The sequence below is a fragment of the Caretta caretta genome, chromosome 8 (assembly GCF_965140235.1).
Source record: "Caretta caretta isolate rCarCar2 chromosome 8, rCarCar1.hap1, whole genome shotgun sequence".
In the NCBI taxonomy this organism is placed as follows: domain Eukaryota; kingdom Metazoa; phylum Chordata; order Testudines; family Cheloniidae; genus Caretta; species Caretta caretta.
Window position 1 is genome coordinate 80064107 of NC_134213.1, and position 144179 is coordinate 80208285.

Sequence of the window (144179 nt, forward strand, 5' to 3'; positions counted from 1 at the left end):
TGACCACACTACACGATCCATCGTCTACAGCCAAGCTCTGCGATACAACCGCATTTGCTCCAACCCCTCAGACAGAGACAAACACCTACAAGATCTCTGTCAAGCTTTCTTACAACTACAATACCCACCTGCAGAAGTAAAGAAACAGATTGATAGAGCCAGAAGAGTTCCCAGAAGTTACCTACTACAGGACAGGCCTAACAAAGAAAATAACAGAACGCCACTAGCGGTCACCTTCAGCCCCCAACTAAAACCCCTCCAACGCATTATTAAGGATCTACAACCTATCCTAAAGGATGACCCAACACTCTCACAAGTCTTGGGAGACAGGCCAGTCCTTGCCTACAGACAGCCCCGCAACCTGAAGCAAATACTCACCAACAACCACATACCACACAACAGAACCACTAACCCAGGAACTTATCCTTGCAACAAAGCCCGTTGCCAATTGTGCCCACATATCTATTCAGGGGACACCATCACAGGGCCTAATAACATCAGCCACACTATCAGAGGCTCGTTCACCTGCACATCCACCAATGTGATATATGCCATCATGTGCCAGCAATGCCCCTCTGCCATGTACATTGGTCAAACTGGACAGTCTCTACGTAAAAGAATAAATGGACACAAATCAGATGTCAAGAATTATAACATTCATAAACCAGTCGGAGAACACTTCAATCTCTCTGGTCACGCAATCACAGACATGAAGGTCGCTATCTTAAAACAAAAAAACTTCAAATCCAGACTCCAGCGAGAAACTGCTGAATTGGAATTCATTTGCAAATTGGATACTATTAATTTAGGCTTAAATAGAGACTGGGAGTGGCTAAGTCATTATGCAAGGTAGCCTGTTTCCTCTTGTTTTTTCCTACCCCCCCCCCCCCCCAGATGTTCTGGTTTAACTTGGATTTAAACTTGGAGAGTGGTCAGTTTGGATGAGCTATTACCAGCAGGAGAGTGAGTTTGTGTGTGTATGGGGGTGGGGGGGATGTGAGAAAACCTGGATCTATGCAGGAAATAGCCCGACTTGATTATGTAAAGAGTTGTCACTTTGGATGGGCTAGCACCAGCAGGAGAGTGAATTTGTGTGGGGGGGTGGAGGGTGTGAGAACCTGGATTTGTGCTGGAAATGGCCCACCTGTTGATCACTTTAGATAAGCTATTACCAGCAGGACAGTGGGGTGGGAGGAGGTATTGTTTCATATTCTCTGTGTGTAAATAAAGTCTGCTGCAGTTTCCACGGTATACATCTGATGAAGTGAGCTGTAGCTCACGAAAGCTCATGCTCAAATAAATTGGTTAGTCTCTAAGGTGCCACAAGTACTCCTTTTCTTTTTGTGAATACAGACTAACACGGCTGTTCCTCTGAAACCTACTAAACTGTGTGAGAGATTTTCTGTATATAACATTTTAAAAGTGAGGTGTAATCCAAATCTTCTGAGTCTGTGGTTTGTCTTTGAACATACTGCAATGAAAGAAGAAAGAAAACTGTTTTCTAGTCCTACTGTGTATTTGTTACAAAGATAGGCCCATATCCTGTGGACACTTACGCATCTGTTTAATTTTATATGCTTTGAGTATTCCCATTGAAGTCAGTGGGACTACTCAGGTATGCACTTAAGTTGATATACTAAAAGTGTTGTTTTTTAAATGTTGATATTGTCTTATTGAATCTGTGGACACAGTGAAATAATTAGTAGGAGTCTGACATTCCCCCCTCCTTAATCAGGATTTTGGTTTAAATACCTAACATTGTCAAGTTAGGCCCTGACTATGCTATAACTTGCAACTGATGTTACAGTAGACCCTCAGAGGTATGAACACTTTGGGAATGGAGGTTGTTTATAACTCTGAAATGTTCATAACTGAACAAAACATTATGGATTTTCTTTCAAAATTTTACAACTTAAAATTGACTTCATATAGCTTTGAAACTTTATTATGCAGAAGAAAAATGCTGCTTTTAACCATCTTAATTCAAATGATCCCTTATCAAATCTTTTTTTAAACTTCCCCTTTGTTTTTTTTAGTAGTTTATGTTTAACACAGTACTGTACTGTGTTTGCTTTTTTTTTTTTTTTTTGTCTTTGCTGCTGCCTGATTGCATACTTCTGGTTCCAAATGAGGTGTGTGGTTGACTGGTCAATTTGTAACTCTGAGGTTCTACTGTACTTTCTCTACTAGTTGAAAAGTGCTTAACATAGTGTCAGTCATAAAACCTTTAAAAGCTGTTTTATAACTGTTAGAGAAGTGCAAATGGACACTGCTGGGGGTGTATAAAACTTTACTGTTGAACACAGTATAGCTTAAACAGGTTTGTGTGGACTGCTTGCTGCAGAATTGTATTAGGAAAATGCACAAAGTAAGCATTGGTAGAGTGCTGAAAACTAAGAAGTAAATTGGATGTTTGGTATGCATGTCCATCTAACTGCTTTTAGACTTCATCTGAGGGACTGAAGAATATTAAGCCAGCATCCAGCAAATAAATAACTTCTATAAATGCTAGATTGAGGATTTTTTTCTGTAAAAGAAATCATTACAGAACTGGATTGAATCTATTTAATACATAACCATTTCCCTCTTTTTCCTCTTAATATGTTGTCATTTATTCTTGTAGATTATTAGAGGGTGTGATCACATTGAGAGAGACTTTTTGGACTACAGAGGCTAGGAAACTCTGGGTGGAGGTGACTTGGTTTACTTTAGTGTGTACCATCAGGGAGGAGACACCTTGCATTTGTGTAAAACTTTCCTCCCTGAAGAAGGTGCATGCAAGGAGCATGAGTTAGCTGTTAATTTGGGCGTGGATATTCATTTAGCAGTCCTCTGCCGTGGAGATGATCACATATTGTAGCCACTCACCCTTTGGCCCTGCCTCAAAACCCTGTGAAACCTGACTCCTATGAAGGGATTTCAGCAGTATCTGAGAATGGGGAATCTCTATGGGGCTGAGAAAAGACAATGCTTTGGGGAACTGTCTCAATCCAGTCCACTCCCCTCCCAACATTTTGAGCCACATTCCCATGAAGTGCTTCTGGGGAAAAGGGATGCTGCTGCAGAGCCATAACTCTAAACTTCCAGCCCTCAGGGGGTCACAGATTGGATCTGGATTCCTTATACTTGTAAAACAAAAGGGACTAGATCACCTTCTATCTGTGGTATCTCTTTTCATCTGCTGCTGTGTATTTCATTTGCTAATTTTTGTTAAAACTTTAAAAATTAAACACTTGAATCTGTTTCATCAACTAGAATTTTAATTGAACTATTTATAATTTCAAGTTTTCTGTATCACAGCAGTGACTGGAACCCAAAGTCCAGTCCTCTGCTCTTATTTATTAAATACCGTTAGTGTTTTCCATGCTGAATAAACAGAAAAGACAGTCCCTTCCTTCTAGAGTTTGAAATCTAAATTGGTCCTAGACAATACAGTTCAGATTCATAGGATTTAGGTTCCAATCTTGAAGTGGAACAGGGGTTGGTTCATTTGTTGGGAAAGCTTTATAGAAGGATTTAAAGAGGGATTACATTGGAGACAGAGAGGTTGTATAGCTCACAAGATTTAGAGTTCCTCCTTTTGAAAGTGTTGCAAGAACTTTCACATCCTATTACTGACATCCTGTCTGTTTCTGTCACTTGCAATAATTTAGTATAGCCTTGTCAGTTTTGTGGCCGCTTCACATTAACCTCTTGCAGCGTCCTGCTTTGCTAGATATAATACCCTTTGGAACTGAGGAAGCAAGCAGGAGAGAATGGAAAAAGTTAACATGGAGGGGGTACTATTTCCCTTCCAGAGATCTGATACTCCATACAGGAACATGCCTGTTGCCTCCACTCTGAACTTGGTTAATAAATACTGTATGCTCTACATTTTCTTTCATATAAGTCTGACCGTGATCATATTCACAACCTCATGGCTAGGACAAGGGCACTTGATTGTCAGTGCAGCTACACTTAAGAGAGGGAAAAGAAACTACAAGACTGCTATGATTACAATGCTTGAATTTCAAAGCACAATGAGTAGATATCTGAAATCAGATTTCTGCTGCCCCAGTCCTGTAAAAATTGCCGACTATTTTGTGGGTTAAACTGATTGAGCTATATGTACTTCAAAAGACCAAATATACATTTTTATCCACAACTATGGGTATACTAGTTCAAATTACAATTCCATATTGATCTTCATTGTATAAAATAAACATAATTCACTATTTGAAAAAAATTAATGCCATTTCTTTACATTTTATTAGCTTATAGTCAAAAATAAACACGCTAATAGGTTAAACTGCATATTTTTATAAGTATAAGTGAATTACAACTAAGTTACAATTATTAGCTTGAGATATTTTAGGGCATTTTAAATAAATGATATACCTCTATTTTAACATATACAATTATCCTATCTTACAAATTGAGAAGTCTGTACAATAAAAGCATAGGAACATAAAACCAACTACTGATATGTTGAGCTTCGATACAAATATATCACACAATCCCAAGTAATGTGATCCTTCTAAAATATTGGTGTTTCAGACTGGAGTATTAAAGATGACTGAATTTTCTTCTGTGCCAGCTCTGCTCTCAATGCTCGTAAATCAGAGGCTGCCTGCTTTCTCATCTGCAAAAGAACTAGAGATTATTTAAGGAAGATTTTGAAGTTGAAGATTTAACTTTTATGTGGGTTAGATGGATATAGAATGTGCCTTTCATCTCCAGGACGCTTTGATTCTATCCAGTTCTAGTCCTGCTTTTCTGCATGTTTCCTTTGTTGTGTCATCTTTAAAAGTCAAATCCTGAAATCCTTACTCGGCAAATTCCGATCGCCATCAGTAAGGGTTTGCCTGACTAAGACTCTCAGGACTGCTTTGTATAACTGACAATATTTCTCTTCTAGAAATACGTTTTCTAGTCGTTTCCATTTTGCTAGCAATGGACAGAATTATCTCCCACACTGCAAATGATAAGGCAAAGGGACAAATTCTTATTTTAGTTGCAACAGTACAATCCACATTGATTTCAGTGTCATACTCTGAACTCACTTCTCTATAACTAAAATTAAAATCTGGCTCCAAGCTCGTGTGAAAAGATGTGTATTGTACTGCAGTTGTCTAGACCAGACCTGGTCTGTGAATAAAATGACCTTGTCAGACAATTAAACGCTCATGGGTTTTCATTCTGTTCTTTATCTTCAGGTTAGACCATCTGATTTCCATGATACTAATTTTTTCCATTTCTTTATAAATGTTTGCTAGCCCCCTTATCCCATCTCTGTTGTTGCCTGCTCCATTATACCCTTTGAGGATGTCAATACCGTGTTACCCTGTGGATGTTTAAAACTGTGAATTTACTCCTGTCAGTCTCTCATAGATGTGACTCTACATCAAGGATATATCTCCAACAGCTATAATTAGATGTTTTTCTTCCACTTTCTGAAGCTGGTGTCTTACAAACAAGGCTGGATAATGAATTACTGTCCTAGAGCTGTGTTTGAGCTTGTTTTCCCAAATACTCAACTTTTGTTCCACTTCATTTGCTGTCTGGATACAATGTGAGGCAGTAATAACTTTCTCAGGTCCCTTTTTTACTTTGCCCTTCCAAAATGCCCTCAATGTCATTGATTTAGATTTGAAAATACTTTATGGGATGCTTATTCCACCTCTGCATCCTCTTTCTTTCATTAGCGAGCAATGGACATCAGTGTTTTTTTATTTATAGATTTTTCTATTGTGCTTATCTAAGTCTGCTGGTTCTTTACAACTCTTAGGCTGGTGTAGCCTTCCATATCACGCTACTCATGTTTTCATCAGACATTTCTGAAAGGCTCTACGAGGATGTGTCAATCTCAGAGTCTCCAAACTATGGCCTATATTGTCTACTATGTCAGCTTTCTCCTACAGAGAGATGGGTAGTGAGCGATGGGGCGGGGGTGGAGCATTAGGGAGGGGTGGGGGTACAGGCAGGGGAAAGGGTGGGGCAGGGGTGCTTGGTTTTTGGGGCTTAGAAAGTTGATAACCCTAGTGCTGGAGAGAGCAGGATTCCATGGCAATGATTTGCTCTTTACTGCTGGAGCAGAGCGGCATGCTCCGCTGTCAGAACTTCCCAGAGCTTTGAAAGGGGAGCGGTTGCATGCCAAGGCAGCTGAGTTCAAAACAGTGAGCAGAGCGGTCACGGTGGACATTGTGGGATACTGGGGGAGGTCAGTTATGGTGACATAACAGACAGCAGTGTCTACACTGATGCTTTGTTGTTTTAACTTTGCCGCAAAAAGCTCTATGCCTCTTGTCGAGGGGGTTTTATTTTGTTGGCACAGCAGTAGAGTTTTGCTGACAAAACTGTGCAGTGTAGACAAGGCTTTAGTTTATGCAGTTCATGGAAAATGGAAACACTATGAATGCTACTTATCGCTACATGATGTGGAGTAAGGCAGGTTGGTCATTTAACATAATATCTCCTCAAATACTGCCTAACTTTTAAAAATTTCAAATATTTTATGGCTCTAGATTTTATAGCGAAGAAAATCTCTATTTGTTTAATTTCCAGGTTGGCTAGAAAAAATGCAGATTACCTTAATTTCGATTATGAGTTTCATTTTTGTATTATCCAGCTTTCTCTTCAGTTGATCAATTTCGTGCTGCACTGTTGTAATCTGGATGATTGTGGTGTTCTATGGGGAATAAACAAAAAGCTTTTATGCAGCTCTGCTATATTATATATTTTTTCTACCGCTGCAGTTATTGACCATAATTCCCCCCCTCCCCGGGACAGTAATCCTCTAAACTCTTCTTCCAAGCCTCCTTCCGTTTTTGACTTCCTGCCCTCAAATGTCCTGTATTGTAGCAGTCTTCTCTCAAAAGGAGGGAAGCTCCCTCCAAGAGCTAGGCCCTGCTTGCCTTCAGATGAGATGGGGCCACCCACAATTTTCCCAATCCCTGTTTAGTAGCACATTATTCTGCTACTGGTCTTCACGACTGGACTCTGTCTATGATTTAAAAAAATATGAATGTCTCAATCTCACCCACAGAATGCCATTACTTTGTCTCAGTCAGGACATTGAGGGCAACCTGCTATATTCTTGAATAGTGTGGATTAAACAGAACACCACCTCTACAATGGCAGTGTCATTTTTCAAAAATTAAATGGCTTAGTTTTCAAAAGTATGGGCCAGATCCTTAGCTGCTGTAAATCAGCATTACTTCCTTGAAGTAAATGAAGCTGAAGGGGATGTGTGTGTTAGTCTAGGCCTTTGAAAACCTCTTTATATCCTAGCAGCTATATCTGCATTAACATGCCACCGGTGGTGGTGTGCAGTGTACATGGCACAGTGAAAAACAGGGTTGGTCCACACTGCAGTATGTAGCTACATGTGTTAACGAAAGGCTCCAGCAGAGAGTAGGCAGTGGAGAAAACCTTCAGCAGCTCTCCACCGCTGGAGCCTTTCACTGTGGCAAAGAAAGAGTCCGGCAGGGCGTTGCTGGAGTCTTCCCTGGGGTGGGGGAAGGGCTCCAGCAGCAGGGAGCTGGTAGAGCCTTTGCCTGAGCCCTGGTGGCTGCCCCCTGCCAGAGCCTTTCAACACTGCTGGAGTCTTTCAACCTGCCTGAGCCTTTCCCTGCTGCCAGAGTCTCTTCCTGTGGTGAGGAAAAGCTCCTGCAGTGGGCAAGCAACAGGACACTACACTACTGAAACTAGCAGTGTAGATGTGGAGGCAGAGCTAGGGCGAGCAGAGAGCCATTAGGGTATGTGTGCAGGGACATAGGCACATTGTTCAAGCATGCCTTTACTTGTCTGAGCTGTGCCTCACCATCTACACTGCTACTGGCAGCTGTGCTATGGGCTTACGCATATAGGTACACTACGCACCAATGAAAGAAGGGTGCAGTGTAGACATCCCCTTAAAGTGAGGTTGAAGTAACAGAAGTAACTGACAGCACATGCTTCTGTAATACTGGCAAGGCAGACAGAGAGCCACATGCTGGTACATGAACATTAGTATGCTTAATAACAATTACACTTACAGCTTTCAGATGTGAACATAAAAACATCCACAAATACTTTGCCACGGTAGGTTTTCTGTTATTTTGCCTACTCTAGTTTCAGATTAACTATCAAAGGGGCTTCCACTACTTCTCTTGACAAATTATTCCACTATTTAGGAGATTTCACTGTCAGGAAGCTTTTCCTCAGTCTATCTGACCAGTTTAGTTTACTCTTCCCTTAACTCTCACCAATTCCTTCTGCTAATGTGGGTTTCAGAGCTACCCCCAATTTTCAAAGTGCAAGTGCACCAAAGGCATTTAGACCGAGATTACTATTTCCCTACTTCTTCAACAGAGTAAGTTCATGCAGAAAGATTGCATACTTCCTAAAGGATATTTGTGCCCAGTGTGCACACAGAGCTATGGCTGTGCTGTTGTACACAAGCATTTGGAACATCTTTACACCAGCATACAAAGCGTGATACATAGAATTCATTCATGGAAAAATCTGTTACGTTAAAAATATACTAGTTTATACAAAACTAAACAAGTTGTTACCATATGGAAAAGAAGTAAACTGTGTTCTTCCATGCACACTCATGCATTCATCCAGCATTCATGGAATAGGGGGGTATACTACTTCCATGAAACACTCTGGGCAAACAAAGAGTAATTTATAAGATCAGCAGGGATGGTCCACACTTGGCCTATGCAAACAGAATGGCTTATACTATGCAAATGGACTAATGCTCCTATTCTTGGTAAATGGTTTTCTAAACTAATTAAGCTTTTTTTAGATATAAAATCCCTAAAACAAACCTGGTCAATGGTGTACACTGATTAAATTAGATGGGCTATGCTCACCTCTGAAGGACATATGACTGTTTTACAGATAATGTCATTCAGAAACAATTAGTAAAATTTGGAATCTCTGGATTATGGTGGTAAATTTGTTGTTACAATTTATACTCTATAACAGAAGCCAAATTTCATGGAAAGAGAGAAAGGAATTGACAAATATGAACAAAAGATATTACCTTGGCGTTTGCAATGTGTGTTAAATTGTTTGGTCGTTTCCTGATATCTCTGGCTTCCAGCTGCAACAGTAACTTTTGGTAGTAAAGCTCTAAATCTTGTCGCAGTTTATTTAAAATGTCCTCCAATGAAGTGGTAGCTTTCTTAGTTTCAAAGTATTTCTTTTTCCATGCATCACGGGCTATACAGGACAACAACAGCTCTTTTTGTTCTTGATCAGGTTAATATACAGTACATTAATAATAATAATTAATAATGACCAGCACACAGTCCTTCTGTAGTGTGCTTCAACTTCAGTGCTTTATACATGTATGAAAAATGTAAGATTGTTTTTTTAAAAATCAATGAATGTTTAGCCAAACTAAACATTACACTCACTATTCAGTCAAACCAGCATTAGCTGGACCCCAGCCAACTAAAATTAAAGGCTAGATCTGTTCTCTGAAGCTGCAGCAGGAACGCTGTAGGACCAGAGTTTCAGTCCTGTGGAGCTTTGCAGTGCTGCATGACTAAGAGGTACAAAAGAGCGCCAAGTTTGCTAGTTCTGCAGGTCCAGCGCTAAAGAGAAGCCCAACGAGGAGCATGTGTTATGCAGAGCTGGGGAACTCCACAGGTCCAGAGTTGCTGAGCAGAATTCAGAGGTGGATGTAGCCTCCTGCCTCAGTGGGTGCAATATACTGATGCCAAGGGGGGGCACTGACCGTCCGCAGCAGCACTCGTTGCCCCAGTCGTGCAACCCTAATCCCAGCCAGGTGCAAAGGGGAGGCAGGGGGGAGGATGGAATTGGCTGGAGAACAAGCCCGACCCTACACTATCCCTGCTGCAGCAGCAGCTCCTGTCCCAGCAGATCACGTGAGCAGACATTCTTCCTTTAACGATGAATAGTCCGTAAAGGATTCAGTCAATCACATATCTTTCACAAATCAGATCACCCAGTCATAGACTTGTTTGTGATGGAGACAAACAAGAAATGCCATACCTTTTATTCCAGAAGGGAGTCTGAGTCCAGGATCTCTTTTGGACACTTTTCCTCAGCTCATCTCCTGGGCTAACTTAAGGGCTAACATATCTATCCACTGATCCCTCCAATTCTGAGGACAGTGTGGAAGTTCAGACAAGATGGTGACATATAGATATGGCTTGCAGCCTCTTGGTGCAGGTAGTTATAGTTCTCAGACCTGTTAACACTCTCAGTATAATCTCCAATAACATTACCCCTGGATCTGGATATAATCTCCCAAGACATTCCAGCCAGACCCACTTTCTCTGTACCTTACAGCCTAGATGCTGGCTGCCTGACTAATACAGAGAAATCATGTTCCAAAGCTGTCCAGATCATCTTGATTCACAGCAGGAAGGCCTTGACAAAGCTCACTTACGCCAAATGGAAAAGATTCGCCCTTTGAGCAGAACAACATCAACTCTCTCATTCAGTCCCATGATTTAAAATTATCTATGTGGATTAAAGTGCTCTGAATACACTATTAAAAGAGTACACTATCTCCACTTATCACAGTATATTTTCACATCCTACAGTGTCAAAGAATTAATACATCTATTCTCTCCTACATAGGGGCCACCTCCCTCCTGAGATTGCAGTGTGGCTTTAGCTGGATTGATGGGGACTGCCATTTGAACCATTAGCATCATGTTCTTTATACTACCTTGCTGTGAAAAGAGCTTTCTTAGTGGCAATTACCCTGGCATATAGAGTAGGAGACCCGCAAGCAGTCATGGCAGGGCCATCATACACTAGTTTTGATAAGGATAAGGTCTCCCTTAAACCCCAGCCAAAATTTGTTCCTAATGTAGTTTCAGATTTTCATGTAAACCGGACTACTGTATTCACATACCTGTTTTCTCCCTAAAACCCCTTTGGAATGATAACAGAAGAGCCGTTACTCCCCGGACATATCACAGCTTTTCTTTTTAGTTAACGAGAACTCAGCCCGTCAGACGCACAGCTAGAGTATTTGTAGCATTAGCTGAAAGAATGAGCAGCTAGGCCATTTCTTTCCAGCAATTAGCTAAATGAAGCTCAGACTATTTTATATTATGCTATCAGTTAACTAAGTTAGGACCTCATGCTCAAATTAAGGCTCATTCCTCAAGGACTCACGTAGCGGTGCGGGGGGGGGGAGGGGAGGGGAGGTGAGGGCTCTGGCTGGGGGGGGTGCAGGCTCTGGGGTGGGGCAGGGCATGAGGCGTTTGGGGTGCAGGCAGGCTGCCCTGGGGCTGGGGCCAGAGAGGAGATTCCCCCCCCCCCAGCCCTCTTCCCACCAGCAGCAGTGAGCTCTGGGGGATCCCCCCCCCAAGCACACACACACCCTGCACCACTGCACGTGCTCCTAGAGCCCCTCTCAGGTCCAGGAAGCCCCCTCGCCTCCCCTGTGGTGCTGCCATCACATGCGCGCCTCCTCCCCTCCTGCTGTGCCCCACGGCAGGTGAGGGATGGAGCTGCCCCTTGCCCACCGTGGGGCAGGAGCGGTGACTGCGGGCGGGGGGAGCCCCCTGTGCTGGTGGAGGGTCCTGCTGGAAAAGGGAAGGGTCCGAGGCGGAAGGGCAAGGTAAGGGCAGCCTGCCCTGCCACTAGTGGGGGCACTAGGACCCTGCGGTGGAAGTTGATGCCCAGAGCCAGCAGCGCGGAGTGGAGCTGCGGGGGAGAGGCAGGGATGCTTCGGGGGCTGGGGGAGGTGCATGGGGGCACCAAGTGGGGGCCAAGGGACACTCAGGGGAGGTGCATTGGGGCTGGGGGAGAGGCCTGGCCCCAAACATTGGTGGAGCCGGGCTCCCAGGCACCACAGGCCCATACAACTTGCCACTCCTGTGTGCTACATATAGACAATCCCTCAAAAAAGTAACTCTGGTTCTATGAAAGATGTTGTCTATGTGTTCCATGACCTCCCCTTACTTCGCCAGTACTCTGGGGGCCTGTAACACCTGGATTCTACATTGGCAACAGATCGGCGAGGTAGTTCTTCCCTGTCCACCCTTTTATGCCCCGTGAAGGTGTGTGTGTCCGGGCACTTAGGGGGCAGGCACAAACCAAAAACACTGTTGGGCAAGAGAGTCCAATCCCGCACGCACAGAGCACATGCAACTCATGGACTGCTAGATTCACAAAGGCGTGTAAGTGTGGCAGTGGTCAGCATCAACCCCCCTCCCCCACACACACACCCCTTTAGGTGCCTAGAAAATCACTGGGATTCACAAAGCCTGAGTGAGGCACCTACGCTCCCTATACAATGAGTGGGGCTAGATAGGGACCTTAGAATGGGATTAACAAAACCCAACATGCTAGGTGGCTCCCTGCCTAAGCTAATCAATGAGAGCTGCCAAGATATGGGACATGGCCGAAACCCCACTTCTCTCAGAGAGTTTCACATCTAAGTCCAGACTTCAGTGAAGCACTTCCATCTGCTTGGCATTCTTGAGTGCAACCCCCCCCCCCCCTTGGCATTAGATTACCTGGTTTATGGGAGACACCCCCTTGAAGTCCCCCTTCACCTGCACTGAAAGAAGGGATTTGAATAGGGAATCTACTACTTGTTGGAGAAGGTGGCCTAAACATTGGGCTAGAGACTATACTGATGTCTCAGCTTCTCCTGTTGAAACATTCCACTGTGGAAAAATAATGAAAGCGGCACTGGACCAGTGCGAAAGAAAGTATGACACTGACGCTTGTGGCCGGTGCATTTATCAAGGAGATGGGAAACCCAAAAATCCAGTTCCCCTGCTTCAATGAAACGGAGGGAGCCCCCCCCCCTCCCAACACACACCCCAAAATGTCCTATGCCCCACCTGAGAAGTAGCAGACGTGTTCAAATCCCTTCTTTTCCTCAGGTAGAAGGGGTACTTGGAGTGGGGGTCTCCCCCAACCCCGGTGAATACCCTAACTGTAGGGCAAAAAGCTATGTGGGAGGGAGTTCCTCCTTCCCCAGCCGGTTTGTTTGAACTGGCCAGTGGGAGCTGCAATCTGCCGAACCTGCGGATGTGGCAGGTAAACAAACCGGCCCGGCCCGCCAGAGGCTTTCCCTGAACAAGTGGTGTCCCAAGTTTGGGAAACACCGTGCTAGGATATTAATCCTGGAAGGTGAATGGCTGTCAGGGTAATCTGATGTCGGCTGCACCAGTTCCATTCGCTAACAGCTTCCTGGCATAACGGAAATGATATGCTTCCTCCTTGTCTGTTTACGTAAAACATCGCCAAGCTGTTTGTCTTGCCTGTATTGTTTTACCATGGATTAGAGACTGGAATGTCATATACAGTAAACAAATTTCTCTGGGTTCTAAGATATTTATGTGAAGATGAGACTTGTCTCTTGACCAGGGGCGGGCAAACTTTTGGGCCTGAGGGCCACATTGGGTTTCCAAAATTGTATGGAGGGCCGGTTAGGGAAGGCTGTGCCTCCCCAAACAGCCAGGCTTGGCCCTGTCCCCGACCGCTATCCGACCCCACCCTGCTTCTCGCCCCCTGACGGCCTCCCCAGCACTCCTACTCCATCCATCCCCCTGTTCCCTCATGGCCCCCTTGGGACTCCTGCCCAATCCACGTCCCCTGACTGCCCCAGACCCCCTGCCCCTGACTTCCCCCCATCGCCCCATCCATCCCCCCCTCTCCTTCCTGACCGCCCTCCTGGGACCCCTGCCCCCATTCAACCCCTGTTTCCCACCCTCTGACCACCCCGCCCCCTATCCACACCCCTGGCCCCTGACCACCCCCGCGAGTGCCCCAGCCCTCTATCCAACCCCCCCGCTCCCTTACCGCGCTGCCTGGAGCACCAGTGGCTGGCGGCACTACAGCTGCACTGCTACGCAGCTCCAAGCACCGGCTCAGGCCAGGGCTCTGCAGCTGTGCTGCCCCAGGAGCTCGCAGCTCCTGCCCCCTCCGCCCCCGCCCAGAGCACTGTGCCAGCCGTGCCGTGAGCTGAGGCTGCACGGGAGGGGGAAGAGTGGGGGAGGGGCCACTGAGCTCAGGGGCCGGGTCGGAGGGTCCCGCGGACTGGATGTGGCTCATGGGCCATAGTTTGCCCACCTCTGCTCTTGACCATAGTCCCTGTGTCTTATGTTGATTCAAGTACACTCCCAATCTGAGGTTGGAAGCATCCCCTACTACCATTAATGTGTATAGAGGAGAAGAAAACTGAGCACTTCTGCACACTTGAATAGGATCCTTCCACCGATCTCATGATAATAGGACCTCCTGAGGTATCTGCACGACCATATCGATGTGGTGTTTGCTTGATAGGTAGCTGGACTTCAACCAGTCTTGAATACAACAACGCATGAGGAGTGACAAACATGCACAATGCATGTAATATAGCATTCTTAGACATTCCTGTACTGTTGTCTGAGGATTGCTGTGTAACTGACTCATAAGCTCTGCCACAACTTCACAGTTGATGGGCAGTAAGTATGCTGTTGCACGCCTACAAATTCTGTCTTTTGGAAAGGTACTACAGGTGACTTCTTGCTTACCCTAAGCCTTGGCGTGGCAAAGAATGCAAGGATGTAATGGATGTTTGTCTGAGACCTGCTAAGGAGAAGTTCCTTAAATGAGCCAGTCTTTGAGGTAAGGTAAACATGAATACTCTGTAATCTTAAAAATGCCTACCACAAGGCACTTGGTGAAAACTCCTGGGGCTGTTGATAAATGGAATGGCAGGACTCTACTGGAAACGTGAAGTCCCAAGTATGAAAAACCAACCAGGCCTGCAGAGGCCTGTTGTCTCTATGATAGGGGGAAACCAGCCCAACAGGAGTTGAAGTTTTCAGTTGTCCACTGAGACTTTTGTATAATGTAGGTTGCACTATATCAATAATTACTGTATATTGATATTTCTCCATAGATCAGTTAGGTATCTGTGATATTTAACCATTCTGGGCAGTGACACTCATCATATGGCTGTAGAGATGCATGCGACTCTGTAAGGTACCCTGTGTGGTTCTCACAGAATCCATAGATTTGTCCAGAGCTCTTTTCATTCTGCCTGACACCTATGAAATGGAGCATTACTACATTGCTTGTTTTCCCCTAATGTACTTACCATATTTTTGTTTTGAGAATTAATTTATCATTTAAACAATTGAAAGGGAAAAGAATTAAGATGTTTTATATGTACAAGCACAAAAGAAGGCATGGGCCATGCCAAAGAGGCAGATCTGGTTTTCAGATAAGTTCATGTTCTGTATGCATTTTGTTTCTATAGGCTTTATCTGTTATTATAGAAAAATAAGGTTTGTCACCAGTTATTTCATGGAGTAAAATAGAGGGGTATCTGGGTGCCGCTAATAATTGTATGGGTCGTAGCAGACAAGTTTTCTGTCATGCCCTCATATACCACTCCTAAAAACAGCACTTTGGATGCTTAACTCATGAGCTTGGCACTATGATGTGGTTTACGGATGCCTTCTGAATACTGTACTTCTACAGATAACATAACGGTGCTATGGTTCATAATATCTAGGGACATAGATATTTATAGGAGTACCACTGAGCATCAATGGGAGCAGACATTTTAGTCCTCGACCTCTCTACCATACTTAGTCACACAAATGAGCCTTTTGAGCGGTATTTTTTTCCAGCTGCTATCTCTGTAATTAAGCATATACTATAACACTACATAGACACAGGCAGATAAAAAGTTTCACATTTACTTTCACAAAGTTATGATACAATTGAAAAACATACCATGATATCTCCTCAGCTTATTTTGTTCAAGCAAACCTTTGACTTTTTTAACCAGTTCCTCTCTAGTTCTTTCCATGTGCCTTCTTTCTGCCTTCATTTGTTTCAGTTGTTCAACCATCTTGCTTTCTAAAGAAATTACAACCTACACTTAGTAAAGTTCTGGATGCTAAAAGAGGGAAAGGCCAGCCATAGTTATGTCTCAGTGAAGTGCATGTATCATAAAGCATGCCCAACTTTTTCAGTTTGTCTCCTTGCAGGAACATAGAGTAGGGATTCCCACAGTCCAATAAACTATCTCTAACACTGGCCTCTACTTAATGCTTCACACAAGGGTTATATATATATTTATAAATGCATAAATGAATTAGAACTAATGTCCATATTAAATACATATACATCACTAAAACTATATTTAAAAGGGAAGGCATGAGAAACACGTTACATGTGCTGAAAACTGTTGCCAGATACTCAAGAGGGCTATTTCCTGCTGAAAGCATTTTGCTAAATATACTGCAACAAAATGGTTAGTTAGTGACTAGAAGCTAGATTCAGAAAGGGGATTTAGGCACCAAACTTCCTTTTTAGGCACCTAAGTCCAACACTTAGATGCCAGGGGCATTTGCAGAACCCCTGCTCAGCTGCCACCTAATCCTATAGATGCCTAAGTTTCCACTGTTAGAATCCCCTAAGTGTCTTGGGGCATGTGCTAAGCCATCTACATTCTGATGGTGCTGAGAAGTTCAGCTCCTAGCTCACACCTGAGCTCCAGGGAGATTCATGGACTAGGCATTCGCCCATCTATCTCAGCTGGCAGATGTGATCTGGTACATAGCGCCGACTCCAGGGGTGCTCCAGGGCTAACTAATACTTTGCACTTATAAATTCACCTTTTAAAATAAACATTCACATCTTGAATAAAGGTTCAATTTCTTGTAATTTCTTGGAAGCGTATACTTACTCTCTGTCTGAAATATGGGAACTTGAGCTCTGTTTATAGAAAGAGCCGGTGGAGGAGGAGGAGAAATGTATCGACTTGAATACTCAAGATGAGTTACGTTATTCTTATCTGTCTAGAGGCAAATGAAAAGTATAAAAATGCATAATATTGACCCTTGAATTCTTGTACTGTATTTGGAGAAACGTTTCTAATCAAGTTAATATGCATGAGGGGCCAAACTCAGCCATCCCCTTAATCTGTGCTGCCCAAAAAGAATGCATGGGTGAATGGGAGGTCTGAATTTGACTGAGCTTTCTTTTTGTGTGTCATCAAAAAACCTGTTTACTAAGCTCCAGTCAGTCAGACCTCTGCAAACCAAAAGAAAGAAGTAGGGTTGCAGAGGTAAATCTGATGGCAGAATTTAGCCTAAAGAACTTTAATTTCTGGTGATAATGCACGAGAAGAAAAGAACCTAGCTTCTTTCTTAGATCCAGGTTGAATTTTAGGGCTGAAAGAAAAACATCTTTTTACTTGTAAACAGAGAACATTTTATATAGAAATCATTGAGACAAAACATGAAGCTCCACAATGCCAATTTTATCAAATCACATTTCAGAGTAAGCTGAACATTAACATTTCAGATAACTTTTATGAGCTTTCCATTTCTCTTACACATTTCTAAGAGATATCCTTTGATACTGTAATGAATCTTTCACTATCCTTGAGAAATATACTGAAATCAAAGATTTGTGGTAATCTTTTTTATTATGTAGCTTTCTTCTTATTGAGTGATAAATATATTTATGTGTGGTTATATTTTATCATTAATAAAATAAAAAAAGAATGTAAATACGTGTATTCGCACACTCTGTATAATTTATGATAGTATAAAAATAACTTGTACTAAAAGTCACTCTTCACAGACAATCCAGCTGGTGTGAGGTTCCTTCTGACAACTAACAACCATTTCCTTTAAAAAAACCAGAACTTTCAACTGCTGTAAAGCAGAGCTGTGTGAAAATTAAAAAGTGGGAAAAATTGTTAAAAAGTGTGTCAAATATTGAAATTTTCAATTTTTTTCAGCCAGCTCTACTCTAAGTATAGCAGAAGTCATAAGAGCAGCCTTTGTGTTGTCCAATTCCTTTAGTAAGATTCTACAAAAGTAATTCAACTAACGATCAAAAGTCACGCCTCTACAGAAGGCCCACATGTGCGAGTTAAACCCACTTGAACTCTAATTTCTGAGTTTAAGTGGTACTCAGGACCTCAGATGTGTCTTCTGCACTGTTTCAAAGATGCTCTAATTTTAGCTTTATAGATATACTATACCTGTTGTTTTCAGAAGTCTCAACGTAAGTGGTTTTTTATATTACACTTCAATGGCATTTGTACTTGAATGAGGTCTTCAAGATATTGCCAGTAGGAAATGGATACTAATTACTAAAAAGCAGCCAATGTCAATAAATCTATATTTATGGTTGGTAATGAGCAGGACCAAAATCAGTTAAGATTTAAAAAATATTATAATACCTAGTAAATGTACTCTCTATTCAATGGAACAAGCTGCTAGTCACTTTAATGCCTACTTTTGAGGGGTTCATTCATTGCTTAAGCAGTTGTTGATATTTTTCATTTGCAAATTTGTTTCAGAGCAGACTCAACGGTTTCCAGTTATACGGAACCCTACATTTGAATAGCGAGTGCATCTTTGCAACCTGAGCCAGCTGAACCAAAGTTGGGAATTTCCCTGCTGGGAGGAATGGATCTATTTCTTTATACTAGCACTAACACTTTATCTTTGAAACATACCTTATCATCCTGTTTGATACCACTATCAGCCCCAGATTCTCCCACTCCAGACGGCTGAGGACTGAAGATAAAAGTACCAAGTAAAAATTAACTTAAAAAACATAAATTTGTCTTAAATTTAATTAAAGTGTATATTTTTCTCCTTGGTTTCATTTAATAGAAGTATTTAAAGAAGTTTCCATTAATGAAATGTTTTGTCAGTATAACCACTCACGATTATTACCTTTTCTTATTGTGCAAATATTCCTTGTCTCCATCTTCCAATGATTCTGGAATTTCAGAATCCCCTGTAGTGTTTCTTCCCATCCTGATAGCTTTTAGATTGCATCTATTTTCCACATTTGCACCCACCACTGTAGGGATTTCTTCTACAGCAAAGTACAGAATATTTAGGCAACATATACAATATTCAAGGGTCCCTTTAGACTTTACTAATGGCCCATCAAAAGGACCAAGTTAAAAATAGGTCTTGTTAGCATCATTAAGAAAAACTGGAAAGCTCACTGTTTTGCTTTAGGGAAAATAAAATGAAATTGTCAACTACACTGCATACAAATATGATTTTGAACATTTCCTGATTTTTTATCGTTAAAAAGATAATCCAGTAATTTACACTTCCAGTGTCTGACTTCAAAAGCAGATTCTGATTTTGTCTAAATCAAATCTATATATTTGCAATGTTATTAAAAATGAGTGACAATTACATTAAGATCCAATGTTCAAAATGAAAATATTGATTCAGAGGATGCACTCCTTTCAAACAAAATACAATCTTATATTTTTTTCTTTTTTCTTATATTTTCTTATATTTCTTTATATAATTAAAGAATCTTAGAGTTTTTGAAAACACGTGAAAATGTGCAACATTAAAAGAGGGATTGGATTCTCTGAACCATCATTTTTTTTCCAGTGTAAAACAGAAATTTGGCTAAAACTTTGATAAGTGTCCAAACCACTGGGTGCTAATCCAAATTGCTGGACATCCAGGGGTTTGCCTAAATTAACATTTAATAGTGCCGATGCACTTGAAAACTTGGAATATTAATGCATCTAGTAGTTTCTCAGTACAAGTTTTATCAGCTAATGCTAAGGTAGGACAATGTAAGCTTTTTATATTTGACTGTAAAAACTCTTTTTATTCAGATTTTGAATGTTGTATTAACAATGTGATTTAAAACTGTAATTTAATCAGAATGGATGCTAAACAAAGAATTAATTAGAACTTTTTAAACTATGTCTTCTTCAGAAATGAAAGACAAGAAGATGGTCATAGGCAAGCTACTAACGTTACATCAGTTGTCACTTACCATCCAACTATACCCATTGAATTAATTATTTCCTTTTAAATCGGGTAGTAGAGTAATGTAGTAGACCATTCTGAAGAGACTACTATAAATATTGGCTTCCAGTACTCAGCAACCATCCAGTGTTAGACGAAAATGTGTAGCTGACAGATCTCTTTCAAAAAAACATTTTCAATTCTGGCATATAACTGTTAGCTTTATTTTTGCTTTAATCCCACCCACACCTTTGTACTATTTCCATTCTAGTCTAGTCAGAGAAAATGTTCAATTCTCAGTTTTAGGAGTCAAACTTTAATATTGTAAAAGCAAATTCAAATTCTACTTTGTGGGAGGACTGTAGAAATATTTTCCTTTTCTGAGTGCTAAGAGCATGGCTAAATGTAAATTGCAGTAGATATCGTTAAAAATGAAAACTGAAGTGAATGAAATTACTTTCCCCGTTATCGTATTCTAATTCAGATTCTTGATAACGGATTTTAATAATTTATTGCTCCTAATTATCATATGGAAATAAAGTCTTTTCATGCAAAAATCCACTGAGCATGTTTAAAGAAAAAAGAAAAGGAGTACTTGTGGCACCTTAGAGACTAACCAATTTATCTGAGCATAAGCTTTCCTGAGCTACAGCTCACTTCATCGGATGCATATTGTGGAAAATACATAAGATGTTTTTATACACACAAAGCATGAAAAAATACCTCCCCCCACCCCACTCTCCTGCTGGTAATAGCTTATCTAAAGTGATCACTCTCCTTACAATGTGTATGATAATCAAGCTGGGCCATTTCCAGCACAAATCCAGGTTCCCCCCCCACACACACACAAACCCACTCTCCTGTTGGTAATAGCTTATCTAAAGTGACCACTCTCCTTACAATAAGAAAAGGAGTACTTGTGGCACCTTAGAGACTAACCAATTTATTTGAGCATTTGGTTAGTCTCTAAGGTGCCACAAGTACTCCTTTTCTTTTTGTGAATACATACTAACATGGCTGTTACTCTGAAACCTGAGCATGTAGTATCAGTATCAGTAACCCGTATCAGTAGTCAGGGATGAAGGAGGGCTCAGCCAGGATAAATCATAGCTGCAGATCTTTGAAAGTTTTTTCTTGGAGAATCATAAAAGGCTTTCATTTTAAAGTGTAAAATAGCTCAATAAAGCAGCTGTCTACAGATTAATTGCTCAATCACTTTATTTATGTATTATATAATGAGCCTTGATATCACAGGTTAAAAATTTTGGGTCCCATCTTTCAGTTCTTAGGCAAAACTTCTATTGAGGTCAATGGGAGTTCTGAGTGTGTAATTTGGGCCTGATCCAGAACCCATTAGCACCCATAGCTTTTAGATCTTTAGACCTTTTCTGTAAATGACATTCCCAAAAAATAACAAAAATCTCACTGTGTATTTGACAAGGTATATGAGGAAACATCTATGCACTGTGGAAATTAAGATATTAGTGTACCCACAAAACTATATTTGTAAGTCAAATTTTTGAAAGTCAGGTGTCTAAATTTAGGCTCCTAAATCTATAAGGCATCTGAATAAAATATTTTTATTTTCAGGGATGCTGAACATCTACACTGAACTCTTTGGGTATTGCAGGTACAATGGATTTAAGAGCTTAATTTTAGGAACTTGTGTTTGAAAATGTTGAGGAAATCATATCAGTAAAATGGGGAACAAGAAATACATATATGTGAAGGATAAATGGGACAATTGGACCTTGACATAAACTCATATTTCATGCCATATATTAACCAGTACAGTTGGAGGCATATGGTGTAAAAATTATGGATGAAATCCTGGCCTCACTTAAGACAATAGAAGATTTGCTGTTGACTTCAATGGAATCAGGATTTTAGTTACGGATTGTAATAAACGTTTACATTTACCATCTGAAGGTTCTAGTACATCTGGTTAAATGATAAATTCCAGATGAGAAAGAAAACTTTCTTAAACTTAAATTAATACTGTAAACATCTATTAATTCCTTAAGGGAACACTTTGGTTCAGTCAAAAAAAACCTAGTCTTGAAATTAACCTAGAAATTCTGAAAAACATGGAAGTTTGCCTCCCAATCTCTTCATCTCAAATGCTAACAGATTAAAGCAAATTCAGAGTTTCTAAACCAAACCATTTTGGAATTATGATGAGCTAAACAAATTCAAGAAAATGTTCAAGAAACAAGCTCACCTCATTTTTTTAACCTTATTTCCCAAAGGCCTTTTCCATTTTGCTTCAAACTTTCCAGAAAAATTCTACCCCAACATAAATTAATGGCTGCAAAATTTCAGGTAGATTTTGAGGAAATTAGGAAAGCGGAAGTCAAAGTGTTTTTTATAACAGAAACTGGCTTCAAACTTTTTAACTACTATTTCTCCACAATAAAATTTAGAGTTTATGCAGAAATTCCATTAATTTACGTAACTGGGCATACATATTGCAAGGGTCTCAAAACAGTGGATGCAGTTAAAGAGCATTTTACGGTGCCTTTGGCACAACAGGGTGAGGTGAAGGAAAGAATTGGATTCCTTTGTTTTTGTGATTCCACATCATTCTTATAACATTGTCTGAACAGTTTTCATAGTGAAATTAGAGATTTTTTTACTCTTGTTTAGCTTTATATGCCCCCTTTCTAAAAAGCACCCTTAAAGAGTAGACAACTTAATTAATCATACCTTTTTTTCCAGGGGGAATGTGATTTTCCTGAGTCTCATTGTTCTTGGCTTGTTCAATGCTCTGTTTTACATGATGACCTGAAAGAGTCCCTTTGTCTTTCTGGCTCCACCTAAGTGTATTAGATTCTTTCTGATCCTGGCTGAGATGATTTTTCTGAGCACTTTCCAAAGATGTAGGATTTTTTCCAGATTCCCACTTCGTGGGATTTAAACTACTTGGTATGTGGAGAGATCCATTGGATCCAGTTTGGTCTGCATTACAATGGACCAGTTTCACATGGGAAAAGAAATACACAATTTTAAATGTGCCCTTTAATATGTTAATAATCATACATTTTATTTTCTTCAGAGTCCAATAGCTGAAAACCTTTGAAAGCCTTAGTAAATGAAAACAAACTAAAAGTGATATTCACAAAAGAGCAACACATCCCAAGTATGTCTCAGAGCAAAGCAGTAAGGAATAAGTATAATCAAACCACATATACAAAATTAAAAGGAAACAAATAGATTTTGAGCTTTCCCCAAATGATACCAATGACAGAAAGAGAGAATTTCAGGGTTATACAGGCCCCTCAAAAGAAATGTCCCTGCTTCCTAAACTCAGTGCTCTCAGTGGAATTCATGGTCACAGTACAGACTCTCAGACCATAGAGATCTTGGTGATAAACAACAGGTCAGGAAACAAGTCTATAAAACATCATAGGACTTATCGGTTGTACACCTTGCCAAGTCTGCATCAGTTTCAGATCTTGTGCCATCTGTTTTACTAATCATGCTGCCTATGCAAGAGAGGCTCTCAAGAACCCGGGAATGGAAAATAGGTGGCACAAATTACACACCTGCTGGATTTCTTAGGCTGCCAATTTAACCCCTGTACATCCCAGTGAAAATATCCTTCTCCTACTTCCAACCAATTGTCGTTTCCCTAATTTGAGCCTTCTCAGGGAAGAAAATGGGATTGTGCTTGTGATGCTGACAGACCAGCTCAAATTAAAGCCACAGACCAATTCACTTGTGTGTGAATATCAAAGGAGGAATAGGACAGTTAACTTGTGTGTGGATATAAAAAAAAGTGTTAATGTTATTGTCTTCACTTATTTGTAACCTGTTGAATGCAATCGCATTAAATTATGTATATCCCTGCACTTAATTAACCCTAGATCAAAACTGTGTGTTAGTATTAAGATGGGAATTTACTTGATGAAAACTAATGAAGGATTGTTTCTGGCTGTCACAATGTGTTTACATTACATTTATCCATCACACAAGATTGGCGCATTGGAAATGTAAAAGATTGCTAACTTCAAAGCATGGGTCATTTTGTTTGACAATGGATATTCACAGACTCTGTTTGCATTTAATCAACAAAGGAAGAGCCCATGCTGTAAATGAATATGGCTGCCAGATTGCCTTTCCTGAAAAGATGTTAAAAGAATGGATCCAGGGATCGATCCTGTATCTAGGGTTGTCAAGCGTCTGTTTTTTGATAGGAACGCCCGGTTGAAAAGCGACCCTGGTGGCTCCGGACAGCACTGCTGACCAGGCCGTTAAAAGTAGGGTTGGCGGTGCAGTGGGGCTAAGGTAGGCTCCTCGCCTGCTTTGGCTCCATGCAGCTCCTGGAAGTGACCGGCATGTCACTGTAGCCCCTAGGCACAGGTGCGGTCAGGAAAGCTCTGTGCGCCACCCCCATCCCGAGGGCCACCTCTGCAGCTCCCATTGGCTGGGAACTGGCCGGCCATGGCGGCCGCCTCCGGAAGCAGCACAGAGCCAGGGCAGGCAGGGACTCCGCCTTAAGCCCTGCTGCGCCATCGACCGGGAGCCGCCTGAGGTAAGCGTCACTGGGCTGGACCCTGCACCCTGAACCCTCTGCCCCCAGTTGGAATCCCCTCCCGCATCCTAATTCCCTCCCAGACCCTGCACCCCAAACCCCTGCCCCAGGTCAGAACCCCCTCTCACACCCAAACCACCTCACAGAGCTCACTCTCTGCACTTCCTCCTGCAGCCCAACCCCAGCCCTGAGCCCCCTCCTGGAGTCCGCACACGGCATCCCCTCCCGCTCCCAAACCCCAGCCCTAGCCCAGTGAAAGTGAGTGAGGGTGGAGGACAGCGAGCAACAGAAGAAGGGCAGAGGGTTGGAGCGAGTGGGGGGGCAGGGCAGGGGTGGGGCAAAGGTGTTCAGTTTTGTGCAATTAGAAAGCTGGCAACCTTACCTGTATCTTTGAAGTGTTTTGAATTCTAACAGGGTGAAATACTGAACAAGTGGACTGAGATCCCCAGAATTACTGTGGGTAACCACGAGAAATTTATAGAACACTTGCAGATTACCACATTTCTGCTATCACTTTGGACTTACAAATTTGGACTCACCTATTAATGTATTTAACCTGTTTTAACCTCTCAATAACTCTAATTTATTTTTATTGGCGAATAAACCTTTAGGCCATGTCTACAATAGCGCTTATGTCGGCAAAACTTTTGTCACTCGGGGGTGTGAAAAAACCACCGCCCCCGAGTGACGTAAGTTTTTTCCCGCATAAGTGCTCATGTGTACAGCACTATGTTGGCAGGAGATGCTCGTCCGCTGAAATAGCAACCGTCGCTCATTGAGTTAGTTTTATTAAGTTGACAGGAGAGCTCTCTCTCATTGGCATAATGTGGCTACACCAGTGATCTTACAGCAGCGCAGCTGTATCGGTACATCTGTGCCACTGTGAGCTTTTAAGTGTTGACATGGCCTTAATTAGCTTATTAGAGAAATTGGCTTCAGCATTGTCTTTGGTGAGATCTGGAGTACCAACTTGACCTGGGTAAGTGACTGGCCCTTTGGAGCTGGGAGTAACCCCTCACATGATGTGATATTTGGTATCGTGACCAATATCATAAAGTCCAGTTTGTCTGGGTGGCAAGGTAGGGGGACTGTTTGTGACTCCATGGGAAGACTAATATAGTGATCCAGGCATGCACATATGTTACTGGCTTGGTGAAATCTAATTATAGATACACCACCAGTTTGAAGAGTCTGCCCTTTTTTTCTGACAGTCTGACCTGAGATCAGCACTCACGGTTGTGAGCCACTTCAGATAGCATCACGCTTCTTTATTTTCAGCTTCCTTATAAAATACAAAGGCTTGAAACAGCAAAAGAAACATCAAGTCTGATCTTCTCTAGCTTTGATGGAGAACATGTTGGAGGTCCCTCATGTATATTGTGAGGTTTCTCAGCCCTTAACTCAAAGGGCCGTGTGTTAAATATTTGAAAGAGATCTTTTCTTCCCTCCTTTTGTAGAGTATTTTGGTTTAAGTGTGTGTTATCACCAAAACAAACAACAAAGTTTTAAATCTCAATTAATCAAGTTTTAATGGCATGACCTCCCTGATGTCATAACCATACCAATTCTCCAGCTATCCACAGTCTCTCCCAGAGAAGAAAAGATCTGTACTGTAATGTAAAAATTAATCTGAAAAAAAAAATGAAAGAAATACAACCCCAAACAAAAATCACCCTTTCAGGACTACTTTGTGCATTCTAATCAGGCAAAAAAGAGCAGAAATCCATTTCCCTTCTTTTATAAGTCAATCTGAACAACAACAACAAAAATCACCAAAGGCGAAGTACAAAGAAGTAAATTATTTGACTGTTAGTATGGTATAGTGAGGTGAAGGAAATGGCTTCATCTTCAGATCTGAATTTGATCATTTAAGTCAGTCTTCTTACAACGTTATTTCAACAGGTTTGTATTTGTTTGGATTTATGGTGTAATTGGCCATTTTCTTTTTAGTTCCTGTTTAGGTCTGTACCTAAGCATCTCATTCTCTCTTCCCCATACTAGTTAAATCTTACCTTTCCTTCTATGTGGAATCTTTTTTTCCTGAGTCCTGTTGTTCAGGCTTTGTTCAGGTTTTATGTGCAAAACTGGAATCATTTCTTTTGCTGTCTCACTCCATTCTAAAGAGCTAGAATCTTCCTGATTCTGCCTGAGAGTATGTTTCTGTGGACCTTCTAGAAATGTTGGACTTTTTTCAGGCTTTTTCTTTGGAAGACTTAAAGTACTTGGTCCATGGGGAGACCTATGGGATTCTACATTAAAGTGCTGTGTATCTGGAGTTGATGATGATGAATAAGCAATTTCTAAGTGGTCCACTCCAGGGAGCAAATATAATTCGGGATGAAGTGCCTAAAACATACAATGTGTTAATTAGACAAGGAAGAAATAAGCGACATGAACTGCACACTTGAAATGATAACTTGAAAACTGTATGATACGTACATGTGGGGGAGCAAATAACTTGAGTTTCAGTTCTGTTTCTTGTTTTGCCTTCACCTTGGAACATAAAAAAGCAAGTAAAATCAACAAAATAACTTCTATAAAAGGTATGCAGCATACCAATCGATTTGTATATGTTATTTTCTTGGTAAGTTACATATGACAAATTACATTTATTACACTAGCACTTTGGGTGGGAATAACATAGATGACAATTCTCTGTTTTCTGACATGGCATCTATTCATTAGTACTTTTGTCAGACTTCAAAATGTGTGCTATAATCAGCCCAACAGGAGCGTGTGTGTATTTTTATAAATATCTTCACCCATTACGCTTTCACTTAGGGCTCAAAGGCCCTTAGCCAACTCCCAGCTGAAGTCAGTGGAAAGACTCCCTGTTGACTTCATTAGGAGTTGGATTAGGCCCAGTCTGAATAGGAAGTGTGTGTTAAGTAATATGGTTCTCTCAATTCAATTGTTAAAACAAATATTTTAATATAGAAAAAGAATCCACTGACTCTCCTGAAGACTTCTATTGTGCTTAAGGAATTTTTTATTAGTTGTCTTGATATCTTTGGCTACATCCTTTTCAGATTTTCACTTAGTCCTCTTAATAAACAAAATCTCAGGTGATCAATGCATATTTAAGAGCACATTCGAAATCAGTGTGTCTTGTGGAGAATAAGAAATCTGAACTTCTATTTAACCCTGTCTTTAACCAATTAAATAAATTCAATTAAACTAAATATAGGACAAAATTCTGCTCTCAGTTACTCAAAGGCAATAACATCGATTTCACTTACAAATTATTAAAAAAAAAATTAACGTGTTTTCCTAATTCAAATGCCCCTTACTTTGTAAGAAAGGTGCAGCTCTTGGAATAGCTTAAATTGTTACTGTTGTGAAACAGCAGAACTGAAAAACTCAGCAAATATTTGATCACAGAGATATAAATACAAGAGGTTACCATGACCCCAAACAAACAGGAAGATAATACCAACTGCATAGGACTACTTTAAAATTCACAAGATTAAATCAATATTTACAGCTTGGTGCTAAAAATGTCCAGTTATCTATGCTAGGATATTTTAATTTTCTAACTATTAAATAAAAAATACTTTATTAAATATGTGACAATCTCAGTAGAGCAGGGGAAAATCTTCCCTGTTTTGCTTCAGAAAAGTTTAATGGGGGAAAAGGTATAAAATGTTGCCAAATATCCAGTTTCAAAAAAAAAAAAACGCAAAAGAAAAAATCTAGGGAAAATGCAGAAATAACTTACCACTGCTAGCTTTTTCCCTATATGTTTCAGAAATATAAACTTATCTGCAACAGCATCTTCACCCAGGAAGTCTCCAAGCTGCTCCCGCAGTACCCTCAGTGTGACATGACGAGGCACCCTAGAAAACCATTATTCATTATTACATTTGTAAGAAATGATGATGGCTATTTAGTTTGCAATGTGAGAATGTGCCTGAAATGTTGTATTTCCAGATCAGACAGGCTTAGTGTTTCAAAGTCATGATGGTGCATCACAATATGATAATACTGCGAATCAAATGTGATCACAAAACTACCTGAGAAGTGTTCACATCTCACTTATCCATACAAAAAGCAAAGGGGCAGGACCTGCAATTTGAAAAAAGTGTGGGAAACACTTTTGCTTGTCTGACACTAGAAGACAAAATTACTGGGAACTACAATGAGGGTATCTGTGCAAAAGACAGAACTTTCTTGGTGGCTGGCCCAAAACTGCGGAATCAATTCCCCTAGGAACAAAGGAGTATCACAGATGTTCTCTAAATGCAAAGTGCATCTTGCCTTCTCTATAGAAACATACAGGAATGTATGTGCATGTGTGTTATTAAACAAAAAACTCCACAGCACACACTTCTTCCCCAGAGAAGGATGAGAGAACAAAAATATGTGACAGATGTTAATCATGTTAGTGGACAAACTGGAGAAAGACCAGAGGAGAGCAACAAAAATGATTAATGGTCTAGAAAACATGGCCTACAGGGAAAGATTGAAAAAATTGGGTTTGTTTAATCTGGAGAAGAGAAAACTCAGAGGGGACATGGTAACAGTCTTCAAGTATGTGGAAGGTGATAAAATGTTCTTCACTGAGGACAGGACAAGAAGTAATGGGCTTAAACTGCAGCAAAGGAGATTTAAGTTAGACATTAGGAAACCTTCTGAACTGTAAGGAACAAATTACCTAGGGAAGTTGTGAATCTCCATCACTGGAGGTTTTTAAGAACTGGTTAGACAAACACCTGCCAGACATGGTCTAGATCAGGTGTCTCAAACTCAATGACCATGAGGGCCACATGAGGACTAGTACATGGGCCCGAGGGCCGCACCATTGACCACCTCCTGCCCTGGTCCCGCCTCCACTCCACCCCTTCCGTGAGGCCCCTCCCCTGCCCTGCCTCTTCCCACCCCTTCTGTGCCCCCATTCCAACTCCTTCCCTGAAATCCCACCCCAACTCCACCCCCTCCCTGCCCCCAGGGGGTGCAGGGTGTGGCAGGGGGCTCAGGGCAGGGGGTTAGGGTGCAGGAAGGGTACGGGGTTCAGCAGGGGGCTCAGGACAGGGGGTCTGGCTGCAGGAGGGGTTCAGGGGTCGGGTCTGGCCCGGTGCGCACTGGGGGCAGGGCTCCTTGCCTGCCTGCCGTGCCCCCGCGCCACTCCGGGAAGAGGCAGGGACCTGGGTGGCGGGGGCACAGGGGTCTGTGTGTTGCCCTGGCCGCTCCTCCAGGTACCTCCCCCGAAGCTCCCATTGGCCGTGGTTCCCTGTTCCCGGCCAATGGGAGCTGCTCTAGGTAAATGCTGGGGGAGTGGTGGGCTGCGGAAAATAACCCCGCAGGCCGCGTGTTTGAGACCCCTGGTCTAGATAATACTTAGCCCTGTCTCAGTGCAGGGAACTAAACTAGATGACCTATCAAGGTCTCTTCCAGTCCTACATTTCTATGATTCTATGGTGCTTAATGCGCTACTGGAAGGTACTTAGGCCTGGTCTACACTAGAACATTAGGTTGTTTAACTACCTGGGTCACAGGTGTGAAAGATCAACACCCCTAAACAGCATTGTTAAGCCGACCTAAGTTTCCGTATGGACAGTTGTAGATTGACTGAAGAATTCTTCTGTAGACTTAGTTACTGCCTCCTGGGGAGGTGGATTACCTAGACTGACAGGGGAATCCCTCACATCAGCAATAGGTAGGGACTACACAGAAGTGCCACAGCAGTGAAGTTGCAGAGGGACAGCTGTGCTGCTGTAACGTTTTAAGTGTAGAAAAGCCCACTGATACCAAGGTAGAGTAGAATAGAAATGGGACAGAGCCAACCAAATGAGAATGCAAGGTTCTACTTGGGAATTTAGCCTCTCTTTGGTTGACTGCCTCCTCATATACTTTGCCTTCACTTGCTGTCCATCCTTCAGGGATGGTTTCCCACAGCACGGGACCTTTTGGGATGGTATTGTGACATAATGACTTTATGAAATATTTCAGAAATCATCTCATGAGCCAGAGCTGACTTTTTGTCTTATGTCCTTGTATATTTTAAGGCTAGACAGGTAGGCTAGAAAATTTCAATTTGAAAAACAATGTTGTTATTTAATTAGAGCACAGGAGTTTATCTGAAAACAGACAAATTTACTATTTTTTTCTTTCCGATCATGTAGAAAAAAAATCTAATGTTTTACCTTAAAAAGAAAATATTCATTCTTTCTCTAAACCTTTGAGTGTCAAGATTTAGCTAACAGCAAATTTTTGCAGCCCACATAGCAACTCTTGAAAATAAAGCTGGAGCATATAATGCAAACACAGATACAATGTTCACTGCAACATCAAAACATTACCATAATAAACATTTGATACGTTTACCATAAGCTAAACATGTACATAATTTAATACCCCAATTTGTGTGCAATACCCACACTCTGGGTTGCTTTGCTATTTTAAACTTGATTTCTACATTGCAAGATCTCCATCAGTGATTAGTTTTCTTCTCAAAGCTCCACAAAGAATGTGAGAGAATATTTACTTTGGCATCCCTCCATGCTTTGTAAGAAGTTCTTTTGGGGCTCATGTGACAAGGACAACTAGCTATCCTTTTGGTATGCAGAGAGCTTATAATGCAAGTGAACATTTCAATTTATTAGACTGCTTGATGGTACCTATTACCTTTAGATCATTTTGATCTTCTGTAACTTCTTTGCACCCTCAGGGTTCCTAATGACTGTTCTTGTGAGTAAAGACTATAGTACCCTTCCTTACCTGTGATCACAGATTAGGGCTCAATCCTGCTTTAAGTGTGAGTGGATTGGGCTTCAGCTGGTCATTCACACCAACATGACCTGCCTTCAGTAGCAAGTCAGGGGTAACATTCTTTTAAAGCAGGGGTCTAAAACACACGGCCAGCAGGGTTATTTTCTGTGGCCCGCCAGCTCTCCGCAGCACCCCCCAGCATTTACTTAGAGTGGCTCCGGTCCAGTGCGCACCGGGGACAGGGCAGGCTCCTTGCCTGCCTGCCTGCCTTGCCCCCGTGCCGCTCCGGGAAGGGGCCAGGACCCGAGGGAGGCGGGCGGGGGGGGGCACAGGGTTCTGTGTGTTGCACTGGCAGCTCCTCCAAGCACCGCCCTCCCCCCCGCAGCTCCCATTGGCCGGGAATGGGGAACCGCGACCAATGGGAGCTTCGGGGGAGGTACCTGGAGGAGCGGCCAGGGCAACACACAGACCCCTGTGGCCCCTCCCCCTCAGGTCCTGGCCGCTTCTGGAGCAGTGCAGGGGCAGGGCAGGCAGGCAAGGAGTCTGCCCTCCCCTGCCCTGCCCCCGGTGTGCGCCGGGCCAGACCTACCCCCCGAACCCCTCCTGCAGCCGAACCCCCTGCCCTGAGCTCCCTGCTGCACCCCACACCCCTCCTGCACCCCGACCCCCTGCCTTAAGCCACCTGCAGCACCCCGAACCCCTGCCCTGAGCCCCCTGCCACACCCTGCACACCTCCAGCACCCCAACCCCCTGCCCTGAGCCCCCTGTTGCACCCCAACCCCCTGCCCTGAGCCCCCTGCCACACCCTGCACCCCAACCCTCTGCCTTGAGCCCCCTGCCACACCCTGCACCCATCCTTTACCCCCTGGGGGCAGGAAGAGGGCAGAGTTGGGGTGGGGATTTCAGGGAAGGGGTTGGAATAGGGGCAGGGAAGGGATGGGAAGAGGCGGGGCCTCACAAAAGGGGTGGAGTGGGGGCGGGGCCATGGCAGCAGGGCAGCCCTGGGGCCAATTTACTAGTCCTCATGTGGCCCTCATGGTCATTTGAGTTTCAGACCCCTGTTTTAAAGCATGTCAGACAGTGTCTTCTTTCAAGTTAAATTAACTATAGCATTCACTTCCTTTTCTTAAACTCATTAGACTTTTAGTGGTGAAATCAATGGCAAAACTCTCAGGACTGCAAAGGGGTTAGGGTTTCATCCTTAATAACTTGTATGTTACAAAGGAGAAAACATTCAGAAAATAAAAAATGTTAAAGGTTAATCTTTTGCTTTCTGTTGCAAGGTCTGGTAAAAATATTTTAGAAATTTAGGCCCAGATTCTGCAATGAGCTCTGCCCAGGTAGACCCTATGCACACATAGAGCCACATCAATTTTAATAGGTTCCAAGCAGAGCTCAATGCAGGATTGGAGTCTAAGTTACACAAAGGACAATAAATATGGACAGGCAAACATTCCAGTTGTATGAATAAAAAACATTCCAATTGTGGAATTCATGTTGCTGTCTAACCACCTGTCCAACACCATGTCTTTTTAAAAGGGAGGCACTCTCTCTCTCTCTCTCTCTTTCACTAATTCCCCTTTTGGAAATGCATTTTAGTGGTCCAGATTCTTGGCTGTGGTGCAGCTAAGTTTCGTGTAGCCCAAGAAAAGCAAAGTTGGCTGTGTGCCACCTTTGTATCTCCTGGAAGCGACCACAGAACAGGAACATCAAGGACTGTTCTAGCTAATGCGGTGCTGCAATGGTTCCTTACAGAGCTATTCAGCTGCATGGATTAGCTGAAGCACTGTATAAAGGAATTACTCACAGGCATACGTGTATGAAGGATTGGGGTCTAAAGCAGCGTTTTTCGTCATTATTTAGGAATTACTCACCTTATAAATCCAGCTGAAATGAATTTGCTAGTAAGAGCTGCAGAAACTGTATTTAATGTGAAGTTCCACACTTCTTCTGGGACATAAAAAACATGAAGCTCTACCAACTAAATGCAGTGAGAGAAGATTATCTCAGTTATAGATATACAGTAAGCATTTAAATCAGAAGTCTCAAATTCAAATGACCACAATTGGCCTGAGGACCGCACCACTGACCACCCGCCACCACTGCCCTGGCCCTGCCCCCACTCCTCCCCTTCCATGAGGCCCCGCCCCTGCATCGCCTCTTCCCACCCCTTCCCTGCCCCCATTCCAACCCCTTCCCTGAAATCCCCATCCCAACTCCGCTGCTCCCTGCCCCCAGGGGGTGCAGGAGTGGTGCAGGATGTGGCAGGGGGCTCAGGGCAGGGGATTGGGGTGCAGGGGGTCAGGGTGCAGGGTGTGGCAGGAGGTTCAGGGCAGGGGGTTTGGGTGCAGGAGGTATGCGGGGTGCGGCAGGGGGCTCAGGGCAGCGGTGTGGGGTGTGGCAGGGGGCTCAGGGCAGGGGGTTGGGGTGCAGGAGGGCTGTGGGGTGTGTCAGGGGGCTCAGGGCAGCAGTGTGGGGTGTGGCAGGGGGCTCAGGGCAGGGTGTCGGGGTGCATGAGGTGTGGGGTGCAGCAGGGGGGTTGGCTGCAGGAGGGGTTTTGGGGCGGGTCCAGCCTGGTGCGCACTGCGGGCAGGGCAGGCTCCTTAGAACATACATGTTTTTAATGCACACAAGGCTTTTACTTGGTATCAGTGAACCAGTTATTTGAATAATAACATTTAGACTTGCAGAGTCAGGTAGATTTTCGAAGTACTGTATAAACATGGTTAAAAATCATTATCAGGTAGTCAGTTATACAGGCTTTGGACTGCTAGCAGAAAGGAGATTTACAATAATATAATAAAAAGAAAAGGAGTACTTGTGGCACCTTAGAGACTAACCAATTTATTTGAGCATGAGCTTTCGTGAGCCACAGCTCACTTCATTGGATGCATGCTGTGGAAAATACAGAAGATGTTTTTACACACAAACCATGAAAAAAATGGGTGTTTATCACTACAAAAGGTTTTCTCTCCCCCCCCCGCCCCACACCCTACTCTCCTGCTGGTAATTGCTTATCTAAAGTGATCACTCTCCTTACAATAAGAAAAGGAGTACTTGTGGCACCTTAGAGACTAACCAATTTATTTGAGCATGAGCTTTCGTGAGCTACAGCTCACTTCATCGGATGCATTGGTTAGTCTCTAAGGTGCCATAAGTACTCCTTTTCTTTTTGCAAATACAGACTAACACGGCTGTTACTCTGAAACCTCTCCTTACAATGTATATGATAATCAAGGTGGGTCATTTCCAGCACAAATCCAGGTTTTCTCACCCCCCCCCAAAACAAACCCACTCTTCTGTTGGTAATAGCTTATCTAAAGTGATCACTCTCCTTACAATGACAGGTTTCAGAGTAACAGCCGTGTTAGTCTGTATTCGCAAAAAGAAAAGGAGTACTTGTGGCACCTTAGCGACTAACCAATTTATTTGAGCATGAGCTTTCGTGAGCTACAGCTCACTTCATCGGATGCATACCGTGGTGTATGATAATAAAGGTGGGCCATTTCCAGCACAAATCCAGGGTTTAACAAGAACGTCTGAGGAACAGTGGGTGGGGGAAGGAAAGGAATAAGCAAGGGGAAATAGGTTACTTTTTATAATGACTCAACCATTCCCAGTCTCTATTCAAGCCTAAATTAATTGTATCCAATTTGCAAATTAATTCCAATTCAGCAGTCTCTCGTTGGAGTCTGTTTTCGAATTTTTTTTGTTGAAGGATAGTAACTTTGAGATCAGAAATCAAGTGACCAGAGAGATTGAAGTGTTCTCCGACTGGTTTATGAATGTTATAATTCTTGACATCTGATTTGTGTCCATTTATTCTTTTATGTAGAGACTGTCCAGTCTGACCAATGTACATGGCAGAGGGGCACTGCTTGCACATGATGGCATATATCACATTGGTAGATGTGCAGGTGAACGAGTCTTTGATAGTGTGGCTGATGTTATTAGGCCCTGTGATGGTGTCCCCTGAATAGATATGTGGGCACAGTTGGCAACGAGCTTTGTTGCAAGGATAGGTTCCTGGGTTAGTGGTTCTGTTGTGTGGTATGCAGTTGCTGGTGAGTATTTGCTTCAGGTTGGGGGGCTGTCTGTAAGCAAGGACTGGCCTGTCTCCCAAGATTTGTGAGTGTGATGGGTCGTCCTTCAGGATAGGTTGTAGATCCTTGATAATGCGTCGGAGAGGTTTTAGTTGGGGGCTGAAGGTGATGGCTAGTGGCGTTCTGTTATTTTCTTTGTTAGGCCTGTCCTGTAGTAGGTGACTTCTGGGAATTCTTCTGGCTCTATCTGTTTCTTCACTTCCGCAGGTAGGTATTGTAGTTGTAAGAATGCTTGATAGAGATCTTGTAGGTGTTGGTCTCTGTCTGAGGGGTTGGAGCAAATGCGGTTGTATCGCAAAGCTTGGCTGTAGACAATGGATCGTGTGGTGCGGTCAGGGTGAAAGCTGGAGGCATGTAGGTAGGAACAGCGGTCAGTAGGTTTCCGGTATAGGGTGGTGTTTATGTGGCCATCGTTTATTAGCACTGTAGTGTCCAGGAAGTGGGTCTCTTGTGTGGACTGGACCAGGCTGAGGTTGATGGTGGGATGGAAATTGTTGAAATCATGGTGGAATTCCTCAAGGGCTTCTTTTCCATGGGTCCAGATGATGAAGATGTCATCAATATAGCGCAAGTAGAATAGGGGCGTTAGGGGACGAGAGCTGAGGAAGCGTTGTTCTAAGTCAGCCATAAAAATGTTGGCATACTGTGGGGCCATGCAGGTACCCATAGCAGTGCCCTGATTTGAAGGTATACATTGTCCCCAAATGTAAAATAGTTATGGGTAAGGACAAAGTCACAAAGTTCAGCCAGCAGGTTAGCCGTGACATTATTGGGGATAGTGTTCTTGACTGCTTGTAGTCCATCTTTGCGTGGAATGTTGGTGTAGAGGGCTTCTACATCCATAATGGCCAGGATGGTGTCATCAGGAAGATCACTGATGGATTGTAGTATCCTGAGGAAGTCAGTGGTGTCTCAAAGGTAGCTAAAAGAAAAGGAGTACTTGTGGCACCTTAGAGACTAACCAATTTATTTGAGCATGAGCTTTCGTGAGCTACAGATAAATTGATCAAATAAATTGGTTAGTCTCTAAGGTGCCACAAGTCCTCCTTTTCTTTTTGCGAATACAGACTAACACGGCTGTTCCTCTGAAACCTGTCAAAGGTAGCTGAGAGTACTGGAAGTGTAGGGCCTGAGGAGGGAGTCTACATAGCCAGACAATCCTGCTGTCAGGGTGCCAATGCCTGAGAATGGTTGAGTCATTATAAAAAGTAACCTATTTCCCCTTGCTTATTCCTCCCCCCCCCCCACTGTTCCTCAGAGTTCTTGTTAAACCCTGGATTTGTGCTGGAAATGGCCCACCTTGATTATCATACACATTGTAAGGAGAGTGATCACTTTAGATAAGCTATTACCAACAGGAGAGTGGGTTTGTTTGGGGGGTGGGGGGAAGAGAAAACCTAGATTTGTGCTGGAAATGGCCCACCCTGATTATCATACACATTGTAAGGAGAGTGATCACTTTAGATAAGCTATTACCAACAGGAGAGTGGGTTTGTTTGGGGGGTGGGGGGAAGAGAAAACCTAGATTTGTGCTGGAAATGGCCCACCTTGATTATCATATACATTATAAGGAGAGTGATCACTTTAGATAAGCTATTACCAGCAGGAGAGTGGGGTGGGGGAGAAAGCCTTTTGTAGTGATAAACACCCATCTTTTTCACGGTTTATGTGTATAAAAACATCTTCTGTATTTTCCACAGTATGCATCCAATGAAGTGAGCTGTAGCTCACGAAAGCTTATGCTCAAATAAATTGGTTAGTCTCTAAGGTGCCACAAGTACTCCTTTTCTTTTTGCGAATACAGACTAACACGGCTGTTACTCTGAAACCTGAAATAATATAATAATAATGGACCATATCCTGCAGTATTAACTCAGAAATTTCCCAGTGATAGGATATAGCTCACGAATAAGAAAAATAGCTAAAGTGCTGACAAATGTCAGCCATGGAATAATTATGAATGATTGTAGAGGTTCACTTTTGCAAATTAGAATGTTTCAGTAGAACTATAAACTTGGGTCCAATATCTCCTTTCCGCTCCTTACAAACCTCACTCCAATTATCATTTTATAAAATTATAAATGTTTTCTATATTAATAAAAATACTAATGCAGACTCAAGACCAGCAGAGGAGTTTACACCTTTGAGTCATTGTTTGCAGACATTATATCAATTTACACTTGGTTCACATTTGGCAGGCTCTCTCTGCAATTATAAGTTCTAAAGAAGTACTTTAAAAAAAAAGAAAGAAAACCTGGATTCAGCACAATCTGAATATTTCACGTGGGCCACATAAATAATCATGAGGGTGGATTTGGACCGCACACATTTCAATTGACAGCGTGTTCAGTGTGGAAATTTTTCACAGAAATAACGTTGAAACTATTTTATATTTTATTCTGTAGAAGTCAGGGGAGAGGAGCTGTGCTGCTGTTGGATGTTACTCCACCAGCAATGATTGGAACTGACTAAAAATACTTGAAGTCCTCAGAGAGATATGTGACCTCCCAAAATCTGTAGAGCTCTAAGAGCCTGATGCAAAGTCCATTGAAGTCAATGCAAAGGCTTCTATGAACTTGAATGGGCTTAGATCAGGGCCTCAGTGTAAAACAGTTTGTGGAGAAGCCTCCATGTGCCTGTGTTGAGGGAAAGGGCTCAGGGCTTAATTTGTAATGAAAGAGGTGCTAGGGCTCAAGCAATTAGGTGCTGGAGTTCAAGCAATTTATTTACATTCATAACTGATGCAGCAAGCCCAGAAGTGCCAGGGCTATGAAATGCAAAGCTTAGAGGTGCCAGGCTCAGCCCTGGCACAAATTAATCACTGTCTCTACTGCCTTGCATCTTGTGTATTCATATACACTTTTCCAGATCAGAATGCTGGCATTTAACAGCTACTTTGCATGGATGTAAATGGCTACACAAAGTGTAAGGCAATGGAAAATCAGGCCCTTTATGCTCTAGTTTTACTCCTTGCCTTCACTCTGAGCCATGCAACAGAAAAGAGTGCAGGGCTCACCATTAATATACATTCGTCTTATTAATGACAAACACAGACAGAGGTCTTCACAACACTAGGAAAAAAATTCAAAACATTTCCAGACTTCTAAGAATTATAGCAATAGTCCAAGTACTCAAGTGCACAGGCCAGTGGCTGTTGAAACCACGACTAGACCTGAGCTGAGGAGGGTTAGGTGACATTATGCTTAAAACTGTGATGGCCATGGGAGCCCTGTTGATAGCTGAGCTGCCAATATTGCTATCTTTGATGCAGCTGAACCAGTGTTAGAAATAGTGGGAAATTTTTGGAAAAGTTTCCTAGTGTATATGTGGCCTATATAAACAACCATCACAAATAAGCTTTAGTGAATATTCCTACAAACTTTTGGTTATTAAATATAAACTAAACTTTGAATGGTTTTTCACGTACACATCTTTAAAATAAGTGGATATTTTCTTCACATATCTGCCAGAAAATGTTGCATGGCAGAAACTTTCACAGTTTAGAACAGTTATACAGATTTTCTAAAATATTCAGAGCAAAAATTCTCACCTCTGATGTTGGAGGTCTAGTTTGACTGAATGACATATTCACTGGTGCCTGTATTGGATGTCACTGAATTCCAGATGGATTTTTAAATTTCGTTTGTATCTTAGCACTAGGTAACAGTAAGGGTTATGATAAATCCTGTAAGTCAAAAATGGTATTCCATTCAGTTTGAATCTGTTTCCACTTCGTACAAAAGTTTTAGAAAAAAGCAGCAGAGAGCTTGTAAGTAGGTCCTGGATTCAGGCTGAAGGCTTTGATTCCAGCAAAACCTAAAGACAAACTGCAAAGAGTTAAGTACTGGCTAGTAGGCTTAACACTCCCTTTGATGTGAACACACCTTCTATACAACTAAATATCACCTAAGTAACCCAGTGAATTGCATAATTGCAGTTGTGCAACTGAGGTTTGCATTAGTATTCTGAGTAACATTTTCCATTCTTCTTTTATCAAAAAGTATTTAATTACTGTATATAGTTTTCTATATTTCTACAGTGCATCTAACAAACACAAGATGTATTTCTTCCAGTGTCTGGATTTATTTTTGGTAGGTGGGCAAGAATGGCAGAGTCTGAAGCCATGCAGTCATTCACACCTATGACATTTCAGCATGCAAGAATCAAAATGGAAAAGTAGTCCAAGGACACTTGGCTTCATCCATGAAGCAAGAGAGGATGTGGGAATAGGCAAGTCCCTGTATCATTAATCCTATCTACGGATATGCACATTTCAAACTGTGATAATTTCTCCACGGATTCCAATACCCAGATTTTTCATGCTATTTAACCCTCATTTTAGCGGGGTATTGAACCATCAATGCATTGTTTCAATGCAAGAAAGGCTTCCTGGATCAGTGTTGGAAGCTGACAAATCTGACTGGTAATAGGACACATCTTATCTAGACTGGTAAAAGCAAATGCCTGGTCAAACCAGAATAAAGGTTGTTTCTTGGCCTGGGTGCAAGGTTCAACATCAAAAAGGCACATACACTTCCTTGGCTTTTACACAACACTTGCTTTAGATCCTTTGCTGCCATAAATATACACTACCTGTCAGGTTGCTGACAAGTACCAAACGTGCTAGTATAGACAGGCTGATGATTAGTGCTTCTGGTTTTTTGAGTTTATTAATTTAATTTTTGGAGGATTATTTGCATCAATTTTTGAATTTTATGTAGATGTCCAAAAACCAGGGTTTTTCATGGCTTTCTCTTTGTATATGTTATATATATATTACTCATTACAGTCATATATGCTGTAATGAGTAATCTCTTTGTAATGTTCCCTAGTGAGCATCAGCAAGGTCTACTGAGACCAATTAACGTTGCAATGTTAGTGTGCATTACAAATCACACCTCCCATAGTCTGCATTACTGCTCCATGTAGACAAGCTCTCAGACACAAGTAACCTTTTCTGGTATTTACTGGATAAGCACCAATTTAATTTGTTTTGCATCGGGGGTGTTTTATTTGTGTTTTTTGGTTAAAACCTAAATTAAGATGCCCTATTTATGATTAACAAATAGAGACAGATAGATTATCATTAAAAGGACAGAATTGAGTGTCTGGCTTTAATTCCCAGTTCTGCCCTTCACTGAGTTCTGATCCTGACTTCAGTAGTTTTACCTGAATAAGGAACACAAGGTCACTTTGATCAGACCCCTCTTTTGAGACATTAGGAAAGTCATTTAACAACTCTGTGCCTCAGTATCCCTATCACTAAAATGAAAATAATAATTCTCATTGACCTCCCATGGCTGTTGAGTCTTGATTAATGATTGTTCATAAAGTGCTTTAAGATCCTCAGTAAAAAGACCTGAGGAGTGCAAAGTATTCTTCTTCCTCCTATTCCATTTAGACTGCAAACACTGTTTACATTTTTCGTTGATGACTGAGATTACCATATCTAATGGTTCCTTTAAAACAACAGATTTAATTGTCTCTTTAGGCCCTTGGCCTACAAACCACAAATTCTCCAATCTTGTGTTTTACACGGATGTAATTTTCTATCACTATAAAAACAAACAAAAAGCCTATGCTTACTGTACCACCCACCCCAGTGCCTTATTCTACATATTCCTTCCTTCCTTCTTTCCTCCCTCTCGGTCTCTATCCCATTGCTTTTTCCTGTTTTGTCAAAGTAAATCCAGATTCTAAGATCTTTGGCCAAGAACCTCGGAGGTATTTAGGTTCCTAACTTCTACTGAAATCAATGGGATTATAAAATGGCCAATAATTGTACAACATATCTATTATCAAATACTATATCACAGTCGTTCAGTTACCATCTTTTTCTAGAATAAGGGATTTAAAACCAGTTGTCAAAAGGTTTTAGATGAGAATTTATGTTTTTCAGCAAAAAAACCCCTCAAGCTACAATTTCTATTAATCTTTTGTTGTCTGAATTAATTGCAACAAACTCAAAATGCAACTAGTTAATGGGAGTCCTCTAAATTAGTATTTTTTCCTAGAAACATCTGTTGAAATTAGATTGATATGTTTAGGTCAATTTATCTGAGGAGCTAATTTTATTCTGACTCACCACAAGCATTATTTTATAGTATAAAAACTCTCTAGGCCTGGATTCAGCATTATTTTCTCCCTAAATCCAACCTAAAAAAATTTCCATTTTGTCTCCATTTTAGGGGAATTTCTCCAGAAATTACTTGGAAGCTACTAACAAAATGCAAAGTCCCAAATCCACAATATATAGTGGGAGCATTATATGCCAGCGATTGAAACTTTGTTTTACTATTCACCTTATTTTTCTCAGAAATAGTGAATTATAAATCAAATACTCAAAATCCATGAAAAATCTAATACAAAACGGTATACTAATGTATACTTGTAGAACTAACTGTTCACCATCCTAGAGGCAGGGTGGGTGAGGTAAATCAACTTGTGTTGATGAAAGGATAAGCCAGTTTAAGCAGTACATGAAAGAAACAAAAGTCACTAGTGCCAGAGGGGCACTCCTAAGAACCATGTTCTGATTGTTCAAATATAATGAGGGAAGGAGATTGCGGTTTTTGGTCGACTTTGCCACAGGCTTGTGTGATCTCATCTTAGGCAAGTTGCAGCTTCTCCTTCCCCATTTATAAAATGGGCTGTTACTCCAAAGGTGAGCAGGGCAGGAGGTTCACTTCATGAGTTTATATAGAAAGCACTTTGGGATCGCTGGCTAGCAGGTGCAACAGAGCCGCAAATTACATTATCTTGTATGTTTCTTCTTCGGTTTGGGTTATTTGATTTACCCTGCGCCGCTTGGCTGGCCTTGCCCCGGCCGAGGGAGGGGTTTCCTGGGTAACGTTTCCCTTTTCAAACACTGCCAGGCGAGCACGCCCTTGACCACAGAAACACCGGGTCACTAAGGCGCCACGATTACCTGCCCCGGCGCCTTCTCGCCGCGCGTCCCAGGGGCCGGAGCAAACCAAGCCGAGGCGCTGAACCCCGACCCGGGACTCCTGGCGCTGGGGCGGCCCAGGGACGGGGGTATGGCCACGCTATCAGGCCCTAGGGAGATACGCCGCTACGGGGATACCTGCGGGGCTGTATCGGGACAGTGACATTGGCGTCATTTCCCACAGGCTCCGCCGCCCCAGACCCCACAGCACACCCGGGCTGGGGCCGCTCCGGCGAGCCCCCGAGCGCGGTCACAGCGCCCCCTCAGGCCGGGCCGGCGCGCCGCCCTCCCGCTGAGACGGCGGCTGCGCAGGCGCCGGCGGCAGTTTGGGAAGCGCCGGAAACTTCGTGCTAAAGTTCCGAGCAGCGCCTGGCTCCGCCGCCCGAGCCGAGCCGCTCCCCGCGCGCCATGTCGGGCTCCTCCAGCGTGGCGGCCATGAAGAAGGTGGTGCAGCAGCTGCGCCTGGAGGCCAGCGTGAGCCGCGTGAAGGTGGGAAAGGCCGCGGGGCACCCGGCCGGGCCGCCAGTGCCGCGCCCAGGCCCCGCGCCGGAGGGGCAGAGCTGCCGCCCGCCCCGCCCCGGGGCGGCCCGCAGCTCCCGTTACTCTGGGCTAACGGCTAGTCGAGAGCCCCTGTGCCCAGCTGTCCGCGCGTGCCCAGCCCCGAGCCCCGCGGGGGCCCGCCGCGCAGGGGTGGGGTGGGGTGGGGCGGGGCGGGGCTCCAGGCCGTTCTTGTGCGTGCGGACACACGCGCCCCACGCGCAGGGCTGTCGTACCGCGCTGCTGCGCCGGGCAACTGGGTGGGGTCCCAGCCGCTCGCTTCCTGATCCCGGGGTGTGCTGTGCTGCAGGGCGGGGCTGCCCCAGCTGGGCACCTTCCCCTCCGGGCCCGTCACTTAAGGTGCCCTGCTGTGCGGAGTCTCCCCGCCCTGCCACCTCTCTGCACAGGGCTCGCTCAGCCTGGGCCTGGGCCAGTCGATTAGCTTTGGTCAAGGTCCAAACTGCAGAGAAAATAATTAAAAGTCCAGGTCAGTTCCCACTGATCTGCGTTTGGCGCCCGGTCCACCTGTTGACTACCCCTGGTTTCGGCTGTTGCAGGCCTCTACCCCGTTTTGATTATTCAGATATAAAGTTGAGACATCCCTGGAGCCCTCGCATACGCTGAGTGAGCATCGCCTGTGGACTTAGTGGCTAGGATAGGCCTTGTGTCAAATTTGCAAGCTACAGTTTGCAGGTCTCCCTTCAAAATGAGTAACTGGGGAGAAAGCACCTGCTATGTTTTCATTTTACTGCTATGTTTTAATGTACCTACAACCTTTTGTAAAAAAAATAATGCTCTTCATGTCTTGTCTCATCCCAAGAATGTTTTCTTGATGGAGAGGAATGGGACAATGAAGTTAGTTTATCTGAGGCAGCCACAATTGGCCTTGTTTTTCCTCCAAAATGAGGGCTATTCTTATGTTGTGGGGAAAGCTTAAAAAATGTGTCAAGCAACCTTCAGGCTAAGTTAGAGAGAATTGGTTTTTTTAAAATTTATTTGGTGATGGACTTGCAGACATGTTAGTTAAGCATGACAGCATCAAGGATGATTTAAAACAGTGAGACTCAACCTTTCCAGGCTATTGTACCCCTTTCTTGAGTCTGATTTGTCTTACAAACCCCCAAGTTTCACCTCTCTTAAAATCTACTTGCTTACAAAATCAGACATAAAAATACAAAAGTGTCACAGTACACTAGTACTGAAAATGTGCACACTTTCATTTTTACCATAGAATTATAAAATAAATCAACTGGAATATAAATATACTTATTTCTGTGTACAGCATATGGCGCAGTATAAATAAGTCATTGTATGAAATTTTAGTTTGTACTGATTTCACTAGTGCTTTTTCTGTAGCCTGTTGTAAAACTAGACACATATCTAGATAAGTTTATGTAACCCCAGAACGCATATCCCTGGTTGAAAACCACTTATTTAAAATTCTTCACCTGAGTGGCAGAAGGCTTTTCCCTCTCCTTTTGGTGCATATAAAATACAATTTAAATGACCAGCTACTGGAAGGTTTGGTCAGAGTAAATTAGGCTTTGTTTTCAGCCACTCCTCCCACTTAATTCAAAGGCTTAAACTCTTTTGGCGAAGCACTGTGTCTCAAGAGTTTGCACTGTGACCTCCACAGTGTCACCCCACTCTGAGTCATCAGCCTGCAACTGTAATACAGATATAGACACCACTTCTAGGATCATCACTGTGCTTAGTTTGGAACTGAATTTTAAAATACAGTGGGTGGATTTTTCACATTCTTGAGGGCATATATAGATTCTTATATCAATATATTTATACAAAAATGGTATACTGACATAGCTCTTGTTATTCTTAAGGCTTGTCTTCAGTGTTAGCTTAAGTTATCGAGTTCACACCTATTCAAGTGAGAGAAGTTGAAAACACTGAAACACAACATTAGAGCAGCACAATAGGATTGGATTAGCAGCATGGAGTAGTTGAGTCCCCACTGCTTTACTAGTCCTAGCACAGGGGTGGGCAAGCTTTCTGGCCCGAGGGCCACATGGAGGTTCCAAAACTGTATGGAGGGCTGGGTAGGAAAGGATGTGCCTCCCCAAACAGCGTGGCCTCTGCCCCCTCCCACTTCCCACCCCCTGACTGCCCTTCTCGGAGCCATCCAACCCCCCCCATTCCTTGTCCCCTGACTGCCCCCTCCCAGAACCCCACCCCCTAGCCAACCACTCCATGTCCCAACTGCCCCCCAGGACCCTCTGCCCCCTTACCATGCTGCTCAGAGTACCAGGACTGGCAGCTATGCTGCCCAGCAGGAGCTTGCTGCCCCACTGCCCAGAGCACTGGTGGCACGGCAAGCTGAGGCTGCAGGGGAGGGAGGGGAGCCAGGGAGGGGCCAGGGGCTAGCCTCCCCGTCCAGGAGCTAAAGGGCCGGGCAGGACGGTCCCACAGGCTACAGTTTCCAATCTCTGTCCTAGCAACACCTGAGCTTCAACCTATACACTGCCAAACCAGCCACCTCAAGTTAAAAGCACCACTTATCTGAACCTAGTTGTTTGTGCACAGGAGCTGGGATAGAGTCAACACTTGTTATACCTTGAGCTAACCCTGTAGTGAAGACAAGCCCTTAGAAAAAGTATAAAGTAAAACAGTCTTGGGACTTGCATCAGGTGGCAGACACTGGTGTATGATTGCATGTCTTGTAAAAATTAGCCATAGTGCATTCAATGCTACTTCAGCTTGAGGGACCTGTATGTATAGTAGCCAAGAGCTGACTTTCAAAGATGTGCTGAACTGTGCACACAGTATCTGAAGACAAGACCAACTCCCTTAAAATAGAGTATTACTGAATGCTGTAGTTTTTCTGACTGAACAAAAACTAAAATGCAAGTGTTTTGTGTGTAATAAAATCTAGCTGTACTGAATGCAGCACCCTCTATACATTACAGAATATGTTACATACAAGATAAAGTATTTGCTGTGAATCCTAATTTAAAATTTACTTTATGACTAGGTTTCTCAAGCCGCAGCAGACTTGAAGCAGTTCTGTCTGCAGAATGCACAACATGATCCCCTACTGACAGGAGTGTCTTCAAGTACAAATCCATTCAGACCCCAGAAAGTCTGTTCATTTTTGTAATTTGGTGAACTATCTTGGTCTCTTTCAGTGGTAAGTTTTTTAAACGACCAATGATACAAGTTGTTCCTGTTTGTCCTGATAATATAAGCTGCCATCAGGTCATTCATTTTAAATGTATATAACATTCATTTTGGAGTATATTTTTAAAAAGTTCTGACTTTTCAATAAACTTTTCCACTAAAATAGACTGCTCTCATTTCCTCACCAAAGAAAAGAATTTAATGCTAGTGAACAATGTCCTGTTTGCCAGTCCTAAAGTCTTTTGTCCATGGAGCAGGTAGAGCATGGATTCTGGCAGTGTAAGATTCTGCTCTACACTAAGCTTTTCCTGACAACCACACCCAGGAATTAAGATGCAGTGGTAATCAAGTTCTTTTAGTACTCCACTCAAAAAACCCCTTACTTGTAATAAGAATTTAAATGCTATTTCTCAAGTCCCAGCCCCTACCATCACAATTGGGGGGGGGGGGGCAGGACTGAAACATCTGTTTCTGCTGACATCACATGCAGAAGTCCTTTGGACAACAGTTTAGACATACTACCTCTAAAAGAGAGGGTTTTTTTCCCCCTGTAACCTCTCCAGACAGCAAACTTTATGGGGGCAGTCCTACTCTGTTTTGACGATGAGCCAGAAAAGTTAGGAACACCTGGTGGTGGTGGGCAGCAAAGTGATTGTCCTTGGTCTACAGCATTAGTGGAGGCAGTAGCTACCACCTCTCACCCAATAGTCTGTGTCTCTTCATGTGGAAGTGGTATTTAGAGGAGAAGGTTTGCAACTATTGTTGCTGTAGAACAATTTATTTTCTCTGGTCAACCAGTTCAGACCACTCAATTTAACAGATCCAGCTCCTAGGACAACAAGCCCCCTATTTACTTGTACAAGTTGGATTCTGCCTCTAGTCCCTGCTGTATAACATCCTACCTCGGAGAATTTACAATATATAAACTTCTGAAAGTGATGGCAATGAAAGCCACCCTTTGTCCCATGAGCTACCTGTGAAGGTGAACTAATTTATACCTACTTGTGCATCCAATGAAGTGAGCTGTAGCTCACGAAAGCTTATGCTCAAATAATTGGTTAGTCTCTAAGGTGCCACAAGTACTCCTTTTCTTTTTACTTGTCTATAGTGTCATAGATTTACGTGGGAGTACTTTCATCAAGCATGCATACAGATTTTCATTACTTTTTTCTAACCACTTCCTTTTTTTTTTTGTCTTTCAGATCTTTTAACACCTTTTCACAGCTGCTCTGTGTGGAGAGAATGTGACTCAAGGAGTGGCTTGGTTTGAAGTCTGTACAAAAGCTTAGCCTTAACAATGTGCCAAGTTAACTCTGTAAATCGCTACTGTTGTCAAACCTCTTACCATCTACCTCTCCAAATGAACTGTGTGCTAGTTGCAATAACTTCTACTTCATGAGGGAATCAGTTTTACATACCAAGCAAAAAATAAAAATGTTTTGACTTAATCTGTTTTTGGAATGACTGTACGGCTGTTTTGTTACTGTGACTCCAATACTTCTCGAAAGTTATTTGAGTTATATATTTACTAAAGCATACTCTGATCGGAGACTTCAAATATTGTGGGTATTCCACATCACTAGCCTGTAACAATTCCAACTGAAGCCAAAAGCACAGATTTCTTCAGAAGTACTCATCTGTGCCTATACAAAGTCGGTGCTGAAGCCAGTGAAGGTTTTTGTTTTACTCGTTACTTGCAGTAGAGAAGAACCATTGCTCTTTTCTACTCAAGATACATAAAGTATCTTCATAATTTTTATGTTACTTGTTCTTAAAAGCAACATAAGACTGATTGGTTACAAAAGTCCCTCTTGGAAGCTGTACAATCCAATTCCTCACACCCATTTAGCTGATTTAAAGCGTTTGTCTACAAAACAGACTTTGATTACCATTTTGTTAAACCACTGGCCAGCTATTCGCTTTTTAGCACCCAGATTAGGGCTGTATTTGCACCTGGAGGCAAATTACTCAAATGGAAGAAGCTGCCTTTCAGACAGTGTGTGCATTTAATGAAGTTCAGATACAGCTATATATATACACACACACTTGCTCCATTTTTGGAAACTTGTTAAATACTTAGTGTATTTTAACTCTGAGCTGTCTTAGTAAGAGACTATACATATCTCTGGTCAGATATCTTTTCCTTCAGACTCCACCTCTCACAATAAAGCTTTTCTTCAAGTACAGCTAATCTGGTTATGAAATGCAGTTCTTGGGAACAGCAGAAGTAGAGCTGTGACAGCAATGACACTGCACAATTTATAGAAACGGCAACACTATTCATGGCTAACCTATTTTAACTGACAGTAGAGTCTGTGTCTACTTACCTTTGAGCACAACCAACCATGCTACTCCCAAACAGCTTTGTTACTAAGGCACTGGGGTAGTAATGATACAGTGTCAGTAATTACTACCGTGCAACCTACTGGCAGCTACTACTCACATTCTAGGAAACTTTGCCAGTTTTGAATCAAAGGATGTGTCTACTCAGCATTCTATAGCATGCTTCCCAATGCAGGCTGACAAACACGCGTTAGCTCTGCTCATACTAGAGTGCTAAAAACAGAAGTGTGGCTGGGGGTGACATGAGCCCCAGCTCAGGCCAGTCATCTGAGTAAGTTCCTAGGGGATCAGGCAGGTTTGCACTCAGGTGACCAGCCCCTGCCACCCCCACAGCCACACTGCTGTGCTCAAGCAGAGTTAGTACGTGTTTGTCTACCAGCACTAGGATTATGCTTCCCAGCTGCTGCACAGACATACCCTTAAAGGCAGTAGACAGACATACCCTTAGAGGCAATGCTTTAGGAGTCAGCATTGAGGCCTAGTGGGAAGGTTGAGGACGACACCAATTCTGTTTCAAAATATCTGTTGTAGGAAGTTTGAAGCTGTTTGTAGTCTGCTTGCCTGTGCAGATAACATTGCTCAGTGATGAGCAACATTGTTTAACAACAATGAATTTGAGATGACAGGACCAAAGCCAGACTCAATTTAGTTACAGAAGAATTCAAGAAAGTTCTGCACTCCTATTAATTAGGTAGAACTAGATGATCATTTCCATTATAAGTGGAATTTTCTTCTACTTGTGTCCATTTCACGGTGCTGAAATTTAAAGAAAAGATATTCACTGTAAAATTTGCTGTTAAATGTAACAGTAGCAGACACTAAAGAAATAGGCAAATACATATTTTAAAACAAAACTATAGCGGGGGAGGAAGGTGGTGTGTATCTTCCCAGTGGCATTGCAGCTGCAATGTACTTTAACTAGTTCTTGGATTCAGCCTGCCAGGATTAGCAGTGGGGAAGATGAAGATCAGAGAGTACATACTCCATTTTTAGGTGTGGCATTATCAAAATCACATAGATGGCTCATAAATGGAAATGTGCTGACACACTCACCATAAAGGTGATTATGGTTCTTTCATGTCTGTTTAAGAAGAGGACTACATCTACCACTTACTCCGACAGATCAAAGTGTACCAGAGTTTTTCCCTCTTGTAGCTTTGCAATGCTGCCTAATATTTCTAAACTTGGAAGCTAAGTGCTACAACTCCATGGCCAAAAATGACTAGTGAAGTTGTTCAATACTACTTATTGATTCTATCACTCCCATTTTATTTAAAATTATGTGAAAAGTCAGTTTGACCTGAGATATTTATGCACACAATCAAGCCTCACTTACTCGCACATTATGATTATTTCATTAGTGTGTAAACAGAAATAAATCTAATCAACTTTACCAGCAAGATAGTAGCAAGTTCACATTAATAAAGTCTCAGTAAGACTTTTTACAAGTTCTGTCACAGAACAGTTGTATACTATTAATTATGCTAAAGTTCAACTACACTTTACAAATAACTGATTGAGCTATATTAGTACTTGTTATCCCTGCTTTTTTTTATTGATCACTTATTTTCCATTATGCAAGTTAGAAAGGTTCTGCTATATTTCTTTAGAAACTCTAAATGAAGTTTCAGTTAGCCATGTCCATACTTTAAATGCCATTTACAACTTTTCTTTTAGGCTGACGTTTGTGGTCACATTTCAGAATGCCAAAATTTTAAGTGCCCATCCCGATATCATTACTAAAAGGCATACCTTGTGAATCCATTCATACTCTCCAAATTTGGAATCAAAGGTTCCTTTTTGAAGAGACCTCAGTTTTAAGGTAAATCGTGGCCCCAGCTCTTGAATTCCCACTTTCTTTTCACTCCTGAAGATGTACCTTCAAAGCCAAAGGGGAACACATTAGGGTGGGATGTTACAGGAATGCAGTTTTTCTTAGCCACTAGCAAAATGTGAGAAAAGATTACCTGTGAAATCTAAAAAAGATATAGTCTCGCTGATTGTGAAACGTAGCTACTTGTCTTCCAATGAACTGAGGATCATGTGGGAAGAGAGAGGCAAACATGCGACCAATGGAATGGCCCAGTCGTGTTGTAAAGTTATTCAGGATTACTTCAGGTTGATGTTCTGTGGGCGCCTTTCCTTTTCGCTGGAATGAAAGTAACAAGGTAGGGAGGATAACAAGTTAAATACAAAAAAATTTCCAAAGCTATATATATATTCAAAGACAGAAATTTGAACAAATATAAAAAAAGAGGGGAAGAAGGTTAAGGCCAAAAGATGTATTAACTCCCCACGTTAAATGCTATAAAGAACATATATATAGTACAGCATCGTTTGGAAACATTTAAGGACCTCAAAATTCTACGAATTCATTGATTAAAAAAACAAATTTCTTGAATAAATATGAAGAGAATGATAGTTATTCCTTCTATATTTTCCCCTCACAAAAAAAAAAAAAAAAAATCAGTTCAGCCATCACAAAAACCTTGAAAATCTCTGTGGACATTCAAGTCTCGTTGCTACCAAAGCTACTCTTTTCATCCATCCATCCAGGCCAACCTTTAATGACGCCAGATTGACTAAAGGTGATTTCAGTTCCTTCATTGTTAAAGTACATTAAAAAAAAAGAGCACAGTGCTTTTAGACTACTTGGGGCTAAACAAGAGTTCAGTATTTCCAGTACACCATCAGGATTCCTATACATTTGTGATGGCACTGTATAAAAAACAAAGTAAGAGAATATATACACAAAGTGGAAAACTGAGACTTTGGGAGTTGGTACACAACTGATTTTATATAATGCCATTGCAATGAGTGCAAAAATGTATCAGAGATAAAAACAAAGTGATCAGTCCACTGCAGGAATTATTGGGTGAAAGTCTATTGCCCTGCTATGTAAGAAGTCAAACTAAAGAATAGAGGTCCTGGTCCTCCTCGCCTCAAAAACAGTAGAACATCACCATCTTTATGAAACCAACTGCACATCATGCAAGTCTGAACAGTTTCCTCATCAGACAAAAGTTAAGAAAATGTGAAAGGAAAAACTTATACCACTAAGCCATTTGGATCATGCATTTATTAGTTTTTTGCTGTTATTGAGGGAATAATAAACCTGACCTTTATTTCTTTACGCAGACGAACGCTGCTCATTCTAAAATGAGCAGTTGGACCATCAGGCAAATGACTTAAAACAAGCCCATCTGTTTCAGAGAGTTAAGAAAAGCTGGCATAGATAAGAAGTTCAGAATGCAATTTAAACAGAATACAACAGAAGTGATTTATATAGAAACCTGTGTTGAGTTCCACAGAAACATTACATTAGAGCTCTTCTAATTTACACAACCTATATTTCATATATAAGACAGTTATACCTAACCTCTTCTCTGCAATAGTGGAGCTTGGAATGCTGTAACAAGGTCTCATATTACTAAAATTTCCATACTTACACAAAGACACTATAGAAAATATATTAGCATACTATGAAGTATCATTAAAACTTTACTGGTCAAATAGTTAACCAGAACACATTATTTATTTTCTATTTTGCTATAGATCACTATAAACATAACAATGAAAGTTTATGTATATTAACAAAATCTAACAGCTGATTAAACTACTTAAATTTAGTGCAATAAGAATGTTTATTCATGCACTAAGTTGTCTCAAAAAAATAGAGTGATTCACTTGTTGATAAGAATTCCAAGCCATACATAGAATGCCAGTATATTGGATACATTCAGCATTTCTTTACCTAACCACCAAGAATATCCCTCCATTTAAAGTGCTAAATTGATGCCCTTTATGATCAAACATAAAAACAATACATACAAGGATGTGCCAAATCGAATACCGATATGGAACCATATTATGGCACCTGTGCTGTGGGCCTCAGAATTGACCTGAGGCATGCAGATATCTGAGTAGCAAGTTATTGTTCTTAAAACCTTATAAATACAAAGTTACAAGTTACAGTTTGAGACAGACCCAAAAAATGGTCTTTGGTTTCATATTTGGCCTGTAGAAAAGTAGAAATACTGGTTTTTAACTTCTAAAGACAGTGAAAAATTGCACTACATCAACTTGAAATTGCACAGTGAAGACAAAAGCATAAAGGATTTGGGAGAGAACTTGGAGACTTATATAGCCCAATTATTTTCTTAACTTTGTCTAGAATTAGTGTACTAATATCTTCATCATATAATAGAGAACTCTATGAAGAAACTCCCTCTTGTATATGAAGGATACTTGGTATTTTGCGATCTTCATTAATAACAATCAGATCTGTGAAGTCTCTTGAGATGCACTGTGGGATAATTCTTTTCAGAGCCAGTCCTCTTCGATAGTAAACATGTGAGTTAGGTATGATAGTAGACAACTGTTCACAGAATCTCACTGTTCTCTGCACAATAGAAAGCCTTGATTGCAATATCTCAATTGTTGGGTATATTGTAAGGTTCATAAAAAGGGTTACATTTCATACAACTGCCTCCTTCTTTCAGTGTATCTAGCTACCTCTTCATCAAATACAGCAGAAGCTGTGTTATCTGGCACTTTATCAACCAGAAAACTCTATTAACGGGCATTTCTGATATTTACTAATACAAATCTTCAATCTAGTAACCGAGACTAGTATACTGCCCAGTAGGTTATGCAACTGCACATTCTGCACTCTACTTTTATGCAAAAGAGGCAGAAGACAAGTAAGCAAGCTGACATCAGGAACTTATTCAAAAAAGCAGCTTCCAAGGTTTGTCATAGGGTCATTACAGATTCAGCCCAATCTCCTATACCTTCTACATCTACAGTGATAATTGATGTTGATAATGATGACCCTGAGGCACTGCAAGATCCTGAAGTGTCTTCAGAATCAAAGATTAAATTATATTCAGTATAGTTTTAGTGTTAAGTATATTTTTTGTGATTTGGGTACACGTCATGTGCTTCCCACGGTGATACGTGGTGTCATAAGATAACCTACTGTATAGAAACCTTTACCTGTAGACACCTAAGTGCTTCAAGAAACCAACCACCCTGCAGTGCAGTACTACTACTGGATTAGTGAGTACTATTGTATAGTTTATTCGTTTTATTGTATTCTAATGCTTTGAAAGTTGGTATTCCATTTGGTAAGTATAACTCTTAGTTGACTATAATTTTTGACTAACCAGCGTCCCCCAATCCCCCAACATTCCGGATAACAAAGCTTTTACCGTACTGTGTTTTTCTTAAACATTTCTTCCATGAACTCTACCAACATTAACACAAAGCAAAGTGCTGTACATTGAAAACACCACACCAGTCACTAGAGAAAAAAGTGTCTGATATTCTGCTGCATTACAGGTCTGAACTGTATTGTCCATCTTCTACTTAGAAAGTAAACTCCTTGGGGCAAGGACAGTAGCTTCCCTCCATTTTGGAGGGCACTCTGTGTTGACACTCAAAAAATGCAGAAAACACTATTTTTGTAGAGATTCCATTATTCCTTGAACACAGTAAAGTGGAAAAATTCTAATATTAAGTAATAGCACTCATGGTTTTAATACAATAACAAAATATTAAAGGGACACAATCAGCTTGCAAATAAATCACTTAAAAAAAAAAGAGAGTTAAAAGTAGTTTCAGGTACGACACCTGCCCAAGTCCCCTGACAATTTGAGGTTTTACAGATCACATTTTCTTAATTTTAAAAAGTGTTTTTCATTCTTCTATGCTCTGTGCGAAAACCACCAATAGCCCCAATCCTGCAATAAAAAACTGCGTTGGCACAAAGCTCTACCCATGAAGAGTTCATTGCAGGATTGAGATCAAAGGGAAGGAACATACTATAAACAAAGTAAACCAACTGAAGAAAAACAATTCAGATAGAGATGCAATTTTCAATTTGGAGGTGTTCTTTTAAGACTGCGCAAATGCAGAGGGCTTGTGAAAGGCATTACATTTAAAGATCTACAGAATGAAGTCTCCTATTCATCAAATGAAGAGACAAAGCTTAAGACAGTGGCAGTAAACATTTCCTGATGCTGCACTGCCAATGTACATCTATCCTGACACAGAGGAACCGCAGAGTTGAGAATTAAGACGTTTCCCTGCCCATTAAGTCCTCTGTCTCTCTGTTGAGATTACCAACAAAGGGACCATTGTTTAAGTCACTTCTGGACTCCAGTAGCACCATCTAGCATGAAATGAAAACCTCTATTCCATAATCAGCTGCCTAAGTCTTTCAGACCTCCCCATAAAGTGATTCACAAAAATTTAAAGATTACACTTAAATTTTATAAATGTATTTTACCCCACGAGGTCTATCTGAAGTTGTGATAAGAATCTTGGGAACTGTCTGTCTATTGAAGTATGGTGCAAACTCATCGGTAGATTCATCAAAAGCAACCTGGGAACCAAAAAAGACGGCGAATTAAAAAACGTACAGGAAAAACGCACCGTTTTTGGGTTTCAGAGTAGAAGCCCTGTTACACAGTTGTTCACTTAAATTCTGGTACCATTGAAGTCAATAGCAAAATTCTATACGGGTCCAAGTTCTGGCCTATACTGTATTGTTTAGTCAGTCAATCTGTCCCATTTTGTATCTATGTTTTTAACAATACAGCGGGAGAGAAGATCAGAGACAAGGCTTGCTAAGAAATTATTGCTAAGAAAATTATCTTAAATGAAATGATAAAGGGATGACAACATCTGCAATATTATGAATTCATAAATGCCCTAACATAAGAGTGGAAAATAAATATTCATACTTTATAATCAGTCCCTTTTAGTTAAACCATGATTTCCTCCAAAATGTGCTTTACCACCACATATGTAGGGATTATACATTTACCTCTTCATCATTAGGATCTACAGTTGTTTCGTCATAAACTCTCTGATTTTCAATTGTCTTCGGTACAGGCTTTGGTGGTGCCTTTAATATAAAGTAGTTTATTAAGAATACAATAAATTACAGCAATAATCCCTTTAAAAAAATAAAATGTAAGGCATTATTTGTACTTTGCGGTACTGAGGACTTGTCTACACGGTGCTGGCAAAGCAGACTACAGCAGGGGTGGGCAAACTTTTTGGCTTGAGGGCCACATCGGGGTGGGGAAATTGCATGCCAGGTCATGAATGTAGGGCTGGGGCAGGAGGTTGGGGTGTGGGAGGGAGTGTGGGATGTGGGAGGGGGTGCGGTGTGCAGGAAGGGGCTCAGGGCAGGGGGCTGGGGCGCAGGAGGGGTGCAGGGTGTACAAGGGGGCTCAGGGCAGAGGATCGGGGTGCAGGAGGGGGTGCAGAGTGGGCTCAGGCCAGGGGGTTGCGGTGCAGGAGGGTGTGGCAGGGGGCTCAGGGCAGGGGATTGGGGTGCAGGAAGCATGTGGCAGGGGGTTGGGGTGCCAGGAGGGGTTAAGGGTGTGGGCTCTGGCCCGGAGCCGCTTACCTGGGGCAGCTCTGGGGTGGCAGCGGCGAAAAAGCAGGCTCCCTGCCTGCCCTGGCCCCGCACCATGCCATTCCCGGAAGCGGCCAGCACCATGGCCCAGTGGCCCCCGGGGGGGCCGAGGAGGAAGGACGGGGACCTCCACGCGCTGCCCTCCCCTGTGGGTGCCTCCCCCAAAGCGCCCATTGGCCACAGTTCCCCATTCCTGGCCAATGGGAGCTTGGGGGGCGGGGCCTGCAGGTGAGGGCAGCGCAAGAAGCCCTCTGTGCCCTCTCCCCTAGGGGCCGCAGGGACGTGGTGCCGGCTGCTTCCAGCAGCGGCGCGGGGGCTGCGATCCCACAGGCCAGATCCAAAGCCCTGACGGGCTGGATCCGGCCTGTGGGCCGTAGTTTGCCCACCCCTGGGCTAGAGGGTTGTGATTTGTAAAGTGCTCTAATATGTTGTGCTCTATCTTGCGGAAACCCTGCTGGCATGCTCTAAAGGAACCTAGTTCACATCAACAAAGTTTCTTACAAATCACACCCTTCTGGCACACTTTGCCATGCTAAGTAGACAAGCTCTGAGTCAAACAATGAGCTCAATTCCACATTCAAGTGAGTGACTCAATTATTCTGTAATGCATTTTGTCAGTTTTTAGTAATAATTCTTTAAAAGCTGGAAGATACCCTAAGACAGCAGTTCTCAACCAGGAGTCTGAGACCCCCTGGGGGGGGGGGTCGCAAGCAGGTTTCAGTGGACCTGCCAAGGAGGCCGGTGTTAGACTCACTGGGGCCCAGGGCAGAAGCCCAGAGCCCCGCCACTTGCGGCTAAAGCTGAAGCCTGAGCAACTTAGCTTTGCGGGGCCCCCTATGGCATGGAGCCCTGGGCAACTGCCCTGCTTGCTACCCCCGCAACGCCGGCCCTGGCTTTTACATGCAGAAAAACAATTGTTGTGGCACAGGTGGGGCATGGAGTTTTTATAGCATGCTGAGGGGGGCTCAGAAAGAAAAAGGTTGAGAACCGTGCCCTAAGACTAACTGTGGTCTTTGGCTACACTACAGAGACTATGCTGGCACAAATCCATAGTACAGCCTACACCAATGGAAAAGGTTTATCCATTGGTGTAGAACACCACCTCCCTGAGTGACAGCAGCTAAGTCAACAGAGGCATTCTGCATCAACACTGGGTTAAGTCGGCATAGTTACATTGCTTACAGATGTGGATTTTTCATACCCCAACCGAGGTAACTAAATCAATCTCAATTTTAAGTGTGGACGAGGCTTTACTTTATTTGGACATCAGTGATACCATCACCTTCATTCTGAAAGGAGATCATTAGTTTAATACTAGAAAGGCAATATATGGAGCAGAACACATTGCTACAATATTCAACCCACTTAGTTTCCAAGTTCATAGGAAGTGATTGCTCCCCATTATGTTCCCCGTTTCTTTGTTCTGTGTCAGCCTGTTTTTTTTCTTCCCCACCATTCTCTCCAGGCTTCAGCCAGTAGCTGTGAAAGAAAAGCACCAGGTTCCTGCTGCAAAATATTTTACCCACAGCATCCGCTGTAAAGTTGACTAAGATCACACAGCGTTAGGCTGTTTCACTCAAAGCAGCATTAGATACAGAGTGCATTAGTGCAGAAATGTACAAGTAATGTGTCCAGCTCCTCGTGAACATTGCAACGGTGGAGATTAAAAGACCCCTGGGTTTCAGCAACAAGCAAATACCAAAACGTCGCTGGGTTTCAGCAACAAGCAAAAACCAATTTATTCACTGTTTGTATAAATGTGAGTATTTATAGTCAGTTTACCTGGGACTGCTCATCATAGTGCTGTTGAGACACAGTGTTGTATAGGTTTCAGCCAAATGGCTAGAACCTAGCAAAGCCACTGTTATATATATGTGCATATATAAACACTGCATCTGGTTTTCAGGAAGGCCTTGCTTTTCCGCAATTTTACAGTCCATTTGACTGAAACACCTGAGAAATTATCTGCCCAAAGTCATACCACAATTCAACAGAATATTAAACAACGGTTCTCTTAGATTCAAAACAATACTCATTGTATCTCCCCACCTGTGCCACAACAATAGATGTGAACAGCACTATGATCACTAATGGTCTGACTACACAATTATAAAGCATCCACTACCCCAGTTTGTTAGAGCATGTTTAGAGAAATAATTCCAGGTATCAAACTGCAAAAGGTACAATACTAAACTTAAACTTTTATTTTAAAGGAATACAAATATTATACTATGCATAATGCTTTACAGACACAAATAGTAACACACAGGACCCTATAAATAACATTTTTTTTACCTTATCTCCAAGGGCTTCTCTCTCCTTTTTCCGTTTTTTCTTATTTGCCAATTTATCCTGAATAAGACAGATATCGGATTGGTTAGCTGGGAACAGTGGGTTAAAGGCAGCTCTGCATGTGCCTGTCACTCTGCTGGCCTTCGCACAGGAATCCCCTCTCTACACTGGCTCCATCCGCCGCCCTTTCAGAGAGGAAGGACCTTAACTCCAAAACCATTTCCTGGGAAGTATTTTAACGATGCACCCAGTGACAGAGGCTCCCCCCCCACTTCTCCCTTTGAAACAGTGTTTCCTGTGCTGCCCTGTGTGTCTGCAGCGGTCGGGTCTGATACTTAGCGTGTGAGCTCTCCGGGGCAGGGGCTGTCCGGCCGGCGGTTGCTACAGCACCGAGCCCAGCGGGTCCCGGCCCACGTGCTGCAATACAAGCAAGCGCCACACGCCCTCCGGCCGGGCCGAGCGCGGACCCCCGCAGGCAGCCCCAGGCCTCCCACCTTCCTCTGCTGCTGCTTCCAGCGCACGAACATGAAATGGCGCCGCTGCTTGTTCTTGATCTCCGATACGCTGAATCCCGGCGGGAACAGGGCCTGGTCCGGGGCCCGCGCCGCGTCCCCAGGCCCCGCGGCCGAGCCCGCCGCTCCGCTGGCCATGCTGCCCAGGCCACACATTTTCCTTCCGGGGCCGCCAGTGGACCCGCTAACTGCGCATGCGCACACAGGAGGCGCGGTCCCCGGCTCGGTAGGGACCAGAAGCCAGTACTGGGGAAGGGGGAGGCAGGGTGCTGCAGGACTCACTTGTTTCTTCTCCGACCAACCAGCAACTGGTTTGTGCGCCTGCGCGATGGGAATGGAGTGAGACCGCAATAAAAATAGAAAGGGTGCGCGCCTGCGTCAGGCGAGGTGGGCTATGGGATGGGAGAGCGCGGAGGGTGCGCGCCCCTGTGCGCTGGGGACGGCACGGGTGGCGCGCACGCTCGCGTCCGTCTCTTCGTCGCTGCGCCTGCCGGTCCCTGTGGGAGGAGGGCTGGCGCGTGCGCAGTGTCCCTGGCTGGTCCCAAGCGCGTGGCCTTTATTGTTTAAATGGAGTGGAGGTGCCTGACTCGCTGGTTTCAAGAAGGCATTTAATGCTTGTAAAGAGCGTGTGTCAGGTCCCCTTTGAAGTGGTGTGAGAGGCAGACGTCATCAGAGATAGGCTGTGCACAGGCTGGGGAGCCAGGACAACACATTCTGTAGTGCAATGGGATCTTGGCTTGTTGCACAACTTCACACTGTTTGAGTTTCCACATCTTAAAATGGAGACAATTTTTACTCGCTTCCCCGCACGGGGTGAGGATTAATTATTTAGCTTTTATAAGGCACCTTCAAGTTTAAAAGTTCTAACTATAAGCTAAGTATTTAATGCGAAAATCGTAGGGGGAGCTTTAAATGTCAAAGCTCTAAAACACCAATATAAAGAAGACAGCATGGAAATAAATATGAATAAAAATAAATGCTTCCGTGCACTAAATTATGGCTCTTTTAAAGTTGTCATCTTGTCAATATGTGGTTAGGTTTTGAATTAATAACCCTGCTGATACTTGTGACAGTAGTTGTGGAGCCTTGGATTCAGGTGAGTGAGTTTCAGAGTAGCAGCCCTGTTAGTCTGTATTCGCAAAAAGAAAAGGAGTACTTGTGGCACCTTAGAGACTAACCAATTTATTTGAGCATGACCTTTCATGACCTACAGCTCACTTCATCGGATGCATAAAGTGGAAAATGCAGTGAGGGTGTTTTATACACACAGACCATGAAAAAATGGGTGTTTACCACTTCAAAAGGTTTTCTCTCCCCCCCACCCCACTCTCCTACTGGTAATAGCTTATCTAAAGTGATCACTCTCCTTACAATGTGTATGATAATCAAGGTGGGCCATTTCCAGCACAAATCCAGGGTTTAACAAGAATGTCTGAGGAACAGTGGGGAGGGCCATGCGGGTACCCATAGCAGTGCAGCTGATTTGAAGGTATACATTGTCCCCAAATGTGAAATAGTTATGGGTGAGGACAAAGCCGTCAGGAACACTATCCCTGATAATGTCACGGCAAACCTGGTGGCTGAACTTTGTGACTTTGTCCTCATCCATAACTATTTGTCCTCACCCATAACCTGCATGGCCCCACAGTATGCCAACATTTTTATGGCTGACTTAGAACAATGCTTCCTCAGCTCTCGTCCCTTGATGCCCCTACTCTACTTGCGCTACATTGATGACATCTTCATCATCTGGACCCATGGAAAAGAAGCCCTTGAGGAATTCCATCGTGATTTCAACAATTTCCATCCCACCATCAACCTCAGCCTGGACCAGTCCACACAAGAGATCCACTTCCTGGACACTACGGTGCTAATAAGCGATGGTCACATAAACACCACGCTATACCGGAAACCTACTGACCGGTAATCCTACCTACATGCCTCCAGCTTTCACCCTGACCACACCACACGAGCCATCGTCTACAGCCAAGCTCTACGATACAACCGCATTTGCTCCAACCCCTCAGACAGAGACAAACACCTACAAGACCTCGATCAAGCATTCTTACAACTACAATACCCACCTGCTGAAGTGAAGAAACAGATTGACAGCGCCAGAAGAGTACCCAGAAGTCACCTACTACGGGACAGGCCTAACAAAGAAAATAACAGAACGCCACTAGCCATCACCTTCAGCCCCCAACTAAAACCTCTCCAACACATTATCAAGGATCTACAACCTATCCTGAAGGACGACCCATCACTCTCACAAATCTTGGGAGATAGGCCAGTCCTTGCCTACAGACAGCCCCCCAACCTGAAGCAAATACTCACCAGCAACTACATACCACACAACAGAACCACTAACCCAGGAACCTATCCTTGCAACAAAGCCCATTGCCAACTGTGCCCACATATCTATTCAGGGGACACCATCACAGGGCCTAATAACATCAACCACACTATCAGAGGCTCGTTCACCTGCACATCTATCAATGTGATATATGCCATCATGTGCAAGCAATGCCCTTCTGCCATGTACATTGGCCAAACTGGACAGTCTCTATGTAAAAGAATAAATGGACCCAAATCAGATGTCGAGAATTATAGCAGGTTTCAGAGTAACAGACGTGTTAGTCTGTATTCGCAAAAAGAAAAGGAGTACTTGTGGCACCTTAGAGACTAACCAATTTATTTGAGCATAAGCTTTCGTGAGCTACAGCTCACTTCATCGGATGCATACTGTGGAAACTGCAGAAGACATTATATACACAGAGACCATGAAACAATACCTCCTCCCACCCCACTCTCCTGCTGGTAATAACTTATCTAAAGTGATCACTCTCCTTACAATGTGTATGATAATCAATTTGGGCCATTTCCAGCACAAATCCAGGTTTTCTCACCCTCCGCCCCCCCCCCCCCCACAAACTCATTTGTGCTGGAAATGGCCCAACTTGATTATCATACACATTGTAAGGAGAGTGATCACTTTAGATAAGCTATTACCAGCAGGAGAGTGGGGTGGGAGGAGGTATTGTTTCATGGTCTCTGTGTATATAATGTCTTCTGCAGTTTCCACAGTATGCATCCAATGAAGTGAGCTGTAGCTCACGAAAGCTTATGCTCAAATAAATTGGTTAGTCTCTAAGGTGCCACAAGTCCTCCTTTTCTTTTTAGGTGAGTGAGTGTGGACAGCATTATGCCAGAGGATTCTGCCCAAGTGCCAAATATAGTAATGGCTGTGAGGTGAGACTTATTATTAAAAGAGTGTTGGCCAGGGGTAAGTGTTGGAGTCTGGGAGTCAGAACTCTTGAATTCTCCAATTATAGTGATACTTAACTTTGTACGTGACTGTAGGCTGTTCACGTAACCTTTGTGTGCTTCACTATTCCCGTGTGTAAATAGGGATATTAGTAACTACTCATCTTGCAAGGAACATTGAGATCATCAGATGAAAGGCAGTTCCTGAATGTAAAGTATTATTAATATGTAATTTATAATCGGGCTGTCACGCCAACTCTCATAGTCACACGTATATTCCACATTGTCGTAATTTTTAAAGTTTTCTGTTTTGACAACATTCACACAGCTGTCATATGTTCTCAAATGGAAGTCAATGGTATGAGCATGCTCCCTGTTCTGTATTTTCTAGTATATACTCATTGTTTCGCATTTAGTTATTTGCTCAACATATTTTTTTTAAAATTAATTGTAGGACATTGTGGGCACAACAACCTTTTTTGCATAATTGACCCCCTCCCCATATTCTCAATTTTTTAGAATATTATTTATTTTTGCTAATATATGAGAATCAGCACATATTTTAAATAATTATGATTTTTTATCTGAAAGGAAGTAAATTGTGCCAAGATTCTTAATTATTGTGATGGTGAAATGAGAACTCCCAGACCTAGAGATTTCACAGCTTTATTAAAATCATAGGTAGTTTGGTATTCCACTGTATATCAAAAGGAAAACAAATATACTCACGTGTCATCTTGTAATGTGTTCAGCAAGCATTTCTGAAAATGTAAAAGGTTACACATAAAGTCTCTTTAACCATTACAGCTGTACTTGGCTCCTGTGATAACTGAAATCTTTTTACTTAAATTTATTTGGGCTGTTAAATCTTAGGGCCTACACATGGAGGTCTTATTGTATTTCCACTTAAGTGAAATTAACTGTTAGTTTAGACTAGAGGGTCTTGTGTTGGCCCTCCACACCACTTACCCTCTTGTAGGGGTTGTGCTAGGGATTGGCTGGTGAAGCAGCCATGCAGGGGGGCCTACACATGTCTCACATATCACAAAACTAGTCTCCATACTAACCTGTGCAAGGCCAGCACAGGACAGTACTGAGGGACTGGATCTGTGATCGTGCAGATCCAGTGACCCCAGTGCCCTGTTCAACTAGTTCTTAGGGCTGCAGCTGCTTTTACTGTGCAAAGACTAGCATAGCAGCTGGGAGGGTTGCTGCATAGCAGCTGGGAGAGTTGCTGCGTAGCAGCAATCTCAGACCCTGGTTGTGGTTTCGGGTGGTGAATTTTACCTTTCCACATTCCATCTGCATAGAACCTGAACTTTCAGGCTTTAAGGGTAAAATACTTTCCAAAGTATAGAGTTCTATTCTTCAGTCTCAAACTGCAGAGTAACTGGAAGACAAATTCTCTGAGCTAGGGTGGGACCATACAACTTCCTCGTTAGTATAGTGGTGAGTATTCCTGCCTTTCACGCAGGAGACTGATTTCCTGATGGGGAGCACAACACCTTTCCCTGGCTGGGATGATTTAGTTGGTGTTGGTCCTGCTTTGAGCAGGGGATTGGAGTAGATGGCCTCCTGAGGTCTCTTCTAACTTGGGCCGTCACTACCCATATGCAAAGTATGCAGCAAATTTCCTGGTGCCCTGCACAGCTGTGTGCTGCTCCAGCCCGTGCCCCACCTCTGCTCTACCCCAGCCCTGCCTCTTCCCACCCCGATACTTAAGGGGAAGAAATAGTAGTGTGGAGTGGAGTCCTTTGGTGGCCCCAAGACTGTCTAGCATTTTCTTCATTACATTCAACAGATGTTTCTTTTTTAAAAAAATACTGGCATAGTGCTAGGTAATTTTGGTCCTGACACAGATTCTACAACAGTTAAGCCCTGTGAAAATCTTTCTAGACTTTGCAACCAGAAGTGGCAATTCGACTAGCTAACTAAAGCCTTTACGATACGCAGCATAAAGTATGGTTGCCAATAGTACTTTAAACTGATCAGAAGTGCATGGGTAGTTTTCTTCATTGAGTATTACAGTGGTTTTCAAACTGTGGGTCGGAACCCAAAGTGGGTCGCAACCCTGTTTTAATGGGGTCACCAGGGCTGGCATTAGACTTGCTGGGGCCTAGGGCCAAAACCAAAGCCTGAGCCCCACTGTCCAGGGCCAAACTGCAATGGCTTCAACCATGAGTGGGGGGGCTCAGGTTACAGTAAGAAGCTCATTTCCTACCTGTGAAAAACCACATTATCTGTTCCTGTTCCAGTAAAGGGGGTGGGTGGGTAGACTGCTAATATTCCAAAGCTTTTCTTCCAGTAATCCCCTTTCCCCTCACCAATGATATATGTTAATAAATACTAAAACTTCACAGAGCCCAGGACAGGCAATGAAAATAATTGCAAACACAAACAAAATTACAACGTGAACTTGGGAAGAATATGGCAAAATCACTTAATACTTTAATAGGAGACATAACCATTGAATTAAAACATGACAAACTACTACTAAACAGAAAAGGAGTACTAGTGGCACCTTAGAGACTAACCAATTTATTTGAGCATAAGCTTTCGTGAGCTCATCGTGATGTCGGATGAAGTGAGCTGTAGTTCACGAAAGCTTATGCTCAAATAAATTGGTTAGTCTCTAAGGTGCCACTAGTACTCCTTTTCTTTTTGCGAATACAGACTAACAGGGCTGCTACTCTGAAACCTACTACTAAACAAATATTTATTAATAAGAGATACAATGTCTCTCATTGGCTTGATTGGCCCTGCAGTCTTGTGCTAATCCTAGCTGCAGATTCTAAATACTTACTCCAGAGTTGTTTACAACTGTCATGTCTCAGTGCTAGCAGACTCAGCTGATGCTCTGGGACAAGCTGCTTCGGAACTTTAATAAGAACAGACATTGGGAGTTTCATTTTGGGTTAATTGACAAATGGCTGGTCCAACTGGGGGTCAGTAATGGAAAAAGTCAACATTCAGGTTGTGTGTATGGTATGGAATTGTTTTGGGAAAAATTGCATTTGTGTAACCCGTGTTGACCGTCTCTGGTGGTAGCACCAATTGGAGCTGTAGCATACACAAGATTCTGGCAGCTTCTGGTGTTTTTTTTTCTCCATGTCAGTTAAGTAACTGGGAGTGTGTTAGGGTCAGGTTGAAAGGAGGGTGTATACAGCAGGGGATAAAATATGCCATTACAAATTATTTACAGAGAGAGAGTAAAAGAAAATAAATGAAAAAATATGAAGGTTAAGGGAGAAGGTAAGGTTTTGAAATAGCAACCAGAATGTATTGAACAATAAGCTGGAGAACTATAGTTAAAAGGGAATTACAACTTTAAAAAAGGATTAGAACAACCAACCAACACTGTGAGGTCATAAATGCATTTATGACTACCTCAGTCAACGTCTTGATGGGTGCTGCAAACACAAACTCAGCTGCTAGGGACAGGTTTTGAGGGAAGCTTAGGGCTCAAGTCCACGCCCTGGGAGGTCATGGGCAGGGAATCAAAGACATTAAGAAGTAGCAACAGGTAAAAGTAGGCATGCAGGCTATTGCATGAGGAAAGTGGGGCCATAAGAGGAAGAAGCATGGGTGGCTCAGCTCCCAGAGAAACTGAGGTTGGCAGGGGCTACCCTCACTGCCCTGATCATGATGGGTGTGAGGAGTTTGACACCACAGGGGTGCATCACCAGTAACATTGTAAGTGTGAGCAATAGGACGGATGAGGACACTGCAACGCATGGACTGGACACATGCACTTTATAGGTCATTTATTGCAATAGCCATGTTGTACAGTCACAGACTCCACTGTCACCTGTCCTACTGTCCAGAGAGGGATCACAGCAACAAAGAAGCACCATAATTCCATTTCCCATTAATCCTGTCACCTCTCTCCCAGTCCCAGGAAAGCAGGTCAAGAAAGGCATCAGTCTTACATATTGCCACTTGTCACTCCAGTGTGGGTCTTCAGGTAGTGCACTGCAGGGTGTCTGATAGTGGTACACACTGCACAAAGAAAGCTTTTCACAGTCCAAAGGTTTCTGTTTCCCATGTAGCACATCACCAGGTGATGCACCCCAGTCCTTAAAGAACAAGCCCCCCTATCAGCACTGAATTGGAGCACCTCACCAACATCATCTTGCACATTGCCTCACTGCCTTGTCTGAAACCTCCATTACTTCACCTTCATTTCCCACGACCTGGCACATCTACGACATCACCACAGACCCCAAGTGCAGACCCGATGTTACCCTGCTGCATGCGTCCACTGGAACACCATCACCATCTGGCATGTCCCTTGCAACATTCTGTTCCTCTGCTGTTTCCCCTGTGATCCTGCTCTCGACCAGCTCCCTCCTTGTCCACAGCCCGCCACTGATCCAGTAAGTGAAACATCACAGGCAGGGTGCCCTGGATATAGCTCCCTCAAACAACACAACATCAGAATCTAGGCTTATCTCATCCCAAGCTCCAGATGAGCCCAGGGAGCCACCAAATGCACAACCGGTCCCAGTTCTGGTAATACAAGACTGTTTCTGCTTCCTTGTCATCCAGAATAAGGCCCTGGTGCGAAAAATTGCAGAGCTTAGAAGGGGGCATCCAAAAGGTCTCAAATGGGTGATGTGGCACTGGGATCTACAGATCAAAGAGGCACACGTGAGCAATGTCATCCACAATGGCGTTACAAGGTCATTTTAGCTCAGAATGAGACGCTGGACAGACTAGTTCTGGCAGTGAATTGAATAGCTGATGTATTGCTAATGCCACCCAGAACCAGGATGCATCTGATCTCCCTAGGAAGCAACCCATGCCAGTGGGGCCTCAGCACTCACCTACTGAATGTGTCAGAGACCAAGCCCCACCCAGACCCCCAGAGTGTTACTGTCATCACCTGGAGCCTGGGTACCCCAATTTTGGTCCCCCCACCTCTCCTATCTCCTTTTCTCCTGGCTTCCCTTTTCTCTCTCCTCCTGCTTCTTCATCGTGTTTTCCTGTTCTCTCTCCCCCCACTCACTCTCTTTCCTACTCCCTCTTGCTCTTCTGCTCCTGCTCTTTCTCTTCCTCTGACATTCTCTCTGCTCTCTTCTGTCACCCTCTCTGCCTCCTATTTCATCACACTCCCCTCCTCTCTTTCCCCCACTGTTTTCCCTGCTGACCCCAGGTGTCCCTCCATCATGCCCCCTCATCTGTCTCTGCCTTGTCTCTCAGTGTTGTTTGTCCAATACCCCATTTCTTTTCTCTCTGACAGCTTCAGTCAGCCCTCATTGAATGTCTTGTTCCCTGTTGTGCAATCTTACTCACCCCATGTATTTTAGCCCTTCCTCTTGCCCTCCTCTGTCTTCACACCCATGTACTCCTCCACACCTTCGCCTTCCCCACCTCCCAATCCATTTCCTGACCCACACCCTTCCCTGTCTGGGGTCCTCTCTCTCCTTCCCCCTCCCCCACTGAAGAAGCTATTGCACCCAACATATATTTTCCTATTGCCTCTCCCTGGACACAGCCTCCCCCAGCAACTTAGACCATTAGACATTCCCGCCCCCATTTCCCCACATCTCCATAAAGACCGAAACAGAAATTCCCCATCATCAGGCCCTTCCCACTGCCAAGGCTTCCCCATTGTCCTCACATGTGACTACATAATCCTGACAAATATGGCCCCCCCCGAGTGTCTGCATGTCTCTTCAAGCTGGCCAAGAACATGTGGAGATAGTCACTGCCAGGCTTGGGCTTTGTAGACACTCCACAGGGAAAATGTGGAAGTATGAGGTGTTAAGCGGTGGTGGGCTTCTGCTTTTAACACCTCCTTCGCTGATAGCCCCACTTCCTACAGCACCACACCTTGATAGCCCACCCCACTGTACATGTCTGTAAAGCAGTTTTTTAACTGGATACCATTTCAATACTGTTCTGTTTTTACCCTTATTATCCTTATTTTACCATTATTCTTAACGTTATTTTAGCATTACATAAGAACATAAGAACAGGATCAGACCAAAGGTCCATCTAGTCCAGTATCCTCTCTTCTGACAGTGGCCAATAGCAGTTGCCCAAAAGGGAATGAACAGAACAGGTAATCATCAAGTGATCCATCCCGTCACCTATTCCCAGCTTCTGGCAAACAGAGGCTAGGGACACCATCCCTGTGCATCCTGGCTAATAGGCATAGATGGTCCTATCCTCCGTGAATCTATCTAGTTCTTTTTTGAACCCTGTTTTTATCTTGGCCTTCACTACATCCTCTGGAAAGGAATTCCACAGGTTGACTGTGTGTTGTGTGAAAAAATACTCCTTTTTGTTTGTTTTAAACCTGCTGTCTATTAATTTCATTTGGTTACCCCTAGTTCTTGTGTTATGAGGAGTAAATAACACTTCCTTATTTACTTTCTCCACACCAGTCATGATTTTATAGACTATCATAGCCTCCCTTACTTGCCACTTTTCCAAGCTGAAAAGTCCCAATCTTATTAATCTCTCCTCATATGGAAATTGCTCCATACTTCTAATAATTTTTGTTGCCCTTTTCTGAACCTTTTCCAATTCCAATATATCTTTTTCTGAGATGGGGCGATCACATCTGCACACAGTATTCAAGCTGTGGGCGGACAAGGATTTATATAGAGGCAATATTATATTTTCTGTCTCATTATCTATCCCATTCTTAATGATTCCCAACATTCTGTTCACTTTTTTGACTACCACTGCACATTGAGTGAATGTTTTCAGAGAAGTATCCACGACTCCAAGATCTCTTTCTTGAATGGTGACAGCTAATTTAGACCCCATCATTTTATAAGTATAGTTGAGATTATGTTTTCCAATGTGCATTATGTTGCATTTTTCCACACTGAATTTCATCTGCCATTTTGTTGCCTAGTCCCACAGTTTTGTGAGATCCCTTTGTAACTCTTCACAGTCTGTCTGGGATGTAACTCTCTTGAGTAGTTTTGCATCATCTGCAAATCTTGCCACCTCACTGTTTACCCCTTTTTCCAGATCATTTATGAATATGTTGAATAGGACTGGTCCTACTACAGACCCCTGGGGAACACCACTGTTTAACCTCTCTCCATTCTGAAAACTGACCATTTATTCCTACCTTTTGTTTCCTATCTTTTTAACCAGTTACCGATTCCTGAGAGGACCTTCCTTCTTATCCCATGACAGCTTACTTTGCTTAAGAGCCTTTGGTGAGGGACCTTGTCAAAGGTTTTCTGAAAACCTAAGTACACTATATCCAACGGATCCCCCTTGTCCACATGCTTGTTGAACCCCCAAAGAATTCTATTAGATTAGTGAGGCATGATTTCTCCAAAAAACATGTTGACTCTTCCCCAACAAGTCATGTTAATCTATGCCTCTGACAATTCTGTTCTTTACTATAGTTTCAACCAGTTTGCCCGGTACTGACGTCAGACTTACAGGCCTGTAATTGCCAGCATCACCTCTGGAGCCTTTTTAAAAAGTTGGCGTCACATTAGCTATCCTCCAGTCATCTGGTACAGAAGCTGATTTAAATGATAGATTATATACCAGAGTTAGTAGTTCTGCAATTTCACATTTGAGTTCCTTCAGAACTCTTGGGTAAATACCATCTGGTCCAGGTGACTTATTACCATTTAGTTTATCAGTTTGTTCCAAAACCTCCTCTAATGACACCTCAATCTGGGACAGTTCCTCAGATTTGTCACCTAAAAAGAATGGCTCAGGTTTGGGAATCTCCCTCACATCCTCAGCCGTGAAGACTGAGGCAAAGAATTCATTTAGTTTCTCCACAATGGCCTTATCATCCGAGTGCTCCTTTAGCATCACAATTGTCCAAAGGCCTCACTAGTTGTTTAGCAGTCTTCCTGCTTCTGATGTACTTAAATTTTTTTTTGTTATTATTTTTTGAGTCTTTGGCTAGCTGTTCCTCAAATTCTTTTTTGGCCTTCCTAATTATACTTTTATACCTCATTTGCCAGAGTTTATGCTCCTTTCTCTTTTCCTCAGGAGGATTTAACTTCCACTTTTTAAAGGATGCCTTTTTGCCTTTTACTGCTTCTTTTTACTTCATTGTTTAGCCACAGTGCCACTTTTTTGGTTCTCTTATTATGATTTTTAATTTGGGGTATACATTTAAGTTGAGCCTCTATTATGGTATTTTTAAAAAGTTTCCATGCAGCAGCTTGCAGGGATTTCACTTTTGGCACTGTACCTTTTAATTTCTGTTTAACTAATGAACTTCCTCATTTTTGAGTAGTTCCCCTTTCTGAAATTAAATGCTATCGTGTCGGGCTGTTGTGGTGTTTTCCCCACTACAGGGATGTTAAATTTAATTATATTATGGTCACTCTTACCAAGCTGTTCAGCTATATTCATCTGTGGGATCAGATCCTGTGCTCCACTTAGGACTAAATCTAAAATTACCTCTCCTCTTGTGGGTTCCAGAGACTAGCTGCTCCAAGAAGCAGTCATTTAAGGTGTCAAGAAACTTTATCTCTGCATCCCGTCCTGAGGTGACATTTACCCAGTCAATTATCATCATGAGAATTCTTTCATTGTTTTAACTGATCCTTATTTTAACCTTTTATCTCTGAGCAGAACATCCAGTGCCATTTTGTTTGAGTGTGTCACCTACAGCATTTTAAGGACATCATCTTATCTTTCTGATTTGGAACACGATGCTTTTTTAACTCAGAGCACCTGACCATTTGGCATTTTTAACTCAGAGTGTTTTTGAACCTTGTATTGTTTTAATTCAGATTTATATTGTTTCTGTATTTTATTCAGACCCTTATTTGTGGAATTTTATGCAACTTCTTTAGTTAGGTACCACTCCTCCCTCCCCCAGCATTTGTGTTGCACTAAATAGACGTAAATTTTGGCATACACTTTGGAGTCTATCTTTTTTGCTAAAATTCATTTTAAGTAACAGGTACCTGCTGATGGTCTAGAACACCTCTCACAGGAGCTGATTCCATATGCTCCTTCCTCTGTCAACAAGGGACTGTTGCCGCTGGGCCTGTCATGGATATTGATGGCGCCCCTCCTTGAGAGCCACAACCTCCTGCAACTCTTCCTCTTTCTCCTACTCTGCCGCTACCTCTTCCTCTTTTCCCGCATCGTCTTCTTCTGTGGGTGGCCCCTCAGAAACAGGAATCCCACAAATGCACCATTCCAGGAAGATCTCACACACCTTTCTGTGGCTGTACTGTAGTGTATCACAAGAAACATGGAGACACCTCCAAACTTTGCCCCTTCAGCTTGATGTCCCCCATTTTCTGTAGTGGGTGATGGACTTTCACTAACTGCCTGTGATGCTGCATCCTGGCCAACCTTAAATTTATAACAATCCTTTTTGTGGACAATTTTCCATAGTACCACCATTTACTGAACTGCTTCTCTTCATGTTTGCAATATTGCCAATTTTCATTCTTCTACAAACCAAATTTAACATTTTTTCCAATTGTTTAAAAATGTCACAAACCAAATTAGAATCCCCTTTTCCATCATGCATATTAGACATGTCTGTACTGACAGCTTTCATCTTCCTAGAGGCTCCTTCATAGAATATCAGGGTTGGAAGGGACCTCAGGAGATCATCTAGTCCACCTCCCTGCTCAAAACAAGATCAATCCCCAATTTTTGCCCAAGATCCCTATATGGCCCCCTCAAGGATTGAACTCACAACGCTGGGTTTAGCAGGCCAATGCTCAAACCACTGAGCTATCCCTCCCCCTTTCTTTACTGATGGGCTGCTGCAAGGAAAGAATCAACTTCCATGGAAAATTTCACAGCCTCTTGAAGTGTCCTTGGCCTCCTTTCACTGACCTGAAAGCCAAATCCAGATGAGCATCTATGAATTGGTGAATTGCTAATTTATCCTGGCAGGACTTGTTAGTATCTGGATATGCCAGGAACACGTCTCCTTTGGTCCTCTGCCAGTTCAGGTGGTCTCCCTTCTATCCATCTCATTCTAGCTCTTAGCTGTTCCCTGGCCAGCTCAGATGGATGGTTGGTGCTGAACTGCATATCAAGAGCGTGTACCAGATGTGTTTAACTCAGTCTCTTTTCTGGAGGTATGTTCTGCAACACCACTGGAGTTGGGCCCCTCAGGTTGGCTGCTAGAAACTCCCCTCTCTGTCTATCTCTGTAGCCGTTCATTTGGGCTGTGAAGTTAAACTGAGACAAATAAGCCTCCCAAGGGGTCTCAGCCCTACTACACTGATTCACCCTTCTGCTGGGCTTGGCCAGGCTAGATGATAAGTCTTCCCGCTGCTGCTGGGCTAGTGAGCAAGGCTCCCTGCTGCCTTTTGCATGACCAATCAGAAGTGATGGAAACAGGGCTGCTAGCCCCCTGCGGGTAGAACAGCAGAGCTAACAGAAAAAGCGCTGGCAGCTGGAACTCAATGCCTGAAGCTCCCAAACTGGGTCAGTGGGTTCTGGGGGCCAGCCAGAATCCCAGACAGTTGGGAGGGATGTGATTGTTTCAAAAAGCTATTTTGAAAAGTACTTACAGATAAAAAAGTTACTCACACTTTAAGTACCTTTAAATGTACTTAAATACAAGTACTAAGTACAGAATATTTAAAGCACTTAAATACAAGTATGTAGAATACTTCAATACACTTAAGTACATGGGAACACTGAATTAAAGACTGTATCATAATGTACGTGTGCAGTGGGGTTGAATTAAAGTTGCACAGACAACAAGGGTTGGAATCTTGAGATCCACAGAACAGACCTCTGCCACTTGTGCTAGCAGAGTAACTGGTACAGTACTAAGGTGTTCTCCTTTATGTGGACCAGCCATTAGAAGGGAATGGGATACACACTTTATTAGTGTGTAGACACTGCGTTCCTTACATGGGCTGTTGGCTATCATTCTTGTAAATTTCACGGCTCCATTGGAGGCTTAAAATTTACAAGAAAGCTAACTCCTGGCTCCCAGCTGGGCTGCCACCCGGTCTCCACTCCAAACCAGGCTGCCACCCAGACTCCTGGCTTGGGCTGCCACCCAGGCTCCCTGCTGGGAACCTTGCTGTGCCCCAGGATCCTGGCTCCCTGCCCAGCTGGGAACCAAAAGTCCGATTGCCGCGGGGCAGGAGAAAGCACCGGGTCATTAACCTGTGTCAGCCCCTGCTCAGCTGGGACTGCCTCCTACCTGCAGACTATCCAGTGAATGATGGGGGGCAGGGGAGAGAAGCGAGTGATGGATTCCGGGCCTTGGAGGGAGGAAGCGGAGCAGGGGGATGAGGCCTCAGGGAAAGAGGCAGAGCAGGGGGGTGAGGCCTGGGGAGAAGAGGCAGGGCAGGGTGTGGGGCCTCGGGGGTCTAGTTACCAGCAATTAGAAAGGTGGCAACCCTACTGATTTTGGTACATTTCTGGTGCAAGGCCAGCAGAACTGTGGACTTTAGTCAGAGTACCAGGAATGACCATGCGTACTAGCAAATAGTGAAGAAACTGATAGCTTTGCAAATTTACCAGCCCAGTGACCAGTGCAGGGAGTGGATTAAGTGGCTCAAGAGAGAGTACTGGAAAACCAACTTGCCGAAATCATGCGTGTTTTATGAGGAATTTGACTGGGTACTGGGCCCTGCACCCAGCGTGGAGCCAACCATAGTGAATGATGATCTGGTCACCTGGGATGGTGCCCTGTTGGCCCCAGAGTCCAGCCTGGGGGCTGATGGGAGCCAGCAACAGGCACTGAGTGGAGACAGGGAAGTCACTCTGTTGCTGAAACCAGTTCCAGAGCAGGCTTTGGAGCAGCAGCAGTACCTTCTGGGTCAGCACTCAGAGGAGCTGATGCACTCCCTGAGAAACAGCCCGCTGTGGAGCTTGAAGCAGACAGAGAAGCCACCCCTCGAGCCTGGTAAGTTTCTGGCTCCATTTTAATGTTTATTAATACAGTAATGGGAGGGATTTCTGCTCCAATGCAAAACGAATGCCGGATTGTGTGCCAGGAGCATGGCTCCCTCATCACCAAATGGAGTTCAAAATGGCAAACAGTAAATAGCACCTTTAAAGTGTATTTTGACTAGAAAGGCACAGATTTTTGCTAGGGCCATTCCTGTTCATGGAAAATGATAACTTTACATTGTTATACCTGTAAGTATGCCACTCTGCAACCATTCTATGGTCTATCGAGCCACCTAGAAACAGTGAACTCTGTGTGTTCGGGGAGATGTGTTACATTCACAAACCTTGTCCATTTCAGTAGATGTAGTTCATGCAGTCCATAGATGACAAAATCTTTTATCCCAAATATGACTGCAGTTTGAAATTTTGTTCAGAAATGTACCAGGGGTAGGGAGGAGGAAGGCTGTGGATTTCTGCGTGTTTGCATACAGTCTTAACAGGAAGTGGGAGCTAACACAGCATCCTGTTGATTCCCTCATGAATTGAACCAATCCTCAGTGCTGATAGCTGCAAACTTTTCCTGAAGTTCCAGACATGTATTTTAGGGAAGGGCATATTTTCCAGGGCCATCTTAGTAGATGACTAGCCAACACCACTCATAGATGTGCTGTTCAGTCACTATATGTTTGAATACTTCTGTTGCATAAATTGCAGGTTTCCCAGCAGCAGCTTGGAATAACATCTCCCTTTGACAGTCAGGCACCACAAGAACTGTTATGCCCTCCAAAATGTGGAAGGCCTGAAATCATAGAAAAAGCTTTTGTAGCACAGCCGCTGATGGCAGCTTTCCTCCTCCCTGCTCCCCCCCCCCATGCAAGTAGTTTTGCAATTTTCTAAAATCAGAAAAGCAACTTTGCATTTTTAACTTACCATTGTTCCTGCAATTCTTTTGCTGCAGTTAACCTAGCTGTGTCCAGAGAGCTTCTGTTGTCTAAAGCAGCCTTCTCAGAAAATAATGAAGTTCAGTTTGTTAAAAGTATCATTTTAGCAAATGATAAAGGATTTTTTCTGTGTTCATGCCTGCAATGAACTATATGAGACAATAATCCTCTGTGTGTTGTCCTGTTGCAGGCTCTGCAACCTCTACTGGCTGCAGTATCTCCACAGCTTTTCCACTCTGCAGCAGAAGCCTGGGCCAAGGTAGTTTCATGGACCATTCCAAGAGGAAGTGTTTCCATGATGAACTTATGGTTGAAGTTCTGGACAGGGCTAACCAGCAAGCCCACTACCAAAGACAGAGGGACTTGTGGCTAGAAGAAGGGCATGCTGCAAGGCAACAGAATATGCTCGGGCTGGCTGCACAGCTTGAGGACAGGGTTTCAGTATGTGAGTAGGCACTTGCTTCTCAGTTCCTGGAACAGGAATGGTGACTAAGTGAGGAGGACAGAGCTCATCAGAAAGAGTTGCTTGAGTGTCTCATCTCACTCATGATAAGAGTAGTGGCTCCTGCTGCATCACTGACACCATGGCCTGAGTCCCTTGCGTGCTACCCTGTGCTGCGGTCCAAAAGCAGCTTGGAAGACTACATGCCTGGGTGGCACATGGAATCAGGTCCCATGAGTTGCTGGGCAGGGCAACCTTGCCCCATACAGCCCTCCATATTGACCTCCTCCCCTGTGGATACCTCCACCTCGCTCCCACAGCACCACTAGCACAGGACAGAAGGGAAAGGAGAACAGGTGGTCAGGGGTAGAGTGTTTCTGTCTTGTACATGATTTTACTGTTTGCACTTTCATGCACTTTGTTTTGATTTTTTTTCCCCTGTAAGGTTCTGTTGTTACTAGTGTTTTGGTGTGGGAATGGCAGCTGGCCTGCCTGGGAAAGGGTCAGCGTACTTTTCTAATACCTGTTTATAAATAAAGTTTTTTATTTCATCAGGAAAGTTTATTTCTGTCACTGCTTCACATCACATGATGCATATTCAACATAATAAAGGTAAGCACGTGATCAGGGACAACTGGGAATTAGTATGCAAAGACTTTCCCTCAATATAGTTATCTATAGTAATTCATACTTCAATCATTTCCTTACATCAATTCATACTGTGAAGAACCCCCTCCCCTCATTTTTATAAGTGGTCATGTCATTCATAAGAATATTGCATGGCACTAAAATTCCATGCAGACAGCATTGATGACACTGGCATCCAAATGGGTCTGTAAACATATCAAACGGGATTTCAATCTGCCAAAAGCACATTCAACAACCATTCTGAACCTGCTAAAAGTGTAATTAAGCCATCTTTTGCCAGGGCCTCTGAAATCAGGGTACTGTTTCATAAGCCAAGGCAAAGGTTTTCAGGGTCCCTCCCAGAATAATGGTGAGGACAGTAACTCCATTTGTGACAATGTCATTTGGTGCCATAGTGTCCCAGCCTGTCCATGAATGTAGACTCCTGATCAGTGGAAAACCCTGGCATCATAAACTTTTCTAGTGCAACCCATGCTGACATTCGTAAATCACCCTTTGTGGTCCATGAGGGCCTCCATAACAATAGAGTAGTACCCTTTATGGTTTATCTTCTCCTTGAGAAGTGAAAACTATGGGCACATGAATCCCATCAATGGCCACAGCGTAGTCTGGAAATTCCATTAACTCAAAGCCAGCAATTACTTCAGGAATATCTTTTATGCCAGCCACCTTGGGGTAAATCACATGCCTGATTGCCTCAGAAACTTCTGCAACCACTTTACACAAGTTGACTTTCCAGCACCAAACTGGTTTGCAATGGACCTGTAGCAGTTTGGCATAGCCAGCTTCTAGATGGCTACAGCAACCCACTTCTGGATTTGCAGAGTTGATCTCATGCATGTATCTTTATGCTGGAGGGTCTGGACAAGCTGCTTTCAAAGATCCAGAAATATAGCTTTCTTCATGCAAAAGTTCTGGACTCACTGCTGGTCATCACAGGCCTTCATGACAATGTGATCCCAGCAGTCTGTGCTTGTGGCCTTGCTCCAAAAACATCGATTTACACCAAGGGCCCAAGTGTATTGAGAAACATCTGCCAGTTTGAGTCTGCCATGCCTGTGTACTCCTCCTCTTCTGCTTCCTCCTCTTCCTGCTCTATCATAGTCTGTGTCAGGTGCCTTTGGTGGGTCAGAAAATGTTGCTGAAATCTCCACAAGCATCTCATGGCAGCTCTGCTCATTTCCTGACACAGGAGTGAAAGTGCCTCTTCCTTGTTGCTGGCTCCGGGAGCTGGGAATCACACAGACCAAAATGACTGCTCAGCAGGATGTGTTGGGGCTGTTCAAACTTCCTGTAATATGCAGGGTGGACAGTCAAGTTTTCCCACACTGCACCATGGTCAAAGGGCTAGAGTGGCCACATTTTGAGTGGGTTCTAGGGAGTCTGCGATATGGTTGATTTGACTCAGGTCTGCATGCTGCAGTGTGGATGCCAGAGCCCCAGGTTTGAACCTGGCTTAGAAAATTCTTAATCTAGGGTTAACAATCAGTATGGATACTCAAGCCCCGGGTTCTCTAACCTAGGGTCAGTTCACTCAAGTCCCACTAACCCTGGCCTTACATTGCAGTGTAAACATACCCACTGTTTCTGCACTGGCTTGTGTGTCTTTGGGCACATCCCATGGTTCTTTGTGCTAGACACCTAGGATTCTTTTTCTGTAAACTGTGAGAAACTTGTTTGTCCTTGGTGGGGAGGAATTGTGGGAAGGGCATTGGAGGACTATCAACACTCAAGTGATTTTGCCTGCATCGTCACTGCAAAGTGGGCAGACTCCAGCCTGAGGTAAACTGGAGCTCAGGTTTTAATTCACATCTCTACGCTGGGAAACTAACCTAGACTTAAAACACCTCCAAACCTGAGTCAAAGTTATGTATGGATGGGTAGGAGTGTAACCATACCCTAAAATTGTTTCTAAACTGAACTGAAGTCAATGAAGCTATGAGTTATGTTCAAATCAATCCATCCATGGCTTGAGATATTATTAGTATTTGATATTCAGAGTTTGTATGAAAATTGGATAGACTTGAAGAAAAGCTTATAATTTAAAAATAAATTACTATGTAAAATATTATTAATGTGCAAGACTAAAAATAAAACTCAGCTTTCATGTATACTCAGTATCTTATAATATTTTGATTTTTTGACTCAATCCACTGGTTCATATCTTCTAGACAGGCAGTTTTCTCTTACTCCTGCTCTCTGATGCAACATTTAGTACTCTTCAGTTCCCATACAACTGTTCCTCTTTTTATTTATCTCGGACACGACAAAAATTAAATAAAAATGGTGTTCTTTCTTCTTTCTCCTCTTTCCCCTGTCTCCTGGGCTGCAAGGGACCTATCTGTTGAGCGCCTATCTGTGAGACTCTCAGTGAGTGGAACAGGGTGTATATAACTTGATACCCAAGAAGAAGCACAGACCTTGCTGCATGAGGGGGAGGTTGGACCAGAGCCAGGGGCCAGAATCAACAAAAGAAGGCCTAGACAAAGTCTCAGTCTCACCCTGGGGCACCTAATATACCAGATATTATCCTGAGAAGCTGAACCACACCAGACCTGACGTATATGAGCCAACTCAGACTGGACCACACTTAAAGGATAGCAGCTGGACTAACTCAGAGAAGGGGAGACAGAGCAGGGTGAAGCAGATCAGCTTCTCACAGAGGGGAGGAGCCAGACCTGTTGGTCCAAAACCCATCTTTTTGTAATGAGAGCTGGTTAAGAGCAGATCTAGGCAAGTGCTGACACACCTTCACTTCTTGAGGAAATACCTGCATTTTCTGCAGGGCAGTTGTGCTTCTCTGTGTGGGCGGTGAATACCATGGCCTTTCTGTTAGTGGTAATTAGGCATGGCTGGTACTACATTAATAAAACATACCTGCATGTACTGAAGAAAAAAGTTTCTCTGATACCGGAAGTATGATTCATTTCTATCCAAATGGTTTACATAATTTATTACCTTCTGTCTTTTCATTATGTTTCTTTGTTTTCAGTTAATTGCTATTAAAGTATTTTTGTGTATTGTTGGAGTAGCTTCTAGGTACTAAATAGTGGTAGGTGTAGAATTCATAGCAAATCATTTATTAATTAAATTTTGTTTCTTTCTGCTTGCAAATTGTACACAAACAACTGACGATTTCCCCACTGTCCAAAATTATTACCAAGGAATTCCTACAAATAATTCTTTGACTGTAGATTGTTTGTGAACAGTTTGTTGCAAGTGCAATATTCAAGGTGTTTTTTCCCTCCTTTGCAGGTCATCTTTACCTGTAGGTAGAGTGGAGTCACAACAGGTGCTTCCATAATATGTATGTGCATACGTATTGTGACAGGGTTGGGCCAGATGGCTACAGGAGAGTGATCCTATTGGGATCCGGGAAGTGGGCAGGCAAAGCTCGCCCACTGCTAAAGGATCCCCCCCCAGCCTAAGAGGGGGATCCACAGGACCTAGACACCAAATAAATACGGGGGACAACTAATGAAATAACAGGGACAGGAGTGTGGTCAGAGGGTCAGACGAAGGAAACCAGATGGGGACACTGAGCAGAGAACCCCAGACAGCGCCCACTGCTCCTCAAAAGCGTCAAGGGAGTCAGTGGATGCCACCCAGAGGAACTCTGCCTGGATAAGTGAACGGACGGAGGATCGGAAATAGACCCCACAGTCACAGGAGACTCCATCGGCCAACCTCGTCACTCTGGTTTTATAAATGGCCATTTTAGCTAGGGCCAGGGGGTGGTTGACCGGGAGGTCCCGTGACTTTGTGGGGCTATGGATAGGGAGTGCATAAATAAGAAGATGAGGGGAAAAGTGCAACCAAAAGCGTAACAAAATATTTGTGAGGAGCTGGAATAGGGGCTGCAGCCTGGCACACACCAAGTATATGTGTGCCAGGGTTTCCCTCACGCTGCAAAATGGGCAGGTGTGTGGGATAGGGGTGAATTGTGCCAAGTACACGCCTGTGCTCACGGCTCTATGAAGGAGCCGCCAACTGATATCCCCAGCGGGCCTCGGGACCAACGTGGAGTATAGACTGGCCCACCGGGGCTCCTCACCCTCCAAAGGTGGCAGGAGGTCCTGCCATTTTGTATCGGGGTGGGGCACGAGGGTGAGGACGTTAAGGGTGTGGAGCACGAGCGTGTATAGATGTTTCCTTGGTGCGGTCTGGAAGCAGACTGGCTGCAGCTTGTGCAGCCGGCTCATGGTGAAGGTGTGGAGGGGGTCGGTCGGGTCCATGGGACAAGGGCCCAATTAAAAGGTCTGGTGGCCTGGGGTGGAGGGTGGGCGGGGCGCGCCCTCATGCAGGACCCGGTCGAGGTAAACCCGAGCAGCGGGCAGCAAAGCAGCCCTCACCTCCTGAAGTACGCGCCGAGGAGTACGAGAGCCCCATGCGCTGAGCGAGCGACAGGGAATCCAGCCAGTCTCCCCGGTTGTAGTCCAGGAGGTCTCCAACTCTTGTGACTTCTCCCAGGACCAATCTCTGGCTCACCGAGCGGGACTCTGCCACCTGCACGCGGAGCTGGGGGTTGTGTAGCAGGGGCTCCGTGAGGAGATCTGCCCCCTTGGTGGCCGCCACGGACCTGGTCGTTGAAAGCAGTTTCCAGGTCCGGAGGAGGTCCTGGTAGAAGACCAGCAGCCTGGAGAGGTCTCGCGGAAGACCTCTTGGATGGAGATAAAGGAGCTGCCGGTCGTATCTGAGCCCTCGGAAGCAGCGCAGGAAGGCGTGCACCAGTATGCTCCACGCCGGAGTACCTGCACCATAAAGGAGCCTCTGCAGGGCCTGGAGGAGGAAGACATGGACCTGAATGTGCAGACACTTCAGGCCCTGCCCTCCCTCCTCCAGGAGTAGATGGAGTACCCCTGCAGGGACCCAGTGCAGTCCTGATCAAAAGAACTCCAGAATCGATGTCTGGAGGTTGGCCAGGAAACCCGGGGCCGGGATCAGGGTGTTGAGCCAGTACCAGAGCTTGGACAGGACTAGCTGATTAAGCACCAGCGGTCTCCCTCGAAGGGAGAGGCACCAGAGTAGTCCTGTCCATTTCCGGAGCCGCTCTGTGACCCTGCCCTCTAAATCGTGCCAGTTCTTCGGCAGAGAGGGATGCTTGGCAGAAAGGTAAACACCAAGATAGAGCAGCGGACCCGTGCTCCATCAGCAGATGGTCTGAAGCGCGGGTGGGAGGGAGCTCGCCTGCCAGCCATCCCCGACCACCAAGCCAGAGCTCTTGACCCAGTTGACACAGGCAGAGGAGGCTGCCGAATAGATGGCCTGGCAAGCCTCCACCCACGCCAAGTCACCCGGGTCCTGGACCACGCGGAGCATGTCGTCGGCGTACGCCGACAGGATCAGCCACAATTCTGGATACCGCAGCACCAACCCTGTTAACCTCCTGCAGAGGAGACAGAGGAAGGGCTCGATCGCCAGAGTGTACAGCTGGCCCGAGAGGGGGCACCCCTGCCGTACTCCTCACCCGAAGCTGACCGGTTCGATCAGGGTCCAGTTGAGCCTGACCAGACACTCTGTGGAGGCGTACAGCGCCTGGAGAAAACCCACAAACTGGGGTCTGAAGCCAAATGCTTGCAGAGTGTTCAGGAGATACCCGTGATCCACCCTGTCGAATGCCTTCTCCTGATCCAAGGACAAGAGGGCGAACAACATACCATCCCTACACCCGAGTTCCAAAAGGTCCTGGACCAGATATAGGTTGTCAAAGATGCTGCGGCCCGGGACGGTGTAGGTCTGGTCTGGGTGGACCACGTCCGCCAGCACGGACCCTAGCCGCAGCGAGATTGCTTTTGCCACGACTTTGTAGTCCATGCTGAGGAGCGAGACGGGACGCCAATTTCATAAATTGCGGAGGTCCCCCTTCTTCGGCAATAAGGCGAGCACGGCTCGCCTGCACGAAAGAGGGACGACCGCATTCTGCAAGGACTCGGCCCAGACGGTGACTAGGTCTGGGTCGAGGACGTCCCAGAACACACTGTAGAACTCCACGGTCAGCCTGACCAGGCCTGGAGATTTATTGGTGGGCATGCGACGGAGGGCTTCCGAGAACTCGGCCAGAGTGAGAGGCAGCATGAGCCATTCTCGGTCGCCCGCGCTGACCGTAGGGAGTTCCTCCCAGAGCACTCTGCAAGCGTTAGGATCGGTCGGATCCGGGGAGAAAAGGCTTGCGTAGAAGGCTCTCGCCCTCCCGCACATCTCCACTGGATCCGTGAGGGGGGTGCCGTCTTCTGCCAGGATGCAGGTGACATGTTTCTTGGCCCCCCTCCTTTTCTCCAGGGCGTAGAAGAAGAGACAGATGCGGGATCGAACAAAGGCACCCCGGGCCCGATGGTCCTCGAGGGCCCGGAGCTCCTCCCGCTTCTCCCGGCATGCTCCGCAGAGGGGTGGATCCTCGGGGCTGGTGGCTAGACGCCTCTCCAGCTCTAAGACCTCCCGTTCCAACTGCTCTATCGTCGTATCCCTCTGTTGGCTGGCACCCCGAGTCTAGTCACAGCAGAAGAGCTGGGTGTGCACCTTTCCCAGGTCCCACCACTGCCACGCCGAGGGAAAGGCACGCCGCTGCTCTCGCCAGGCCAGCCAGAACTCCCAGAAGGACGTCACGAAGCCCACATCCTCCAACAAATTGTTGTTGAAATGCCAATAGGCCGGCCCCAGCCTTTCCACGCAGAGGGAGGCTGTCATGGTGGCTAAATGATGGTCAGAAAAAGCGGCCGGCCGGATGCTGGAGGAGTGGGCTCATGAAAGATGGAAGCATGATAAATAAATACAATCCAACCAGGAGTGGCACGGCTGATGGGCCTCCACCCGGACAAAGGTGAAGGTGGAAATGTCATCCGGGTGGTGGTCGCGCCAGACGTCCACCAGGGAGTGGTGTTCGACTATCTCCAGGAGGACGTCCGTGGCGGCAGGGCTCTGCTCAGTCCCCAAGCGGTCCCGCTCCTCGAGGGTGATGTTAAAGTCCCCTCCCAGGACCAGGCACTCATGAGGATCCTAGGTGCCGAGGAAGGCGGACGCCTGCTGATAGAATGGCAGCTGCTCCAGGCTCGATGTCGGGGCATAGACGTTAATGAGGTTGACCACGAGCCCCTCCATACAGACCCGGAGGTGCAGCAGGCAGCCCGGCACAGCCTCGGCAACCCCCAGCACCTCGGGCTGTAGGTCGGGGGAGAACAGAGTCGCCACTCCAGCCGTACGAACTGTGAGATGGCTAAAGTAGACCCTGTCCCCTCAATCCAGCCTCCAGCTGTCTTCGGCAGTCGGATCCGTATGGGGTCTCCTGCAGGAAAACCACAGAGTACCCCCACTCCCAAAGGAAGGAGAGCACCTGAGACGTGCGTAGACCCATCCTACAGCCCCGGGTGTTCAACGTTGCGATGGTAAGAGGTCCCATGAGGAGGGCTGGAGGGATCCTCACCGGCAGGGACGCTCGCAGCTCCCGACGGGCCGCGCAACAGTCCGTCACCTACCCCGTAGGTGAGTAAGGAGTCACGGAAGAGGTGGACCCGCTGGTAGGCTGGGGCGGCCTACTTCCCGATCCTTTTACCCTCCCCCATGAGGGCCCTCGTGGCTTGGAGGATTTGGTGAAAGTCCCCCCCATTGCTGGAGAGAAAGCTGTACCTTGTTGCGGGAGCCACAGACGTCTTCTAAAAACTGCCGCAACTCCTCTCGCAGCGCATGGGGGGGTGGGGTTACGGTCTCCTGGTTATGCCCCAACGGGGCCCTTGGTACAGCCCCGTGGCCCACTGAGACTGGCAGACAGGGTGCAGACCCCTGACGGGGCACCTGATGGACTGGTGCCACTAGGCCCGCCTTGAATCCTGGGGCAATAGGGGCCGGCGGAGGGAAGATAGCAGCCCCTCGTGGGTTGGGACAGGGAAATGCAAAGGCCACTCCCTGGGGGTCATCTTCTGGAAAAGGGAAGGAGACAGCCCCAGGGGCGGCAATAATATCGTGGGAGGTGGACGGGATAGCATCAAGGGGAGGGCCGGAATCAGGCACAGGGACAGGGGCAGAGGCGAGATTCTGGGCTACGGGAGCCAAGCAGCTGGATGGTGGCGCCTCCCGATCAGGCTCAAGGGTTAAGGGGGTGAGGAGGGGGCTCTCAGCGATGCCGGGTGCAGGCTCTATGGTGGATTTGGCAGCCACGGCATCAGGAGGTGGACTATGTTCTGTAGGGCCTCCACCTGGGAAGGAAGTTGATTGCTCCACACCAACGAGGGGTGCCCCTGGTGGTTCAGGTCTCGGCCGCATGGCACTGGCTGTCGCCTGAACAGGCTCGGTGGCCATCAGCGGGGTGCCATCTGCGGCCGGGTTGATGGAGGGGTCCAGGGGCTCCTCGGAGGTGGGAATGGAAATAGCGGTTAGGGGAAGGGAGCATGGGAAAACGGGGGCTGGAGTGAGGTCGCTCAGATCAAGGCCCACTGGCATAGGTTCGTCCTCCCCCTGGGTGACCGGGGTCAGACCCAGGGCCTCGATCTCCTCGTATATGGAGGGGAGATTGCACCCCGGGGTTCTACCTGCTGGCACCCGACGCGACAGTCACCTCGGGGCTTACAGAGGCTTCAGATGGTACCAGGGCAGAAGGGGCTCTCTTGGGGGTCTCGGAGGGGAGGGACTCCCGTGGAGGGGAGATACTGCCTTCCGGTGCTGCCACGTCTTCCCCAGCCGGCACCGGTGGATGGAATACACCTGTGGGCAAAGCGGAAGGCTCGGCATCGGTGCCCCCCTTCCTGGTCTTCCGGGGAGCCTCCGCATCAGATTGGAGAAGCGGAGCTCCGAGCCTTCCGCTTGCCCCGCTTCCCCTGGACTAGGGCCCAGCCCTCCATGGCATCATCCAGGGTCTGGCTAGCAGGAGTTGTGTCCGGGGGCAGAGGCGATGGCTCAGGGACTCGGGGGGGGGGGGGCGGTAACGGTGGGGCAGCATTACGGAGGAGGATTCCCCCTGGGGTGGGCCCTCTCCCATGCCCGGTGGTGTCTCTGCCGCCCCGCCAGATTGCAAGCAGCTGAGGTGGGGCTCTCCCGCTCATCTGGGCATAGTGGGGGAGGTGCCCCTTGGGCCCGAGCGGGAGCAGTGGTAGACTGGGAAGGGGGAGGGGTGGCTTCGGGGGCCGGGCAGCTAGGGGCGCCAGTGATGACGGGGCCGGTGCCCTGCCGCGGCTCGGGGGTCCCGGATGCCCCTCCTTGCCGGGCCAAGGGGCAGTCCCTCTGGACGTGCCCCATTGCCCGGCAGAGGTAGCACCGGGCCTCCCCCGTTGAATAATACATCCAGTAATGGGCCCCCTCGTAGGGGACCAGGAAGGACCCCTCGAGCACCTCTCCGTCATGCACCGCCAGCGGCAGTTGAAGCTGCACTTGCCGGCGGAAAGAGAGGACGTGATGGACGGCGGGGTCTTTGCAGCCCAACGGGAGAGGGCTGATGACAGAGATGGCTTTCCCCAGGGTGGAAAGGGCGGGTAACAGGGCAGCATTGGGAAGAAAAGGAAGGATGGAGGTCAAGACCAGGCGGACACCCAGGTCCTCTAGCGGCTCCAGGGGGACGAACACCCCCCTCACCCCCACTGCCAGGCCCTTCTCCACTGCCTCCCGGGTGGCGGCCTCCAATGCTAAGAAGAAGACGACCTTGCCATACATTTTGGAGGCAGCCATAATGGCCACGGGCCCCACCACCCTCGCCAACGCCGTGGCAGTGGGGGCAGCCCCTGCCATGGAGGGCCTGGTTTTTTTAGCGGGGACCTTCCCCTTCTTCTTATCCTGGCCTTTCCTGCCGGCTGGGGGGGCTCCCCTCGAAATCTGAGGGGGCGAGGGACGTGGCAGCAACGGAGGTCACCGCAGGTGTGGTAACAGGCGGTTCGGCAGAGGAGGTAGAGGCTTGGGGGGGTGACAGAGGGGCAGGCGGGGGAGGGGTAGCTGGCGCTGCTGGAGGGGCCCCACCCATCTCATCCCCCGCCATCGTGAGCAGGGAGGGAAGGGGAGACACCGAAAGGAGGAGGGGAAAGGGGAAGCAGGTCAACCACTCCTCCCCGCTAGGCTGCAGGCAGGGGAGGAGGGCGCCAAAAGGGGTGGGCTGGACGTGGGGACAAAACAGGGGTTAGGGGTCAGTCGCCGACATGGGGTGGAATTCCGGATCCTCCAGCTGCACTAGGGGTGGGGGGGATATAACAACATTGCGGGTGCAGTGAAGAGGGTTGAAACTAAAATGGGGAGTGGCACAAATGCATGGGGGGGGCATGGGCACACAGAGCAAGGGGCCAAGCGGGCTGGAGTTAGGGGAGGGAAACCAAGGGGTTAGCTTCAAAGGCTGGGGCAGGGCAAACAAACAAAGGCTGTAGAGGGAATACAGATGGGCCAGGCAAACAAACTGAAGCTAGTAAGGGGGCTGGGGCAAAAGGGGGGGGGGCAAAGGCTGCAAAGGGGGCAGGTAGCAAGAGCAAAAAGCTGTGAGGTGGGCAGTCCGGGGGGGGGGCACATGCGCCCACGTGCGCTTGCACAAAGTCAATTTGGTTGGCTGCTGCTTCTGGCCCAAAGGGTGGAATCAGGGCGTGGCAAGCCAAGCAAGCAGCTGAGTCTAGAGGTAGGAGCTGAGGCAGATGGTAAACAGCCAGTGGGGGGGGAGTGGAGAGGGCAGCGGTGGTGGTAGTGGTGGGGGTTGGGGAGGGACACAGATGGATCAGGGGGCAGCTCCACGCCACACCCCCTGTGTCCCTACAAACACAGTCAAGACCCCCACCACAAGAACACAGTTTGAAAGATACTCAGCCTTAAGGCCCCCTCCACGGTGGTCTGCAAAGTCTCTAGGTGCTCCCCCTCTGGTAGATGGTTCTCTTCTTCTCCTCGGGGCTTCAGCAGCTCCAGGCAGTAAACTGTGCAGCAGCAACTCTAGGTGGTGGTCCAGGCAGGCAGAAAGGGCCCCTCTCAGGTGGTCATGGTGTTGGTGGTGTCCACAGCAGCAACGGCTGGGGCTGGGGTCCCTCACTCCCCCCCTCTAGGGAACGGCCCAGCAGGCCCCCTCCCTGCAAGGGGCCGCAGTTGGAGCAGTAGCAGCACCCTAGGGTGGGGGGTCCAGCAGCCGGCCAGCAACCAGGTAGCAGCGGAGGGGGTGTGTGTGGTGTCTGGCACAGCCAGGGGAGCAGCTGGAGCAGCAACAGCAGTACCAGCCGGGAGAGGAGGAGGAACAGCCCTCTCCCTCCAGGCCAGAGGGCTACAGGAGAGTAATTTTTTTTTTTAAGCAAAAGGTGTTTTTATTTGCATAACACACGTACAAAGTAAAAACAGCAGCATATGCAATGTGTAACACAGCAACCAATCACAATTGTTTTCTCATTAGCTTCAGGGGAGGGAAGTGTTCAAGCTTGCCAGGGCCCAGAGTGGGGGGCTTCCTCGACTCTCGTGGTCTTCCACCCCCTCGAGTTACCTGGCGCCCCGCCTGAGCGTCACCAACAATTCCCTTCTCTGAAAGCACCAAACAAGAGGGGCAGGCTGTGGGGTGGACAATCCGGGGGGGGGGCACGTGCACCCACATGTGAAAGGACCCCTCTAAGGTGGTGGTGTCCGCAGCAACAATGGCTGGGGCCTCTTACTCTCTCCCCCAATCAAAGGGTCAGACAAAGGGACCCGGACGGGGACATGGAGCAGAGAACCTCGGTCAGCGCCCACCGCTCCTCAAAAGCATCAAGGGAGTCAGTGGACGCCACCCAGAGAAACTCCGCCTGGATACGTGAACGGACCGAGGATCGGAAAACGGCCCCACAGTCACAGGAAACTCCATCGGCCATTTTAGCCAGGGCCAGAACCTCCTCTCTCTGGCTTTATAGATGGCCATTTTAGCCAGGGCCAGAAGGAGGTTAACTAGGATATCCCGCGGCTTTGTGAGGCCACGGATCAGGAGTGCATAAATAAAAAGGTAAGAGGAAAAATGCAACCAAAAATGTAATAGGAGATTTGTGAGGAGCTGGAACAGGGGCTGCAGCCTGGCGCACTCCAAATATATGTGCGCCAGGGTTTCCCTCGCTCCACAAAAGGGACAAGTATCTGGGACGGGGGTGAACCGCGCCAAGTATGTGCCCATGCTCACAGCTCCATGAAGGAGCCGCCAACTGATGTCCCCGATGGGCCTCGGAACCAAGGTGGAATATAGGCTGGTCCACCGGGGCTGCTCACCCTCCAAAGGTGGCAGAAGGTCTCGCCACTTTGTGTCAGGGTGGGACACTAGGGTGAGGGTGTGAAGGATGTGGAGCATGAGCATGTATAGACGTTTCCTTGGTGCAGTTTGGAAGCAGACCGGATGCAGTTCATGCAGCCGGCACACAGTGAAGGGGTGAGGGGGTAGATTGGGTCTGCGGGGCAGGGGTCCAATTAAAAGGTCCGGCGGGCCTGGGGTAGAGGGTGGGCGGGGCATGCCCTCGAGCAGGACCCGATCGAGGTAAGCTTGAGCAGCGGGCGGCAAAGCGGCCTTCGCCTCCTGAAGTACGTGCCAGGGGGTGCGAGGTCTGGAGAGCCCCTTGCGCCGGGCGAGTGTCAGGGGATCCAGCCAGTCACTCCGGTCGTAGTCCAGGAGGTCTCCGACTCTCGTGACTTCTGCCAGGATCAAGCTCTGGCGCACCGAGCGGGACTCCGCCACCTGCACACGGAGCTGGGGGTTGTGTAGCAGGGGCTCTGCGAGGAGATCTACCCCCTCGGTGGCCGCCATAGACCTGGTCGTTGAAAGCAGTTTCCAAGTCCGGAGGAGGTCCTGGTAGAAGACCGGCAGCCCCCGAGAGGTCTCGCGGAAGACCTCCCGGACGGAGACAAAAGAGCTGCCGGTCATATCGGAGCCCTCAGATGCGGCGCAGGATGGCGTGCGCCAGTGTGCTTCACGCCGAACTGCCTGCACCATAGAGGATCCTCTGTAGGGTCTGGAGGCGGAAGACACGGACCTGAGCATGTAGATACTTCAGGCCCTGTCCTCCTTCCTTCAGGGGTAGATGAAGAACCCCTACAGGGGCCCAGTGCATTCCTGACCAAAAGAACCCCAGAATTGATGTCCAGAGGTTGGTCAGGAAACCTGGTGCCGGGACCAGGGTGTTGAGCCGGTACCAGAGCATGGACAGGACTAGTTGATTAAGCACCAGCGCTCTCCCTCGGAGGAAGAGACATCGGAGTAGTCCCGTCCATTTCCAGAGCCGCTCTATCACCCCGCCCTCTAAATTTTCCCAGTTTTCCAGCGGAGAGGGATGCGTGGCAGAAAGGTAAATGCCAAGGTAGAGCAGCGGACCCGCGCTCCACCGGATGGTATTAGTGTGGGTGGGAGGGAGCTTGCCTGCCGCCAGTCTCCTACCGCCAAGCCAGAGCTCTTGACCCAGTTGACCCGGGCAGAGGAGGCTGCCGAATAGATGGCCTGGCAAGCCTCCACCCGCGCTAAGTCGCCGGGGTCCTGGATCCCGAGAAGCATGACATCAGCATACGCTGACAGGACCAGCTGCAGCTCCAGCTCCCGCAGCACCAACGCTGTCAACCTCCTGCAGAGGAGACAGAGGAAGGGCTCGATTGCCAGAGTGTACAGCTGGCCCGAGAGGGAGCACCCCTGCCGTACTCCTCGCCCGAAGCTGATCGGTTTGGTCAGGGTCCAGTTGAGCTTAATCAGAAACTCTGCGGAAGTGTACAGCACCCGGAGAAAACCCACAAACTGGGGTCCGAAGCCAAATGCCTGCAGAGTGCTCAGGAGGTACCCGTGGTCCACCCTATTGAATGCCTTCTCCTGATCTAGGGACTGGAGGGCGAACGACAGACCATCTCTATGCCCGAGTTCCAAAAGGTTCCGAACCATAAATAGGTTATCAAAGATACTGTGGTCCGGGACGGTGTAGGTCTGGTCTGTGTGGATCACGTCCGCCAGCACAGACCCTAGCTGCAGCGAGATTGCTTTCGCTACGATTTTGTAGTCTGTGCTGAGGAGCGAGACGGGACGCCAATTTCGTAAATCGCCTGCACAAAAGAGGGAGGACCCCGCTCTGCAGAAACTCGGCCCAGACGGTGACTAGGTCTGGGTCGAGGACGTCCCAAAACACGCGGTAGAACTCCACGGTCAGCCTGTCCATGCCTGGAGACTTATTAGTGGGCATACGACGGAGGGCTTCCGAGAACTCGGCCAGAGTGAGAGGCAACTTTAGCTGGTCTCAGTCGCTCGCGCTGACCGTAGGGAGCTCCTCCCAAAGCACTCTGCAAGTGCTAGGGTCGGTCGGATCCAGGGAGAAAAGACGTGTGTACAAGGCTCAGGCCCTCCCGCACATTTCCACTGGTTCTGTGAGGGGGGTGCCGTCTTCGGCCAGGAGGCAGGTGATGTGTTTCTTGGCCCCCCTCGTTTTCTCCAGGGCATAGAAGAAGCAGCAGCTGCGATCCATCTCCCGAAGGAGGCGGATGCGGGATCGAACAAAGGTGCCCCGGGCCCGATGGTCCTCGAGCTCCTCCTGCTTCTCCCAGCACGGTACGCAGAGGAGCGGGTCTTCGGGGCTGGCGGCCAAACGCCTCTCCAGCTCTAAGACCTCCCTTTCCAACTGCTCTATCGCCGCATTTCTCCATCGGCTGGTGCCCCGGGTGTAGTCCCGGCAGAAAAGCCTGGCGCGCACCTTCCCCAGGTCCCATCATCGCCGCGCCGAGGGAAAGGCACGCCGCTGCCCTTGCCAGGCCAGCCAGAATTCCCGGAAGGACGTCACAAAGCCCTCATCCTCCAACAGGCTGTTCCTAAAATGCCAATAGGCCAGCCCCGGCCTCTCCGCACAGAGGGAGGCTGTCACGGTGGCTAGGTGATGGTCAGAAAATGGGGCCAGCCGAATGCTGGAGGAGTGGGCTCGTGAGAGATGGAAGCGTGATAAATAAATGCGGTCCAACTGGGAGTGGCTCGACCGATGGGCTTCCACCCGGACAAAGGTGAATGTGGAAGTGTCATCCGGGTGGTGGTCACACCAGATATCCACTAGGGAGTGATGTTCAACTATCTCCCGGAGGGTGTTTGCGGCGGCCGGGCTCTGCTCGGTCCCCGAGCGGTCTCGCTTCTCAAGGGTGGTATTAAAATCCCCTCCCAGGACCAGGCACTTGTGAGAACCTAAGGTGCCAAGGAAAGCGGACGTCTGCTGATAGAATTGCAGCAGCTCCGGGCCTGATGTCGGGGCATAGACGTTAACCAGGTTAACCATGAGCCCCTCTATACGGACCCGGAGATGCAGCAGGTGATCCGGTATGGCCTCGGCGACCCCTAGCACCTTGGGCTGTAGGTCGGGGGAGAACAGGGTCGCCACTCCAGCCTGCTGAATCGTGGAATGGCTAACGTAGACCCTGTCCCCCCCTCCAGCCGCCAACTGTCTTTGGCGGTCGGATCCGTATGGGTCTCCTGCAGGAAAATCACAGAGTACCCTCCCTCCTGAAGAAAGGAGAGCACCTGGGACCTGCAGAGAGCCATCCTACAACCCTGGGTGTTCAATGTTGCGATGGTGACAGGTGTCATGCGGGGGGCTGGGGGGAATCCTCACTGGCAGGGACACTCGCATCCCCCAGCGGGCCGTATGACAGTCATTGACCCATCCCGTAGGTCAGTTATTGGTCACGGAAGACGCGGACCCACCAGTAGGCCACAGCATCCTGCTTCCCCGTCCCTTTACCTTACCCCATGAGGGCCCTTGTGGCCTGGAGGATTTGAAAAAAAATCCCCCCATCGCTGGAAAGCAAGCTGTACCTTGTTGCGGGAGCCACGGACATCCTCTAAAAACTTCCGCAGCTCTCCTTGCAGCTCATGGGGGCGGGGGGTGGGGTTACAGTTTCCCGGTTGTTTCCCGGCAGGGCCCTTGGTGCAGCCCTGTGGTCCACTAAAACGGACAAGCAGGGTGCGGACTCCCGACGGGGTGCCTGATGGGCTGGAGCTTCTAGGCCCGCCTCCAGCTCTGGGGCGATAGGGGGCAGTGGAGGGAAGATAGCAGCTCCTAATGGGTCAGGGCAGGAGAACACAAAGGCCGCTCCCTGGGGGTCATCAGCTGGGAAAGGGAAGGAGACAGCCCCGGGGGTTGCAGGAGGTAAATTGGATAGGGATAGGGTCAGCGGCAGAGGCGAGGTTCTGGGTTTCAGGAGGCAAGCAGCTGAATGGTGGTGCCTCCCGATCAGGCTCAAGGGTTAAGGGGGTGGGGAGGGACACTCTCAGGGCAGTGTCTCAGGACACTGGGCACGCGCTCTGTGATGGATTTAGCGGCCACAGCATCAGGAGGTGGATTATCTTCTGTAGGGCCCCCGCCCGGCAAGGAAGTCGATTGCTCCGCACCAACGGGGGGTGCCCCTGGCGACTTGTGCCCCGGCCACGTGGCACCGGCTGTCACCTGAGCAGGCTCAGTGGTCGTCAGTGGGGTGCCATCAGCGGCTGGTTCGGTGGAGGAGTCCAGGGGCTCCTCGGAGGTGGGAGCGGAAGCAACAGTTAAGGGGATGGAGCATGGGGAAAAGAGGGGTGGAGTGAGGTCACCCAGATCGAGATTTGCTGGCAAAAGTTCATCCTCCCCCTGGGCAACCGGGGTCAGATCTAAGGCCTTCAATCTCCTCAAACATGGAGGAGAGGACACTTTCCGCCGCCCCAGGGTTCTCCCCACCGGCACCCGCCACGACGGTTGTCTTGGGGTTCACGGGGGCTTCGGGTAGCATCAGGACAGAAGGGGCTTCCTCGAGGGTCTCGGACGGGTGGGCCTCCCATGGAGGGGAGACACTACCTTCCGGTGCTGCCATGTCTTTCCCGGCTGACACTGGTGGATGGGACGCACTCGTGGGCAAAGCGGAAGGTTCGGCATCGGTGCCCCCCTTCCTGGTCTTCCGGGGGGCCTCTGCCTCGGATAGATGAGGTGGAGCTCGAGGCTTCCACTTGCCTCGCTTCCCCTGGTCTAGGGCCCAGCCCTCCATGGCATCATCTGGGGGCTGGTTAGCAGGGGTCGTGTCAGGGGGTAAAGGCGATGGCTCAGGGACTTGTGGGGGGGACGGTGGGGCGGCATAAGGGAGGGAGGATTCTCCCTGGGGCAGGCTCTCTCCCACGCCTGGTGGTATCTCTGCCACACTCTCCTCCATAGGCCCCGCTAGATTGTCAGCAGCGAGGGCGGGGCTCTCCACTCGTCTGGGCGTTATAGGGGAGGTGCCCCTTGGGCCTGAGCGGAAGTAGCAGTGGTCTGAAGGGGAGGGGGGCGGGTTCGGGTAGTGGGCGGCCAGAGGCGTCGGCAATGATGGGGCCGATGTCCTGCCGGGTCTTGGGGATCCCAGGTGCCCCTCTTTGCCAGGCTAAGGGGCAGTCCCTCTGGACATGCCCCGACGCCCGGCAGAGGTAGCACCGGGCTTCCCCCGTGGAAAAGTACACCCGGTAACGGGCCCCGTGGTGGGGGACTAGGAAGGACCCTTTGAGCGCCACTCCGTCGCATGCCACCAATGGCAATAAAAGTTGCCGGCGGAAGGAAAAAATGTGACGGAGGGTGGGGTCTTTGCAGCCCAACGGGAGAGGGCTGATAACAGAAAAAGGTTTCCCCAGGGTGGAAAGGGCGGGTAGCAGGGCAGCATTGGGGAGAAAAGGAGGGACGGAGGTCAGGACCAGGTGGACGCCCAGGTCCTCTAGCGGCTCTAGGGGGACAAACACCCCCCCCACCGCCAGGCCCCTCTCCACTGCTTCCTGGGCGGCAGCCTCCGATGCTAAGAAGAAGACGACCTTCCCGTACATTTTGGAGGCCGCCACAATGGCCAAGGGCCCCACCACCCTCGCCAACGCCCGAACGTAGGTCTCCACGTGGGGCGAGGTGGGCACCAGGAGGCATCGGACACCGTGCTTCCTTGTCATGGTGGGGAAGGGGCCCCAGCCGCTATTGATGGTGGCGGAGGCAGTAGGCGGGAGAGATGATGAGGTGGCAGGCGGGGGGCTGCCGCCGTCTGGGCATACGTCCTGGGGGCTGAGGGAGGGACATCCACAGAGCTGGTGGAGGAGGCAGCGGGGGAGGACGCCGTGGTCGGTGGCGGGGCTGCAGCAGTGGGGGTGGCCCCTGCCATGGAGGGCCCGGTGGTTTTAGCGGGGCCCTTCCCCTTCTTCTTGCCCTGGCCTTTCCCGCCGGCTGGAGGGGCTTCCCGAGAGCCTGGGGAGGCGATGGGCATGGCAGCGGTGGAGGTCACTCCGGTGCCCTCCATTGCCGATACCCCAGCGGGGGCGGTGGCAGGTAGTTAACAGGAGTTGGGGTCAGATAGAACGGGACAAGCTGTGGGATGGACAATTTGGGGGGGGCACATAAACCACTGTACGCTTGTCCAGAGAGTCCTGTTTGGTTGGCTGGTGCTTCTGGTCCATGCGGTGGAATCAGGGCGAGCAGCTGAGTCCAGAGGCAGATGTTAGATAGCCAGCAAAGATGGCGGGGGGGCAGTGAGGAAGGTCGTAGTGTGGGGGTTGGGAGGACACAGATGGATCGGGGTGCAGCTCCGTGCCACACCCCCCATGTCCTTACAAACACAATTAAGACACAGTCAAGGCCTCCCCCCACATGAGAGCACAGTTCGAAAGTTACTCAGTCTTAGGCCCCCTCCATGGCGATTTGTAGATTCCCCAGGTGGTGTTCCTCTGGTGGATGGCTTTTTCTCTGTCTATTCCGGGTTTTCTTTTTTTCAGCAACAGCATTCCAGAAATGCCGGAGTAAGTGATAAGAGTCCTCTCGACCGAAGATGGGTCCGCAGACAAACAGCAAGCGGTTGGGTCTGGGTCCTTCCACTCCCCCACTCTGGGGAGCGGGCCGGCAGGCCCCCCCTCTCTCAGGGCAGGGTTTCAGTTGGAGCGGCAGCAGCGTCTGAGGGCGGGCGGAGGGGAGGGGGGGCTAACAGCCGGCCAGCAGCCGGCCAGCACTCTAGCAACAGCAGGAAAGAAAAAAAACCAACAAAAAGAAAAGAAAGGGAGGAGAAGGGGGGAGAGCATCTGGCCCGGTCGGGGGGAAGCCAAAAGCAGGGGCAAAAAGCAAGGAAAGCCCAGGCCAGAGGGCAGCAGCAGGAGAGCAGGCTAAGTAGGTCCCTTTTCCCTGGGTAAGGTAACAGGGAAGGTTTTTTTTTTTTTTATTGCAACCTTAACTTTTTAATGCAAGTTTTCTGTGTGTGTAAAGTCAAGTGTGCAAAGTTAGGAAATGCCAGAGTTAGGGTTGCCTGTGCACCATTAATTCAGCCCCTTTGTGCATACGTTTTATGAGCTAGTCTTTAATTAGGTGACCACAGACTATTTTTTCCACAGGACCTCTTTTAACATATATATATTGTGACAGGGTCAGGCCAGATGGCTACAGGAGAGTGACAGAACGCAGATATATTAGCCCCAGGTTAAGTAGGTCCCTTTTCCCTGGGTAAGGTAACAGGGAAGGTTCCAGAACAATCAGGAACGTTCTGGAAACAATTAAGGCAGACAGACTGATTAGAACACCTGCAGCCAATCAAGAAGCTGCTAGAATCAATTAAGACATGCTAATCAGGACACCTGGGTTTAAAAAGAAGCTCATGCCAGTTTGTGGTGTGTGTGAGGAGCTGGGAGCAAGAGGCACCAGGAGCTGAGAGTGAGAAGGCGTACTGCTGGAGGACTGAGGAGTACAAGCATTATCAGACACCAGGAGGAAGGTCCTATGGTGAGGATAAAGAAGGTGTTGGGAGGAGGCCATGGGGAAGTAGCCCAGGGAGTTGTAGCTGTTGCACAGCTGTTCCAGGAGGCACTCTAGACAGCTGCATTCCACAGGCCTCTGGGCTGGAACCCAGAGTAGAGGGCGGGCCCGGGTTCCCCCAAACCTCCCAACTCTTGATCAGACGCAGGAGGAGTTGACCTGGACTGTGGGTTCACAAAATCATATTATTTAAATATTAAGTCCCTGTAAATTTTATGTTATTTTATTTCAATGCCTAGATCTCATGCTCATTAGTACTCCGCAAATACTTGTGGTGGATAGTTAAACAGTAGGCCTTATTCTCCTCTCAAAAGCAGTGGTTTTACATTGGATGGACAGTAGAATCAGTACCCTTATCTACCTAGCATAACCAATATCTATCACAGGTATTTATAGAGTGCCAATGACACTTTAGTCAGTTTCACTGTTACCCTTTATAGACCATCAGTTACTCCCTTGCTGAAGAGACACTTATAAAATTATTGCTGGTAATGTTTGCAGATGATAGGAAAATTGGTGGAGTGGTAAATAATGATAAGGACAGGTCAGTTCTTCAAAGTGAGCCGAACTGAATAGTACACTGAACTGACTTGAACAACATGATTTCAGTACAGTTAAATGCCAGGCCATACATCTAGAAACAAGGATTATAGGTCACCCTTATAGGATGGGGTGGGGGCTGTATTTTGGGGAAGTTCTGTGGCCTATGTTATACAGGGGGTCAGATTAGATGATCACAATGGTCCCTTCTGGCTTTGGAATATATGAATCTACGACTCAGAAAAGGACTTAAGAGTCATGGTTGATAACCAACTGAACATAAATTCCCAGTGCAATGTGGTGCCTAAGAGATCAAATGCAATCCTTGGATGGATAAGCAGGGGAACACTGAGTAGAAGTAGGAAAGTTTTATTACTAGTGTATACACCATTACTGGAATGCTATGTTGGTTCAAGTGTCCATACTTGGAAGAGGATATTGAAAAATTAGAAATGGTTCAGAAAAGACCTACAAGAATCATCTGAGATATGGAAAACATTGCTTGCGGTGAGAAATTAAAGAAACTCAAGTCTATTTAGCTTATCAAAGATAAGGTTAAAGGATTCTTGATCATGGCCTAGAAGTACCTAAATGAAGAGAATGTTTATGACAGTAGAAGTCTCTTTACTTTATCAAAAGCAGAACAAGATCCCATTGCTGGAAACTGAAGATTGACAAATTAAGACTAGAAGTAAGTGCAAATTTTATAATGAGGATAATTAACCATTGGAACAACTTATCTAGTGATGTGGTGGATTCTCCATCATTTCACGTCTTTAAATCAAGAATGGGTGTCTTTCTCAAAAATATTCCCTAGTTCAGTGGTTCCCAAACTTGTTCCGCCGCTTGTGCAAGGAAAGCCCTTGGCGGGCCGCGCCAGTTTGTTCACTGTACCCAGAGGATAAGGAAGAATTAGCTAAGCACCACTTTGCCGTGTTTAGTACGTCCCTCGGCCCGCGCCACTTCCAGCAGCTCCCATTGGCCTGGAGCAGCGAACCGCAGCCACTGGGAGCCGCAATCGGCCGAACCTGAAGATGCAGCAGGTAAACAAACCGGCCGGGTCCGCCAGGGGCTTTCCCTGCACAAGTGGCGGAACAAGTTTGGGAACCACTGCCCTAGTTCAACAGAAAATTATGGACTTGATGCAGGAATCACTTGTTGAAATTCTGTGGCATGTGTTTGTGCAGGTCAGACTAAATAATCACAACAATCTCTTCTGGTCTCAAATTCTATGACTGCGAAACATTAACAGGGAAGCAGAAAAACCCGTATAAAACCCTGCTGTGTGTCTGTATCAGGCTGATTTTTTTTGGAAAGTATATATCTGTTTTTGGAAATGGTTACAAAAGAACCTGAGAAGCAAAAGGCAAACGGACATGCGTCAAACGACAAAAAGCAAAAGCTTTTAAAAGCAAATGGACAAACTATGCAAGGAAAAAACAATTTAAAAAAGGGAAAACTGGGGTAAAAACTTTAGGTGTGTATCCCATTGCCCCCCTCTTTGTGGTCTGTGTGTTTATTTATATTGTAAATTCGTTGTGGCAGGAATCTTTCTTCTCTTGCATCTGTAAACTGTATATCTTTGGGCAATATATAAATAATACTAATATTGAAATAACAGAAGGTAGTGAATATTGTAAAACATTTAGCTGGCAAAATGTAATGCTCCTAATGTGGAAGAAGCTCTTCTTCAGTATGCACATGTATCTTTTATTAATAAAGCTCAAGATATGCTTAATTACTATTAACAAAAAGTCAAGTGGCATTTACCTCCCTCACATAAAGCCACTCCTGCCCTCCAGAAAACCCAGAGAGTTCCCCAAGTTATGCTCTGTTAGCCCGTGCCTAGATTTCACCTTGTTTTATAGTGATTTACAGAAGGAGCTTGTCTGGTCCAGCTTAGTCTGATTCACTTCCTTCACATGAATCAAGTATGATCCAATTTACCATGAAGCTGGGACTTGGGCTACGTTTCCTTGAACAGCTGTTGATCCCTAGCTCGAGTCTGTGCTCCGGTGGTTCAGCACATTTTGTGCTCACCCTGCCATTCACAAAGTGCACCCCAGAAGACTGACCCCCCTCCTTTCTTCCATGATAACGGGTAGGGAAAAGGATCAGGAACACTCTTTCAGTAAGAGATCACTGTACCCTGTGGATAAGGAAGAATTAGCTAAGCACCACTTTGCCGTGTCCATATTTCCAATCTGATTAGGCTTTTTTCCCTGGCCAGGTTAGGAAAATTGGATGTTGGGTTTATTTTTTTGTTTGCTAGGACTGTGTGTGGACTATTTCAAGAGCTGAGAGAGGAACCTGAACTTAACACAGATGTTCAGGGAGAAGTGAGCATATTCAGTCTACAACTAGAACAGGAGTACTTGTGGCACCTTAGAGACTAACAAATTTATTTGAGCATAAACTTTTGTGAACTACAGCTCAGTTCATCGGATGCATGCAGTGGAAAATACAGTAGGGAGATTTTAGATACACAGAGAACATGAAACAATGGGTGTTACCATACACACTGTAATGAAAATCATCAGGTAGAATCATAGAATATCAGGGTTGGAAGGGACCTCAGGAGGCCATCTAGTCCAACAGCCTGCTCAAAGCAGGACCAATCCCCAACTAAATCATCCCAGCCAGGGCTTTGTCAAGCCTAACATTAAAAATATCTAAGGAAGGAGATTCCACCACCTCCCTAGGTAATGCGTTCCAGTGTTTCACCACCCTCCTAGTGAAAAAGTTTTTCCTAATATCCAACTAAATCTCCCCCACTGCAACTTGAGACCATTCCTCCTTGTTCTGTCATCAGCTACCACTGAGAACAGTCTAGATCCATCCTCTTTGGAACCCCCTTTCAGGTAGTTGAAAGCAGCTATCAAATCCCCCCTCATTCTTCTCTTCTGCAGACTAAACAATCCCAGTTCCCTCAGCCTCTCCTCATAAGTCATGTGTTCCAATCCCATAATCATTTTTGTTGCCCTCTGCTGGGCGTTTTCCAATTTTTCCACATCTTCTTGTAGTGTGGGGCCCAAAACTGGACACAGTACTCCAGATGAGGCCTCACCAATGTCGAATAGAGGGGAATGATCACGTCTCTCGATCTGCTGGCAATGCCCTTACGTATACATCCCAAAATGCCATTGGCCTTCTTGGCAACAAGGGCACACTGTTGACTCATATCCAGCTTCTCGTCCACTGTAACCCCTAGGTCCTTTTCTGCAGAACTGCTACCTATCCACTCAGTCCCTAGTCTGTAGCAGATCATGGGATTCTTCCATCCTAAGTGCAGGACTCTGCACTTGTCCTTGTTGAACCTCATCAGATTTCTTTTGGCCCAATCCTCTAATTTGTCTGGGGCCCTCTGTATCCTATCCCTACCCTCCAGCTTATCTACATCTCCTCCCAGTTTAGTGTCATCTGCAAACTTGCTGAGGGTGCAATCCACACCATCCTTCAGATCATTTACGAAGATATTGAACAAAACCGGCCCGAGGACCAACCCTTGGGGCACTCCACTTGATACCAGCTGCCAACTAGACATGGAGCCATTGATCACTACCCATTGAGCCTGACAATCTAGCCAACTTTCTATCCACCTTATAGTCCATTCATCCAGCCCAGACTTCTTTAACTTGCTGGCAAGAATACTGTGGGAGACCGTGTCAAAAGCTTTGCTAAAGTCAAGGAACAACACATCCACCGCTTTCTCCTCATCCACAGAGCCAGTTATCTCGTCCTAGAAGGCAATTAGATTAGTCAGGCATGACTTGCCCTTGGTGAATCCATGCTGACTGTTCCTGATCTCTTTCCTCTCCTCTAAGTGCTTCAGAATTGATTCCTTGAGGACCTGCTCCATGATTTTTCCAGGGACTGAGGTGAGGCTGACTGGCCTGTAGTTCCCAGGATCCTCCTTCTTCCCTTTTTTAAAGATGGGCACTACATTAGCCTTTTTCCAGTCATCCCCCGGATCGCCATGAGTTTTCAAAGATAATGGCCAATGGGTCTGCAATCACATCCGCCAACTCCTTTAGCACTCTCGGATGCAGCGCATCCGGCCCCATGGACTTGTGCTCGTCCAGCTTTTCTAAATTGTCCCGAAACACTTCTTTCTCCACAGAGGGCTGGTCACCTCCTCCCCATGTAGGTAAGGTGAGCTATTACCAGCAGGAGAGGAAAAAAAACCTTTTATAGTGATAATCAAGGTGGGCCATTTCCAGCAGTTGACAAGAACGTGTGAGGAACAGTAGGGCAACGTGTGAGGAATCAGCAGCACTGCTATGGGTACCCGCATGGCTCCACAATATGCCAACATTTTTATGGCTGACTTAGAACAACGCTTCCTCAGCTCTCGTCCCCTAATGCCCCTACTCTACTTGTGCTACACTGATGACATCTGCACCATCTGGACCCATGGAAAAGAAGCCCTTGAGGAATTCCACCATGATTTCAACAATTTCCATCTGTGAAAGTAGAATGAATTATATTGAAATTATAATTCATTAAAGAAATGCTACTTGAAGGGTTTGTTGAAATATAGTTGTCAGGAAGAGACACATTAAGGAGTGTGAGACAATGGGTCCTCAAACGAATTAACTTAGAGCTCCTACTGAGCTAGGAGATTGGTAAACGTTAGTATGCAAATAAGATATGTATGTATATTTGTCAGTTTCTGCTTTCTTTTGTCTCTTACGTTAAATTGGCTTTGGCTTAGCTGTATAAATAAGTTATCTTGGGCCTCAGAGAGGGGCTCACCTCTGGGTGCATTAGCAAGACGCTTTGCTAATAAACAGAGTGGTCTGACAAATTATGTGAGTCCTGAATCTGACTTTGACAATTTGGAGATGGCAGCCATCTTCACTGGGGCCATGTGACTCCTGAGTGTTCTTAGGATGGCCGTGGCAAGCTGGCACCTGGTCATTTGGCCCAAGCGGTCCTCCACCAGAACGGAAGGGAGCATGACCACAGTGAAGTCTACGCCATCGAACCTGTTGGTTCCCACTCTGTTCTGGTAGGGATCCCGGGATCTGACATCAGGAATCTGGTCAGGTAATTATTTCTGTGTTTTGTCCGGACTGAGGACTGTCTTGTCTCTGTGTCTATCCATCCTCCCTGTGGTGTGTTTGAGTCTGGGCGCCGGGGATCAACTGACCAAAGGGTTCCTGTCCCCACGGTCTGAGTGAGTGAAATCTGCACAATCGCAGCTGCACCGCGCCTTGGGTAAAACCCTTGGGGTAATTCACTAGCCTGACTATAGAACAGCCTGACTATAGAACAAAATAAGTACAGCCTGGAGGTAATTCTTCTTTTTTTCCTGCAATTAGCAAGGAAATTTGTAAAAGAAAGTGGTATTATTATTAAGCAATAATCTGTCCCCACCATGGGGGTGGAAATTGTTTCTTTTGTTTTTAGACTCTACAAGCAAGCTGGCGCCAGCGGAAGAATAACTCAGAATACCATGGATCTATGTTTTGTGTTGTTTGTCTGTGGTGTTTGTCTTGTTGCTAGCATTGTTGTGTTTTAATGAACAGAAAACCTCATGACATGGGTGGGGGATGGCTTCAAAAGGCTGACCTTGGGGGGGGAGGGGAAGATGTGTATGGGAATGCAAAAGGCTAACTCAGGAGAATCCCAAAATTCAGTGGCCTCTGTTAGGATCTTGGGACAAAGACCAAGTAGACATCTTAAAAGCCAAACTTGGCCAACCTAAAACTAAATTGGCAAAAGGAGAGGTTGATTGTTTCATGCAGTGGTGGGAAGAGGCAAATCATAGGTGGACAGAATCAATACTTGCCTCTCTCAAAGATTCTGGCTTCTATCCCACCAGATGCAACTCATTTTACTGTTGTTGATTTGTGCTCTGCTTTCTTTTCTGTCCTGGTTCACCCTGACTCCTAGTTCCTGTTTGCCTTTTCTTACAAGGGTCAACAGTACACATGGACCACACTGTCCTAGGGGTATACTGAAAGCCCGCCATATTTTTCCCAAGCATTAGCCCAAGACCTTGCTGCCCTTGTTTTCCCGTCCAGGTCCACACTAGTCCAAAATGTAGATGATCTACTCCTCTGTTCCCCTTCATTGTCTGCCTCTGAAACTGACTCTTTAGTGCTCCTTACTGCCCTAGCAAATAAGGGTCACAAAGCTTCTCGCTCTAAACTACCACTCTGTCAAGCTTCTGCCACATACCTTGGCTTTCTCCTCTCCCAGGGTTCCTGTGCACTTTCTCCCACTTGCGTCCAAGCTATCCTTAGCTTTCCCTGACACCGCTCCCCATGCCAGGTCCAGAAGTTTTTAGGCATGGCTGGATTTTGCAGAAAATGGATTCCCCAATTTGTCTCCCTTGCAAAACCTCTCCAGGAACTCACTCGATTCTCTGTGCCTGACCCCATGCCGTGGCCCCCTGAGGCCAATTCTGCCTTTGTTTCCCTCAAACAGGGTTTGGCTTCTACCCCTGCCTTAGGGCTGCCTGACTATTCTAAGCCTTTTACCCTTTTCTGCCACGAACAATCTGGGTGTGCACTTGGAGTTCTCACTCAGATGCACGGAGAAAAGAACTGCCCAGTGGCTTATTTCTCTGCCACTTTAGACCCTGTTGCCCAAGGCTTACCCCCCTACCTGCATGGTGTGGCTGCTGCAGCGCGCCTAGTCGAAATGTCTGATTCCCTTGTTCTCCGCTCTTCTCTTACCCCCTGGTCCCTCACTGACCTCACCCTGCTCCAAGACTCTGCCCCAGAAACCGAGAAAGAATCCTGGGTTGCCCAAGGTTGCTCTCTACATCCTGATTCCTTTTGGCGCTCGCCTACTAGCGCCTTTGTGGCCCCCTTTTCACTCTACCCATCTCTGGCCGCCCTGCTACACGGTGTTTCACATGTCGGAAAGGAGGGGATGGTCTCTGCTGTAACTAAGACAGGATGGTGGGCCCCCCCATTTTAGCTCTTTTGCAGCCCGCCACTGTGCAGCCTGTACCATTTGCCAAAGCCATAATATTTACAGGTAAACCTGTAAAAGTGGCCCAGGGGTTCAGGGGCCTGCCTCAAGCACCGTTCTTGCACAAATGCCTAAGTGTCAACAATATGAATTTATATTGGTTATGGTATGTTTATTCTCCGGTTGGATTGAAGCCTTTCCTTGTCACAAGGCTGACTCACTGTCTGTTGCCAAATGTTTGTTAAATCATATTATGCCTGCCAAGGGAATTCCTGCTACTCTGTCCAGTGATCGGGGTACACATTTTACTGGACAACTTGTTCAACACCTGGACCGTATATTGCATATCAAACACCTGTTGCACTGTCCCTACCACCCACAGAGTGCAGGTGCAGTTGAAAGACAAAATGGTGTACTTAAGAATAAGCTTGCTAAAATTTGTGACTCTACAGGATTAAGCTGGCCAGTAGCCCTTATGGACATGAGATCCACTCCATCCCAAAGGCATAAATTAAGTCCCTTTGAAATTGTTATGGGACGCCCTATGCGAGCTATGATTACCATTACGCCCGTTCCAGATTTGAACTTGACTCACAGTGCACTCCTTCAGTATTGCAAGGGACTAATGCAAGCTGTAAGTCACTTCCATTCACAGGTTCGAGTTGCCTGGCCCACGGAATCCACCTCCAACACTTGCCACAACCTCGAGCCAGGTGATTGGGTCTACGTACGGCGCCATCATCAAAAGCGCGCCTTGGAGCCCCGGTGGAAGGGTCCTCATCAGGTACTGCTTACTACACAGACGGCTGTTAAACTATCTGGCATCGCAGCCTGGATACATGCTTTACAGTGTAAGAAGGCACCATCCCCAGAGAACCAATCGTCACCTCAGGACAACGCAGAGTCAATTTCCAGAAGAAGACATAGAGGAACAGTCTGCAATACCTTACAATCTACACTCTCGTAAGGGTTGCCAGAAGTAGACGACGAACAAAAAACAAACAAACAAAAAAGCAGTAGCGAGCCTAGCGCCTACTGCCTGGTGGGCATAAAACCGTGACTGCGGTTCCCCCAGTTGGGGTTGTCAGAACCAGAAGAGCCTTGCCTCCAACATGCGTCTCTGCCTGTTCCTCGGCTACTGGTATCTTAAAGTCTGGGGAGACCATGATGACAATTCTTTTATCCAGCAGCAGGTGTGGATAGCTCAGACCCTTAATATTTCTAATTGCTGGGTCTGCAGCCACATCCCAGCCCGCTCTCAAACTGGTGTTCCTGTCCTGGCTATCCCACTCAAGTCCCCAGACCTCACTGGAGGGCCTCGTCCGTTTAACAAAATATGGAACAGCAATGACACTTGGGAAGCAGTGGGAATAAATGCATCTAAATGGATAAGTGTGGTGGAGGGAAAAGGTCATTGGTATTGGGTGTGTAATGTGACAGGGCTGGATCTGGGGAAGAGCTGTTGCCTTCAGCATATTGTGGCCAATGGTGTATGGGATTATTCAAACAAAACTAAAAAGCGGTGGGCCAGGTATGGAGATATGAACTTTTTCTCAACCTGGGATCAAACAGAGAAATCAATCTCGTGTTCCCCCTATAGAAACATTAGTGAAAACAATACAATCTTTCAATGTCATGCAAATAACACCACTCCTCGTAAGGAGAATTACCTGTACCCTTTAGGGGATACTCCTCCTCCTTTGCAAACACCTATACGACAAATGGGTGCAACCGACCCTTCCCGGCCTTAATAGGCCATGACTGGGTGTGTGGGACCAGACCTTATACTGCACTACCAGCTAATTGGTCAGGAATCTGTTATCCCGCCCGACTCTTCCCACAATTCCGAGTGCTAGGAACCTTCCCTCGAACGCCTCCGCAATTTCAGGTGAAAAAGAAGGGACTTAACAGATGCCCAATGGTATGTAAATAACATAAGCCCCTTAACCTGGGAAGAGGCCATTGGCGGTTCCTTAATACCATTAGGGGGAGTAATACACCATGCAAAAAGGCTCCTAAGGTTACAAGCAGTAGTTGAAATAGTGGCAAATGAAACCGGAGAAAGTTTAAGAGCCCTGGCCAAAGAAACAGGGGCTATCCGACAGATGGCTCTCCAAAACCGTCAGGCATTGGACATAGTGCTCGCGGCAAAAGGAGGGACTTGTGCTCTCATTGGAAAAGACTGCTGTGTGTATATACCAGACAACACCAATGAGGTAACAGATCGTGCTAGCCACTTAGAACAAATCGCATATCTTCCCCACGAAGAGCCAAGTTCTTTATGGAAGTGGCTAAGTAACCTTTTCAATTTCTCTGGCATAGGAAATTGGTTGTTTCAGGGAGCCCTAACTCTCCTGTTTGGAATCCTAATAATTTTTATATGTTTTCAGTTACTTTCCTGTTGTATCCAAAATTGTGTCAGGCATGCTACACAGATAGCTGCCCCAAACCAGAGTGCTAATTTGATGATTTTAAATATCACTGATGAACAAAGAGATAAAGAACGCTTGATATGTGGAACCCAGTCATTGTTGGTCATTGCGTAGCTTGACCAAAAGGAGGGATTGTGAAAGTAGAATGAATTATATTGAAATTATAATTCATTAAAGAAATGCTACTTGAAGGATTTGTTGAAATATAGTTGTCAGGAAGAGAAACATTAAGGAGTGTGAGACAATGGGTCCTCATACTAATTAACTTAGAGCTCCTACTGAGCTACGAGATTGGTAAACGTTAGTATGCAAATAAGATATGTATGTATATTTGTCAGTTTCTGCTTTCTTTTGTCTCTTATGTTAAATTGGCTTTGGCTTAGCTGTATAAATAAGTTATCTTGGGCCTCAGAGAGGGGCTCACCTCTGGGTGCATTAGCAAGGCACTTTGCTAATAAACAGAGTGGTCTGACAAATTATGTGAGTCCTGAATCTGACTTTGACACATCCCACCATCAACCTCAGCCTGGACCAGTCCACACAAGAGATCCACTTCCTGGACACTACAGTGCTAATAAGCAATGGTCACATGAACACCACCCTACAGCGGAAACCTACTGACTGCTATCCTTACGGACATGCCTCCAGCTTCCGTCCAGGACACACCACACGATCCATTTTCTACTGCCAAGCTCTAAGATACAACCGCATTTGCTCCAACCTCTCAGACAGAGGCAAACACCTATAAGATCTCTATCAAGCATTCTTACAACTACAATACTCACCTACTGAAGTGAAAAAACAGACTGACAGAGCCAGAAGAGTACCCAGAAGTCACCTACTACAGGACAGGCCCAACAAAGAAAATAACAGAACGCCGCTAGCTGTCACCTTCAGCCCCCAACTAAAACCTCTCCAGCGCATCATCAAAGATTTACAACCTATCCTGAAAAATGATCCCTCACGCTCACAGATCTTGGGAGACAGACCAGTCCTCGCTTACAGACAGCCCCCCAACCTGAAGCAAATACTCACCAGCAACCACACACCACACAACAAAAACAGTAAACCAGGAACCTATCCTTACAACAGAGCCTGATGCCAACTCTGTCCACATATTTATTCAAGTGACAACATCATAGGACCTAATCACATTAGCCATGCCATCAGGGGCTCGTTCACCTGCACATCTACCACTGTGATATATGCCATCATGTGCCAGCAGTGCCCCTCTGCCATGTACATTGGTCAAACTGGACAGTCTCTACGCAAAAGAATAAATGGACACAAATCTGACATCAGGAATCTTAACATTTAAAAACCGGTAGGAGAACACTTCAATCTCTCTGGCCACTCAGTAAAAGACTTAAGGGTGGCAATTTTGCAACAGAAAAGCTTCAAAAACAGACTCCAACAAGAAACTGCTGATCTTGAATTAATATGCAAACTAGATACCATTAACTTGGGTTTGAATAGAGACTGAGAGTGGCTGGGTCATTACACCTATTGAATGTATGAAGTGAGCTGTAGCTCACGAAAGCTTATGCTCAAATAAATTGGTTAGTCTCTAAGGTGCCACTAGTACTCCTTTTCTTTTTGCGAATACAGACTAACACGGCTGTTACTCTGAAACCTTTCCCCATGTTAAGTATCCTCACACCTTCTTGTCAACTGTCTAAATGGGCCATCTTGATTATCACTACAAAAGTTTTTTTTTCTCCTGCTGATAATAACGCATCTTAATTAATTAGCCTCTTACAGTTTGTATGGCAACTTCCACCTTCTCTGTATGTGCATATATCTATATCTTCTTACTATATGTTCCATTCTATGCATCCGATGAAGTGGGCGGTAGCCCACGAAAGCTTATGCTCTAATAAATGTGTTCATCTCTAAAGTGCCACAAGTACTCCTGTTCTTTTTGCGGATACAGACTAACATGGCTGCTACTCTGAAGTCTGCAACTAGGATCACATCCACCAAGGGAGAATGCACCTGGACACAGCCTCTGCAGTTGAACTTCAAACAAAAATGGACATTTAATAGTTTATAGAAGTTTAGTTCAGTTAGTCCTGTTTGTTAAACAAGTTCCCTTATGTGGCATGTAGCCTCACCTAACCCTAATTATTTCTTACCTGTGTGTAGGTGATGGGATTAGCGTGCATTCCTCCACCTTCCCACCAGTGCCTCTGCCTATCGTCTTCCAGGGTGCATCATTATTTTATTACACAACCTGCAGGGCTGATGTTGATCTGAAGCTGATATGAGGATGTTGCAGGCGATCCTGCCAAAGCAATTCTGTAGCCTGTATCCAATTACTCAGAATAAACAAATTCTAATCTGATTGTTTTCTTTTGCTTAGAATAAATTACTGAGTAAATCGTTTCCTTTTTTTCCTGTTCTCTCTCAATATCCTTCTCAACTTCTCCTATATTTTGTTACAAATAAATTCACAATTCTCCATCCTGCCTTTTCATTCTCCTGCTCTGAGACCTGATATTTGCAATTTTATTCTTTCCCCCCTTTTTTTCCCTTTTCTTTCCTTTTCCTTCTCCTTCTCATCCTGCCAGGAGCAGCATGATCACTCTTCTGTTCTGCTTGGAGCAGACCATTCATTCACCTGTCTGTTGTGTGGTTCCTCATGGGATCAGCCACTCCGCTCTGCCATCCTGACAAGGGGCAGCATTAACACTTCCATGCTGCCACGGAGCAGCCTCTCCTCTCCCATACCTCAGAGGACGATCTTGTCCACTCCCCTGTCTCCCTGTCCATCCAGCCTCCTGTCCCACCCCTCCAGGGAGCAGTCAGACAAAAACAGTCTGCTGGGCTCAGGACATTTCCTTCCTCCTTGTCCTTATGGGGCACAGGGGGCTCCTGTCCCCCTCACGGCCAGTTGGTCTCCTCTTGCTCCAGGAGCTCTGGGTTCAGCATCCCAACATTCTAAGAACTGCCAGATGGAAGCCAACTGCCACGGAACTTTCCAGAACATTCTCAAGCCAATGTTCCAACATTTACCTACATGACACACCCTGGCAGAAACTGGAAGGAGTTACGTCCTGAGGGTGAAAATTAAGCCAGAGTGGCTTAAGTGGGGCTTAAATGGCGCATTAGGGCCTGGTGTGGGCTCTCTGAATTTCATCCAGATTAAGAACTAGTCTGTGAACAATCCTGTGAATTAATATACAAAAAACTGTGTTTAGGAGCAGTTAGAGTTGCTGTAATACACCAGATACAAACATACAAAAGCATAGAAATGAAAAGTTACCTTTTAATTTGACATACCCTCTACTCCTCCATTCATAGGCACACACTCTACCATCACTACAACTACTGTATACCACAGACCATACACTGCAACCTCAAATCTGCCCCGCTTTGTCTCTTCTGTACAGATCCTTCTTTCCAGATTATTTTTTATTGACAGTGGTGGCTGTGGACCTTTGGTGTCATAGTTGGTTGTGTTAGGAGAGGGTAATTTGGCAAAGGGGTGTGACAGAAGGGCAACTGAAGGGGCTGATGGTAGCCTGGCATCCCGAGCGGGGTCAGAGTTAAAGTTACGTTGCATGGTCCACAGTGTATAGTAGTTGTGGTAATGGTAAAGTATGTGCCTGCGAGAGAAAGAAGTACATATTATGAACTGGCTTTACTTTTCATTTGTGGATTTGTGCCAAGTGTGTTATGCCAAGCTGTTTGGAAAAATTCCAACAAAACATTTTTTTGCCAGATTTGCCAATTTGTTGAAGTCAAAATGTTTCATGGAGATGCTTTGATTTCAGCAGTGTTTGAGCAGAACTGAGACGGGGTTCCTGTCTGTTTTTGTGGCAGCCCACCTGCAGGACTGCCTTGGAGTCAGAGATACCAGGGCTTCCAGAGTCTATACCCCCGGGGCGGGGGGTGTGGGGGTGGGCGCTAGCAGGCAAACGGCCTTGAAGTTGGGAATCCCTGGTCTTCCAGGGTCTGTGGTGCTGGGACAGTCCACAGAGAAAATGCCTTGGAATTGGGGCTCCATTCCATATCATGGAGAATTTTGAAATTTTTCGTTTTCATTCTGAATTGGATAGATATCACATTTCAGAATATTAAACTCCTCTGCGAAGCAGAATTACCTTTCTGTGCACAGCTGTAATGTTATGTGTGTAGCAACTTTAAGAAGCTTACAGCCAAGTTTTTGTGTATTAATTTGATGAGGTTTTTTCAATGCTTAAGAGTAGGTGTGGGTGCTTGGCCAAGAGGCAGCTGGGAGGGGCAGACCTGTGGGGAGGTTGGAAGTGAAGTAGTTGATGGAAAAGATTTTATCTATCCGTAACTGTACATGCGCACTTATGTGTCAGCAGCTGCACATGAGTCCTTATATACCTTTTTCATTGTAAAATAAAATTTGGAAGAAAAATGTAGTTTTGATAATGGGAAAAAATGTGCACTGCAAACTGGCTTTGGAATAGGGGCTAAAAATCTGGCCTGTGGGGTGGGAAGGAGGATGTTGACCTGATGTCAGGAATACAGCTTTTGCAATTTCTGTGAAAATTTGAGCTAGTTATAGGATTCCAAAAAAATCACAGTTCACATCTGCTGAGTAAAGAGTTAAAGTTTGGTAACTAAAATTTCCAAAGAGTCCATCTGTACTGAGCATGCTCCATGCCCTCACAATTCCTGTGTTAACCCGAGGCTGCATACACCATCCCTATAGAACAACCAAGCATGCTCGCTCCTGGGGCAACAGGGGCTGAGCAGGACTTTCCCTGCAATTACATAAAAATGGCTATACGGGGTCAGACAAAAGTTCAGTATCCTGTCTTCCGACAGTGGCCAATGCCAGGTGCCCCAGAGGGAATGAACAAACCAGGTAATCATCAAGTGATCCATCCCCTGTCACCCATTCCCAGCTTTTGGCAAATAGAGGCTAGGGACATCATCCCTGCCCATCCTGGCTAATAGCCATTGATGGACCTATCCTCCATGAATTTATCTAGTTCTTTTTGAAGCCTGTTACAGTCTTGGCCTTCACTACATCCTCTGGCAAAGAGTTCCACAGATTGACTGTGTGTTGTGTGAAGAAATACTTCCTTTTGTTTGTTTTAAACCTGCTGCCTATAAATTTCATTTGGTGACCCCTAGTTCTTGGGTTATGAGAAGGAGTAAATAACACTTCCTTATTTACTTTCTCCACACCCAGTCATGATTTTATAGGCCTCAATCATATCCTCCTTAGCTGTCTCTTTTCCAAGCTGAAAAGACCGAGTCTTATTAATCTCTTCTTAGATGGAAGCCCTTCCATACCCCTAATCATTTTTGTTGCCCTTTTCTGAACCTTTTTGATTCCAGTATATCTTTTTGGAGATGTGGTGACCACATCTGCACGCAGTATTCAAGATATGGCTGTACCATGGATTTATATAGAGGCAATATGATATTTTCTGCTTTATTATCTATCCCTTTCTTAATGATTCTCAACATTCTGTTCCCTTTTTTGACTGCTGCTGCACTGCGGGGATGTTTTCAGAGAACTATCCACAATGACTCCAAGCTCTCTTTCTTGAGTGGTAACAGCTAATTTAACACCAGGCACACATCATTTTATATGTATAGTTGGGATTATGTTTTCCAATGCACATTACTTTGCATTTATCAACATTGAATTTCATCTGCCATTTTGTTGCCCAGTCACCCAGATTTGAGAGATCCTTTTGCAGCTCTTCACAGTCTGCCTGGGACATAACTATCTTGAGTAGTTTTGTATCATCTACAAATCTTGCCACCTCACTGTTTACCCCTGTTTCCAGATCATTTATGAATATGTTTAATAGGACTGGTCCTACTAGAGACCCCTGGGGGACACCACTATTTACCTCTCTCCATTCTGAAAACGGACCATTTATTACTATCCTTTGTTTCCTATCTTTTACCAATCCATGAGAGGACGTACCCTCTTAACCCATGACAGCTTACTTTGCTTAAGAGCCTTTGGTGAGGGATCTTGTCAAAGGCTTTCTGAAAATCTATGTACACTATATCCACTTGATCCTTCTAGTCCACATGCTTGTTGAACCCCCCAAAGAATTCTAGCAGATTGGTGAGGTGTGATTTCCCTTTACAAAAACCATGTTGACTCTTCCCTAACAAATTATGTTCATCTAGGTGTCTGACAATTTTGTCCTTGACTATAGTTTTAACCAGTTTGCCCGGTACTGACATCAGACTTACCGGCCTGTAATTGCTGGGATCATCTCTGGAGCCCTTTATAAGAATTGGCGTCACATTAGCTATCCTCCAGTCATCTGGTACAGAAGCTGATTTAAATGATAGGTTACATACCAGAGTTAGTAGTTCTGCAATTTCACATTTGAGTTCCTTCAGAACTCTTGGGTGAATACTACCTGGTCCTGGTGACTTATTACTGTTTAATTTATCAATTTGTTCCAAAACCTCCTCTAATGACACCTCAATCTGGGATAGTTCCTCAGATTTGTCACCTAAAATGAATGGCTCAGATTTGGGAATCTCCCTCACATCCTCAGCCGTGAAGACTGAGTCAAAGAATTCATTTAGTTTCTCTGCAATGGCCTTATCATCCTTGAGTGCTCCTTTAGCATCTCGATCGTCCAGTGGCCCCACTGGTTGTTTAGCAGGCTTCCTGCTTCTGATGTACTTAAAAATTTTTTGCTATTACTTTTTGAGTCTTTGGTGAGCTGTTCTTCAAATTCTTTTTTGGCCTTCTTAATTATATTTTTACACCAGTTCATTTGCCAGAGTTTATGCTTCTTTCTATTTTCATCACTAGGATTTAACTTCCACTTTTTAAAGTGCTCCTCAGAGATGCCGGAGGGGTGGGCAATGCCCCTCTGCCATGTACATTGGTCAAACTGGACAGTCTCTACGTAAAAGAATAAATGGACACAAATCAGACGTCAAGAATTATAACATTCTAAAACCAGTCGGAGAACACTTCAATCTCCTTGGTCACTCGATTACAGACCTAAAAGTCGCAATATTACAACAAAAAACTTCATAGAATCATAGAATATCAGGGTTGGAAGGGACCTCAGGAGGTCATCTAGTCCAACCCCCTGCTCAAAGCAGGACCAATCCCCAACTAAATCATCCCAGCCAGGGCTTTGTCAAGCCTGACCTTAAAAATATCTAAGGAAGGAGATTCCACCGCCTCCCTAGGTAAAAACAGACTCCAATGAGAGACTGCTGAATTGGAATTAATTTGCAAACTGGACACCATTAACTTAGGCTTGAATAAAGACTGGGAGTGGATGTGTCATTACACAAAGTAAAACTACTTCCCCATGTTTATTTTTTCCCCCTACTTTTCCTCGCACGTTCTTGTCAACTTCTGGAAATGTCCCATCTTGATTATCACTACCAAAGGTTTTTTTCCTCTCCTGCTGGTAATAGTTCACCTTACCTGATCACTCACGTTACAGTGTGTTTGGTAACACCCATTGTTTCATGTTCTCTGTGTATATAAAATCTCCCCACTGTATTTTCCACTGCATGCATCCAATGAAGTGAGCTGTAGCTCACAAAAGCTTATGCTCAAATAAATTTGTTAGTCTCTAAGGTGCCACAAGTACTCCTTTTCTTTTTGCTAATATGAACATGTATACCTTCCAGTACAAGAGTTGCTCGTTACAGAGCATATAGGGGAAAGAAATAGAGAAACTTGGTCAAGGTAAGATAAAGTAACCTTGGTCACATAACAAATGTGGAAATAGATGGGAGCTGTGTAAAGAACTTGTGGTTCAGGTACTAATTATTCGTTTGACAGATCCACAGGACTCTGTAGGCTGTGAAGTGATACTATGCACTTGGAAAGCTCAAAACTTTACCAGTAATGAAACAAGTAACACAAATGTTAAGTTTTGTTGCTGAACAAAGCCATGAAATTGCAGGGGCTCAGAATCTGCCTCATGGACATATTCTTCACTGATGGAACACCACTGCTGTCCATAGAGTTACACCAGTGTAATCATTGACACCTTGTGGGGTCTCTGGTGTGCCATGCTACACCATTTCCTGGTAGTGCACCAGGTGTAGTATTCCTAGGCAAGCGCAGTCGATGCTTCAGCTGCCAAAGCTCTATGGGCCTTAGCAGCTGATGGGTCCCAATATGCACTCCACCAATTGCTTACAACACCATGCTCTAAACTCTAGGGGCATTGTTTCAAAAAACATTCAGGAGGAGAGAGGGACAAAATTGTGTCAGTATACAGAACATTCTATTATATCCGGTAACCTCTAGGGGAGGAAAAAAGCAGAAGACATAATGGAGCATATAGACCTATGAAAAGTCTGGGGGAAGGACAAAACTGCCCCCCTTACTCCAGAGCAAATGATGCTCTTGCCAGACACCCTGTCTCTATGACCCTTTTCCTCACCAACTGCTATAGAATCTTTCCCTTCCTTATGACCTATCACCCTGCAGCTAGGAGCAAGCATAGCAGCAGCTGATTTGTCCTCAGCACATCCATCACACTGTCCTCTGCTGACCTTTTACTCCTCAGCAGACTGATCATACTAGAGAAGAATCCATACATGTCAATCTGACCTCAACATATTAGGAAACCTCCAGTTAGGATAAATTTGTAGAAGAAAAATATAGTATGTGATTTTATTTTTTTGTTCATTTTAGTGTTTTTCTCTTGGTAGTGAAATTAGTATTTATAAGTATGGAGAGGAAGTGTCTGTATGTGACACATTCAAAGCGTAGCCCTAATTTTTTTTTTTTAAAAGGGAGCAACTAATTTTGGGTGCCTCAGTTTTCAAAGGCTCAGCGTAAGACATCTGGGCACTTGATTTTCAGAAGTGCTGGGCACGGGCAGCTCACATTGATTTTAACTGGCGTGAGCGCACGAGGGAGGCGCACAAATTCACAGACCACTTTTGAAAAACTTGGCCTTAATTTGGAAAACTCAATCCTGAGAAGGTATGAGGAAGCCAAGATTTGCCCTCAGGATCTCTGATTTGCCATTAACAGTTTCTTCTGATGATGTAATGCTTGTCACATAAAAGCCTTGCTAAAGAGTTTTGTGAAAACTGGTCTCTCCAGCTTAGAAAATCTGTGTTCAAAAAGCAGTAATTATCCTAATTGGATGCCAGATTCCTAATTAGTACTTCAAACACAAGAACAGAACAGCATCAGCAGGTTTAATTTTTAAAAAAATCTCTTCAGTAGGAGTTTCTAGCCACACCTACTTCCTCTTACAAGAAATGCTTTCTTCTCATGACCATATGGCCAAATACATAGTAGTTTATGCACTACATTTTGTATGTTTTTTTGAAGAGCTTAGCCTGTTCCACAACTTTTACCTAAATGTTAATCTATCTTGCATTTAACATGCTGGCATATTGAAATTATATTCATTATACATACTTTACACTGGATTTACTTCAGTTGCAGATAGAACTAAACATCTTTAAATTTCTTTTTTTAGTGCCAAATCCTGGGCCCTTGTTACATGGGAACTCCATACTGGTTTGACTAATCTAGTCTAATTAATGTGCCCAATACCCTGGTGTCTGAGGGTTAATTTGTTTCTGCGAAGTGTTGAGCACTCTGATCGTGATCCAGGAAAGCATGTAAGCATGTGCTTAATTTCAAGCATGTGAGCAGTCCCATTGGAATGGCTAGTGATCATGAGACTAGTGCAGAATATCAATTATGTGCTCCTGATATTTTAAGAAGAGTCTCCCACAAATTTTCCCCTCGATTTTCTATAAAAAGCCTCATACCCAAGGCTACATGTGCTTGCAGGGAAGGGGCAAAAGACTGTGGAATATATTAATTTGCTTTTCGTCTTACATAAAACACATTCTGCCATAAACATGAGCAAGAAGGGGGGCACCACCAGGGGCAAATATACTTATATTAAATTCAAATTTGTTGGAAATATTTAGACATTTCTGAAAAAAATATACAAAGTATATTGGTAGCTTAGCACAATGTTCAACATGCATACTTTAAAATGCATTGCTGCAATAAAATGGATATTTCCAAAAACAGAAATTGTCACACACAAAGGACAAACCCCAAATGACCAAACTTTACAGGTAACTTGAGAAAATAATAATTCTTGATGGATAGTCAATCATAAAAGCCCATCTACCTCCAAGCATAAAACCTCACTTGAACCACAGAGCAAAAATTGCTGCATAAGTTGAGATTCTGTATAAAGGACATTGGGTCACGATATCCCAAAAAACAAGGTAAAAAATGCTAAGCATGATTCACAGTGCCTATCTGGACACTGAAAAATATAAAACAAAAGCCCAGGATGTCCTGTTGTGGCCAGAGCCCAGGATGTCCTGTTGTGGCCAGGTGTGAATGCTGCCACTGTAGGAGAGGTATCCAAATGTGAAATCTGAAATAGACGCAGGAAGCAAAATACAAAAGAACAGTAAAACTACATGGAATTCTTGATTGCTCTTGTTTCAGTTTGGCACACATCTATTTAAATTAAAGAGCTGGCCTCTTATTAGTGAATTACTACTCAGATTTTTTTAAATTGAATGATTGCACAATACATTATGTCACAATGCCAATAAACATAAATTACAGTTTCCTCACCATGGGATTCAAGAAAAGTTAATAACAGACAATGGCCCACAATTTAAAAGTGGATCATTTGGGCAGTTCTCTTTCACAGATCAGTTTATGCACACCATGTCATATCCATGCTATGCACACTAAAACTAATTAGCAGAAAATTCAGTACACACAGAAAAGAGTTTGATTATTTAAAAGAAAGAAAGAAAAGCAGGAGCAGGACACTGGTTTCCAGGGATCCAGCCATACTTTTAACATAGTTTGAATACTGCAACACAACTCGCAGTGCTTAACTGGAATCACCAGTTCAAAGACTGATGTTCACAAGGACAAAAACCTCAATGCCAGCATCTAACCAGCATTTGAGGCAAAGACAACTCTTTCTGGCTGTGTCCACACTACCGCGGTAAGTCGACCTACGCTACGCAACTCCAGCTCCATAAATAACGTAGCTGGAGTCGATGTACCTTAAGTCGAGTTACCGTGGAGGGTTGACGGGAGAAACTGTCCCGTTGACTTACCTTACTCTTCTAGTTGGGGTAGAGTACAGGGGTTGAATGGAGAGCGATCTAATGTCAATTTGGTGGGTCTTCACTAGACCTGCTAAATCGACCACCAGTGGATTGATCTCAGAGCTTTGATCCCGGCTGTAGTGCAGACATAGCCTCTGAAGTACTTGTAAAAGAGCTGCACGCCAATAAACTAGAACAGAAGTACACAGTTACCTCCATTCCAAGTCAGATGGAATATTAGATTTCAAACAAAAAGTGACTTGGAGCTTGCTAAGGTAACTGCTAACCACCCACACCAAGGTCAGGCATCATAACCATTCACAGGGTCAAGCCTACAGGAGGAACAGAAGACATGTGAGACAAAACCAAGGAGAACACTGGCTTTCTGTTTCTTGAGGGCATCCAGGATTCTATCGGCAGTGGTCAGAGACATCTGTTCACATTCACTGACAATGAGCACCATCAGGTATATCAGACACAGACTCCAGGTGGTGAATCTATCTAAGCAACTGATGAGGCCATTGCAGAAGGAACTGTTTGGAGAACAAGAAGTGGCTGTGTGATCAAAAAGCCACTGAGGTTCAACGATGGTAGTTACTGACCCATGTCCAATGCTCAGATGGAGGTACTGTACAGCTCTACCTCGGTATTTTATGAATTATCTATATTAGTTTGTGTCTGTTATTTTTAGTAGACATTATAATATTATTTGCATTTGATATTTCAAAAACAGAGCATATGTAACAGGAACCACCGGAGGAAGCGAATACTGAACCCTGCCATGAGACAGTGGTACCAACCTTTTGTAATTATGACACATTTTGAGACTGTGTCCAGGAAATAAAGATCAGTCCCTTACCAGCATTCCTGCATGTCACACCTTTATTGCATTAACATTGTAATTTATTTCACTGACAGTCATTTTAGGCAAAACATCCAGCTAATCATGCAAACTCAAATTGCTTCACACAGCTTTCAATGCTTTCAAAATCCACAGCTTTTTCCCAAACCAGCAGCCCACATTTCCTGCATCCTCTCTTCAGCTGCTAGTATGAAGTTAGGCATACTCAATACAAATGGGACCTTGAACATTGCCAAGTGCTGTTGCTGGCTATCTTGGCTCAGTTAAATACTTCTTCTGGAAATGTTTGTACTTTGATCCTGAAGACTCCATGGAATGGAGTACAGCACCATATAAAATGTGTACCATTGGAAGGGAGGCAAATGAGGTGTATTCTTTGGCAGGGCATTTTAAAAAAATACCAGCCATTGAGTGGAGTCAAGCTCGTTCTAAGGAAATAGAACTAGTTTTTCAGAAGTATTTTATGAGCAAGAAAGACAAACCTCTCTGGAAAAGCTTTAGTAGTATCCTGAGAAGAAAGACTCCTTAAAGGGAAATCATCCCAATCCTCACTCAATTTGGTGGCAGAATTTTAACAAGGGCCTTTTTGGTGCCCCCAAAGAGTCCCCTCTTGTACTGCACTGACAGAAGAGGTCAAGCAGGGACTCTGTACCCAGTGGTTAAAGTTAAGCCAAATAGGAGCAGGAGCTCAACAGTTCTACCAGCTGTAAGTAGTTGTGGGTATTTCCATCATGTGGTGATGACGTTGTATCATCTTACATGACATAGGGAAGAGAATGGGACAAGGGAGAGCCCAGGATGGGGTGGAGGGTGAACTCTAACTTTGCTTTTAGCAGAGGAGGGGGAGCTGTGCTCCTCCACATTTCTCCTTGCTGTCCATGCCTGCTGTATGATAGCACCCACAGAGATACTCAGGAAGGTGAGGAGATCTTTCAAATTAGTTCCCTGCCTTTGAATTTTTCCCAAGGAGACCCCCACAGATCTTCATTCCCCTTTGTCCCTGGGAACAAGGCCTGCAGAAGAACTGGGTGAGAAGAAAAGTGGATGAAGATGGTTCCCGAAAAGGGGGGAAGTGCTAGTGGGGAGTATTGGATGGAGGTGTTGGGGGATGTGTCTCATTCCCAAGCACTGGGGAGGGACAGGAGACACTGTGCATCAATCCATGCTGCTTCTCTCCTAGCTGTTCTGAACAGTGAGAGAGGAAAGATGGTTTAGTGCTTAGGGCGCTAACCTAGGACTTGGGAAACAAGGGGTCAAGTCCCTGCTCCGCCACAGACTTCCTGTGTGACCTGGGCAAGTCATTTAGCTGCTCTGTGCCTCCATTCCCCATCTTCAAAATGGGGTTAATAATTCCTCCATACCTCCCTGGGGTGTTGTGAGGGTAAATACAAATAATGTTTGAGGGATGCTCAGATACTATGGTAATGGGGACAGATAAGAACCTAAGATAGATAGTCATCCAGTACTGATCTCTGGGACATACACCCCTCTGAGTTTAATCATGGCTAAGCATCAGGGTAACCTGCCCCTCTCCAGAGCCAAGGAAACTGCACATGCATCGGGCCTCTCTGATGTCATTCCTAGCAGCCAGCATGGCAGAGCCATGGACTGCTCCCGGGGGCTGCGGTCTGGCAGCCACACAAGGTATGTCTAGATTGCAATCATAGGATGTGATTGCAGCTTGTGTAGAGATAGCTTGAGTCCTGGAGCAGTGAAGCCAGTTTAGTGTGGGCTGCACAAACCTACCTGGGTAACTGCCAGGGTAGCCTGTTTTGCTGCAGCTTCACTACTCTGGGACCTGAGCTATCTAGATTAGATTTAAACTAGTTTGGGTATGTCTACTCCCACTGACATAGTCGACCCTGTTACTGCAATTTACACGTACCCATAGACACCACAGGGTTGATGAGTAGACGTCCCCCTCTGCAGGATTACACTAGCGGTTAGTGGGGCCAAATATTGTTTATGTTTTAGCTTATGCCATAGACTATGACTGAGTTACAATTTCACCCTTGGAATTTTTTTAGTGATTGCTTTGTCTTTGAAGTGCGGCTCCCACATAAGTGGAGGGTAAATTCCCATTGACTTCGGTGGGATCAAGATCAGGATCAGTCCCCTTGTCTCTATATTAGCTGTAGCGTTCTTTTTTTGCCATAGATATTTTCCTTCATTAAAGTTTCTGCCCAGGGCAGAAAAAAAATGACATGCTGCTGAATACATTGTGAAATATTTGCATTTGTGAGGCCATCCCCCAATCATTGCTCCTCCTCTGACATCAAGATGACACCATTTATAGAGCAGCAGCAATTACTCTTCTCAGTGATCCAGGACTCGGAAGTAACAATGCAGCGGCCAGCGGTGTGTCACCTGCCAGTAAGTTTTAACAAGAGATACTAATTTTCTCTCAATGCAGTGAGAAGCAGTGATGTTAAATGTAAAGCTATATTTTTGTGCTCACCTATTTATTTTAAAGCTGTCAAATCAGTTCAGCACAGAGTTCTCTGACAACTAAATGTGACCTATTTAGCATCTAAAACTGAGTAGAAAAGAATGTGACAGTTGGGAGGTAAGATGAAATAAGGTAAAACTTCTAAGCAGAGGAGTTTATAACCTAATTTTGATTTTTATCTGTAAACCAAAAAGGGTGTAAACAAAGGCATTTACTAATAACACCCAAATGAAAGAATGTGAAGAACCCAACTGGCTTATTATTTGTGCTCTTTATTTAATTTGTGCATTTCTCTCAGCCTGGGCAGCGAAAATGAATGAATTACTTTAATTTTCAGGTTCTCTGCTCTAATGTTTGGGTTGCAAACGTTGCAGGGGAATTTTTATTAGTTTAAAACCATTGGAATAAAAAAAAACCTGTTGTCATTGGAATTACAAAAAAAGTGACCTGTTGGTTTTAAACTTATTTTTACAAGATTGAACTTTGGGTCAAATCTAACTTCACTCTAATGAATTGTTTGGGATCACTGCTTAAGTCATGGACTTTCCCCTTTTATTTTTAGCATATTCAATAATCTTTTAATTTCGCTTTTCACTGATGCTTGTAGATATAGAAAGCGTTTGGAGGGCTAGACAGGTTTGTCTCTACCTTACTTCATTTTTTCTTCACTGCTTAAGTGAAGTTTCCCCCCCCCCCCAAATTAGTTTTCTCTGATCTTACATTCTTTTCAGGTGTTTAATTCAGTATTTATTTTTGTGTGTGAAATCTCTTCTCTCTTTCCCCGAGACATTCAAGTGGAGATGTCTGAGTTCTGACCTTGAATCTTCTACTAACCAGGACAAGTGACTTCAGTTTAGGTCTTTCATTGTAATCTCTCTCTGCCTCAACTTCCCCATCATTAAAATGGGGTGAATGATGCTTTGTAAAGTGCAGTGAGTTATAGGGAAGGAAAGTGAAAAGTGCTAATTATTTCTCTTGGTTCTTTGCTATCCTGCCCCATGGCCTTTAACCTCTCCCAATCCCCTCCACCTCAGGGTTTCTCTGTACATCTCCTTCATTTTCCTTTTCCCCAGGTCCCCTGTTCCCCCCTCCCCCAAAGTCTGCTTTCCTCAGCTCCTAGAGCACTTTCTCTCTCCAGGTCCAGTTCCCTTCATTCCTTCCTTCCTTGGATTCTCCGTTCCTTTCCCCCCACCCTTTAGGGAGGCCTCCCCTTTCTATCTTGTTCTCTTCCCCCCATCTTGGGTTTTCTATTCTCACATTGTCCTTCTATCATGTGTCTCTCTCACCCTCATTCCCCACCTCCACTGTTATTGGCCCTTCACCTGCCACCTCACTCTCTTCCTCTTGTTTCTCTCTCTCCATCATTGTCTTCCCCCCTCCTGCCTTGGATCCTTTGTTTCCCTGACTTGCTCTCTCCTCCTCCAGTTCTCATCTCCTGTCTCCTGAGTTCTCTCCTCTTCATTTCACACTCCTCTTCACTCGTATTTCCCCAGTCTCTTGCTTTTTTGCACAGGTGATTGCAGAGAGGAATGGGAGACAGGGCCCTCTGGCAGCTGGGAACAATTGTAGTAACTGATCTCCCCTGCACACAGTGACCCCTGCAGACGTAGAGGCAGAACTGCTTCTTTGTTCTGTTCCCTGCTCATTCTCTGCCCTCCACTTCACTGTGCAAGTGCTAAAGGAAAATGGCCAGCTCCATTTCTCTCTCCTTGCAGATCCCATTTGCTTTCAGGGTGAGGGTGACCATATCTGTATGGACTGGAAGATGTGCAGGTGACAGGGGAAAGATGCAGGATCTCACCTGCACAATGCATGTGAGTTACTAGACCTGTATGAGAGAGATGGAGCAGATTCCTGAGCCAGAGGAAACTTTAAATGCACTCTAATCCCATCTAGGCATTTCTAATGCACCAACACCAGGGTACCAAAGCATAGATCCTGAGAATAATCAGACCAATGCATAAGCACCTATAGTTGCAAAGCTGCATGGAAGAGATATAAATATTGACTTCCAATAGAGAGAGGCTTAGCACAAGAGAGGGGTGCGAAGCAAACTCTGGATTTCAACACCCCAACAGTCTGGGGTGTTTGAAATACAAATCCAAAATTTATGGCTTAATCACACAGCTTTTAGTGAGTCTTGCAATTTTTATAATATAAAACGTAAGTGAAAATGTGTTCACTGTTACTAAATAACACCCCAAGCTGTGGGAAATGATGGGTCTAGGTCACACAGAAGTATGACAGGTTAGACTTTCAGGGTACTGCATTAAGATGCACAGTTATGTGAATAATTTGTACACACAATTACTATGATGCATCAAGTGTATAACTGTGCAAATGTAAGCTGTTGGCACCAAAAGCAAACAGATTTACATGCACAACTGTGATACTCACTTGGACAAATTAGACATGCATTTGTGCACACAGTTTGGATGCCTAAATTTTTTGAAAATCTGGCTCCAAAATTATTTTAAAAATCCAAAACTCCAACTTCAGTTTTTTAACTAGGCAACAACTGAGCATAATGCAGTCCTTTATATAGGCCAAGATGTCATCTGATTTTCCTGCCATCTTGCAGTTGGCACATTTATCCACCTGCTATTTTGCCTTCCTTCCCCTGAACTGGGGAGTTAGTGGGTTTCCTGATCCTGATTCTTCCCAGCTGCTCTCTTTAAAAGCCAGAGAGGAAAGCAGCAAGAAGAAAATCCTCCCTGATTCAAAGCAGCTAAGTCAGAATCAAGGATGAGAATGACCTGCATAGCCAGACTTTCAGAGTTTGGGGAGCAGATAATATTGCAGCACCAATTGAAAGGATTACATTCTCCATTAAATCTGGTCTGGTTTTATAGAACTTTATTACATTTCTATAGAAGTGTGCTGGTTTCATTTCGATTATATTCTATGGGACTGTTCTATAAGGGGAATGTTCTTAAGCTGCTGCCCTCTGAGTTTTAGAGCACATCACAGGCAGTTCCCGGAGTATTCAACTCCTCTCAGTCTCCAAAGTTCAAATGTGGGACACATTGTAAGACAATGACCCGAAATGAGGGATGTGAAAAAAATCAAAGGAACATAAGAATCTCTAAACATTAAAGGACTTTTTAAAAACATATATAATGTTGTCTATCACCCCAGTGTCATGAGTCAACTTTTCTGATGTCACCAAATTACAGAAAGCAAGTTATCACCAGATCAGCTTGGGATGGAGGCCAATCTGGGTTTTAAAAGAGGGATGTCCCTTCTAATGAGTTGCATCACACTCCAGTGAAATTTCAGTACCGTAAAAGGTATCCTACGCAACTTAATACAACACCTCCTTCTCTCTCACATCTCTGTTCACTTCTCCAATTCACAGCAGGTAGGAATATGAATTATGGTTGGACCTGTCCAGAGGTGAAAGTAAGTCGGCCCGGTCCGGTGTACCGACAAGTGCCAGTATGCCGTGCCAGACTGGACCGGCTTCCCCGACTGCTACGGGGAGCCCTGGGCCCTTTAAACCTCCCACCCCCCGCCCGCTACAGGGAGCCCTGGGCCCTTTAAAGCCTCCCTACCCCCCCTACCCCCGCTCAGCCCCACAGCCGGAGCCCCGGGGCAGTGGCCACAGCCCCCAGGCCGTTTAAAGCACCCTCCAAGCCCCACTGCTGGAGCCCCAGGGTAGCGGCGGCAGGGCTCCAGTGCTGATTTGAAGGGCCAGGGGCTCCAGCCGCTATGGGGAGTCCCGGGCCCTTTAAAGCGCCCCCCCAAGACCCCAGGGCTCCCCTCAGTGGCTGGAGCCCCTGGGCCCTTTAAAGCACCACCCGAGCCCCTCTGCCGCAGCCCTGGGGTAGCAGCAGCAGGGCTCCAGCAGTGATTTAAAGGGCCCAGAGCTCCGTTGCGGTAGCGGCGGACAGAGCCTGGGGCCCTTTAAATCGCCCCGGGGCTCCAAGTTGCCTATGCAGCTGGTAGCTCTGGGGGTGATTTAAAGGGCCCAGGGCTCCCAGCCACAGCTGGAGCCCTGGGGCCTTTAAATCTTGATTTAAAGGGCCTGGGTATTTAAAGGCCACGCCTCTTCCAGTTGAGGCCATGCCCCCCTGCTCAGGACTCCAGAGTACCGGTAAGTCCTTTAAGTTACTTTCACCCCTGGACCTGTCACACACAAATTTGAATGGTCCTGGATTGCAGTGAAGACAATATTCCACTCTTATAAAGCTGCACTGTTTGAACATTGTTCCAGCTCTGCAAAGTGGTCAGTTGGATGGGAGCATGTACCTTACTTCTACTCATCTTTCAAGAGTCTCATAATTGTCCCCAAACATCTCATGTGCAAATCTTAGATCAACAAAATTGTAAAAACAATGAAGTAATACTAAAATCAACAGGGGTCACTGACACCACTTACACTGTACATTAACCTTTTGTCAATAGAAAGCTGGATAATTTTTTCCTTATGTTCATTTTTAATATTTTACTATTTCACTTTTAAAAAATAATTAACATATGAAATATACCTTGTACTATATACCTCAGATATTTAAATATAAGTATGGAAGGATCTTTACTCTTAAGTAAATGGATTAAAAAGCCTATGGAAAAATATACATGGAACAATGCAACCTATTTAAAATGGAAAGGATATAAAATTTAGCTCATCAATAGATCCCACTTTTTTGATGTCTTTGGTTGATCCCTGAGCTGATAAGTTGTATGTTCTAAAAGGTTCTGAGGACCAATTGCTGAGAATCCGGAAGGACTGGTCTCTTAATCCATTCTGACCTTGAAGATACAGGTTACTTTGTCCAATATCTCAGTATAAAACCTAATGAATCTAATGTATAATCTGGGTATTTATAAAGTACGTAATCACTGTGGTATCCAAGGCATGACGTTCCAGTCTAGGATCACAGTACATTGAATGATCTCTGCTCTCTAATCCAGATTTTGCTGCACTTTTCCTTGTGTTTTTAACCCCCCCTCTTCTCTCTCTGTCATTTTCTGTCTGTATTTATGGAGTCGGTCTTTCTTTAGCCCTGTTGTTGTGGAAAGGATGTTGTGAAAAAGCAGGTCTTGCATCATGCTGTGAACACAGTTAGCCTTGGGCTCATACCGATTTCTAGTGCTGAGGCATCTCGCAGACTATGGCAGACAGCTGACAATGCTGTACCTCCAGCTCCTGCATATTTCACCATGGGCGCAGATGGTTTCATGTCTTTTAATGCAGTTAGGGGGCTGAGTAACCCAGGGAAGTATTTTTCTGAATACCTGAAAATAAAGGTATAACCATATCCATATAGTAGTTCATATAAATTAATATATGGGTGTAGGTGTTTCTGGGGATAATTATGGAGCATAGTAATGACTCCAGTGATGTGTTGCCAATATTTAAAGAAGGGGGTCCCTCAAAGTTGTTCTTCCTCTCCTTGTCTAAACTTTGGGAGCTAGAGGTGTGTATGCATGAAGAGAATAGAAGGGCCAAAGAATTTACTCATTTGTTTCTTCAAAAATAACCCCCTCTTCCTGTAACCACAACCAAGCTGAAAGGAATCACTAGTTGGTAGTGGAGTATAATGAGCAGAAGGTATATAATATAAGTTGATTTCACATTTCCTTGCTGTTGTGAGTTTGTGTCAGACATGTTGGGGCTGATCCTCAGCAGGTGTAAATTGTCATAGCATAGTTTACCCCAACTAAGGATCTGCCCTCTTGGGTCTGATTTTTACATCTTCTGCTCTGTTAGCAAGTAGCTTTAGTTGTTTTAATGTTCCCATTTTGTTTGAGTGGGATAGTACCACCCTGCCAGAACAGCCATGGGGATGTCTCCTGCAGACACACCTGAACACTGAGAAATGTGCTCCAGAGTTTCCAGAAACAGGATTAGGCAACTAGCTCTCCCACATCTCTGGGCCATGGGTCTGAGGCATCAGCCTTCTTAGAGCAGCAGCCTCATCTCAACTGGAACCCCTTAGGGGTAGCACAGAAAAGACCCGACTGGATTTCTTCTCCAGCAACAGAACTTCACTCCAGGGCAGAGGATGAGGTGGACAGCAGAGGGAGAATAAAATTGGAATATTCTTTTTAATCACCAGAACAGCAGATATCATTGCATTCAGTGTTTAACTTCTTGACAACAGAGTGGCAGATTTAAAAAGAAAAATGTACACATATGTATTTTAAAAAGTGTAGGCATTTCAAATCTAGATGACTGAATATAACACGTACTAGATTTCTGAATCAATGAAGTGCAATATAAGTTTCACTCAGGTTGCCTGAGATCCCATCCTTTTAAAAGATCCATAGAGTTTCTTATTGATCATAGCACTCTTTAGGGAAATCAAGAGACTGGGATATCTATTCTTTCTTTATGTTTGCCTGTAGTATTTTGGCAGTAGATACCTTTCATTTGTCATGAAAATACAATGAAAGCAAAAACTAATCAAAGCTGCTTCAAATCAAAGAGAACCAGAATTGCAATTGCACCTGTTTCTATACCCCAAAAACATGTGATACATAAACCAGGCATCCATATGATCATATTGCTGTAACACTTATCCTTCCTCACCCCATCTCCTCCCTACTGTTAGTCACCGTTACTCATTGTGTCACATCTAAAATGTAGACTCTAAGCTCCTTGGTGTAAGGGCTGTGTCTTTTTTGTCTTCTGTGAAGCATCTCTTACACTTTTGAGTGTGAATAATAAGATAATTAAGAATAAGAATTAAAATTTAACTTTTGAGTGTCTGGTTGTGAAGACTAACTTTTGGCCTGGAGGCCAGGATTATCAGACAACAGTTAAAGTGGTAGTTTGAGTCCTGGGATACTCCTGGCTATTGAACACCATGACACAGCATCGGACACAGGAGGTACAAGCTGTGCACCAAAGTGATCAATTTGGTAAAGCAACTCCATCTGTGGACACCTAGGCAGAGTAGGTGTGTCTATGCAAATACGGTCCACTCCTGAAGTCGTTTCCCCACAGGTTGTCACTAGATGTCAGGGGAGAGCGCATTCAGACCCTGCTTACATTCTCCTCACAGCTGAGAATTTGTCATCCCGGCCAGTAGCACTCCATATTAGACCAGGTCCACTAGTTCTCCCCATAGGGTCTTAGGATGCCTACTATGGTTGTCACAAGCCTGCGAGCCAAGTGTATCAGTTCTTCATTAGCCACTTCAGAAACATCATAAGTCAGCCTGTTTACTGGCCTGATAATCCTGTCATACCTATTGAGAATGGGCATTGCTGGGGCAGGGGGGACAACTTTTTGGGCATAGGCCCATGGACCTCCTCTTCTAGTACTGGAGGGTTCAGAGCAGCAGGGGCACCTTCCACCTGTTTGTCCCCACTGTCCAACAACCTAGCTAGGTTATCTGATTCCTGCCTTTCTTCAAGGAGGTCTAGAAGCACTGATTGGGCAGACTTCTTACTTCAGGTTGGTCTCATTGGTGGCATGGATTTGCCAGCAACAGGCCTAAAGCTTCTGCCATGCGGTTTAGGAATGAAGAAGTGAAGCTCTCACTGAGGTCAGCAGATTGAGACCAGAATGTGTTCTCTTCAGACTCAGTCTCAGATGCTTTGGGTAGTGGTGGGTTAGCTCCACGGGGCCCACTACCTGGAAGATGGCTTCGGTCCAGCACCTTTTTGCCACCCAGATCCCATGTCATGGCCTATTTTGTAGGGGGTGCCTACTAATTCTTCCACTGGTAGTAAGAGGTTCCATGTACGGTCTTTATTTTCACTGGTCCCATCTCAGGTTTGATTTTGTAGACTGGCAGATCTCCCCGTTTTTTCACCCCTAGGTAAAGTAGTGCCTTCTGTCAAGTAACTTGTGTTTGCCAGCAACTCCCAAATTTTGCAATAGAACTCTGTCTCCCTATCTGGAGCTCCTGCAAACTCACCCTAGCATCATGCTGGTGCTTGTTACTATCTGTGTTCTTGCAGGCTGCAGACATAGTTAAATGATAAGCATCCCACAACTTATCTTAATTGGGAGACATACTGCTGATGCATCTCAGAGCTATCTCCATCCTCTGATACACCAAAGCACAGATCCATGGGTAATCTGGTTCTTGCCCAAACATCAGGAAATATGGTGTAACTCCCATAGCATCATTCTTTGTGGCACCAAAACTACAACATGCTGGCTCCAAGTTGTCTTCTGCTCTGGACAAAGTCCCCAGCATATTTAACAGAGTTTGATTAAACTGCTCTGGCTGAGGGTCACCTTGTGGTGATATGGGGTTGTCCTGGACTTTTTAATTCTTGCCATCCTGAGCACCACCTTCAGAAAGTAACTTTCAAAATCCCATCACTAGTTGGAATGAACCTAAGCTGGAAGTTCATACACTGAAAAATATTTCTCCCACAACACTCAAGCAATGGTAGTGGCCTTCTGGTCATGTGTTGGATATGCCTGCACATACTGCATAAAATGGTTAGTCATTAATAAAATGTTCCCCATATTCTCTCTGCCTACTTCTAAAGGCAAGAAGTCAATGCATACCAGCTGGTTTGCTGCTGATAATATTCTCCAGATACACAGCTCTAATGGGCAGTTTTCCTTTGAATCCACCGAGCACTTGTCTTGCATTTCTTGTGAACATCCCAGGCCATCCAGGGGGTTGTAAGCATTGCAGCCAGCACTTCATGTTGTGATTCTCTGATGGGTCCAGATACCTCAGTTTTATATGTGCTGCCCTCTTGCCTTTTGCTGCCTCTTGTGGTTCGAATTCAGCAAGCTACCATGCTATGCATTATGGGGTGTTTCATATCATGTCTCTTTATGCATATCATGATAACACACTAAGTGCAAACAAGAAGCAACAGAGGGCAGTTGGGATCATCCACTGCTCCCATTTATTCCTGGCCCCTCACTTATCCAGCAGTGACTCCCCCCTGTATCATGGTGCTTCTGTTACAATCTCCAGATTCATCTGAAAGTTCAGTGAACTGCAGGTCAATTCATTCATCCCCTTTTCCCCATTAAACAGGCTCCAGAAATCAGTACTTCAAGAAAACCCCACAAATTCTCTGAGTTGCCTCTCTTGGCATTCTGTATACTTTGCAGTTCAGTTCTGGTTTCTGAGGAGGAAAGGGGAAGGAAATCTTTGCCTACTGCTTGTGGTGGGTGAGCATTTGCTTTGCAATATCAGCTTCCTCTGCAGACATTTTCATGGGGGGGTAAGGGGGGGAGAAATCAGTCATGTAGACTGAGTGCACATAGAGCAAGGCACAAAAATATTACTAGTGGTCACTGACCATACGCCAGTAATTGATACTGACAAGTCAGAAAAAAATTATAACCTTACAACAGAGATATGGTCTTGCACCAAACCCAAGATCTAAAAACAGCTGTACTTCTGAAATATGAATACAAATCTAGGTTAAAATTTTGCAAATGGCCCTTGTCTTTAAAATAAGCCAAACCAAAATTTCCAACCCAAAAACACACCTAGATTTGGCATGTTGAAAATCCAGATCCAAAGTAAATGGACTAGGCCCATCTCTACTGAAATTGCAAATGAAATGACACATAGTATATTTGCATTTCCCCATTTTTTTTCTCTAGCATATACAGAATATTTCTGCCTGCTACAGATACATATTGATGGAAGAGGAAGACCATAAACAGAACATTTAATTTGTGTTTTGAAAATGTATTTTATTCATTTACTTATTTGTTGCAGAAAAGTGAAATGCACTAGAATCACTTCTGAGCAATTGAGTAATTATGGTTTAAAGTAGGATTATTTCTAAAAAGTATAACTGTGTAAAAAAGGCACCTTCTTTCTCCACAGATCTGTTTGCCTCCCAGTCTGTGTCCAGTCACATTTGTTAGCTCTAGGATCTGACCCAGTTCCCACTAAAGTTGATGGAAAGACTCCCACTGACTTCAGTGACTTCTCATTAACTTCACCTGAGCAGGCCTATCAACGGATACATTCACCACTGTATTCACCATATCCACTTTGATTGAATTGGCCTCATTAGCACTAAAAAAAGTAATTTTCCCACTGTTGATATTCACCCCTTCTTGTCAACTGTTGAGAATGGACCACATTCACCCTAGCTGAATTGGCCTCATTAGCACTGACCCCCCCACTTGGTAAGGCAACTCCCATCTTTTCATATGCTGTATATTTATACCTGTTTACTGTATTTTCCACTCCATGCATCTGATGAAGTGGGTTATATCCCACAAAAGCTTATGCCCAAATAAATTTTTTAGTCTGTAAGGTGCCACAAAGACTCCTCATTGTTTTTATTCACCACTGTGGCAACACATTGTGGCCTACCTGGGGATTAGCTCATGACCAGTCTGATGCTCCCCCTTTCAGTTACTCACTCCATGGTGAGTGTCTGTCTGTCTGTCTCTCTCTGGAGTCAGGTTACTCCCTCAGGGTGATTTTTGTGGCTTAGCCCTCTGGCCAGGTAACTATAATTTTCCCCTTCAGGCATAGTATCAAAGTCTCCATGGATAACCGTCTCAGGTAGTCTTCCACTACACTTCTCAGACTATGCCACTTCCCCAGTGGCTGGTAGGGTAACACAGCCCACGCACTATTCCGGGTTCCAGTAAGGGACCCCTCTACCCAGCAATCTCAGTTTGCTCATTCCCAGACCTTGCTGCTGTTTCCCTGTGCTCCTTACTACTTCCCTTCCTATCTTCTGACTTACCTCTAGGTTACCCATGGAGATTCCTCTGCTCCCTATGGCTATTTTACCACTCTGGGGTTCTTGCCAGAGTCTGTATTTCAAGCCAGGATCTCAGGGCTTGCTCCCCTCTAGAAATCCCCCTTGTCTGTTACCAACTCTCCTCTCTAGGGAATGCCTGCAGAATTTTTCCCTACAGCCCTCTCTTACCACCAACTTCTACTCTATGTCTAGTCCAGCTCTTCCTACAGCTGGGCTTCATCAGCCAGCAAGCCTTAACAGCTCTCGCTCTCCTCCAGGTGCAGCCTGTAACAGGGTTAATTGGCCCTATCTCTCTAACTGGACTTGTGTGCATAGGGACCTCATCAAAAGCCCCAGATGACAAAGATATAGAGTAGGATTTTTTTATTATTTTCCTATTTCTTAGTGCTTTTTTTCACTCCTGTTAAGCCTGAAGAACCAAAATAACTTAAAGAGAGTGAGCTGGATTCTGTTCCTTCTTATATCTCATCAACAGCATTGTTTACTAAGCACCAACCAGTTACATCTGTGCAAACATACTGAAGGCAATGGGGTTGCACATGTGTCACTGAGGGCTCACTCTAGCAAGCAGAACCTTTATTACTGGTGAAAGGCCAGTGAAGGAAAGAACAATGCTTGACTCTCAGAGCCCCGATTGAGTTTTCTGTGCTGGAAGTTTAAAAACAATTTTTTTTACTTGTAAAAAGTTGAGCACTTTTATTGCAGAAATGATTCAGAGACAAACACAGAACCTCACAATGCCATTTTTCAGAATAGAACTGCACCTGAAGGGGAATCTCTATAGTCTCTTTATGTAATGGGTGGGTACAGTGTTTGAGAACTGTGATTCATTCATATCCATCTTTAAGAGTTATTGCAGTTTTGGTAACGGAAAATCAAGTGTCAGATTGCATCATATTCAATACCTGATCCACTATAACTCCCAGATCCTTTCCAGCAGTACTACCACCTAGCCAGTTATTCCCCATTTTGTAGTTATGTATTTGATTTTTCCTTCCTAATGTAAGTACTTCACCCTTATCTTTATTTAATTTCATCTTATTGAATACAGACAAATTCTCCAATTTGTCAAGGTCATTTTGAATTCTAATCCTGTCCTTCAAAGTGCTTGCAACCCTCCAAGCTTGAAAATATTGAATAATACCAGACCCAGAACTGACCCCTGGCAGAACACCACTGGATATACCTGCCCAGTCTGAGATTGAACCATTGATAACTGTTGATAACCATTGATAACTCTTTTGAGTATCAGAGTGATAGCCGTGTTAGTCTGTATCAGCAAAAAGAACGAGGAATACTTGTGGCACCTTAGAGAGACTAACAAATTTATGTGAGCATAAGCTTTCGTGGGCTAAAACCCACTTCATCAGATGCATGCAGTAGAAAATACAGTAGGAAGATAGATAGATATATACACAGAGAACATGAAAAAATGGGTGTTGCCATACCCACTATAACGAGAGTGATCAGTTGAGGTGAGCTATTATCAGCAAGAGAAATTATTACACTCTCACACTATCAGAGGCTCGTTCACCTGCACATCTATCAATGTGATATATGCCATCATGTGCCAGCAATGCCCCTCTGCCATGTACATTGGCCAAAAGAATAAATAGACACAAATCAGAAGTCAAGAATTATAACATTCAAAAACCAGTAGAAGAACACTTCAACCTCCCTGGTCACTCGATTACAGACCTAAAAGTCTGATCACTCTCATTATAGTGGGTATGGCAACACCCATTTTTTCATGTTCTCTCTGTGTGTGTGTATATCTATATCTATCTATCTTCCTACTGTATTTTCCACTGCATACATCCGATGAAGTGGGTTTTAGCCCACAAAAGCTTATGCTCAAATAAATTTGTTAGTCTCTAAGGTGCCACAAGTACTCCTTGTTCTTTTTCTTTTGAGTATGGTGTTGCAACCAGGTGTGCTCCCACTTTATAGTAATTTCATCTAGCCTGCATTTGCCTAGTTTGCTTATGAGAATATCCTGTGAGATTGTGTCAAGAGCCTTACTAAAATCAAGTTATATCACGTCTAATACTTTCTATCCACTATGCCAGTATCCCTATCAAAGAAGGAAATGAGATTGGTTTAGCATGACTGGTTCTTAGCAAATCCATGCTGGCTGTTCCTTTTCAACCTATTATCCTCTAGTTGCTCATAAATTGATGGTTTAATAATTTGTTCCAGTATGTTTCCAGGTATCAACGTTAGGCTGACTGATCTATAATTCCCAGGGTCCTCTTTGTTCCTGAGTTCTCGAAGATAATCACTAATGGCTCCGAGATTGCTTCAGCTAGTTCCTTAAGTACCTTAGGATGAATATCATCAGGCCCTGCTGACTTGAATACATCTAACTTATCTAAATATTCTTTAACTTTTCTTTCCCTATTTTGGCTTGTGTTCCTTCCCCCTTTTTGTTAATATTAACCATGTTGAGCAGCTGGTCACCATTAACTTTTTTAGCAAAGAGTGAAGCAGAATAGGCATTAAACACCTCAGCCTTCATAATGTCATCAGTTATCAACTCTCCTTCCTGACTAAATAGAGGACCAACACTTTCCTTCATCTTTCTCTTGCTCCTAATGTATTTAAAGAACCTTTTCTTATTGCTTTTTTGTACCTTGCTAGGTGTAACTCATTTTTTGCCCCAGCCTTTCTGATTTTGTCCCTACATGCATGTGCTGTTCTTCTGTATTCTTCCTTAGCAATTTATCAATGTTTCCACTTTTTGTAGGATTCCTTTTTGATTTTCAGGTCTGGGTGGTAAGTGAACCACCAGCTCACGGAGGCTAGCTAGCCCTTGGCCCAGCCCCTTCTGCCCAAGGCCCCACCCCCACTGGAGCCCAAAGCCCCCCCCCCCATTATCAAGTTTTATGTTTTGGATATTTCTGTTATTTGTTCCCAAAAATGCCTTATTTACCTCCTCTAACCTGAACATAGAAAAAGATTAAAAATATAGCCAAGATTAACATTAAGTCTCTAACTCACTTCTTTGTGATCAGATACGGGGGGACAGTGACATTACACTCTGTAGATTATGGACAATTGTGAAGTTGCTTAGAACTAAAGGGCAAAGAACAATTGTGCTCAGAACAATAAGGAGGAAACTTTACATACTAGATTATACAGGTGGAAATAATAGTTATACACATAAGGCTTAATTTTGACAGCCATACTTAGGTTGAGCTTGATTATTCACTTCCTTTCTTCTTGTATAGTCATTTATATGGGTGTAAAATGTGCATAAATTGCTACCGCTTTGATCGGATATGATTTTACAACCACTTTGCGCAAGTGTAAATGTTTATGCCAGATGTGAGGCAACGTAATATCAGGCCATCAAATAGTATGTTATTGTAGAAGTAGTCAAAGAGATTCCAATGAGAGTACTCACAGATTAAAATACTGCTCAGCATGAGTGAGGACAGCAGAATAGGAACCCTAGAGATAGTGTAATAATTTTAATTTTAAATATCTTTTCTATTGGCACTATATTATTTATATTATGGTAGTGCCTAGCGGCCCCAGTCCTGGACAAGGACCGCACTGTGCTAGGTGCTGTATAAACACAGAAAAAGACAGTCCCTGCCCCAAAGAGTTTACAATCTAATTCTTAGCAATATTTTAACTTTGTGAAAGGTTTGACTTGAACACAGAAGGCACCCAAATTCATGGGGGATTCTTGTTCTAGCCAAGCCTGCAGACAATCTGCTCTGCTCCATGAACTTTTGTAGACCTATGTTGGTGCAGATCAGTCAATGCATTCCTCCTTTTATTAAAATAAATCTCAATTAGGTCACATTATGCTTATGAAAACGTATTAGGGCTCTGGCACTGGTTTCATTTCATTTACATTTTAGAAGGTTTAAGTAAATGTGTTAACACCTGATAATGAAATAAGTCTTGCCTTGGATTTATAAGCTTCATAAAGTTGGTTTAATGTTTGCCCAAGGGCACTCTGTCATATTGATCAGGAATTTACTCAATTGCCAAGCTTGCGTCAAAGAATCCATGTACATGTACTCTAGCCCAGACCCAGGGCTTTCTTTTCTTATATACTTTGGTAACTTATAAAGAAGAAACCTGCAACAATGAAGGATAACTAGAAATTATAAATCATCCTATTGGGATGGATAAGCCAACATCCCCTTTTGCTATGTGCCAAATGAGAGCTTTGAGTCAGCAGGGCCTCCCGCAGAGAGAACTGTATCCATGAAAATAAACTTCAACTGAAAACATTTTAAAGTATGTACTAAAAATAATAAAAATATATAAAACAGAAACATATCCACAGCGTGAGTCAGTGTTCTGTTATGGCCATTGTGGATGGCAGCCCTACGCAGATTTGCTCCAGAGGAAACATAAATCTTAGGCAACTCTCAGCCCTAGTGTAAGTGCTTGCAATTCTATTGAAGTTAACAAAATTAAATCCACTTACATTAGGTCTGACTTTGGCTCTTAGTATTCTAGACACCCTGAAGCACGTCCATTGCTATTTAGAATAGTTTGCAGGGCAATTCTATGCTGAAAAATGACACTGTCTTATTAAACAGTTCTGCTGTCTGTGTCACATCTAGTGACAGAAAGTAATTTTTATTGTTTTTTACATCTGTTACCTCTTCAGACCTAACAGAGCTAGGAGAGAATGAGCTAGATTCTGTTCCTCCTTGTACTTCATCAACAGAATTGTTTAGTAAATTTCAATCAGTTACACCTATAAAAATGTGCAGAAAGCAATGGGGGGTTTCACAGATGTCACTTGGAGTCTAATTTGCCCTGCAGAGCCTTTGTTATGCCTGGAGATTCATGAAAAAGTCCCAGCTTGAGTCTGAGATCCCAGATTGAATTTCCAAGTGTAGGAGCCAGGAGATACATGTTTTTACCAACAAATTGAGCATATTTGATAACGAAATAAGAGACAAAAAACAGGGAATTCAGGGTTGCCCTTATTACAGTGTTACTTTTCAGAACAGATTTGTACTTTAACAAACTGTAGCATGCTGTGTATTTACAGACTGTTAACACAGTTTAATCTTCTTCAAACTGTAGAGTATTCTGTATAGTCATCAGTAGTTCAATTGACATGGATATCCCTGGTGAAATAAACAGCTCCATCGAATACAAGTTTCCCTAAATACATGCTCTAGACTACTTTGAGTGCTTCATTGCAGTCAGCTACTCATTAATTATTCACAAAAAGAAAAGGAGTACTTGTGGCACCTTAGAGACTAACCAATTTATTTGAGCATGAGCTTTCGTGAGCTACAGCTCACTTCATCGGATGCATACCGTGGAAACTGCAGAAGACATTATATACACACAGAGACCATGAAACAATACCTCCTCCCACCCCACTGTCCTGCTGGTAATAGCTTATCTAAAGTGATCATCAAGTTGGGCCATTTCCAGCACAAATCCAGGTTTTCTCACCCTCTGCCCCCCCCCCCCACAAACTCACTCTCCTGCTGGTAATAGCCCATCCAAAGTGACCACTCTCTTCACAATGTGTATGATAATCAAGGTGGGCCATTTCCTGCACAAATCCAGGTTCTCTCACCCCCTCACCCCCCTCCAAAAACCACACACACAAACTCTCTCTCCTGCTGGTAATAGCTTATCCAAAGTGACCACTCTCCCTACAATGTGCATGATAATCAAGGTCGCTATCTTACAACAAAAAAACTTCAAATCCAGACTCCAGCGAGAAACTGCTGAATTGGAATTCATTTGCAAATTGGATACTATTAATTTAGGCTTAAATAGAGACTGGGAGTGGCTAAGTCATTATGCAAGGTAGCCTATTTCCCCTTGTTTTTTCCTACCCCCCCCCCCGCAGACGTTCTGGTTAAACTTGGATTTAAACTTGGAGAGTGGTCAGTTTGGATGAGCTATTGCCAGCAGGAGAGTGAGTTTGTGTGTGTGTGTTTCGGGGGTGGTGGGGGGTGGGGTGAGAAAGCCTGGATTTGTGCTGGAAATGGCCCACCTTGATTACCATGCACATTGTAGGGAGAGTGGTCACTTTGGATGAGCTATTACCAGCAGGAGAGTGAGTTTGTGTGTGTGGTTTTTGGAGGAGGGTGAGGGGGTGAGAGAACCTGGATTTGTGCTGGAAATGGCCCAACTTGATGATCACTTTAGATAAGCTATTACCAGCAGGACAGTGGGGTGGGAGGAGGTACTGTTTCATGATCTCTGTGTGTATATAATGTCTTCTGCAGTTTCCACGGTATGCATCCGATGAAGTGAGCTGTAGCTCACGAAAGCTCATGCTCAACTAAATTGGTTAGTCTCTAAGGTGCCACAAGTACTCCTTTTCTTTTTGCGAATACAGACTAACATGGCTGTTACTCTGAAACCTGTCATTAATTATTGTTATTATTTATCTATATTACTGTAGACTCCAAAGCATCCACATAGAAAGAGGCCTGATTGTTCTAGATGTAGTACAAGCATACAGAGGAAACAGTCCCTGCTCCAGTGAGTTGACCATCTAAGTAAAAAAATGATAGAACAAGTGGGTGTGGCAGACAAACAGAAGAGGGGGCGGGGGCAGGGGAAAGGAATTAAATTATCAGAGCTGAATGGCTGCTTTAGTTTTTAGCTCTGTGTTGAAGCTGGCACAATCAGCAGATATCACCACTTCCTAGCCCCCCACAAATCCCCTCAAAACCCAAATTCATGGGGGCTTCTTGTTCTAGCCAAACCTGCAGACAATCTGCTCTGCTCCATGAACTGTTGTATACCTGTGCTGGTGCTCTCCTACTGGTTTTTGAATGTTACAATTCTTGATGTCTGAAGCAACTACTCACCAGCAACTAAACACCGCACAACAAAAACACTAACCCAGGAACCAATCCCTGCAACAAACCCCGTTGCCAACTCTGTTCACATATCTATTCAGGGGACACTATCATAGGATCCAGAGCAACAGCCGTGTTAGTCTGTATTCGCAAAAAGAAAAGGAGTACTTGTGGCACCTTAGAGACTAACCAATTTATTTGAGCATGAGCTTTCGTGAGCTACAGCTCACTTCATCCGATGAAGTGAGCTGTAGCTCACGAAAGCTCATGCTCAAATAAATTGGTTAGTCTCTAAGGTATCATAGGATCTAATCACATCAGCCACACCATCAGGGGCTCGTTCACCTGCACATGTACCAATGTGATATATGCCATCATGTGCCAGCAATGCTCCTCTGACATGTACATTGGCCAAACTGGACAGTCTCTACGCAAAAGAATAAATGGACACAAATCAGACATCAAGAATTGTAACATTCAAAAACCAGTAGGAGAACACTTCAGTCTCCCTGGTCACTCAATAACAGACCTAAAAGTGGCAATTCTTCAACAAAAAAACTTCAGAAACAGACTCCAACGTGAAACTGCAGAACTGGAATTAATTTGCAAACTGGACATCATCACATTAGGCCTGAATAAAGACTGGGAGTGGTTTGGTCATTACAAAACCTAAACTTAATTTCCCCCATACTAATTTTCCTCTACCATCACCCACACCTTCTTGTCAACTGTTTGAAATGGGCCACTCTCATTACCACCACAAAGTTATTTTTCCTGCCTTGGTATCCTACTGTTAATTGAATTGTCTCGTTAGACTGACCTCACACTTGGTAAGGCAACTCCCATCTTTTCATGTATTTATACCTGTTCCTGTATTTTCCACTCCATGCGTCTGATGAAGTGGGTTCTAGCCCACGAAAGCCTATGCCCAAATAAATTTGTTAGTCTCTAAGGTGCCACAAGGACTCCTTGTTGTTTTTACTGATACAGACTAACACAGCTACCTCTTTGAAACAGTTTGAATAGATGTTGAAAAATGAAGGCAATGAGGAATGTTTCATTTACAATGAAACCTCAGTGCTGTAAGGTGCTAATTGCCCTTCACTGCCAATTGCTTCCATGCAGTGTACTTGTAGCTGTGTCGGTACTAGGATAGCAGAGAGACAAGGTGGCTAACGTAGTATCTTTTATTGGACCTACTTCTGTTGGTGTTGATTAAATGGTCCCTTACAATATGTGCTAGCTACTTATGCTAAACAATCTGTTCCACCTTGCATTTTGCTGCTGGGAGTTCATTTCCCAGACCTGAAAAAGAGCTCTGTGTGGCTCAAAAGCTGGTCTCTCTCAGCAACAGAAGTTGGTCCAATAAAAGATATTACTTCACCCGCATTGTCTCTCTAACGGCTTCCATGTGACAGGGTGGTGAGAACAGTGGCTTGAAATATTTTACTGAAACTTTTTTTTTTTTCAACAAAAAGTGTTCTTTTGATAAAATGGTAATTTTTGTGAGAAAATTTCAGTTTTCACCAATTTTTTTCTGGTTTTCGTAAAAAAATCTAACCCCTGAAAACCAGATCTTTTTATTTATGTATACATTTTGGGTTTTTTGGGGTTTGCTTTATTATTTTTTGACCACTGGGACCTTCAGTTTTCTGACAAAAAACTAAAAAGCCTCCATGAAAATTTCCGACATAACCACACGTTTTCATTTTTGTTGAATTGTTTCATGGCAATAAACATACATTGCTGAACAGCTGCAGTGCTGAGCAGCTTCAACAGCCTTTGGGCCTAATCCCACAAACCTCTGAGTGTCCGCTGTGAAGTGTTAAACACCTTCCACTGCCATCAAAGTGATTGACTCTACTTATGGTAGTAAATGCTACTGCTCTTTTTACAGGATTGGGCCCTTATACACACAAGTCAAGAACAGAAAGTCTTCAGGTTTTCTGTGCCACTCTAATTCACTTAAACTACTTATTTTTTATTTAAAAGTCTTCTTTTCAAACTCATTTCACTGAGGACTAACCACAGATATAGTATGTAATTTTGCATTTTGATAATTTTTTCAGCCACACATGCATAAAAAAGTGTTACATTTCCTTTTTAAAGATAACACCCCCCAACTGTTTGGGTAACTTTGAAAGGTGGAATAGTTTTTTTAAAAAATCACTCTTGGCCTGATTTGGTCCAAGCGTGGAAAACGTTAGCCTCAAAAGATAATTTTTGGGTAAGTCCTGGGTGGGTTGTTATAATGAAAGTTACCTTGCACCTTCACACTAATCTTTCTTTACTACTAACACTTTGAAATCCATTTATCAAGCCTCCATCCTTGCTCCATTCAAATCATACTTAGACCCACTTCTGTAGTGTCACAAAATCCCTCCCACCGTTTCCCACATTTTTTGGAGCAGTAGATGTTTGTATGACTAACTTGAGTAACCATATCCTCATATATTAGTAACATCAGTCTTTGCTGACCATCTCCTTTCCTGGTGTATGTTATAGCCTTACTTGTGTGACAGATCTACCACTTAGAATGTAGGGTCTTTGGAGTGGGGACCTGTCATTTACATCTTTTTGGTGAAGTATTCACCCAACTTTGAAATAATAACTAATAATAATTATAATACATTCTTTTAAATACTTAGTTGGGTTGTTACTAGAAACCTCAGCACTTACTGAAAGTCAGAAACATATTTTTAAAGGTAACGGGGGAAAAATGCCAACCAGAAAAAAAATGAATCAAGTTAATTTGTAGAAGGAAACCAATGCAGAAGAAATAAGTGGGTTCCAGGGAGTTAGCAGCTTTGAAATGATGCAAGAGCCTACTGCTTCTGCTTATATTTTGTTGTTTTACAAATATGGGGAGAGGTTTAAAAGGATTTTGACACCTTTTGGCTTGTTGAATTCATGAATTTTCAGGGGCAAGCCAGAAAATATTAGTGCAGATCTGAGCCAATGGGGTGACTTGGCTCTCCAGTGTGAGGGACAAACTGTGATCTCATCTACAGGGAAACAAATCCAGAGCCACTCCAGGAAATTCTGTGTAGTCATGTGTCAGACAGGAATATATTAATGCGAAATAGGTGCCTTTTAGTTTGTTCTAGCAGTTACAGCACAGCACTTTAGTGTGTCACTTTTGTTGTGTCATTTCTTTCCACTGCTTTCCTCTCTAGGCTTCTGGACCCAGATAAGGTAAAAAGAAAAATAAACCAAACTGTCAGCCCCAACTGGGCTCAACATGTAGCCCTGTTCTCTCAGGGGGACTTCTCTGGCACGTTTGTCAGGAGCCTTCCAGGTAGTCTTCCTCCATAGCCTCTCCCTTCTGAGCTGGTGTCATAAATATAAAGGGAAGGGTAACCACCTTTCTCTATACAGTGCTGTATACAGTGCTCAACATCCTGTTACCTGTAAAGGATTAAGAAGAAAACTTCTTCTTAACCTGGCTGGCACCTGACCCAAAGGACCAATAAGGAAACAAGATACTTTCAAATCTTGGGGGCTGGGGTGGAAAGGCTTTTGTTTGTGCTCTTTGTTTAAGTGTTTGTTCTCTCTTGGGACTGAGAGAGGCCAGACAGAAATCCATCTTCTCCAACCCATCCTAATCCAAGTCTCCAATATTGCAACCAGTATAGGTAAGCCAGGCAAGGCGGATTAGTTTATCTTTCGTTTTATGTGAATTTTCCCTTTGTTAAGAGGGAGGTTTATTCCTGTTTTCTGTAACTTTAAGGTTTTGCCCAGAGGGGGATCCTCTGTGTTTTGAATCTGAATACCCTGTAAAGTATTTTCCATCCTGATTTTACAGAGGTGATTCTTTTACCTTTTCCTTAATTAAAATTCTTCTTTTAAGAACCTGATTGATTTTTCATTGTTCTTAAGATCCAAGGGTTTGGGTCTGTGTTCACCTGTACAAATTGGTGAGGATTATTATCAAGCCTTCTCCAGGAAAGGGGGTGGAGGTTTCAGGGGGATATTTTGGGGAAGACGTCTCCAAGTGGTCTCTTTCCCTGTTCTTTGTTTAAAACGCTTGGTGGCGGCAGTATACTGTTCAAGGACAAGGCAAAGTTTGTACCTTGGGGAAGTTTTTAACCTAAGTTGGTAAGAATAAGCTTAGGGGGTCTTTCATGCAGGTCCCCAAATCTGTACCCTCGAGTTCAGAGTGGGGAAGGAATATTGACATGGTGGCAGAGCGGCGGGATCATTTTGAACCAGAGATCATTTTGAACCAAAAGCACAGACCCGAAGAGGGTTTTTTTAAGCTGAGAGCAGGTAGAGGGTTTTCTGTCTGCCTGGAGATAGAGGTGTTAGGTTTTTTTACAAAGGGATTTTTCTTTTTGAGCTGGAGTTTTCTCTACCTAAAGGCAGGGTAGTTAACCTCCTGCAGGGAAATTCACAAGTTTTTTTTTTTTTCCTAACTCTCGGGTATAGCTAGAGTTAAGCACAAGAAAGCAGGAAAATGACTACCAGTGAAGCAGCTAATAAACTAGAGCTGGCCAGATTCGAAGCTGAAGAGAAACAAAAAGAGCATGATAGACAGATGGCCTTAAGGCGCTTGGATATGGAGGCAGAAAAAGCCAGGGTGGAGGCAGAGGAAGCTGCCCACAAGAGAGATATGGAGGAGAAAGAAAAAGAGAGGAAGCATGCACTGGAAATGGAGAAGGCAAGGGCTCAGCAGAATATACCAATCAACCCTAGCAATCCTGCTCCAGGTACCACTTCCCATCCCAGAAAGTTCCCCACCTGCAAGGCAGGTGATGATACTGAGGCCTTCTTAGAAAACTTTGAAAGGGCCTGCCTTGAGTACAGCATTTCTACAGACCAGTACATGGTAGAGCTCAGGCTGCAGCTCAGTGGACCCTTAGCAGACGTGGCGGCCTAAGAAACACATGAACAGTTATGAACTTTTTAAAACCCAGGCGAGAGTCAGAATGGGGCTAACACCCGAGCGTTCCTGTCGGTGGTTCAGAGCCCTAAGGTGGAAACCAGACGTGTCATTTACCCGACATGCCTACTACATTGTGAAAAATTGGGATGCTTGGATATCAGGAGCAAGTGTTAAATCTCCAGAAGAGTTGCCCTTCCTAATGCAAATGGAGCAGTTCTTAGAGGGTGTTCCTGAGGAAATTGAATGGTACTTCCTAGATGGGAAGCCCAAAACTGTAATCGAGGCAGGGGAGATTGGAGCCAAATGGGTGGAGGTGGCAGAAAGAAAAAAAACTAGGAGCAGTTGGGGCAAATATCAGAAGGGGCAACCCGAAACAAAACCCTATCACCGGGGGCAACCCAAGGACCCACCTACATCCCAAGGAAAACCCCAGACACCTTATCATCCCACCACACCATTCTCCAGCAACTCACCTCGCCCTAGTGACCAATCAACTGGGTGATGTTTTAAATGTAATGAGCTAGGGCATGTGAAGGCCACCTTCCCCAAGAACCCCAACAGATTACAGTTCATTGCACAGGGGTCACACCAAAGGTCCTCAGGCCCAGATGCCTCCCAGATACTCTTAGAGCGAAGGGAAACTGAGTGTAGGCGGGAAGAAGGTTACAGCATGGAGGGACACTGGAGTGCAGGTGTCAGCTATCCATCCATCCTTAGTGGACCCCAACTTAATCAACCCAGAGGCCCAAGTGACGATTCAACCCTTCAAGTCCAACTCTTTCGACAGCCAAGTCGCCTGTCCAGTACAAGGGCTGGTCAGGAATGTGGACTTTTGCAGTCTATGATGATTATCCCATTCCCATGCTGCTGGGGGAAGACTTGGCCAACCAGGTAAAGCTGGCCAAGAGGGTGGGTATGGTCACCCACAGCCAGACTAAGCAAGCTTCCACACCTATCCCTGTTTCTGAGCCTTCCAGCAGGGCCCCGTCTGTGTTACCAGAGACCCAGGTGGAGGTGGTGGTGGTGGAACTGGATCCCCTGCCAACGACTGCAACGTCCGTAGTGGATCCAGTCCCAGAGACCCAGCCAAAGCCAGTCTCTGAACCGAAACTGGCGAAGCAACCAGCACCAGAACCATTGACAGCACTGAGTCCAGTGCTTGCAACCCCGTCTACAGCTCCAACACCAGAGGGCACCACTGAGCCTGCATTGGCAGCAGCAGCAAATGACCCTACACAAGAGGCTCAGCCAGAGCCTGAAATACCCCATAGTGCACCAGTGGAGAGCGGTTCACCACCAACGGAAACAGCCCCATCACTTGCATCGCTTCCAGAGGGACCAAGCCCAAGTCCACAATCCATTGAGGAACTGATGTCTTCAGCATTATGGGAACAGTTCCAGGCCGAACAGGAAGCAGATGAAAGCCTCCAGAGAGCTTGGACCGAGGCACGGAGCAACCCACTGCCTCTCAACTCTTCTAATTGATCCTGGTTTGTTGTGGAAAGAGGACTTTTATACAAGGAAACTCTTTTTGGTGGACACCTGGAAAACTGGCATCCTCAGAGACAGTTGGTAGTTCCAACTAAGTACCAGGGAAAGCTCTTGAGCTTAGCCCATGATCATCCTAGTGGCCATCCTGGGGTGAACAGGACCAAAGACCATTTGCGGCGATCATTCCACTGGGAGGGAATGGGCAAGGATGTTTCTGCCTATGTCCAATCTTGCAAGGTATGCCAAAGAGTGGGAAAACACCAAGACCAGGTCAAAGCCCCTCTCCAGCCACTCTCCATCATTGAGGTTCCATTTCAGTGAGTAGCTGTGGATATTCTGGGTCCTTTTCCGAAAAAGACACCCAGAGGAAAGCAGTTCATACTGACTTTCATGGATTTTGCCACCCGATGGCCAGAAGCAGTAGCTCTAAGCAACAACAGGGCTAAAAGTGTGTGCCAGGCACTAACAGACATTTTTGCCAGAGTAGGTTGGTCCTCCAACATCCTTACAGATGCAGGAACTAATTTCCTGGCAGGAACTATGGAAAGCCTTTTGGAAGCTCATGGGGTAAATCATTTGGTTGCCACCCCTTACCACCATCAAACAAATGGCATGGTGGAGAAGTTTAATGGAACTTTGGGGGCCATGATACTTAAATTCATAAACAAGCACTCTAATGATTAGTACCTAGTGTTGCAGCAGTTGCTCTTTGCCTACAGAGCTGTACCACATCCCAGGTTAGGGTTTTCACCATTTGAACTTGTATATGGTCACGAGGTTAAGGGCCCATTACAGTTGGTGAAGCAGCAATGGGAGGGGTTTACACCTTCTCCAAGAACTAACATTCTGGACTTTGTAACCAACCTACAAAACATCCTCTGAACCTCTTTAGCCCTTGCTAAAGAAAACCTAAAAGATGCTCAAAAAGAGCAAAAAGTCTGGTATGATAAACATGCCAGAGAGCGGTCCTTCAAAGTAGGGGACCAGGTCAT

At 45.0% G+C, this 144179-nt stretch overlaps 4 protein-coding genes across 4 annotated transcripts in view; 2 read left to right on the forward strand and 2 right to left on the reverse strand.

The window, feature by feature from the left end:
• Positions 1 to 4316: 4316 nt before the first annotated feature.
• SPATA1 (spermatogenesis associated 1) lies at positions 4317 to 42244 on the reverse strand. Its single transcript, XM_048862458.2, has 13 exons — positions 38623 to 42244; positions 32844 to 32950; positions 27980 to 28097; positions 26701 to 26754; positions 26274 to 26607; positions 22434 to 22685; positions 18672 to 18816; positions 18449 to 18509; positions 16661 to 16772; positions 15703 to 15828; positions 9014 to 9192; positions 6569 to 6667; positions 4317 to 4621 (listed from the first exon to the last, which is right to left on the reverse strand). The coding sequence occupies exons 1-13, from the start codon at positions 38656 to 38658 to the stop codon at positions 4517 to 4519; spliced, it is 1728 nt and encodes a 575-aa protein (XP_048718415.2). The 5' UTR covers positions 38659 to 42244; the 3' UTR covers positions 4317 to 4516.
• A 71-nt stretch (positions 42245 to 42315) lies between these two features.
• GNG5 (G protein subunit gamma 5) lies at positions 42316 to 47135 on the forward strand. The gene is made up of 3 exons (XM_048862464.2): positions 42316 to 42507; positions 45542 to 45697; positions 46890 to 47135. Exons 1-2 carry the CDS (start codon positions 42427 to 42429, stop codon positions 45665 to 45667), a joined length of 207 nt encoding a protein of 68 aa, XP_048718421.1. The 5' UTR covers positions 42316 to 42426; the 3' UTR covers positions 45668 to 45697; positions 46890 to 47135.
• Positions 47136 to 47674: 539 nt separating this feature from the next.
• Positions 47675 to 58514, reverse strand: RPF1 (ribosome production factor 1 homolog). The gene is made up of 9 exons (XM_048862461.2): positions 58249 to 58514; positions 57758 to 57814; positions 54863 to 54943; positions 54323 to 54418; positions 52279 to 52432; positions 51151 to 51233; positions 49998 to 50179; positions 49783 to 49909; positions 47675 to 48786 (listed from the first exon to the last, which is right to left on the reverse strand). Exons 1-9 carry the CDS (start codon positions 58420 to 58422, stop codon positions 48745 to 48747), a joined length of 996 nt encoding a protein of 331 aa, XP_048718418.2. The 5' UTR covers positions 58423 to 58514; the 3' UTR covers positions 47675 to 48744.
• Positions 58515 to 119172: 60658 nt separating this feature from the next.
• LOC125641903 (uricase) overlaps positions 119173 to 144179 on the forward strand; it is a 43935-nt gene continuing 18928 nt past the window's right edge. Inside the window, exon 1 of the mRNA XM_048862462.2 lies at positions 119173 to 119252. Within this exon, the coding sequence (XP_048718419.2) occupies positions 119223 to 119252 (30 nt within the window). The 5' untranslated portion in view covers positions 119173 to 119222. The remainder of the gene's footprint in view (positions 119253 to 144179) is intronic.

What these genes read in the sequence shown, in the direction of transcription:
- SPATA1 (XM_048862458.2), bottom strand. Translation starts at nt 38,658, where the DNA reads ATGTCATTCAGTCAAACTAGACCTCCAACATCAGAG. An exon ending in AGTTATTTGCTCCCCCACAT is followed by an intron (nt 26,608 to 26,700) that starts GTACGTATCATA and finishes TGTATGTTTTAG; the next exon opens with GCACTTCATCCCGAATTATA. An exon ending in CATTCCCCCTGGAAAAAAAG is followed by an intron (nt 18,817 to 22,433) that starts GTATGATTAATT and finishes ACTTTGCTGTAG; the next exon opens with AAGAAATCCCTACAGTGGTG.
- GNG5 (XM_048862464.2), top strand. Translation starts at nt 42,427, where the DNA reads ATGTCGGGCTCCTCCAGCGTGGCGGCCATGAAGAAGGTGGTGCAGCAG. An exon ending in CCAGCGTGAGCCGCGTGAAG is followed by an intron (nt 42,508 to 45,541) that starts GTGGGAAAGGCC and finishes CTTTATGACTAG; the next exon opens with GTTTCTCAAGCCGCAGCAGA.
- RPF1 (XM_048862461.2), bottom strand. Translation starts at nt 58,422, where the DNA reads ATGTGTGGCCTGGGCAGCATGGCCAGCGGAGCGGCGGGCTCGGCCGCG. An exon ending in TAGATCCTAATGATGAAGAG is followed by an intron (nt 54,419 to 54,862) that starts GTAAATGTATAA and finishes TTTGGTTCCCAG; the next exon opens with GTTGCTTTTGATGAATCTAC. An exon ending in GTCTGCGTAAAGAAATAAAG is followed by an intron (nt 50,180 to 51,150) that starts GTCAGGTTTATT and finishes CTTTCATTCCAG; the next exon opens with CGAAAAGGAAAGGCGCCCAC.